The 143352-nt window shown below is 50.1% G+C and overlaps 2 protein-coding genes and 1 long non-coding RNA gene across 3 annotated transcripts; 2 read left to right on the top strand and 1 right to left on the bottom strand.

The window, feature by feature from the left end:
• Positions 1–23205: 23205 nt before the first annotated feature.
• On the bottom strand, positions 23206–30114 carry MED10 (mediator complex subunit 10). Its single transcript, XM_077879630.1, has 4 exons — positions 29922–30114; positions 28716–28799; positions 25965–26067; positions 23206–23852 (listed from the first exon to the last, which is right to left on the bottom strand). Exons 1-4 carry the CDS (start codon positions 30041–30043, stop codon positions 23754–23756), a joined length of 408 nt encoding a protein of 135 aa, XP_077735756.1. The 5' UTR covers positions 30044–30114; the 3' UTR covers positions 23206–23753.
• Positions 30115–54257: 24143 nt separating this feature from the next.
• Positions 54258–62108, top strand: LOC144302185 (uncharacterized). The gene is made up of 2 exons (XR_013369028.1): positions 54258–54426; positions 61009–62108. It is a non-coding gene; the product is annotated as an uncharacterized LOC144302185 (long non-coding RNA).
• Positions 62109–79551: 17443 nt separating this feature from the next.
• UBE2QL1 (ubiquitin conjugating enzyme E2 QL1) lies at positions 79552–120583 on the top strand. Its single transcript, XM_077879629.1, has 2 exons — positions 79552–80456; positions 119241–120583. Exons 1-2 carry the CDS (start codon positions 79641–79643, stop codon positions 119370–119372), a joined length of 948 nt encoding a protein of 315 aa, XP_077735755.1. The 5' UTR covers positions 79552–79640; the 3' UTR covers positions 119373–120583.
• The last annotated feature ends 22769 nt before the right edge of the window (positions 120584–143352 follow it).

Genomic DNA, 143352 nt, shown 5'->3' with positions numbered 1-143352 from the left:
GATATGCATCCATGAGGGCAAGGGAGCCATGAGTCTAGTTTTACAGGCATCTTTGATTTTTTTTTCATCTTTGAATATTTTTAGTACTTTTGGTTTTGACCACTTACTCAATTTGCAAATCCACAGGAGAGACCATGTCTCTGTAGATCTGTTAGCAACTCAGAACAGCATATATGTGAAATTTTATCAATTATAGCCAAAATGATACTTCCAAAGGATATGTGAAGCCCCAGAGATAATGAATAAAAAGAGCTAGCCTATATGTGGAGGAACAAACTGCCACCCAGGAACCTGAACTGTTTTGGCTTTCTGAACAGAAGCTGCTAGTTCCGTCAGGTGACATGTTGTTCCCCTGAGGTGTTTTGTTTGTTTTTACCTCAGAAACCACAGGAAATACATGCAAACCTTTTAAATGTTTTGGCTAATTTTCCAGTAAGTAAGAAAATAGATGATTGATGGATAAATAAGAAGGAGAGTAGATGGGTGGATGGGTGAATGGATGGATGGATGGATGGATGGATGGATGGATGGATGGATGGATGGGAAGGTGAGTGGATGGATGGATGGATGGATGGATAGGTGGGGAGGTGACTGGATGGATAGGTAGATGGAGAGATGTTCCATAATAAACCTTCTAATTAAATTTAGTCTAAAACTAACAATTACCTCACCTTCCCATCTGTGAAATGGAAGTGTTTCTCTCTATAGTCTTTATCTTCACGTTGTAGAATTTAGTTTCAGTAAATTACGTGGCACCTCTGATGTCATACCACAAAATGCTGCATAAAACTCTTCCAATGTTCCTTTGCTCTACCACTCCGTGTCCTGCCTCTGTGTTCCCACTGAACTCTTGGAGAGCAGGGCTTGTGCATGGCCACAGTCCAGAGTCACTCAGCTCACCACACCTGTCAGCGCCCAGCAAGAGGCTCCGTCCCCACTGGACACCCACATTTGGTTTTCCCACCCCAGTTTGGAGTGATGTCAGGACCCGTGCACAGTGGCTGGAAAACAGTTTGTCCCGAATGCATCTCTTAACCTTCTGATCATGCTGAGTCATTCCACAGAGGCGGAGCCAGGTCCTTGCTTAAAGCTGGTGGCTCATCACCACTGTGTTTGTTATTATTGTTCACCAAATGAATGAATGAGTAGACAAATGAACCAATTCCTGGGCTTCTCCAACACCATCAGAGGACATGCCCCCGGCTTTCAAAGCTAACTGTGTTCAGACTCTGAAAAAAATAAGCTCCAGAAAATGTGGAAATTAGACTGAGAATAATACCCCCTAACATCCAGAAACTATAATCTGCTCAGTTTCCTAAATCTAGCACCTGTCCCCTCACGAACTAGAGAAATCATCTCAAAACACATGCTGAGGAGTTTTTCTCCCCAAACTATGAACTGCTTCACTATAAATAAGATAATGTAGGATCTATATTACGACTAAGGTATATTTCCAGTAGTTTTCAGCATAACTGCTCCGATTCTAATGGAGATTTGACTACTACAATTAAGTTGATTTCTTTGCATTACTAAGCTTCTCCACATGAGTTTCAATACCATTTCAATGGGCTTTTTAGAGAGTGATGGGATGCTGGGGGGATTGCCTTTAGCATTTTTTTTTGTAAAAGCTTCTCACATCAGCACAAATGTGTAGCACCAATTTATTTCTCCCTTAAGTTATAAACAGCATTATTCAAAAAAAAAAAAAAAAGCTTGAACCTAAAGGTCACTGATTTATTTTTATGAAATTCATCAAAAATACAGCATTCCAACATGGGCAAAACTCATGCAGACTGAACCTTCTCCCTAGTTCTGGCTTGTGGTTGCACAAGCCTGTTAGCCAGCATGGCTAACCAGACCTCCAGCACAAATTCTTACTGAGAGCCATGGGCCTGGGGAGCCAGCCACCTCTGACCGGGGCTCAGACACCTCTGTGGAGGACAGGTGGGTGAGGACAGGACACCATTTCTACTGCAGTCAGAGCGGAGGCAGGAACATGACACAGGGCAAGAAGGCAGCCCGTTGGGGCATCTAAGCTTGGGCATATATGTGCAAATAGCAAGGAGAGCGCAGCTCTCTGACATGGAAACAGAGTGGATTTATAGACTGGATGGTGTGGGACATCTGACACAGGGACACAGGGGGACTGGGGTGACAGATGACGGTCACACAGGACAGGCGACCATACCACACCTTATTGACTGCATCATGGTGCTGGGAAATCCAAGGACCGTTGAGCAGAGGGAACAGGGTCCCAGGTGAGCTTTGGCCAGTGGCTCTGGCAGAAGCGAAGAGGATGGGTCTGGGCGGGGGTGGGAAATGGGGCTGGGAGAGGTACTGGGGCCAGTCAGGAGGTGACTGTGGCCTGGCCGCATGGTGGGCACAATGGGTTGAGTGCAGGGAACCTAGCAGCGAACTCCAAGGGTGTCCTACGAGTCCCTGGGGCTGCTGTAGCAAACCACCACCAACTTGGCAGCAGAAGTGTATTCTTTCTAGTTCTGGGGGCCAGAGTCTGACATCCAGGTGGTGACAACGGTGGCAATGGCCTTGGTCTCTCTGAGGCCTCAGGGGAGCATCTGTTCCATGCCTCTCTCATGGCTGCTGGCGTTCCTGGGCATTCTCTGCCTCTGCCATTGAGTGGCGGTCTCCCTGCGTGACTCCACATCCACTTCCCTTCGTGCTTGTCCATCCCCGTGTGTCCTCTTCTTACAGGGACATCGCTTGTGGGTTGAGCACCACCCTGGTCTACTATCACCTCATCTTAACTTGATGACATCTGCAAAGACCTTATATCCAAATAAGGCCACACTCACCAGGGTCCTGGACTTCAACATGACTCCTGGGGGACAAATTCAACCCATAACAGGCTCAGTGCTTGGCAGGCCGCAGGATGCAAAGGCAGAAGAGGGCTGTGGCTGGTGGCCAGGCCGGCGGGCAGGACGTGGGGGCTGTGGTCCCCGAGAGGCACCCAGAGCAGAAGCCCCAGCTTCATATGGCTTCGGGCTGCAAGCAGGTGCATGGGGCCCCTCCGCCTGCCCAGGGCGGGAGGCCTCAGATGACAGCGGATGCTCCACCTGCTGCTGTTGCTACTTCCTTAGGATCGTCCAAACTCCCCACTATCCCCCACGCTGAACCCAAGCAACAAGAGCCTGGGACTGAGGGTGGTGGCCTTGAGACCCTGACTGAGGAACCCATCTTTCTGTCCCAGGACAGAGAAGCCAACGGCGTGGTGGGAAATCCAGAGGCCTGGATTCCGGGCCCAGCTCTGTGCCTCCCCAAACTGTTTCATCGCAGCCGGCCAGCCTTCTGATCTATAAAAGGAGGCCTTCGGTGTGAAGTCTCTGTGGGGATTTCGGCTTTAAACTGCTCTGAATCCCATCTTCCCGCTGACTAATGTTATAATTTCACAGCAGCCTCATCTCCCCTTGGGGATGACCTTCAGTGCTGCCATCCTCGCTGACACCCCCTGACCATCTTATCCCCAGTTCCTAGACACCCTCCACCTAAGGAGCAGAGGCCTCAGAGGGGCCGCCCGAGAGGTGGGTAAGCCATTTCCATGACTACCATCCAGAACACGAAACCTGCTCTGGCTTCTAAGGTAGCTTAGCCAAAGCTGAGGCAAGAGCAAGTGGGGGGGTGGTCAGCACGGGGGTTGGGGAGGAATGAGGGGGCAGCCAGGGCCTTGAATCAAGAACACACGCACTGCTTCACATTTATCTTCAGAAGTGCTTGTTCCTGCGAGGAACCACCTGGTACTGTCTGTCATCCACAGATTAGGAGGCTGTAGACGTAGCCAAAAGGGTGCCACACTGGAAGCTCAGCCTCACCTTGGTGCCCTTCGAGTGTCCCACCCTGGATACCACTCCTCACTCCCTGGAAGGAGGGGGCAGGCCTGGCTGTCCCCGCTGGCAAGCCAAGGAACAGTGCATATTAGCTCTGAGACGTGACAGTTGTCACTATTGAAAATGTGCCCTGGTGCCATTAGACTTTCCAAAAGAGAGGCACATAAGTGGCGAAACAGACTCTCTGACTAGATCTCACCTTTATTTGCCTTGCATTCATATTGGGGTATCCTGTTATCAACTGGCCATTAATGTACAACAGGTTATGAGAGACAGGACGTAGTAAATTTACATGTTAAAACAACAGAAAAGGGGATCCCTGGGTGGCACAGCGGTTTGGCGCCTGCCTTTGGCCCAGGGGGCGATCCTGGAGACCTGGGATCGAGTCCTACATCGGGCTCCCGGTGCATGGAGCCTGCTTCTCCCTCTGCCTGTGTCTCTGCCTCTCTCTCTCTCTCTCTCTCTCTCTGTGTGACTATCATAAATAAAAAATAATAATAATTAGGGATCCCTGGGTGGCGCAGCGGTTTAGCGCCTGCCTTTGGCCCAGGGCGCGATCCAGGAGACCCGGGATCGAATCCCACGTCGGGCTCCCTGCATGGAGCCTGCTTCTCCCTCTGCCTGTGTCTCTGCCTCTCTCTCTCTCTCTCTCTCTCTCTGTGTCTCTCATTAATAAATAAGTAAAATCTTTAAAATAATAATAATAATAATTATTATATATAAAAAAAATAATAATAAAATAAAGCAATAGAAAAACCAAGTGTCCAATCAAATGAGCCAATCTGGCATCACTTACCTGGAATCTGCACATAATTTTCTGATTAGTTAAAGGTGCCAGGAAAATGCATAATTTCTTTTCTCATACATTATGCAATTATATATGGGATATTGCCTCTATATGCAGCTTCAAGATCATAAGCCTTGTCAAACGGGGCAGCTAATAAAAATGGAAGAGTACACAATCAGTGAACTATTCAATAAGACCATTCATTTCATTGAAATTTTTGGTCCCAGAATAATTCTGACAATATTACCTGCCACCCCCAAAAGCAATAATTGTACTGTAAAAGCAATAATCTTGGGGCCTGGAAATTCATCTCTAAATTAAAGAATTTTCTTATGGCTGGAACACTAAAATAACATCAGCCACTGGTTGAGGGCAGGGAAGAAGAGTTGGGAGAGACCCGGAATCTGAAACCTTCTGATAAAGAGGCAAAGTAGACCTGCCTTGGTGGTCGATGTTGCTCTTGTTCTCTCTGTGCCTCATTTTATAAGAACTACGTAAGGGCATCAGGCAGTAAATACCAGAGAGCTCTCACAGCAGGGAAACGCAGCTCGGTAAACACATTCGCGCACAGATCCTCATAAACGGGCCGTCAATCACACTGGGAAGACTTTCCAGTCTACACCCCTGAGTCCCAGGGGGTCTTTAGCTGCACAGGGTGTTGTGGGGTGTCTCTGGGTAGCACTGCCCCCATTTCTTCTCTTCAAGACCAAAACTACTGCCCTTGGTGCAGGGATAGCATCACCAATCATGACACGTGGTGTGGGACAAGCCTGCGTGGGTGTCAAATGAGAAATGAGTCAGGACTCCCATTGTGCTCTGGACCAGAGGTCAGGAGGAGCTCAGTGCCCCCTCAGCACCTTCCCTAGCTTGAGTCCCATGGTTTCCTCCAAAACCAAGAAAGTGGTACTGTGGGTGGCCAGGGGCCTCTTTAGCCAGCCCACAAACACCTGGCAACCTCTTCATGTTGAAGTACACTGTTGTACTGGGGGTGGGGGGTTGGGGTGCTAGTCAGGCCCATTACTCACAGTGGAAACAATGCCTTTGGAAGGGGTGTGGGAGTGGGCACTCAAAGTTTGTCTCAGCACAGAACATAGTTCACAGAAACTTATTGGAGCAAATGTCAATAAAACAGCTGACAATCATGTTTCCAAAGAGTTTTATCATCACTCGTGGATCTAATTTAAACTTGAGGTCTGAATTACAAAACATCCATATTTTTCTGAAAACTTGATTTGAGCTGTACTGAGGGTAATTGAGTGCATGCAATTCAATGGATGTAGTGATCCCAAGAGGAAAGGCCTAGCCCTTGCCCTGAAAAGGCTCGCAGACCTTTGTGTAAGCAAAGCACTATGTTGCCATGCACAGTGCATCCTAATGAAGGAGCATAGAGGAGGGGCAGCTAGTCCACCAGAATCAGCAGGAATGTCAACCAGCATCTGAGGTGGGTCTGGGAGACTGAGCTAAGCAGGGACAGGAGATAGTGGCAAGGTACACTCATCAACCATGAGGTACACTCTGGGAAGAGCTGCTGGGGTGGCAGGGAGGAGTGTGGCAGGTGAATTAAGTAGGAGAGGGGCTTTGGGGGATGAGGAGCAAGAGGGGGTCCCAAGGAGAGAAGTAAGGGACAGGTAGGAGTCAGGTATGCTGCCCACTACAGCCAAACAGGGTTGGGCTGGAGGGGGTTGGGTACAGGGAGGGTTGAGGGAGAAACAAAGGCACAACAGATATCTCCTCTCCCGTTGTCTCAGTCCTCTTACCAGTAGCTACACAGGACCCACCCTAGAAACACAGGAAAAGGAGAGTCACCAAAACTGAAAAGACAAGAAGATAGATAAAGGGGGAAACCACAAATGGTAGATCCCTACCTCACACCATTCACTCCAGACATATTGTAAATTCAAATGTGAAAGACAAAATAATAAAGCTTAAAGAATAAAATAGGAGAGAAGAAAACAGAAAAGCACTAATCATAAAGGGGGAAAAAACCTGATAAATTGTACCACATTAGAACTAAAAACTTTTGGTCTTAGAAAGAAGTCACTGAAGGAAGAAAGGGTCGACCCATTGGAGGCAAAGAAAATTCACAAGACATATACCCAACAAAAGTCTTGTATCCAGAGTAAAAAAATAACTCCTACAGGAGTCAATAAAAAACTGAACAAATTAATTCAAAGAAAAAGACAAAGACTCCAACAGGCACTATACAGAGAAGGATACCATGTGGCCAATAAACAGATGAAAGGATGGGCAGTGTCCCCGGTATCTCAATATGACATGCTCTGCACACACCAGCTGCTCACGTGCCAGAGTGAGTGACAGGACCCTGGGTCTCTCCTGGGACAGGCGCACTCATCCCCTTGAGAACAGCAGATACTGACACCGAAGACCTGCCTCCTCCAGCCCAGCTCCACACCCCTAGGTATTTACCCACAGCAACGAGCACATGTGTATGACAAGAGACATGACCCCACAAGTGGTCACAGCAGAGCATTTGTAGCCGCCAACAACTAGAAACAAGCCAATGGCGCTCCAGGGCAGGATGGATTAATAATGGGGTGTGCTTATGCAATGGTGGTGAAAACGCAGAAGCACAGCAAGAGAACACACGTGACAGTGACGGAGAGAAGGCCATACAGAAGAGCACATGTGTGACTCCACTGGGTGTGTGATTCGAAGTGAGACTGCTCAGGGGGGTGGGAGGCTCCCAGGAGGCACAGGGCACGTCTGTTTCCATGGTTCCTTGAGCGCGTTTGCTTTGACACCACCCAGTGAACTGTGTGCGGAGAACTTGTCCATTTTCCTGTATCTCTTTCCAGAGGCTGTAAGGTGGCCCCCAAAGATACATCCACATCCTAGTTCCCAACATCTTAAGCCAGACGAGAGTAGATATTACCTTATCTGCCAAAAGATGTGATTAAGTTGAGAGGTGGGGAGCTTTCCCAGATTATCCACATGGGTTCTCAATCTGAAATGACCGTGTCCTGATACGAAATGGAAGGGTCACCCTAGGAGCACCTGGGTGGCACAGCGGACCCCAGAGCACAAGCAGGATGAAGACGTGGCCAGCATTGCTGCCAAAGGGCTTTACTCGGGAGAGAAGAACAGCCAATGGCCAACCTGCACTGCATCAAGAGCCTTTCAGGGCAACCGCTTAGAGGTGAGGTCACCTTTTCATAATGGACGTGGTTTACTTCATTCTCAGACAAACGTCTGATCTTCTCAACAGAGGGGAATGAATTAATGCATATGAAGCACCGAAGAATGGTGCTTTGCCTGCTTTGCTCCTCCTCCTGTTTTGCTCCTACTGTTCCAGGTGCTTTGCCTACTTTGCCATCAGGCAATGCTAAAAATGGAGACCTGGGTACAAGCACCAAGTGGTAAGCGGGTGTAAAATCCCAGCAGCCAATTCTTCCAGCGTGCTACCCACGCCCGCCCACCCTGCCCCATGCTCTTCCACCAGGGGCAGCGAGGGCACCAGACACAAAAACCATGGGATCAACAAGGAGCGCTTTCTATGCCAACAGTTCTGCTCAATGCGAACAGATTTGGACTACTTTTATTTATAGCAAGGGCAAGCCTATTAAGCGATAGAGTATTCAAATTCCTTAAATGAGACAAGCAATGTCTTTTTTAAAAAATCTGCCAAGGCAGGTCTATTATCCCTGCCTGCTGACTATGGATCCAGGCCAGAGTCCTCCTCTGATGTGGAGACACGCTTTGATGAAAAGGTCTGAAGACACTGCGTGAGCAGCAGCGCGTGGCCCACACCTGCCCAGCTTCGAGGGCTCTGAGCGCTGAAAGCCATGTCCAGCTGTGGGCCCGGGAGCCTCTCACCAACAGAACTGGAAAGGTCTACAGAACTAGGTTCCGGCTATCTACGACTATGTGTCATTTCCTCTCAAAGTAGAGAACAGTGTTTGTGCTCATGGGGACCCCAGGCCAGCTCTGGAAGTCTTCCTCAGGGACACGTGGCTTGGATCAGTGGGGTCGTCCTCCCGGTCTCGGCGGGGCTCACTCCTGGATCTGAGCTCAGCTGCCGGGCGAGCAGGGGGCCGGCCAGTCCAGGATGGCCTGGGCTGCATCTCGGTCTGCTCCACGAGGCCCCTGACCCTCTAGCACACTAGCTCTGAGCTTTCCACGGTGGCGGCTGGCAGGGTTCTCGAAGACAGCAGAAGCACACAAGCCCCGGGAAGCCAATGGGAAGCCGACGCTGGGCACTGCTGAGCATCACCTCTGCCCCTGTCTGTTGGTCATAGTAAGTCATGCGATCAGCCCAGATTCAAGGAATAGAAACACAGACTGCAACCTCTTGATGGAAGAGTGTCGAAGTCACGTTGCAGACGGGGAGGAATAATTGCAGCCAATTTTTGCAAACATGCAGTTTCTGCGCTTGGTCCATGCCTCAATCCAGAATCTCTAGATTAAAGCTTCCTCGTAACAGTTCCCAAAGAAGCTCCTTAGGTTTATGCATGTACATGTTTGTGTGGGGGTGAACGTGTTTGTGCAAGGAAGAGAGTAGGGATTTTAGCACCGTTTGCAAGAATGAAGCATTTGTCTTCGTTGCTTGGAGAGTCCGTGCATCCCTTATATTTCCTACCACCACCCAAACACGTCTGCGTGTTGGATTCTGTTTCCTTTGCTAATCGCTACCAGTCTTTCTCCTTTCTTTTTAATTCGCTCACCAGATATTCCAGCTCTATCTAGCCAGAAAAACAAGCACCAGACCAGACAGTTCAAGAGACAGCATTTAATTTGGAAAAAATTGTACAAAGATGTTCGAATAGAAGAGATGGGCTGGCAAAGGCAGGAGGACGCTCCCCCGGGGCTGGAGGGGTACCAGAAAGAGGGAGCAGAGCCAGAGGCCCGGCTGCCTGTAGGAACTGGGTCCTCAGGAGAGGCTGCATGTGAAAGCTGGAACCCAGCTGGTACTCAGCGGCTGCCAGAGATACCTCCTGGAGCGCAGGGAGGAGAGAGGGTCCAGGCACACAAGCAGGAGAGAGGCTCCCTGGCCGGTGCAGCCCTCCTGCCCACGCCGCCCTGGGCCAACCCCGGCCAGGAGCCACGCTGTGTGCAGCAACGCACTATCTCCATGGCTAACAAGGACGGGCCGTTCCTCACTCAGCTCCACCTCCCCAGTCATTTCTGGGTCTGGGCTCAACAACAGGTGGCTGTCCTCATGGCTGACGAGGGCAGCAAGAGCTGGCCAAGGACCACCATAGGGGCTTTGCTGAGCCCTGGAAGTGCCCCATGTCCCTGCTGCCCACATGTCCTGGGCTGAGGCAAGTCGCATGGCCCAGCCCAACATGGATGAGAGAGCTCCCCTCACCCCAGAAGGGCACCGTCCCCCCCAGTCACAGGCAAGAGGGGTAATCCTCTTGCAGAAAGGGCGACTGTATTCCTTTCCTGGGGCTGCAGTAAGGAAACCCCACACACTGAAAGCAACACAGATCTATTTTCTTACACCGCTGGACGCCAGAATTTTGCAAACAGTCTCCCTGGGCTAAAGTCAAGGAGTGGCGGGGGGTCCTTGGGAGGCACCAAGGAAGAATGCCTTTGCTCCCCTTTTCTGCTTCTAGGCTGCCCTCTCCACCCTGTTTTCCAGGGTTCTCGGCCCCCTCCCTCCTAGCACCCCAACCTCTTACTTCCATTGTCACTTCCCAGCCTCCCCCTCTGATCTCCTGCCTGATTTCCCCCACGTGGACTTGTTATTTTGAGCCCATTTGGATCATCCAGATTGTCACATCTCAAGATGCTTAACTTAATCTCCTCTGCAGTCTCGTTTGCCATCAAAGATAGCATTCCCTGGTTCTGGGACTTGGGACATTCAACCAGCATAGCAGCAACAGCTCGCTCTACCCACAAGGGGTCTGGAGCAATGCTGTGGGCAGGGGCCTGGCTCCTGCACCAGAGAGCAGAGCAGAGTCAGGGCAGGAGGTTTTTCAGAGCCTTCTCCAGTCCTCTTCTTCCTCAAGACACAGCTGCTATGATGCACAGAGTCCTCGCGTGCAGAGGGGCCCCCGTCCCACCCAGGAAGGGAAGAAATTCACAGCTCCTTGCCTGCCTTCTAAGCTCAGGGAAGGTCTGCTGCTACAGCTTGTACAGCTCAGTGTCTGACGCTCTGATGAGTGACGTGAACAGCAGCCATCACTCAGGTCTCCTACCTCGTGTTGCGTTTATGCCACACCGGCTAAGAGCTCTGACTCCAGAGTCCATCTTCTTGAGCACTATGATTGAGGGCCTGACTTCCTCCAGGCTGTCCCTGGAGGCCACCTCAGCTGTATAGGTGGGTCACAACATGGCTGTTTGCATCTTCAAGGCCAGTGGAAGGGAGAATGTCTTTCACCCCAGTCTGCTACAATGGAGTCTTGGATAACACAACGTGGTCTTGGGAAGGACATGCCTTCTCCTTGGTTATATTCCACTCATTAGGACTCAAAGGTTCCACCTGCACCCAAGGGGGAAGGGATTATACAAAAGGGTGACTCACTGTGGGTCATCTTAGGGTATATCTGCCAGACATGGAGATGGAGATGGAGATGATAGATAGATAGATAGATAGATAGATAGATAGATAGATAGATAGATAGATAGATAGATGATAGAAAGATGGATGATAGATGATAGACAGATAGAAGTTCATTCAGATGAAAACTTAATGAGAAGACCCCAAAATATATCATAATAGGACCGTCTATAGACATGTGGCTAACTTGTTCCTCAGAGAGCAAAAATAAAACCAACAGAGGACAGCTACATGCAAACACACTTTGTTCACTATAAGAGAAGGTTCTGACAACCCAGTGTCCAGAGGCAGAAGGAGGGGGTGGCGAGGAGGACCCGAGTTCTTCCCCTTGATTCACAGAAAGGCCACATGGCCATCAATGCTACTCTGCAGAAGGATCTCAGCGAGCATTCCCGCTGTGCCCTGAAGGCCCAGGTCTCGTCCAGCTCTAGGTACCAGCAACTCTTGGACTTCACATCTGTAAAGCTTTGAGAACGGATTCCCGGCCCATCAGACTCACAGAGTTTAGAAGGAATCGTGGTTTGCAGGATCCGGGGGTGGTGACCATCTCTAACGTATTAACCTCAGCTGGGAAGACAGAAGCCAGGGGACAATGAGCCGGTGCTGGGGTGGGGATAAAGGTGGAGGAGCGATCCACACTGGGGTCACTAATACTGGAACCCAAGAAGGAAGAAAAATCTAACCTTTGCTCTACAATAGAAACCAAACAAACCTTTAAGGGATTGATGGAAGCTTTGGATAAGACAAATGAGGTTGAAGTGGCTAAGAAGGGAACGTCAAAGTTTTTGTAGAGATCTGGTCGTGACTACAGCCAGCGGGAAAGACGCGGAGCTGAGATGCTTGCTCGTGCCTGGTCCGGTGGAAGCACGTCTGTTTCTGGCCCCACAGAAGCCTGGGAATGAAAGTGCAGGGTCCTGCCTCTGATGAGACCCTCGCCTGGGGCTGGAGGCAGCCTCCTCCCCTCCCTCCCTCCCCATGCATCGGGCTCCCTTACCTTCCTTTCTTGCTGCCGCAATCACTCACCTCTGGATGGAGTTGAAAAAATACCTCTTTACACAATTTTGAGAGACAGCCTTTCTGCATCCCCCCAGAGCTCTTCTTGCAAAGTCCACCTGGATGTCAGCCTCTTCAGCCTGAAGGAGGGGTCCGGTGCTCTCCATCCGCTTGGCCCCCCAGCCTGGGGTTGGAGCCATGTGCAGTGGGCCTGCCCACCTCAGAGGACATCTTCGGGGTCAGGCGGCTGTCCAATCAGAGGTGTCATCATAGGACAGTCTTCCCTTTCCAGGCGGGTGCTACAGGTCAGTGCTGCCTTGTTCCCACTAAAAGAATCAGGGGGTTTTCCTGGCTCCTTGGTCCCAGTAGGCCACTCTGTTTCGGCAAGGCTGTGGGCACAGATGTGTTTCTAGGCTACCCCATGGCTCCGGCTTCAGCCTGACCAGCACGTACTAGATACCAAAAGTCACAGCAGCCTCTACAGAAGACAACCCTGGGGTCTCGGCCAGAGATTCAGCCTTCCTGGACCTGCTGCCACCGGTGAGGGGCTATGGCAGTGTCCCCCACTCAGGGCGGTCCAAGAGCAGCAAGTCTTGGAGCAGAGCAGCACTCTGCACCCACGGGGCCTCCTTCACGTCACACCCGTGCAGGGCTCCTGGCCATGGGTCTTCCGAGGCCAGCTGGCTAGATGAAGGCTGGATGCTGTGGGCGGTGGTCGTGGGTAAGGACAGAGAAATGGTAAGAGCTGTGCAATTTGGCCATTTTTAAACATTGGTAGCTTAAATCCACACTGCTCCTTCGATCCCAAAGCAGCACGGGCACACAGGGTTACCTTCCAACAGCAGGAGCAGCACTCAGTGGCTGTGGACCCAGTTTAGAGGCTCACCATCACTTCCAGGAAGAGAAGGACACGGACAGGATGGGGTAGGTCAAGGTTCACACATTTGGCCACACTAGGTATTATTTTGTGAAACACTGGGTCATGGTCTTGAATGGGGATGCAAACTTTATCTCTGACCTTTCACCAACATTGAAACTTTTTGAAAGCAGAAATGGAGAAAATGACAGTCACCTCCACCTGACCTTGGCATGAGCCAGCCAGGCACACGCAGAGCCATCCTTCACCTTACTCCAACCACAGGCTCTGGAGCCAGCTTGGTGGGCCTCCCCATCCCTTCTTCCTGGCACGACTCTTGCACAGGGGGTTGCACGCAGGAGGGTGGTGGCAGGAACCAGGGCTCCTGTGTCTGGCTGCAGCCGTGGCCCGAGGGCTGCACCTCCCCCAGGTGCTTCCAGTGCTCTCAGGACCCACAAAGCAAGCCCAAGTTTGAGGAAATGTTCACGACTATTTGAGAGAATTAAGAGAGTAAGCATGCATATGGTCTCAGCACACATATCTGAGTATCAGAAGGGCACCCAGAAACCTGCAGGGGAAGTGGTTCACCTGCTTCAACAGAGGGGCCGGAGAGCCGGTGCTCGGCAGTGGAGGTCAGCCAGGCTTGGAGGCTTCCGAGCACGATTCTGGGAAAGCGACTCGGGGCCCCTCTTTGGACAGTAATCTGGCAATAATTATCCAAGTGTATATACATGTAAATCCCCTTCAAGAAATGAACCTCAAGGACAACCTCAGAGCTGCTGATACTGAACCAAGGAGCATCCTGTGGCATTGTCGCTAGAGTAAAGAGAGGAGGACCCAAACGGAGAGCGGCCACCAGATGGAGAGTGGGCACTGGACGGCACATTCTGTGGATGGGGCGCTGCTGGCTAACCTGGGGGATCCCTACCCCTGCTACTAAGGGGGGGATCTCCAGAGATGCCGTAACTAAGAAAAAAGGAAATGCTAAATGGTGTGTAGAATGGGATCCTGTTTGTATTTTTACAAGCACAAACTTCAATATATGCGTAGGGAATTTCTGGTGTGCTAGAAGAAGGTGTATGTCTTTAACAAGGAGGGGCCGGGGGGCTGAAATGCATTTTCCAGCCTGGAAAGCAAGCATATGAAATAACAGCACTAAGTGTGCTGTGTTTGCTCGCCGTATAAGATAATGTTTGTACAAACAAGACTATTGAAGCTTAACAAGAGATGCAATAAGTAAAACCGGTCCAAATCGATACTGTTTAAGCCGCCTCATGTATGTGGGAAGGCCGCGGGACTCCGAGCCGAGCGGGACCCTGGGCACACACTGCAGACAGGGAGAACAGGGCGATTAGTAATAGTAACGACAACGGCCTCCACTTGCTCCTTCGACACCACTGGTCTCACGGCAGGGCATCATACATGGCTAAGCCGGGCCTGCGGGGTGCACTCACATCCTAACTTCCAGGGGTCAGACAGCAGTTGACACCAAAGGCTCCTCTTCTCTTTTGCTCTGTGCCTTAATTTCTTAACTCGACCTCACCCGGGGCCCCAGCTGCTTCTTTTGATTAAATCCGTGGACAACCGTGTGACCATCCCTTTGGGACGCGGACGCTCCACTCTGCGCACGCTTGTGAATTAATAAATGCCACAGCACGAACAGGCCGCCCAGAGGCTGCCTTAAAATATGAGCCTCGTCCCCTAATACAGTGGCCCAGTTAACACCAGGGGCCCGCGGTGTGGCCTGGGGCAGCACACGGAGGGTGCAGGAAAGTGGGCGCATCCCCCTTTCTCCTGAGCGCACCTCACACTCAGGTCAGGGCAGCTGAGGGTCTGGCTGGAGCTCAGGGCCTAGTCCTGGGAGGGAAGGATGGGAGGGAGGGGAAGAGGAGAGAGGAAAAGAGGAGGAGAGGAGGAGGGAGTGGGGAGGAGGGGAGGTGGGGGGAGGGCAGGCCCTGGAAGTGCCCAGCCTGCAGAAGGGAAAGCAAGGGTAGTAGGAGGAAAGGAGGGAGGGGAGCAGCGGCTCCAGGGCCGTCCCCTGGCTCCCCAGACCCGGGGCTCCCACTCCCACACCCCTGCAGGAAGCACTTAGAACCACCGAGCCTGGGAGGCTCTCATGGCTCCCACCCAGGAGTCCTCTGATGGCCGTGGGGGCCCAGAGCGGGCACCTGCCCTGCATCCCCCACTCCCCCAAAAGGTGCACCTGGGCTGCAGCAGCAGCTGGAGCTATAGACCTGGGACCACACGGTTGGGACAACGGCGAGGCCTGGAGCAGAGGTGCGGCAAGGACCTGGGAGACACCCTGAGAGACGGGCCACAGGCCCCACCGCTGCCCTGAGGCCTGCAGGTCCCTCTCCTGTCCCAGCCCCACAGGATGAGCCCGGGGCGGGCCCTGCGTCCTGACCACCGTCCTGACCACGGGCCGTCCATGTGGGGCGAGGCCAGCAGCCTCAGACCTTCAGCTCCTGATCAAAAAACCCCACGTAGGGATCCCTGGGTGGCGCAGCGGTTTGGCGCCTGCCTTTGGCCCAGGGCGCGATCCTGGAGACCCGGGATCGAATCCCACATCAGGCTCCCGGTGCATGGAGCCTGCTTCTCCCTCTGCCTATGTCTCTGCCTCTCTCTCTCTCTGTGACTATCATAAATAAATAAAAAAATTAAAGAAAGAAATGACTAATAATTAAAAAAAAAAAAAAAACCCACGTACTGGCCGTGTAAACTAACTTGACAAACTCGCGGCCCTGCATCTGGGATCTCAATTTACTTACACAAGATTCAAAGTTTGGCTTCAAGTTACTCCTACAAGTAAGTTGGGGGAGTCAGCGCTGCTGACGGGAAATCCAAGTCTCTGTCCTGAATGTGCCGACTGGCCCTGTGGGGCGCCTGATGGCTCCACTCCCAGTCCCTGCCCCTCTGCCTGCCTCTGCACCACAGGCTGTAAAAGCTAAGATCTAGCTCATCTCGCCTCCCCTGGAATTAGGGGTGGCCACGAGACGCCACCCTGGCCAGGGACATGTGGGTAGAAGACCCTGAGGGAGACAGTCCGTCCAGAACAAAATGGCAAAGCATCCACAGAAGCTTGCTGCCGATCACACTTTGCCCGTCCTCTTCTGCGTTCTCCCTGCCTGGAATGCAGGCGTTCTATCTGCAGGGACAGCAGGCATGTTGTGACGTGAAGGTAAAACCACTTGCCACAGCCGCAGAGAAGCCAATCCGCGTGGAGCCTGGTTGATGCTTGGGAGCAGCCACAGCTGTTCTGGGCAGACAACTCTGAATTGCTGTCACGGGAGAAAATCGAACCTCCTATCTTTTTTTCACTTACTGTTAGTTGAACCGTCCCTATTTTGCTGCCGACCCACATGAAACACTTGATAAAGGCTAATGATAATGTTTGTAATCGAATAAAACTATAATAAAACGAATGTAATGAAATAGACGTGCACAGATGTGCATAATCATTTTCAATGTATATTTAAGTTATCAAATAAGTTTCATAAAATTATCTTTGAATTTTAAAGTATCATAGATGTTATTATTGCTCCCCCTAAAAGCCTTTGAAAAACCAAAGATGGTGGGAAAAGTAAACGCTTCTGGATCCTCGTGAGAAATCCTGGCCCAGGTGGAACTGGAATGAAGGAGCGGAAAAGCTCTCCAGAGAGGGACTCTCACAATCCCCCTTGTCTCGCACACGTGTCCCTCCATCGACCATGCATTCAAAGGCCCTGCAGAACGTCACGGGGTCACAGAACTGGAGGATCTGATGGCAGGAACCAGAGGACAGCTGATCAAATCCGGAGCAGAACACGGGGCAGGACAGGGGAGAAAGCACAAAGGGCCGTGTTCACAAGCCTGCAGCCCAGGGCACGTATGGGACGGGCCCACCGAGCTGCCGCTTAGCTGATTTCCGATTCTGCACCAGACGATACTATAAATAAAGCCAGGAATAAATATTCCATCAGCACATCCCCTGTCTGCTCAGCCCGCGTGTGTGCTCAGCTGCATAGTGAGACTGGCACCCACCCTCATTATCCTCATGGCTCCCCCCTAAAAACACCCAACAAGACGGCTCTTCTGACCCCATCAGCCTGGGCCCCACCTCGGGCAGCAGCAGTCTGTCCCCGTCCGTCTGGGATCGCCTGTCTAGGCTGCAAAAGGGCCAAGAACATAACAAGGACCTGAGCTTGGCTTCTCTTAGCGCGCTGGTGCCCTCGAGGAGGTGCTGTGGACCCCCCTACCCCCCTCCTGCTCTTCCTCCCTCCCCCCTCCTTCCTGTCTTACCCCTCCTTCCCTCCCTGCCGCCCCCTCCTCCTCCTCCCCTCCCCTGCCTCCCCCTCCTTCCGCTCCCTCCCCCTCCTCCTCAGGCCAGTGCTAAGCGCCACTAGCTGGGCATAACGGGCAAAATAATCAGATGGTTGCTCTGGGAACCGAGCCTAGCAATCTCACTGCATAAAATTAACAAAGAAATAATAAAAGTACGTGACTCTTTATTGACGGACCATTACTGGCTGACCGACTGACCAGCTAGCACGTCCCAAGCATGCAGAGTAAACAGGTGTGTCCCAGAGTGGCCACCGTTAACACAGCACCAGAGCCAGCGGCTTCAACTACCGGTGTCCGCTCCTCAGCGTTCTGGAGGCTAGAAGTGGGCGATCAGGGTGCTGGCCAGGTCGGGACGGGTGAGAGCCCTGGTCCAGGTGTAAACAGCCACCGGCCCGCCCCCGGCCCCCCACCGTGCCTCCATGTGGCCTTTCCTCAGGGAGTGCATGTGCAGAGACCTGGCCCTCCCACCTCCTCTTCCTCTTCCTCCTCCGGTGCCATCGACCTCACTCATTGTAGATACCCCCTCACAGTCACAGCAGTGGTGAGGCCGTGTGAATTAGGAGGGGGTCACAGCTCAGTGCACATGCATTGTGTGTGTATGCATACGTGTGTGTACACAGCACTTACAACATGTCCTGCAGCATAGAAACACGTGCCGGGCACACACATCTACATCAGTCTGTTGTATTGACAGGAATCTATTATTACCCTATCTCCCTCTAATACTTAGAGGCCCCCACCTCAAGTTACAGATCTGGGCCTGGAGCACCAAAGGGGGTTCCTTGAGGTCCCCACTGTCTGCCTGGCTCTTCCGCAGCCAGGACAGATGCGGTCTTCCAGACAGGACTGCTGACTACTGACTGACACCTGCAACCCTGTTCCGGCCCCTTCTGAACCATTGTCCTAGGGCATTCCCCCCACACCATAAACCTGCAGGCCTGGGGGACTCTGGATGTGCCAGGCAATCAGAGCCCCTGCAAACGCCCTGCACAGGCCACCACCAATGTCCCCACCGCCCTGGCCCTGCACTCCTCCGTGTGAGAGTGGGAACATTTCCGAGTCTCGCTGTGGCCATGTCTACCCCCTGCCCACCCCGTCCCTTGCAGGGCTCTGGTCCCCTCCCCTGGGTCCTCTCGGCACAGACTCCCCACCCAGGCCCAAACCCAGCCTGAGACTTCCCGGGTGACTGCCTTCGGTCCTGGGTTCACTATCCCTCCGAGTGGGAACAAGAAGCCTCAGGAACTTGATCTGAGGATGATCAACACTGGCTACCATCACCGCCCTGCAGGCTTGGGGTGAAACCGCGGCACGTTTCCTCCGTGGAGTCAGCGACCACTTGCAGTAAAGCTCCCAAAGTTGGGGGCAGCCAGAGCCCCTCCACAGTGAGTTTGGGCACCAAGCCCTCTGCCTCAAAAGCCTGGCACTATGGGGAGGCCCACTGTGGGATGGGCTGGGTCACCTGCAGACCAAGGCCCCCACCAGGAGGCTCCCGATGGGATGGGGCAGGGGGTCCAGAGAATGCCTCCAAATGGTTCAGCTCCAGGACCCCGAACCATAAGGATCTCATTTCTTTTGGAGGAATCATTTTTTAAGTCCAAATTCGGTTCTCAAGGACACATGGTGAAAACAAACCCACCCCGTGGGAAGATGGGGAGGAAAGGGCTGGCCGCCTTCCTCCTCTGCCTGCCACAGATTCTTGCTCTGTGGTTTGGAGGCTGAGAGTATGTTGATTCTGTGATAGAGCCTTGTCTGCTCCAGGGTGCCCAGATTAGAAATCGGCTTCAGGACGGAGCTGTTCCCTGTTTTGTCTGCTTGGGACCCACATGGTTCCCAACACAGGTGGCTCTCCCTCCCAGCTCCACGGAGACAGGATGCAATCTGCATGTGCACGCACAGAAGGCCGGCGTGCAGGCCAAGTGGTGAGGAAGCAAGGACTCGGTGCTACACAGGGCCCTCGAAGAAGAAGTGTCCTCTGCCCATACTTCTAACGTGTGCTACAATTAAATGCACATGTGTGTCCCATTTGTGTTCGCAGTACACTTAGCAAAAAAAAAAAAAAAGAAAAAACCCACTTCCCACTTTAAATGTTTGCTTTTGGAGACCATATTCCTATGAAGAAAGGATCAGAGAGACCTTATGTGTCACAAGCCACCAGAAACTGTCCTCACAGCTCCGGACAAACTTAGGGAAGCTCAGCATGCAAATGAGGAAGCACAGCTTTGGTCACTTCTCGCCACCCTTGCTCTCATGAAACTCCAACATGAGCCTCTGCAGCACCGCCTTAGGGGCCCAGAGGGTCCTCCGCGAGCCTCCCTCCCCACACTCCTCAAGGCCGCAGCTGGGGTCCAGCCGCCCAGGGCACTGCCAGTTCTCAATGACCTGCCTTTTTTTTCTTTTCAGCACCGTGTCTTTTTCTTTTTTTTTTTTCCAAAGTAGAAAAGGATCTTAATGGGAGAAGGAGAGAAGGAAGAGGACAAGCGTTCTGTCTCTACCTGGACACACTTCACGGACTTTACCAGCCCTCGATCTTAAACTCTCAACTCATGGCCAGCATCCCCGGGAAGAGGGGCTCAGACAGTCAGGTGGGCAGCAGCAGCCGGGCTTTGCACAGATCTGGGGGTACAGATACAGCAGTCCCCAGCAGCAAAGCCTGGACACAGTGTGGGGGGACTGGGAGCTCCCAGAAAGGTGTGTCCATGCAGACCCTGTGAATGTCATCTTCTTTCCAAACAGTCTGTGGATGCAATCAACATTCACAAGATGAGAACATCCTGGATGGTCAAGGGGGTAGAGGTGCAGGGAGGGGCCCCTAAGTCTGGCAACAAACATCATTGTGAGAGACACAGTGGAGAGACACGTGACAGAGCCTGGGGACAGGGGTTTGCAGCCTCAGGGAATAGTTGGGAGTTAGCCAGCAGAAACCGGATGACTCAGAAAGGACCCTCCCAAGAGCGGGTGGCCCTGCCGGCACCTTCTGGTCTCTGGAACCATAAGCTGAATTTCCAGTGGTTTACACCAGTCAGTCAGGGCAGCCAGAGAGAGCGCCCGGGAGCAGCAGATGTTCTGGAGCAGGTGTGTGCACTTAGGCAGCCCTTCCCACTCCCAGAACCCCTCCTCACGGCCTTGTCCTGTCCCTGGAGATCCCTCAGCCCCCCTTGGGTCTCCACGGAGAAACAGATGAAAATCCTCAGACGTTAATACAGATATTAGGTCTTGGGATGCGTCTGTTTCACAGGCTTACCTCCTTTTGCTGTGCTTCACTTTATCCTGCTTCTTGCAAAGGGGGTGTTCGTGGCAACCCCATGTCCAGCAAGTCTCTCCGCACCATTTCCCCAAAAGCATTTGTTCACTTTGTCTCTGCGTCCCGTTTTGGTCATCTTCACAGTACTTCAAACTTGTTTATTATTCTGTTTGTTACAGCAATCTAGGATCGGTGAGTGTGAGTTGCTGGAAGCTCAAATGATGGTCGGCATTTTTGAGCAATAAGAGATCTTTTCATGGTCTGAATGTCATTTTTTTAGGTGGAATGCTACTGCACACTTAATAAGCTGCAGTATAGTGTAAACATAACTTTTATACACCAGGAAGGCAAGGAACTTACTTGACTGGCTTTCTTGCAGTACTTGCTTCCCTGCAGTGGTCTGGAGCCCAACCTGCCACGTGTCCGCGATGCACCTGAGCATCCAAAAAGATGGACACTCTACTTCTGCATAAAAGTGGGCTTCAGTTTGGTTTGGTTTTCTCAACTAGAGAGGCAGCACCACTGCCCAGAACAGTGGTTTAAAGCCCTGGTCCAGCCTCGTGGTGGAAGATACAAGTACGCATCACCACAAACTACTGGGCTTCCGGGTTGGTGGGTTGATCCGTCTGGGAAGTGGGTGGGGAGAAGAGCTTAAAATCGAAGAAGGAACTAGCATTCGGTGGGGGGGGGGGGGGGGCGGGGTCCATGGGTAGGCAAGACACAGAAAAAAGGCAATCACGGTATGGTAGGTACTGTACCGGGAGTCATCCACGGATTATCGTTTTAACTGACCTGAGGCCCTTGAGAGCAGCCAAGGCCAAGCGAGGGGAGAGTGAGCTGGGGTGGACGCATCCTGAGTCTGATGTGGGGTCCTGGACCTCCAGGTGGAGAAGTCCAGGAGACGTGGGAGTCAGATCAAGGTCATACCTCCATCGAGTTTGCAGCACGGCTGCTTGCAGGCCCTCTGATGCTCCATATCACAGCATCCCAAGCTGCAATACCTATACCTCCTGGGGATCCACTCGGGTGCCTGTGGTGTCACATACACGTAAGAGAGTGAAGGGTTCTGACATCGTCCACCCATACACCCCAACAGGAAAGCTGCTCCCAAGGAGACTGGTGAACCATCCACGGTGACCTGCCCAACCCCGGGGCTGTGTACTTACTACCCCCGGCTCCCGGACAAGCATCCCAACTCACAGCGACCTGTTCATCCCAAGGGTCAGACACACGTATGAAACGGCCCAAGGCCATGGATGATTCCTAGGCCCAGCTATGCAGAACAGCACCCTGCTGCCGACTATATCTTGCAAGCCTCAGAGCCTCTGGACCCACCAGGCAGCAGTGCAGAGGAGCAGAAAAAACCCGTGCCAGGAGGCTGGGAGACCACCAAGACCCGGGAGTCATGGCATCACGTTCTGGGACCCGGACTGAGGGTCTAGGGCAACTGGCTACTAATTTACTGTGAAGCGGTGTCTTACCAGCAGTGGCGTGGACAGTCGGCCAACACCCAACTCACAGCTCTGCCATTCAGCCTCCCTGCACCCCAGCTCCCGACTCTGAAATCCACAGCTCAGGGGGCCATGGAGAGGGTCAGCTGAGTGACCCACAGGGACCGGGGTATGGGAAGCACTTGGTAAGCCGGGCCCCCCAGTCTTGTGCAATGGCTGCCAGTCAGGGTGGTTGGAGGCTCCAGGACCTATGGGACTCGAAGCACCGCTCACCTAGACTGGCCCCCAGGGTGGGACTTTCCCAGGGTAGTTCTGCAGAATCAAACTGCTAACAATGTGGTAGCAACTTCCTGAGGAGCTTGGCCCCTGACCCTGGGCAAGTGAGGCTGCCTTGGGAAGCAAAGATCGTTAGATCTAGACCAGGCCAGGGATGCACACTGACCATGCAGGTTCCTGGGCCCAGCCTAACGCCTCTGACGCCACAGGACCCAATTTCTTTTTTATGAGAGAGTGAACAAGGGAAAGAGAGAGAGAGAGAGAGAGAGGAAGGCGGGGAGGCACAGAAGGAGAGAGAGAATCTCAAGCAGATTCTACTATGCACAGTGCAGAGCCCAACACAGGGCTCGATCTCACAACCCCGAGATCACGACCTGAGCCAAAATCAAGTGTCAGACGCTTAACCACCTGAGCCAGCCAGGTGCACCAAGACCTGCTTTCTAATAACTGGGTCCAGGTCACCCTGCTGCCGGTGGTCTGCGGTGGTCTGCAGGTTATCCCTGACAACGGCTGCCCTACGCCTGGGACCCAGCGCATGCCTGGATCACAGCCCACGCCACCCCGAGGGCACCAGGAACACAGGCTCCCAGGGCCGCTGGGCCAGGAGCAGGCAGCTGGCCCCCATGGTGTGCAGCCCCTGTGGTGGGACACGCAGCCCCGGGGGGTGCTTCCCTAGCGCCCATGCACCACCTTGTTCACGTGGGCACCGCCCTCTACAAGACCCGAGAGCCACTACAGGGGAACAGCCTTTGGCTTTAGCTCTTCCTGCCTGAATACCCGCAGAACAAATTTTATGAATATTATTCACACTTTGAGGAAGTAATAATTAACTGTTCGCAAGATACACTGTAGTGTAGTGTATAACGTTTTATATACTATAAAACGTTATAAAAATAATTACATGGAATAAATCCTATAAATACGTAAAGGTTTTATTATATGCTTCTAATTGAAATCCGTGTAAACAGTTACATTGAACACATTCTTTATGCACCATACTTGAAAACACAAAACATCAACCTAAAATACTTCTCAGATTAAGCCAATTTTTCTTTTTTAATTTTTCCTTTTTTTTCTTAAACTTTCTTTGACATCATAATAAAATAAAAAGAACAGCACATAAAAATAAAACCATTAGGTAGAATTTTTAAAAATTTAGTTTACCTATCATACTTAACATTCCCAAGACTACTGCCAAGAAGAATCAGATGCATCACACTCAAAGACGCGCGCTCTCCGGCCAATTAAGAACTTGAAGACCGAACAGATGCACGTCAGGGACAGAGGGGCAGCCAGGGCACAGCTCTGCAAGCCCTCCAGGCCCCGCCCCGCCATCCCCCAAGGCCAAGGACAGGGACAGGGAGGCTGGAGGACATCGGTGCTGCTGTCAGACACAGCCTGCCTGAAGGTCACAGCGACTCACACCTGAGACCAGGAGGGTCTTCGGACAGCAGGACGATGAAGTTAGGAAGGGGCGTGGTCCTCCCCTCGGATGCTTCGATACTTAGCCATGTCTTCAGGAAATACTTTAGAAAGTTCTTGAATCAACAGGCTTTTAAATTTCTAAGAAGAAAAACATACAACATCAAAAGATCTTTGTGACCCATCACCCAAGTGAAAAACACTCCCCACCCCCAGAGCCTCAAACTCAGCATAAAGTGTGCTTCCCTCCCTGCAAGCGGCGGTTCCCACGCAGCCTACTCAGCTCCTGTGGAGGCGACACTTGGGAGACGGGCTGCCAGCACCTGCTTGTGAACTTGGAACCATGTCACAGGTATGTTATAAACTATCTGAAGGAGTGCTCGGTCCAACACAAAATAAACACTTCAGACAGAGAAAGCCTCTCTCCTAAGTGCCAGCCACACAGGTGGAAATGATTTTTGCAGACAACACACGTAACAGGCATCTTCAAATAATATTTAATGAAGCAATTATTAACTCAAACCACAACAAACTCACTGTGTGCAAACAGCCTGATCAAAGCTTTCCGAGCACCTGGAAACCTGTCTACTCCAAATGCTGCAGCTTCTTGATCCTACTTATCAGCATAACATTTGTTTGAAGCCGATCTTACAAGAGCAGCTAAGTATCTGCCAGTGCCTCAAAGTCTTCGCAGAAGTCATACTGAAAAGCAGCACTACGGGTATGAGCAAAGACACAGCACATAAGACATCCTCCAGAGACACTGAGCCTAGACACAACCACCAGTAAGCTGCATCTTTCAGAAGCTTAAATATGTGGTCCAATGGACCACAGAACTGTGCCACAAGACCTGTGCAGACCCCAGGTGACACAGACCGCCACTGAGCACCACACAGACGCCCACTGAAAGCGATGGTCCCCGTGGTCACTGCCAGCAGGAGCCCCTGCACCGGGCCCGCAGCCTGTGTGTCAGAGGGATTTCTACTCACTCACACAACAGTATAATCAGGGCCCCCTATCAATTAAGGTGGTATCTCCCCAGGGTGATGCCAAGTTCAACAGCAACTGGTCCCCAAGTGACAAAACAGAAAAGCAGCTGTGGGCACCCCAGCAACCCTCACAGCACCCGAACCTCAGGACGGATCACTTGGGAGGGGATGGAAGCCCTGCAACCCCAGGGCAGCAGGTGACAGACACGTCATGGACACAGCCTCTCTGCTCATTCCCCTCACTTGGCCAGTGCGTCCTCTGAGCCTGGGGCATCAGCAGGATGAGCACACTTGTGTCCCGAGGTCCTGGAGCCGGAGCTGCCTCAGAGACAGAACAGAGGGAAGAAGAAGGAGCATCCTCATCAGGCACTCTCAACGGAGATGCTTTAGGAAAGGCTGGTCTACAAGGCCTCTCCAAGGGGGTGACACAGGCTGAGCCCAAAGGACAGTCGGTGTCCAGAGACATGCTAGCGTTCTACGTGGAGGAGACCACATGAGAAGGACCCACAAGGTGAGGGGTCTGGGGGATTCCTGGCGACAGACTCGAGCCCTGGGGGTCCATGTGGATAAGAGTGCAGGCGGAAAGGTGGGAGGGCACACAGTACCAGGCCACTGCATGTGGGGCCACTACAGCGATGGCACCGGGCACCAAAGAAAAAAACATCATCCCGCCCCCCCCAATCAGAACCACAGCTCAGTCAATTCAAGTTAAAAAAAAAAAAAAAAAAAAAAAAAGAAAAGAAAGAAAAAAACCCCAAGACCCCTACCCCTACATATTTCATGTTCGAGATGCATAGTGTTTTCTAGCTCTCATCAAAGCAAAGAAACACACAGAGCAAACTCTCTGGAGAACTGCAGGACGCGGGACAGGGTCCAAAGGAGTCTGGAGTTAGAGTCTGGAGTCAGGTGCAGGAGACAAGCACTGGACACACACAGGGAACCCTCTAAATCCCGGAACCGTAACTCCAGGAAATGGCCTAGCAAAGAAAGCAAAAAGCACTGAAGTGCAAACATGAGACACTGAAGCCTTATAAACGTGAACAGCTAGCCACGGCAGCTACCCGGGACCCCCTCACAGTAAGTCGACCACGCCGCTGCCCTGCGTCTGCCGGAGAGGCACTTCGCTTACCGCCTGCTCACACCGAAACCTCAGCCGCGTAACTGTGTGAACTAGTTTACATTTTACCAAGTACGGAGAAGACGCCAAGGTCTGTTAGCCAAACGTGCTTTGTAAGTATTTATCTTTTGCTTCCAAGATCCCTACCTTCATGGTGTCGATCTTGCCTTTGACTTGCTCATTCTTGGCCAGAGCCCTCTCCAGGCACTCTTTGGTGTAGAGCTGGGGGTTTCGTCCTTGATCTATGTATCTGGAAACATGAAACATCTCAATTAACAGACTCATGGTTGATACCTAGTCTCACAGTTTTCTGATTGGAGGAAAAGAGTTAGGTCTGTATAACTGCACACGGCCTTGTTTAGATAAAATGGCATCCGGGCACCACGTGAATCAGGATTCTTTCATTTATGCAAGTATAGATCATGTGATCTCATATTACTTTTAATAAAGTAACACACAAAATCAAGTCATAACCATGTATAAATCAAGCAAGCTTTGTAACCCTACCATTTTACGTTAGCATCTGTGCTTTTCAAAAGGTTTCGTGGCCAGTATCCTTGATCCTCACAATAACCTGTAAGGTCAGGCAGCTCTTGACGGGAGAGACCTAATGTGTCCAGGGAGGCGGGCAAGACACAGCCTCTGCTCCAGGTGTACCCCCTGGGTCCCTGGGGGAACCCCTTGTAGAGGAGCCTGGGGCCTGCTGGAGGGAGCAGGGAGCTGCAAGCAGGACAGCCCCTCCTCCTCCCCCAAGACTGTTTACACTCTGGTCCACCACTGTAGGAGGGCAGGACCCTGACATACTACTTGCCTAACTACAGCCAAGTCACATGAATTTAACACAGAGATTCTTTCCATGAATTCCTAAACTATAAAATTGTTTTAGAAATTTTTGATATTTGTCCCCAAAATGTCTTCATTACCCCACAGACTTCATCATGCATACTGCCTAGATGAATATCCACATTTATCACCAGTGGGCCACCTGCCTGCTTCTGTACCTTACAGACTTTCCTATCCTTTGGCTAAATTCAATTATTCATCACCAAGAAAAAGAAATCACCACTACCAAAGTCCAGTTTATGCTCCAGTAGAAAAAAAAAAAAATCATCACTTTATATCAAAAATACTGTTAAGTTACTGTTAATGGTGTAAAAATTGGTCTATAATTATAACAAATAACAAAAAAAATAAATAAATAAACCACATGTTCCAGAAATTCCATTTTATTGCAATGTGTTTGAAATGATGGAATGAAAGCAGCAAAATTATGATTAATGCTAAACAAAATATATCCATTTCTGAAGAAAACACCCAACAGGCTCAAGTGTCCTAAACAAATAACCGTCTCAACAGCAACATCGGGGCTGGGCTTTTTCTAGGGCCCAAGGGCTAAGTGCCACTCTGCCAGTACATCAACCTCAAGTCCTGGACAGGACGAGGACTACAGTTTTATCTCTGCTATCGTCAGTGTGTCCCAAAGTATGTGCTGCCAAGGCCACTAAGGACCTGGAAATGGCTCCTGCGTTGTGCACATCGATGGACAGTTTGCATCTGCGGCTTACCAGGGCTCCAAGGCCAGCCTAGTCCTAATCCCCCCGATGAACCTAACCCCTTCTGCCCACTGGCTGTGCCTACAGCTGTGGTTCTGGTGGCCCAGGCTGCACTGCCTGCTGTCCCACAATCTTTCCTCAACCCTCTTTCTCTCACTTGCCCTTCAGAGGCACCTGGCGTGTCTTGACATCCATCCCATACGTTCAAGGCCAGAGCTGCACTACTCAGAATACCCAAGAAAGGCTAAGAGCCTCCACCTGCACACACTCCTCAGGCAGGCAGCCACCGTCCAGGGTCTAGAGCTGTCCATATGCACGAGACCTTCACTCCCACCTGACCCCGGAGAGCTCGGTGGGCCAACAGAACACGTTGAGGACACGCAACATCGCCGCCAGCAGGTGAGGACAGAGCCGAGACTAGAAAGAATGCAGCCTATGTGTCCTGGGGGCAGGCAGATGCTAAGCTGTGCTGTAACTAGGACTCAAATCTCTGACCCTCTGGGAGGTAAGATGATGACCTTTCCCTTTACTGTTCCAGGAAATCTGGTGACTTACATTGCAATTCTAAAGCAAAAAGGACTAGCATGCTCTTGCTCTTGCCATTCCAAGCCCACTCCGCCTCCAGATAGAGAGAGAGAGAGAGGCGCCGCTTGGCAATGAGACAACAGTGCTGGCCGAGGAAGGACAAGTCCAGAATTTTATACACTTAGTAGCCAAACAGCCCACTGTGGTTACTTAGCAGTTCTTTCACCTGGGAAACCAGTGTGACAAAACCTGAACCAAACAAGCCAGAAAATTCCATTTCCTGGAAGCATTCTCTGGGCCACGACTGTGAGAGGCACACACCACTCTCCCCCCAGCAGACAGTGAATGGCCTTCCCAAATTTCCTTGGCCTAAGAACCTTTTCCCCCCAACAAAAGAGCAAATCCTTACCATCTCCTAAAATGAGCACTCCCAGTATAGTTTGGAAGACACCACACTAAAGTACTTCTCAGGCTGTTTCTACCTAGAATTTTTTAATTCATAATAAAGCCCACCTAAGACTTTCTGCCTCTCAAGAAAAAAAAAAGTGATATGCCTGCCCGTTTTGTCTAAGCAGGACTTGGGGAGCCTATGATGTTTTCTGCACATTTAATAACTCTTTATTCATTCTATTTCTTTTGAATTTTTAATCCTATTAAAACATAAGCTCCCTGAGAGCAGGTGTTTTTGTCTATTTTCTTTCCTGGCTTATCCCCAGCACCTAGGATGTGCTTGCCACAAACAGGCTCTTAAATACCAGTGGTTGAAGGCGTCATTATAACACAATAAAACAAGAGTTATACTCAAATTAAGAATACTTACTCAAAAACTTCTAAAGGCACAGTAATGTCATGAAGCTGCTGCCTGCACTTATCAATATCCTGTAAGCCAGTAACGATAAAATTCCTGAGGGAAAAGGCAAAAATAGAACATGTGGTTAATTCAGATGACAGCAGGAACACCACCCAGCTGGCCGGGGTGAGCTCCAGGCCAGAGTTCCTTACACACGAAGGCGAGTAGCTTTACAGTTAGCTACAGAATTCCAGGAAGGCTTTGGAACTAGAGAATACCCTTAGATATCCAATTCTCTTCTAAAGTAGAGACTGCCAGTATTGGGTGATAAAAACCACCCCTTCTGAGAATCTGATGAAAAACATCAATCTTCTCTCAAAGACAACGTGCAGCTGGTTTTGTGCGCAGCAGACTCCCGAGGAAGAACCCACCCTCCGATCCCGGAGGAGAAAGCCATCCCCCACCTGGTTTAATTTCTGCTCCCCTCTGGAGCTTAAGAGATCACCAGGCTAGTCCCCCAGCCCTGGGTTTGTAAGGCTGCGCTGCACTTATGTTTGATGTCTGTAGCCCCTAGAAAGCTAGAGCCCTTCTGCAGCATTCCTTCTGTGTGTGTGTGTGTGTGTGTCCCGTCCACCCCAGGGCCTAGCACCAAGCACCAGCACAGGACTGCTGCCAAAGAAGTTCCTAAGCGGTCTGCACCGTTTCTCGCCACCCTCCCCCTTCCAGTTCCACCACATCCAGACCTCGGCAGCAGGTGGTTCACAACCTTCTCCTTCCTGGGTGCAGTTTGGAGCACCCCGTGAAGTCCGCCTCCCCTCTGGGGACAGGGCCTGGACTCCCCAGAAGGGCCGGGGAGAAAACTGGGAAGGAGTCACGGCAGCCAGGGCAGGCTTTGATGACTTTGATGACTGTGTGGCCCTGACGACGTGTCCAAACGGGCCCTCGAGATAAAGTTCCAGCAAAACGGAGCGGGAGGGGGGCGGGCCCAAGTCCAGAGGAGGGCGGCAGAGAGGGGCGGCTCTCAGGTCAGACCCCGGCTCCCCACCCCCTCCCCGGCTCCCCACCGGCCCCCTGGCTCTCTGGCCCCCACCACCGCCAGGCTCCCGGGCCCCCACCCCCAGGATCCCCGGCTCCCCACCCGGCTCCCAGGATCCCCACCCGGCTCCCAAGCCCCGGCTCCCCACCCCCAGGATCCCCGGCTGCCGTCAGACGCCGGCGGACTCGGCCGCCACTCACAGCTTCTGGTTGAGCCCGGCCTGGCTGCTAGGCTGGAAGTCACTGACGATGATGCCGAGCTGCCGGATGTTCTCCACGAACTTCTCCAGGTGCTCCTCCAGGTGGTCGAACTTCTCCGCCATGGCCCCGCAGCAAACACCGCCCGCGCCTGGTCCCGCTCCGCCGCTTCCTGCTTCCGCCGGGGCCTGCCGCCACTTCCGTTTCCTCTGGCGGCGGGAGGCGGGGCCTGGGGCGGGCGGGGCGGGGCCTGGGGCGGGCGGGGCGGGGCCGACCCTTGGGGGCGTGGTCCTGGGCCTGGCGCGCTGCGGGGGCGGGGCCTGCGGGCGGGGCCCCGCCCAGCAGCCCGGAGCGCCCAGGTGAGTGGGGTCTGCCAGGTGTCTGCCCTCAGGCTGCCCTGCGAGCTCCAGGGGCCACCGAGAGCCGGCGGCGGGAACCTGCGGGGCTTCGTTCCGCCTCCGCTAGGCCTGGGCAAGTTCCCTGGTCTCGAGCCCTCGTTCTCGTCCATGAAACTGGAAAGAGTGCAGACGTGTACTTGACCTTAGCCTGGCTCAGAAGGAAGCACAGCAGGCAGGGCTTGGAAAAGGTAGCTTATCCCCACGAGGAAAATGACTTATTTTTTCCTGAATACACAAATTACAAGTACTCGCTGTAAATGGTATAATGAAGAGACACCTGAAATCCTACCCCCTGACATAAGCCATCTTTAAGATCTTGGAGCCCATGGACTCCTGAATTTCTTGATGTGCAGGGTCCAGCAGCCCCCTGGGCCAGACCCAGGCCCTCTTAGAACCACCCAGCCTTGGTCCTGAGCCTGAGAGGCAGCTCAAGGTGGGCTTCAGACCTATGACTTTCTCACTAGTGATCTATCTTCCTTATCCTTACCCACATGAGTACCTTAGCAACCAGGACAGCTCCCAGTGGCTAAAGCCTCCTGTCAGGACTGAGGCCCTCTGGCACTAACGGCTGCCAGTGTCACCAAAGGTCACAGCCACCTCCAAGCACCATGCAATGCCCCATATTCACAAACCCCTGCCTAGATGGAAATCCTGCAGTGTGCATGCAGGGACTTTCCTTGTCCCCCATTTGGAGTCCTTAACGTCAGCACTGGCCCCCCTTCCGTCCTCTCATGTGTAACTGGCATCCACCTCCTCTAATTCTTCCTTCTAACCACCTCCTACTCAGCTCTTCCTTCCTGCCTCTTGCCACCTACCGAGGTCAGGCCTTCCTCCATTCCTGCCAGCTCTAACAGAACAGCACCCTAAGGGGGCTTCCTCTCCGTAAAGAATAACCCCTCCTACTGCATGGAAACTGTAGTAAATGCTGTTGGTTGATCTTACTAAAATTCCATCTTGGTCACATCACTCTTGCTCTTAAAAAACTTTTCTGCTCATTTTTCTAGGACTAACCAATGTTTGCTCCTACAGTAGCCTCTCTGGACTCCTGGGACCACAGGCCACAGTGATTTCTCCCTTTACTGAATATCTTAATAAGCATCCTCCTTGCTATTCAACTCCTGGAGTCTTAGGCAAAATGAGAGAGCTCTTTTTCTAGATAATCTCTCCCAGATGTGACCAAAAATGGAAACCCCATGAAGGTAATTCATTTGTCAGACTTATCAAAATCAGGGACTCCAATTGATGTGGTGTACTAAGCTGATATGTGACGCCTCTGTTCTGCTCTGAATACACAGAAGTGTTAGGTAAAGTATCTCCCTCCCTATTTAACAACAACTGACTTCAGGGGAATTGTAAAACAAAGCAGAAATAAAATATTTGCCAAAGAAGGAAAAGATGACTGAGGAGAGATAAGGATAGGAAGTTAACAGTCCTTCGTTTCAAAAGAAAGAGATAGATATTGATGGAAAGTAGGCTTTGTTCAGTATTTATTTTAAAAATTTAAGGTTATATCTTTAAAAGAATATATAATGTCTGAACTAGTCGAGTAGAAGGAAATAAGGAAAATATAACCAATTCAATAGAAGGAAAGAAACAATTCAGGAGGCAAAGAAAAAACATGGAAAATAAACAAGCACAAAATAAGATGAAAGAATTAAGGACAAATATGTTGGTGATCACAATAAATGTAAACAGATTTAACTACTTACTTTTAAAAAAAATGTCATATTGAAAGCATTGTATGTTGCTGATGTTGTGGTTGTTCTTTTAGTCTAGCTATGTGATTTTCAAAGGCACACCTAAAACAAACATACACAATGGTTGAAGAAAAGGGGTAGGTTCCAATAAGGTATGCCAGGCAACCAAAAAAAGTTGTTAAAGCATATAAAATCAAAAATTAATAAGCTATAGAAAGATCTTTTTAGTGATAAAGGGAAGAATCCACCAAAATGACATACAAATATTAACCTCTAAGCAAATACTGGTAAACAATGAGGAAACATTCAAATCCATAATCAGAACAGGAGATTTGGAATACTTGTATCAGGAAATGATAAAGTAAGTGGGCCTATATATATATATATAGGCCCAAGTACATGTGTATATTTATAGAAATGTGACCATTCACTAGACCACAAAGGAAGTTTCAACAAATTCCAAGTTTTATCCCATAGACCAGATTTTCTGACCTCAATGTAATTATAGTAGAAATCAATGAAATTATTTGCTCTTTACACACATACACACTTGAAAACCAAAACACACTCTATGAAATAATCTATGGGTGTACATACAAGTGAATTTGCAAGACCCACTGGCTGGCTGTCATCCTGGTGTAATTTCTAATGGCACATTTCCGCTCACCACCAATGGCATCTCCATCTGGTTAATGCATGACATGGTCATCCTAGTTAAAAGGGAAAATGTAAAATATTCAGAACTGAATGACAAGCCTTTCTTGTCAAACTTCTGCTTTGCTTCTAAAGCTATTCTTTGAGGGAAAATTGCTCAGAAATAATAATAAGCTCAGGGTTCAATTGAAAAAGTAAACAAAAAGAAAGAAAAAGAGCAAAAGAGAAATCACAAGCCCAGAAACTATATAGAAAGGAGTGATAAAGACAGAGAATGATGGAAATGAAAACTATTTTGTTAGTTCTCTTTCTACTTTTACCAGAAGCTCAAAGATCAGCAGTAAAGAAAAGCTGACGGGTGAAAAGATGAATCAAAATCAAACAGGCATATTTCTGGCAAGCCCATCAGGGAGGCAGAGAGAGAGAAAATCAACAATATTATACATGAAGGAGGAGACATAATTCAGTTACAATGAAACCTATATGTCCCTATTTTGAAAGCTTAGAAGATGTGGACAATTTTCTAGGAAACTTACAAATATTAACTTAAGAAATAATAGGAAATCAGAACAGATCCTAGCCTTTCAACAAACTGGCTGGTAGATAAAAAATCTCTTTTAAAGAAATGAAAGGTATCAAACTCTGCTAGGTTTTTTTTTTTTTAAACTCTGACAGGTTTTTACACTAGTTCATCTCTTTTTAATCAAACATTGAAAGAAAATAATTTCCAACTTACCTGGATGCTTTCAAAGACTAGAAAAAAAAAAAGAAAGGAAGAAATACATCCCAGATCATTTTTAAAGGGTTGTATAACTTTGGTATGAAAAGCACACAAGGGCAGTGGAAAGAAATTAAAGAGGGAAGGATGGAAGGGGGGAAGGAAGGACGGAAGGAAGGAAGAAGGAAAGAAGATATAGGCCAATCTTTCTTTCAAAAGTAGATGCAAAAATTCTAATAAAATATCAGCAAATCAGTTACATTCTATCAGACATCACTTACTGCTGCATAATGAACCTCCCTAAAACTCAGTGGCTTAAAATCCTCTCTTTGGCTCTCACATCTGCAGTGTGGGCTGTGTATGGCATTCGTGGCTAGCCTCTGTGCCATGTTGCACGAGTGGTGCTGACTTACCTGGGACCGAGGGATCTGCTTTCAAGAGGCCCACACACATGGTCACCACGTTGGTAGGAGCTGGGATCTCTGCTGGGCTGTGTAGGCTGGAGACCACTGCTCACCCCCACCTCTCTCTGTGGGCCTTGGGGCTTCCTCAGTTCATGGTGGTGCATTCCAGGAGCACAGACCTCAGGAGAAGCTGGTGTGTCCTAGCCTCAGAAGTCCCCCTGTGTCTCTTCCACCATAGCCAGGGCACATCTAGATTCCCAAGGAGGGAACGTTTAACCAATCATCAGTGAAAGAGGTAAGAAATCATACTGTTGGAAGAGTAGTGAAATAGGACATCCTGTTGAAGCCCTTCTTGGAAAATACAACCTATCACACATCACACTGAAAAAAAATAATGATCTGTTGGGCCTTTCCTGGGACTGCACGAAAGGTTAACTATCAGAAAATCTATTACATAACTAAGTCCATTAAAGATTGGAGGAGAAAACCATCTCGGGTAGATTTAAAAATTAAACATTTGATAAAATTAAATCAGATTCATGATTTTAAAAACAAAAACAGAGGCACCTGGGTGGCTCAGTCAGTTAAGCATCTGCCCTTAGCTCAGGTCATAATCTCAGGGTCCTGGGATTGAGCCCCACATCGTGCTCCCTGTTCATTGGGGAGCCTGCTTCTCCCTCTTGCTCTGCCCTACTCCCCCAGTGTGTGCGCTCGCTCTCTCTCTCTCCTCTCAAACAAATAAAATATATATTTTTTTAATTTTAAAAAGAAAAAAAAAAAACAACTCTGGAAAAACAGAATGGAGACAAAACTTTCCAAACCTAATAAAAGACAGCCACCAAGCACCTATGGACGGAATGAGGAAAAGTCAGAAACATTTTCGTCAGAGTCGTAGACAAACCAGAACAGTTACCCCAACTACTAAGCACCGGGCCAGCACAAAGCCACCTCAGACTTAGCGCTTGCTCTTACTCCTGGCCTCCCCTATAGTCAGCCTTCCTTTTCGTTGGTTTTTTTTTTTCCCCCCAACATGGAAGGATTCACGAATTTGCATGTCGTCCTTCCAAAGGGACCATGCTCATCTCCTTGGCAGGCTCTTCTGACATTGAACTTCTATGCCCCCTGACTTGTCCTCAAAATTCCTGGGTATTTTATGCCTCAGCATCCCTGCTGTGCTTCAGCATTCTAGACATATGCAGCCCCCAGAGTCCCAAACGTAGGCGAACTAGCTGGTAAGTGAGTTTTGATCATTTGAAAACCAGGGGAAAAGAAGACAAAGGACGCTACATAAGGAAACCAAATGCCTACTTTCCTGGTGTGGGTGTGATCCCTGCAGGAAGCTGTCCTCTCCTGTTGGGTAGACCCTTACAGCAACTGGCTTTCCAAATAATGAAGAGAAACAGGTGTTTCTGAGGTTTTCACCCCTGGCTGCATCCGCCATGCCCCCATCCTGTCTGCTGGGGATATCTCTGCTGCCTCCTGCATTTGCATATATAACTCCAATTATATTGGGCCAATTTCTAAGACCAGCTTTAGCCTGAGAGGGGTGACCTGTTCTGCACTGCTGCTTTTCTCCTGCTTGAACACGAGTGCCCTGGGTTCGTGATCATGCTACCCTTCATATTGGTTCCCTAGTACTGCTGGAGCAAAATATCATCCACTGGGGGCTTAAACAATAACAAGATATTGTCTCCCAGTTCTGGCGGCTGGAAGTACACGATCAAGCTTTTGGCTCCTGCAGCTGTGGGGAGACTCTACTCCATGTCTCTCTCCTGGCTTCTGGTGGTTTCTGCCCATCTTTGCCGTTCCTTGGCTCACAGAAGCATCATCCTGATCTCTGCCTTTAGGTTTACACCATGTTTTCCCACGTGTCCGTGCTCAAGTTTCCCCCTTTTATAAGGACACTAGTCGTGCCAGGTTAGGGCTCACCCTAATGACTTTATTTTAACTTGATTGCACCTGAAAGGACTCTATTTCCAAATAAAATTACATTCTAAAGTACTGAGTGTTAGATATATTTGGGGAGGGTGGAGATACAATACAACCCCTAACACCTTCCTCTTCTGTTCAGGAACACCTACCCTTGCCTTCTGTATTGTGACCACTGGGTGGTTAAGTCTCAGGGCCAGATCCTGATGACTACAACTATGCCCTTAGTCCCCACATTTTTGAGATCTGTGATGAGTCTACCAGCTGCTGTCTACCAGACTTTCTCCTTCCTCTCTCCTCTTATTTGCATCAGCTAGAGAGAGAGCAGAAATGGAAAGTTGTAAAGTCAGACTTTTAAAACCATCCCAAAAAAATAAAAAAATAAAATAATAAAATAAAACCATTCCAAATGGAGCCATTGAAGTCCACTGAGTACAGGAAAGTTAAAAAGTATTTCTCGATCACTTATCTCCCTGTTATTCAAAATTATTGCTCCATAGACTACTATTCTCTGCTGAAACCAAAAGCAATTCCAACCCACTGGAACCTACACTGAAATCCTCCCTTTCCTCCTTAAACAGCTAACCAGTGGCTGCTTTTCCTTTACTTAGCATTCTAAGTACTGTTGGTTTGTTGTAAGAAATATTTTTAAATGGAAGCACCCCAGGCTCCCGATGTAAATGGAATTAGGCTGGAAAATCCCTGCACGTCAGAGGGTGTACGTGTTAGGACACTGCCTTAGAACCCCACAGAGCTCTGCTGACTATAGATTTTGCAGCTTGTTTTCCCTCTGAAGTGGACTTGATCAGCTCCTGGGAAATTTCCTGACTTCTAATACTTCGTGACCTTGGAAGCTGGAGGCTGTTTTTTTCTTTTTTTCTTTCTTTCTTTTTTTTTTTTTTCAATCACATTACTACACTATCAGCACTCACGACCCTTAGTGATGCCATTTGGAACATTTTTTTGCCATTCATTCTAATTTATTCTGAAAACCAGACTCAGCTTAAGTTAAAAAAAAAAGTAGCTATTCTTCCAGGAGGGCAAAACAGCTGTTTTGTACTTTTCACTTTGTGGATTTCAGCACATTAGCAATTCTGGCAGAAGGGAAGATTTGCAACTCCGTTGTTTGATAGTGATGATGACGATGATGTCGTGAAGATGGTGGTGATGATGATGATGGTACTAATGATGGTCGTGATGATAGTCATGATGATGATCATAATGGTAATGATGATAGTAATGATTAAGATGTCGTGATGATGATGGTGATGATGTTGGTGATGATAGTAATGTTGATGGTCATGGTGATTATGATGGTGATGATAGTAATAACAATGGTCATGATGATGATGGTCATGTCATGATGGTCATGATGATGGTGATGTGATGATGATGATGATGATGGTGACGATGGTGAGGTCATGATCATACTGAAGGCAATAGCTAGCATTCTATTGAGCATTTTATATAAATCATTTTATTTATTCTTCATAACCCTAAGAGGAGGCCACTATAATATGCACCATACGTGGTCAAATATAAGCCAAAAATTTTTCCCTAAATACAGGATTGGGAGGCAGAATAATTGCAGTTGGTAAAGGATGCTGATATTGTTCTTGCCCCAAGTGCTGTATTGAGACGTAAATGTTCAAATAAATTAGATGCTGCATTCATTCTATTAGGTTCGCATGCCTTGTGCAATAAAACATAGAAATTTTACCGTTTTCACACTAAAAACTGTTGAGAAACCATAAGAAAGCTCTTCTATTTGCTTTTATGTGCAACATTTGTAGTTCTACCTAGAATTCTATGTAATGTGCCTGTGACCAAGATTTAAAAAGCAGCAAGATTATACTCAAATAGCCTATGGATTGTCATGAGAGCCAATCATGAAATGCAAGCATGCAGTTAACTTTCACTATCAAGTTTTAATGAAAAATTTGTCACAAATTCAAGAGAGGGAAGGATAGCATTATAGAAATAGAGATGGATAGGATGAGCCTCTTTAGCAAGTCATACAAACAGAGGAACATAAACTTTTTAGACTCCATACCTTTTTTCACCCTGTTGGCTCTTTCAGCACACTCTTTAAAGCCTGATGTCTCATAGTCCCATGTAAAAATTAATGTCATTCAGCTGACATCTAAGTTTGTCTTAAACACTCCAGAGAAATGAGTTGTGCTCAAGCATGCCCTTCTAATTGTGATGACCCAGAAAACAAAGTCTTACCTTGCAGGAAATCACAGTGCATGTGGACCTAGAACATCTGCTTCTGGTTCTGATGGAGAAAGAGATAACTGGGATGCTGTCCAGCAAAAAGTATCTGAAATAAGCAAATAAGAAGCAGCTTTTGTCAGGAAACTAAGTAAAAACATATTAAAATTCTCTGATATGGAAGATGGAGCTAAGAAGGGACAGGATCTGGGTCTATACAACTTTGAGCAGGCATGGTAAATTAATGCCCGGGACACCAGAACCATTGTTAACCTCCTTAACCTTCTAACAAGTGGCGATAGTTGTGCTCACCCAGATCTTCTAAGAAGCAGATCCCAAGAAAGGATTAAACATGCAATAAATTTTTTTAGGGGAAATATTTGTGAAAGAAAATGAGAAGCTAACCAGGAAAGGCTGGAAGAAACATCCAAACAAAGGTCTGAAACCAAGAGAAAGAAGGGGAGAAGGAAGTGAGTTCTAGATCTGTGCTGTCCATGATAGTGAATACTGGACACTTGAAATGCACTCACTAGTGCAACTGAGGAACTGAATTTACTGTGTTTTAATCCATTTTAGTGAATTGAACTGAAAATAGCCTCATGTCACCAGTGGTTCTGGTATCCGACATTGGGGCTCTTGAGGATGGATGAGGAATGACTTAGAAATCGGAGCCTTGGAATGCCCAGTAGAGCAGAGTTGCTCCACCAAAATTGACTACTTGCCTTGGAACTTTTAAGTAAGAGAGAGGAGAAAGTCAATATTTTTAGGACAGGGTAGTATAGCATAATATTTATAGCAGCGATTTGGAGGTTCACTTTTGGAATTCAAATTCCAGCTCTGCCACACAATCACTGTATGACCTTGGGCAAGTCATCTAACTTGCTGTGCCTCAGATTTCTTGTCACCACACCAGGTAGATTAAGAGTATGTGTGACACCTCAGATTGTTGTAAGAATCAAATAAAGTAATAAATGTAAAACACCTGGAATACCATATCCACTGGATAATCCTCAGCTGTTGTATGAAATTTGGTATCCCTTCATTACAGCATCTTAACTTTGTACTAAGGCACGTGGGTTTAAATCATGGTTCCACCATTGACCGCTCATGTGATATTGGGCAAATCACTTCCCCTCTTGTACTTGTTGTCTCATCTATAGAATGAGGGTTGTCAGATTCTAGGGTTCCCAGGAGTTATAAATGAGATGATGGAACTACAGTGCTTAACACAGTGGCCCCTGTTAAGCACTCAAGATCTGTAACAATTATCATAGAATCATTTATAGCATAGACAGCCATTGAGGTATCTCCCTTGTGAGTGTCTCCAGGACAAAGAGTCATTTTTCTTCTGGTTCTGTAGCAATGAGCTCTGTGAACAACAATGTTCAACAAATGTTTACTGAATGAATGAATGAATGAATGACTCCTCCAGTACTAGTTGACCTGAAAACCCAACACTTTGGCTGTTGAAATGCTGCTTCTGAGGCTTCCCTTGGACATCAGATCCTGATGGCACTCTAATATCACACCCAAACACAGGTACTCTGCCCCTTCTACCTAGATCAGCCCCAGGGACAACAGTCCTTCCAACACTAATGAAAAGTGTTTCTCAGTAGCCTCAGCCCAGCACGAAGACTGGCCAGGATGACTCATCAGAATGGGCCATTGGCAGAGACACTTTCAAGATCCCTCTTATCAATTCCTGTTCATTAAGTGTACGCTTCTAAGGGGTTGAGGATAAGTGGTGACATGTGGCTGGAATCTCAGAGCCTTGACAAATCCAACATGTACCCTGACTCCCACCAATACCTTGCTCTAAGCAGGACCCTGGCAGGAAAGCTTTGTTCAAGTCCTTGTTGGAAGGAAGATAGAGCTGGAATTTTACCTGTGGGTATGGCCAGAGGATGGGGAGCTGTGCAGTTCTGATGACCAGAGACCCAACCTGCGTCACTACACAAGGCAGTGAGCCCCAGGGCAAGGCAGTGCATCTGTCAGGGCTCTCCAGAGAAACAGAACTAATGGGAAATGTATAGATATAGAGATTTATTATAGGGAATTGGCTCATGCAATTACAGAGGCTGAGCGCTCCCATGTCGTTTTATCTGCAAGCTGGAGGCCTGGCTGGTGGGGTGATTCAGGCCTTGTCTAAAAGACTGAGAATCAGAAGAGCCACAAATGTGAGTCCTGGTTTGAGCCTGAAGGCTCAAGAATCAGAGGAGTTGATGTCACAGGGCAGAAAAAGGATGTCTCAGCTCAAGCAGAGAGCAAATTTGCCCTTGTTCTACATTTTTTGGCCTATTTAGACCCTCAACAGCTTGGGTAATACCCACCCACATTGATGAAGGTGATCTTTCCTCAGGCTACCAATTCACATACTAGTCTCTTCTGGAGACACCCTCACAGACACACTAAGTCATAACGTCTTACCAGCTATTCGGGCATCCCTTCGCCATCAGGTTAACACATAAAATTAACCATCATAGGCAGAGAGATATGGAATCTCTTATTCGTTTTTACCACATTCTCATCTCTCACCCTAGGGCAAGGGGGAAATGTCTACCAAAGTTCCTGCCCCCTGGTAGCTTACATTCTAGTAGGGAAAATTTGTAAGTGACACTGTCCGTACTCAGAGCAGAAAGGTCAGGTAGTGTCCTGGATTTGTCAGTGCACATAGGATACTCCTTAAAAATCCCCAAAATACACTGAGGCCGAGTAGGAGCCTCAGGAAGGATAACTGAGATCCAGCGTCAGTGCAGGCAAGCTAACCAGGTAGTGAGCGAGGATATGGGGGTGCACACCACTCCAACTGTCTTCTCCAAGTGAGGCTTGGAGGCAGGCAGGCTACCTGTGTCAGCATTTACAGGCCTAGCAAAAAGTTGGCACTCAATACATATTTGTTGCTTGAGTTTATGCTGCTGGTCATGTCTCTCGAATCTTGGAATGGAAGTGTAGAGAGCCAGAAGGAGCAGTTACAACCAAACACTATGCCAGCTGTCAGGGTCTTCATATTCATTATTCCCAGAATAACTCTTTAAAGGATGCAGAGCCTTGTCTTTGGTGAAGCAGAGGCACCTGGTCCGGAGGAGAAATTCCTCTCCCTGGGGGAAGAAGTGACGTATGCAAGCTCAGGAAGAGAGAAAGGCAGGCAATTCAAAAAATTCTGCTTCTTTACCTTCTCCACACTGAATAAAATGGCTCCTTTTCAGGGTTGGTAGTCACCTGGGGACTGTGGGGAAATGTGATGGGGCGTGGAGCCATCACTGCACCTGGGGAACCATTGTCGCCTCCTGTTGCTGCAAATACAGTGGCTCAAAACAACACAGACTTTTTTTCTTAAATTCTGGAGGTCAGCATTCTGACATGAATTTTATGGGGCCAAAACCAAGGTGTCAGCGGGGCTGCATTCCTTCTGGAAACTCCAGGGCAGAACTTGAAGCCTTGCCCTTTCCAGCTTGCAGAGGCTGCCCTCATTCCTGAGCTTCTGGCTCGTCCCCTGGCTTCAGAGCCAGCAGCCACATCACCCCTGCTTCCGTCCTCACGTCTCTGTCCCCGCCTCTGAGCCTCCTGCCTCCTGCTCTCACATCTGAGGACCCAGTGATGACACCGAGCCCCCCTAGGGAGTCAGAGCTACTCCCCCTGTTGTGAGGTCCACGGATTAGCAACCTTAATCCCATCTGCTATCTTAATTCCCCTTGCCGGACAACCTAACATACACTTCCAAGAACTGGAGTATCTTTGTGGGGGAGCAGGATTCCACTATCAGGGGAACACTGTGAGCACACAGTGGGTGGGGGGACTGGGCATGCTAATAACCATGAGACTGTCCCACGCAACGAAGGGTTGTCCCCCCCAGGAGACTAAAAGTGCCCTCTTGAGAAACCCAGCTAGAGCCTTGCTAATCCAAGATGCTTTGTGTGTGGAAGTGCAGAGAAGGAGGGAGTAGCTTAGTTTTGCACGCCGGCCGGAGTGCCCCACCATATGTAATTGCAGCATCGAAGAAAGAATGAGAGTGGAAGAGGAAGCGATCCCCAGAGAAAGAGAAACGAGGTGGACCTCTGTGCAGACAGTCTGCCGCCCTCTTGCACAGAGGCTGGAAAGCTGGAGTCATAATTCCCATACTTCCTGCCGGAGACACTGTCCTACCCATGGAAAGCACTCACATGAGATATCAATTGGAAACTGAGTCCAGGAGGGAGAAAGGTGGGTGCCGGTGGCACCCACGCTGCTGGGCAGCCCTGAGCAGAGGTAGAGCACTAGAGCTGTAGGCAGCTTCCCCCGCCATCCGTGTCTCTGCAGGGGCCAAGCCTTCCAGAGCAAGACAGAGCAGGGCTTCTGGGCTTAGGAGCTGGCTGGGGGACTTCTGCCCAGAGGCTCCTCCTGCAGCCCTGCAGGGGCCCTGTCCCATGTGTGCCATAGGTTCTGTGCACCACACTCCCGGCATTCGGTCCCGTTCTCTGCTCACCAGCTGAAGGACAATCACAGCTGAGCCCTGCAGGGTTGGGGGGAGGGCAGTCTCCAGCAGAGGACCCCGCTAAGACCGTACCTACCTTCGTACCTGCCCCCACTGGCATCCGTGTGACACCTAGAGGGTAGAATCCAAGGGTGTGAGAGTAGGGTACGTGACATCAGTCAGCCCCTCATTGCTTGTGGGAGATCATTGACAGAGTGTATCATGGAAAACACAAGACTTTCAACAAAATGATTTGTATTTGTCAGCTTCTGCTGTGGCACTAAGCGGCCTCAATATCTCAGTGGCTTGCACCAGAAACAGTTACTCCCTGCTAGTGAGACATGAGGTGGCCACGGGGCAGCCACGGCAACATTCAGTTCTTTCGGGCTCAGCTTGGCACAACTGCTAATAAGGTAGCACGTCCTGGGACATGCTGTTCCTCTGGTGGAAGACAGGAGCTGCAGGGCCTGAGCCAAACCACAGGATCATGTGCAGAGCCTCTGCTCAGCCATGGCAAATGTCTGGCCACTCACATCCTAGTGACCAGAGCATGGTCCACGGCCCAGCCACACCCGGTGAGGGGAGTGCACACTCCTCCCAGGGGCTGCTCTGGGTGGAAATGCGGCAGCAAGGGGGATGCGTCATTCTTTATAAGGATGAACTAAGGGTTAGTGACAGTAATCCGGCCGTTATTGCAAAATCTACCCGGGGTACCATCCACACCACGGCCTTACATGCCGGTTAATACCCCCTAAGTTGGAAGAAGCATACCTTCTCATTGGTCCAGGAGAGCCCAACTCACCCTGGTTGTCCCTGAGTCTCACTCAGCTGCGTGTTGGTCCTGACAAGTGTCTCAGGTTGGAGAGCACATGATAGAGTCTTGCCCTCCCCAAAGTCGCGGCAGTGGAACACAAGATACGTGGATCCCAATGTCTGCTGCAGGCACACGCAATACTCCTTACCTCTTAGCTATGGACTCTTCTCATCAGCAGGGTTGAGAGGTCTTTGTGCGGGTGATAGCCACACTGTGTGAGGACATCCTTGCTGCGGATCTGACGCAGCAGCACGCAAGGGGAAGCAACAGGCCCGGGACCCTCCCTCTGTCGCCTTCTAATTAGGACCCAAGGCAAGGAGTTCAGCCTCTCTGACTAACCCTCAGTTTTCTCCTCTGAAAAGTGGCATGAGGCCACGTGGCAAAGATATCCTGAGGATCACCTGTGAACCAGGAACCCAGCTCCACATTCTCCTTACATAGTTCCAAATCCTAACGTGCCTGAATCCCTAAGGGTGCAGTCATCTCATTTAGCAGCAGAATCCAATCCAATAGAGGGACAGTTAGTCTGTTTCAGTATGAATGACCTGTGTGTCATTTATACATTTCTCTTAAAAAATACAAACGAATTTAACCCCCATGTGCTGCACCGGACCCAACATAATATCCTATGTTTATACCATTGCAATGATGGTATCAGTCAAGGTTCTCCAGAGAAATAGAACCGATAGGACGATGGGTAGTGTGAGAGATGATGATGAGCACATACACAGATAGTTTATCTTAAGGAACTGGTTCACAAGGTTGCATAAGCTAGCAAGTCCAAACTCTGCAGGTTGACCAATAGGCTGGAGACCAGGGAAGAGTTGGTGCTGTAGTTCAAGTCTAAAGGCCATTTGCTCACAGAATTCCCTTTTCTTCTGAAAATGGTCTTTTTCTCTTAAGAACTTCAACTGATTAGATCAGGCCCATCCACACTATGGACTTGAATGGCTGTACTCAAAGTCTACTAAATTAAATGTTAGTCTCATCTAAAAATACTTTTCACAGAAGCACCTAGAATGTTTGATCAAATATCTGGGTACTATGGCCCAGATGAGGTGACGCACAAAATTAACCATCACAACCATGTTACTTTATAAAAGCAGAAAAACTGGGTGCTGACACAGGCCTGGGTCCCTCCCCCCAAGGTCAGTCAGTTCTGTCCAGCAAGGCAGGTGTTGGGTGAGTGTATGAGGGAAGAAGACTCACACATTTATATCAAAGCCATTTAGGATGTCCCAGAATCTGTCCTGAGTTCATTCCCTGCTACTGTGACCTGAACATCCCTGCTCTTATTGCCACTCCTGGAATTCCAGGAGGAGGTGGGGTCCACGGCAGGACTTCCAAACTGACACACCCAAGCTGGATCACTTCTGTAGGAGCTTTGAGTGTTTGGGCCTGTGATATTGCACCACCTATCGGATGTTAAGGAACCACAAGAGGTGGGGTTTTGCGTCAACTTGCCCATCAGCAAGAATGGCCAGGCCATGGCTGAGTGCAGGACTTGCTCAGGTTCGAATGCTTACTTATTTGGTTCATATCGCACAACTTTTATTCCTATCATTTAAGCCCATTCTTATCATGTGAATAACTGCCATATGGCAGACAAAGCGATCGGAAGTAGGTAGGCCTTCAAGGAGACAGCCCGTCCTACTGTCCTCTGCTGCCTGCCTCTCACCAGTGGGACCTGAAACATGCCCCAGGCACTAAGGCTGGATCATAGCACTCCCTCCCCACAGGGGACAGGACCCCTTCCTACAGGGGACAGAACCCTTCCCTACAGGGGACAGGACCCTCTCTCCCCAGGGGACAGGACACCTCCTCCCAGGGGACAAGACACCTCCCCCCAGGGGACAGGACCCGCACCCCCCAGGGGACAGGACCCCTCCCTACAGGGGACAGGACCCTCTCTCCCCAGGGGACAGGACACCTCCCCACAGGGGACAGGACCTTCCCTGCTAGGACAACATTCCCAAGGCCTTGTAAACTCTCCACAGTAGTTACCCTGGTAGGTAAGAGTAGGACATTGGCTCATTTCAGTACCATACCTTTTCGGAATCTTAGATAAAGATCTAATAATTTGTTAGCCGTATAAAATTACTTTTTTAAAAACCACCATAAAAATAGCGTTATGGGTCTATTTGTGGTGTCTGCTCTGTTGAATTATGTATATGAATTCACAGCAAGAGGATCATCACCCAGGAGCTGCGATTTCTTAGCCTTTACTCTTTACATGTTAATCTCTAGTCTGTTGATCTGAATAGAATATATTTCATGAGCATTATCTTTGCAGAAATTATCCAGCTTTGGCTCTGATTAAAAGTATAAATAACATTATTTTTGCATAATCATGACAGTAAATTGAACGAAGAGATGTCTGGCCACTAAATTCTCCAAGGACTTCTGTACTTAACTCATAAACCACTCTGATCAATAATCTAAGGTATATATTTTATTTTGGCTTCTGTAATCATTGCTGGCTTTTAAAAGTCCATATTTTTTGAACGACATATGAATTCCCATTCTTTGAGAGGGTGAATTAACACTTCTCAAAGCTTAGCACTATTTATAGATTCTAAATTGGGGACAGGGACTTTTTTTTTAAGTTAACAGTATTAAGGAGCCCACTCTATGGCAGGCATTTTTACATATGTTACTGTAATTAATTTTAGAAACCTGTTTTTCCTTTTATTATTACTTGCTGCGGCTTTTCGGCCTCATTCTTTTATTCACTTTCTTAACTTCTTTCTTTCTTTATGGGATCCCTCTGTGTGGAGACAGTGGTTTCTCCGCACACAAATTTTCCAGAACCTCTTTGTGAGCCCTGGGGTTGTAGGACTCACAGCTGATGAATCACTGCATGCAGGTGTCCGGGTGAGCCCCAGTGTCAGCTTCCTCAGATAGGAGTGAGACACAACTGTGGAAAGTCCCCTCAGGTCATGCCCTGGGGGATCCTGGGGATACCTTAGATATGCACGTGTATGGGGGTGCATGTGAAAGTGTGTTAAGGGTATGAATGTGTGTGAGTGTGTGTATGTAGATATGATGTGCGAGTAGGCATGAATGTGTGTATATGTGAATGTGTGAGTATGCATACGGGTATTTGTGAATCTGTGTGAAGGAGTGTAAGAGAGCATGTGTGTATGTAGATGGGAGTGTGTTTGTGTGTGTGTGTCAATGGGAATGTTCAGTATGAAAAAGCCACAAAACACTTGCATAAGGAATAATCTTTCACTGTAGGGTAGGTTCCGCCTCACTCTGAAGCAAGGGTGATAAGCCCAGTCGGACGCTAAAAATAGAAGCCTATGAGGCCCGTGTCCCAGGAGGGCCCGTGGTGAGATAGGAAGGTCCAAGTCTTGGACCTGGGGGACTAATGGTCTTCTGCAAAATGAAGCAGCCTGCATCCCTGGGACGTGGGCCATAAAGGGTGGGAACTTCCCAGGCAGGGGGAGAGAGTGGCTGGACACAGAAAGGGTGTGAAATTTGGTCCAAAACTCAGATCCCAAGGGTATCTCTAGTATAGAGCAGAGGATCTCACATCTGCTCATCTACCTAGCCCGGGGCAACCTCATCAAGGTCTCCTTGTTGTTTTTTGATTTACTGAATATATTTTTATAATTGTTACCCATTAATGCACTATGTGTATGAAATACTTGAATAGTGCAAGAAGACTTACACAGAGCAGCAGCCCCTGCCCCCTGCTTCCCAAAAACCTTCTCTGGCATTCCCCCTTCTGGGGTTACCACCGAATCTCTAGGAAATGTACTCCTGCCGGTGTTACTTCAATTGTCCATTTCCATATCATGTACCAATTTCATGCACTGCAATCAGAGGGTTAGACTTAAGTACTCCACCTCTGCTCCCAACCAGGTTCATCACTATTTTTAGTTTTCCTATAGTTTCCCTTGTAACTCTGAGGAATGCACACCTCTTCTTACTCCCTCAGGGTGTAAACCACACACCCTGACTCTCTACTGCAGGAGCCACTTGCCTGCTAGCCCAGGAGACATTCAGGCTTCCTCTGCAGGGCTGGTTCCAAATGTCACGAAGCAGCAGTGACTATCTGCCCCAGACCAGGAAATTATGTTTATGTGAAGCCAGATAGTTTGCTTTGATTTACTTTCTTTTATTCTACTGTTCTTCACTCTCTCTGGAGTTTCAAATGCCTTTCAAGGATTTGCCTTCTTCGTATTTCTTCTTTTTTTCCTCAAATTCTCCAATAGTCATGCTCTGTGGTCAAGTCCTCCTTACCCCAGGCATACCCTTCAGGCACTCTCCAGCCTCTCACTCCTCGACTCTGACTCTGACTGCTCTCGTGCTGCACCACCGGGGCTTCCGTCCCATGGGGAAGGATCCCCTGCCTCCTTGACCCACTGTCTTCCTTCCTTGCTTGACTACGAACTGACCTGATAGAGCCCTCAATGAAAGAACACCGCTACAGAAGATTTTGGAATCCTTACACAACTGAAACATTCTCCATCCTGCCTTCATACTTTACACTTTGATAGTTTGGCTGGGTAAAGAAATTTCAGTTCAAAGTCATCTTCCGTCAGAACTGGGAGTGTTTTAGCATCCACTGTGGATCAGAAGAGAGTTTATTTCAAACCCGTTCCTATTCCTAGGAAGCGCCTTTCTGCAGCCCCGGTTTTCTGACATTCCTCAAGAATGCATCTGGGCATAGGTCTTCCCACTTGTGGTGCTGAAATCAATGGACTGAACATGTTTGTCTTTTCATCCCGGAAAATTCTCAATCTCTCTTTTTTATATAATCACTTCACTCTATTTTCTTTTCTCGACTCCTACTAGTCACATATTGAACTTCATACATTCTTCCTTCAGGTCTTTTGGTTTTTCTCTTATATATCCTGTCTCTTTTTTCTTATTCTCTTGAGGAGATGGTCTCTACTTTATCCCTGTACCCTTCTCTGATTTTTGAAGAATTTCAACAATTTCTTTTTGTATTTTAAAAGCTTTTTCTTATTCTCTGATTGCCCCTTTTCTTGTTAAACCTTTTTCTTGCTTAGCAGAAGCAGTATATATCGAATCTCTGAAAATACAAAATAGTAGGGGGTTTTCTTTTTACACACAAAAAAAGTGTTCTTTTGTTCTCTGTATTAGCTCCATTTGCTTTGATATATTTCTTTGGTTTCTCTTTCTTTTCCTGTTCCTATGGCTTGGTCTTTCTAGCCACCGGCAGGGATTTCCACATCACCTGGTCCCTACTCACCCATTCCCAATTAAGTACAAAGCTTCCTGTAAGCTCAGGGCATGTGAGGGGAGCTTGCTCACTCTGCTTAGCTGAAGATGGCCCCGCAAGGCAAGAAGGCAGAGTACACTGCTTGGGAAACCAGTTCCCATAACTAACTGTGCTTCTCTTCGGACATTTCGCTGTCTTCTGAAAATAATTGTACTTTGAAGGAAGGAAGTTGGTGAGGCTATGGAGACTATTTGTGTGCTGTTTTCATTGTTGCTAACTAGGAAATAAACTCTTCTGGGGATGGGAGAGTCTTCCCGGGAGATAGAGGAGCAAGCAAGCATCTGATCCTTAGAGAAGTACAGTGCATCCTGCAACCATGTCAAAATCCCTTGTGGTAAGGAGCAAGGAAATTGAATCAGATATTTCTGTGAAGTCAACAAGACTGGAGGAGCTCAAGCCCTGCCTGTAAGCTGGTGTGGCTTTCCTAGCTCACAATGGAACTGAGACCTCACTGGCATCCCCTGATAGAGACAAAAGCACAGCGCTCCTAGCATGAAAAGATTTGAACTCAACTGAAACAAATCAAATCACATCAACTGGGGGATATAGTCTGTCCTCAAATGCATCCTCTGCTCCTCACAGCTTTCCTTTGCTTCTTTATATCAATGTTCCTCAGATTATATATAAAACAGACAGCTTTCCTTGCTAGTGTGCAGTCTTAGACATGGAAGTGACTTAGGAGTCATTGATTTAAGCTCTAATCTTAGAAACAAAGAAACTAAAGCCCAAGAGAGTTTTCAAAGTGGTCACACCACCAACTGGTCACACCACCAACTGGTGGGAGATGATTGCAATTAATGATTTTTGATATTATTCTGATAATGACTCCTTCAAGTGCTTCTTAAAATCTTAAAGATGGGTATTTCCTCAAACGTGCTGCTTTGAGAAATTATTTTCATATCCTTTTCTCAGAAATGTACTTCAGATTCCAAAGCTTTATGTATGCTTTAAAAAAATACTTCTATTACTAATTTGCTTCTATTTTGCTTTCAATGAAATACAGAAGGGAAAAAAGATGACATTTCCAGGATTTAATTTAATTTAATTTAATTTGGGGAGATAACCTTTCCTTTGGAGTGTTGTCATGAAACTATATGGTACAGATTTACAGGGGTCCTTTGCTCCCCAAATGGCTTTAATACTTTGTTGATTTTTAAAAACTGTTCATCAGGATACAGAATCTCAAAAACAAATATTTGTTCACCAGACCATCTGGTGCACACACAGAAGGTCCTATTTCCACCATCCGGGCACCTTGCCATTGCCCCATTTTGATACAGGTGGTTTCAGAGCAGGACCACATTAGCTAAATATAATAATCAAAGCTGCTTGTGATGATGGATCTTCTGACAGATTTTTCTCCACCCAGAATTCCTAGGAAGTAACTGGATGTTGACCAACTATGAGAGAGAAATTTCTAGGTATGAGAAAAGGATCTTTGAGAATAACAGAGTTTGGGGGTGGAGGTGGGGGTCCAAGCTGTCCAAATGTTATATATGAGGCCAGCAGAGGCCCACATCTTCCTGTACAAATGGTGACCCCACTGCCAGGCATTCTGCACCCTCATTTTTATGGTGACCCCACTGCCAGGCATTCTGCACCCTCATTTTTGGAGGCTTCTGTGAGTCACCTGCCCTCCTTTGGGTTTTGGGTCATGCACTTGTGAAATGAGGCATGCCCCCCCCCCAAGAGATTGTTACAGCCCCAACATTCCATGCTTCTATGTCATGAATTTAAAAAAAAATATTCTGGAATGTTGGTCAAGAGCAAGCCATTTAAAGTCTCTCTGATTCTGGCTGCAGAGCATTTAAACAGAAACCTACAGAGTTCTTTACCAACGTCACACCAAAGTTGAAATTCCAACATGCCTCAGTGAGAAGTGCCTTAGAAATCTTTTAAAAGCATTCATATCATCAACCAGTGTTTCTCTAGCCCAGGGTCATATTTTATCTTGAGTTATGATGTTGACTTTGAATTATAAACACTGTAAGTGCAAATATGCATGTTCAGTTATGTAATACAGGTGGATAATATTGGTTAAATAAGTAAGTTCAATTAAAAAAAAAAAAACCTCATGCATGACCTATGGACATTCTTATCAGCATTTGAAACTGACACGTGATTTATGTTTGTGGCACAAGCCCCGAGAATTGTGTCATAAATTTTGTGATAAACGTGATTCCTCGGTCATCCACACAGTTGACCGTGACAGCTGACACGCACAGATACTCGGACACAGCTCATGCCCTGCTCCCCGGGGGAGGTCACAGAGCTGTGGTCACCTCACTCCTCGGCAAGGACACTCCCAAAGAGGCAGTCTGGTCCCAGCCTCCTGCCCCCTCATGATTCCAGCCACCGCAGGAATGTTTGTTCCAAGCCAGAGCTTCCTTGGAAAAACACAGGTTAAACCAAAGCCAGCTGCTCTTTGGGCAGTGACCTGGTTCCATATGACAAACAGCAAAGGCAGGTAGCAGCTAGAACGCCAGAGGGACGGCCTCCAAGCTTTCTCTGCATCTTATCACCTTCCCCAGCCTTAATTTCTTAATTTCAACCTATGTTCACAGGATTCTGTTTTAAAGAAGGACGTGGGGGGCAGCCCCAGTGGTGCAGCGGTTTAGCGCCACCTGCAGCCCAGGGTGTGATCCTCGAGACCCAGGATCGAGTCCCACATCGGCCTCCCTGCATTGAGCCTGCTTCTCCCTCTGCCTGTGTCTCTGCCTCTGTGTGTGTGTGTGTGTGTGTGTGTGTGTGTGTCTCATGAATAAATAAATAAAATCTTTAAAAAATAATAATAATAAAATAAAGAAGGACATGGGTCTAGAAAGAAAAGACTATTTACTTATTGTCAAACCAGAAAACTCTTCGGAATGAGCATGGTCATGTGGAAGAAGGACATGTGTTTTCAGGTGGCAGAATGAATACAATCGAGGGCACAGACCTTGGAGCCCGTACAGCTGCAGCTCTCTGTTCCCTGTGCCCAGATGAAGCAGTCATGGCAGTGGGAGGAAAGTGGGGGAACACATAGGCTCTCTGATAAAACAGGGAAAAGAGAGTAATGAGGTCCCAGAGATGAAACAAGTCAACCCCTCTGACTCTGGACTCTGTCACTTCAGACGTTCGGTAGATCTTACAGAGAGGTGTGTTTCTTCTCACCATCAGGGTGGCCCCTTGGAGGATTTCACAGGACTGTGTCTCAAAGGGGATCCTCTCAATATTCCAATTCCAGAGCAAGCTGATCTGAAAAACAAATTAGCTCAGTCTGGCAGTATTGATCAAGCAGGGGTAAATGGAGCCACTGCGTAGGTTTCTTTAAAGTCATGATATGAGGCAGCCCGGGTGGCTCAGTGCTGTAGTGCCGCCTTTGGCCCAGGGTGTGGCCCTGGAGACCTAGGATCGAGTCCCCCATTGGGCTCCCTGCGTGGGACCTGCTTCTCTCTCTGCCTGTGTCTCTGCCTCTCTCTCTCTTTTTCTGTCTCTCATGAATGAATAAATAAATAAAATCTTAAAAAATAAGTAAACAAATAAATAAATAAAGTTATGATATGACAACAGAATGTGCAAATGTTGGGGCACCTGGGTGGTGCAGCCATTTGAGCATCCAACTCTTGGTTTTGGCTCAGGTCATGATCTTGGGGTCCTGGGATCAAGCCCCATGTCAGGCTCCACACTCGGCATGGAATCTGCTTAAGAGTCTCTCTCTCCCTCTCCCTCTGCCCCTCCTATTCATGCTCTCTCTCTCTCTCTCTCTCTCCCCCTCTCACTCTCAAATAAATAAATAAAATCTTTAAAAAAAAAAAAAAAAGAATGTCCCAATGTTGCCAGTCCCCAAGTACCATTGAGGCACAAATCCTGCCTCCTGACCTTGAGGCATCACCATCTTGCCACAAAGAACAAGAGCAATGGCAGGTCAGTGCTGGGCTGACCCTCCCGATTAAATACCAGCCTTGCTTTCCTTTCCCCCTCAAGAGAGCATGGGAACACACATGGCCACGTGGACCCTGTGAAGGTAAAAAGTGCTGCATCAGGAGATCTTAAATCAGGATAACAAAGGCTCCCTGGGCAGAGTTCAATTAATAACTTCCAGACCCGCCCTGGTTTTGATAGCACTGTGGTTAATACCATGCAAAATCCTAGTAGAAAAAATGTACCTGATAAGGTTGGGTTTCCATGAGATTTTTCCCAACATGCATAACTGAAACAGTTGATAAAGATGTCAAAGTGAGTGTGAACTGTCACCCCCACACACCCAGGCCCTGGACAGCCCTTTCATATGCACGGCTCTGTTCGTAAGAGCACTCAAGAGTTAAGACATGATAAATGATCTGTGCAAGCAGGCATTGGAAAGTGACAATCAAGACCTAAGAGGAGTTTAACAATATGTTGTGACAGGTAAGTTTGAATATGCAGATTAGAAAGATCATGTTTCTTAGCCGTTTCTTTAATTATAGCTTTGAAAGAGAAGGTTCCATTTCCAGCTTCATGGAGGAAGCTATGTGGCGATGTCTCCATTAATTATGGCTGTCTGTGTGTTGTTGAGAAGGTTCACAATTCCCCGCCCTCGGGTAGGTCCCAGGCTCGAACACCCTATCCACAGGTGGTCAGTGCAGTTCTCAAAAAAGGGGGGAGGTCAACAGGCCATCCACTTGGACTCACACAGCCCCCTCTGTCCTTGACCGCATATCCTTGATGCCAGAGACTGCATCAGCACGAGTGGCACGCCATCTCCAAAGCATTGACTCCCTGGGCACCAACGCCACCACCCATCATGGTCATTAACATTATTGGAGAGCTGCTTGTGTCACTGATGTTTTTGTCATCTGTCCTTTGCAAAGGGGTACGTTCAGGGAACATTTGGACCCACCTGTCGGAAAAGCCGTGGCTAGGAAGAATTCTAAATGACATGCAAAAATACTTCCCCCTCCAGCCAGTGAGCTGAACACCACCTTTGCTCCCCTGGGGTGTGGGCTTGACCCCATGACACACTTCCAAAGGATAGAATATAGGATTATATAGGATATAATATATAGAATATAGGATAGAATATAGGAAAGAGAGGGTAAAGTTACTTTGGAGAAACCTGGCACACTCCACCTGCACCAAATGGTCATGATTATCATGCCCAGCAATATCATGACCAATATGATGTCCCAATATGATGCCCTCCACCGGGAACCTCACCTTCCTGATATTCTTGCCCAAAAGTACCTAAGCCCCAGCATCAACATGAGAAAAGCCTCAGGGAAACCCAGATGAGGGGCATTCTACACAATAGACCAACACTCTTGGAAACTGTCCAAAACCACAAAGGAAGGCTGAGAAGCCATCACAGACCAGAGGAGCCTGAGGAGGCAGGAGAAATAAGTGCCATGTGTGGCCCTGGACGGGATCCTGGACCAAGAAGAATCGAGAGTGGGGAAGACTAGAGAGGTCTGAACAAAGTCTGATGTCTGGTCATTAGTAATGGGGCCGCACTAATCTCTTAGTCCTGGCAGAGGCACCATGGTCATGCAAGACGGGAACATCAGGCAGATCGGGTGAGGGGGACATGGGGACAGGGCTGGGACCAGGCACAGGTGAGAGAGACATCTGGATGCAAATTCAGGGAGGCGCTCATTCTCAGGGTGTGGCACATGCTGGCCTGGCATGGCCCTGGGTAGGAACTCTGTGCTACATTTGTAACTTTTCTGCAAATCCAAAGTTATTCCAAAATAAAACATGTATGAAAGAAAAAGTTTCCGGTTGGAATCTTGCAATATCCTCATTAGCATATGGAACAGTGGAATTCCTGGCAAAAGAAGGGGAGAATCTAGCACAAGGACGAGGCAGGGTCCCATGAGTGTAGGGGTTGGCCTATTTATTATACCTGCTGTCCAGGTGCACATGGACCTGTGGCATAATGTGTAGCACAGACAGTGTCACTAGGCAGCGTCAGCAAACCAACTTGGGTGCAATAGTCAAATAGGAGCAACCCAGGTAAGGTACCCATGTTTAACAAAACCCAAAGGGACTCCTTAACTTGGGGCCTTATAAACCCAATCAAAGTACCTGTTGAGGATGTTGGTCCGTGTGTCATTGGGAGTATATTGATGGGTACACTCACTGCTTCCAGCCAAATGAGGATATAGTGTGGATTCTGATAAGAACCCCTGAAAACCTGACAACAGCCCTAAATCAAGGTGGACAGAGTCTAGTTGGGTCTGGAAATGGGTGAGACCCATGTTACTCTGGCCACATCCAAACTGGACTGGTTGGGAGGGTGCTCCTGCCTAGCAACCCCATGCCTATTGGCCACAGGGGCTCTCAGCTTTCACCATGAACCCCAGTAAGGAGCCACAGAGTGTTACAAGCCTCTCTCCCTCCCTGAACTTTCTGCGTCTGCAGTCTTCTTGAAAGATGAACATTTTCACTGTTGGTGTCCTTGACAGATTGCAGCCAGGCATGGGGCAGGATGGAGGGAGGGAGGAAGGAGATTACAATTCTTTGAAGGAGAAGAGTCACCTCCTACTTGAAGTGAGAGCTAAAATAACTTCTCCCATTTGTGCAGTGCCACGTCATTTCCGGTGTAACGCCACGCAACACCCACACGCAGAGCACTCCTGCCAGCTATGCCTCCTCCACTGCCCAGGGCCAGGGGAGAGGCAAAGGGAGCCAGCTTCCCCTGGATGCAGCCAATGCTCATGTGGATGTGGACATAACAATGCACAAATAAGCTTTTTCTTCTTTTTAATTGACAAGGTGATAAAAGTTTTAAGATTGGGGAATCTTGCCAGAGCAAGAGGTGATGCCGATGATGGAAAGGAAAGCTGGATAAACTCAAAATATGTTCCAAGGAAACCCCAAAATGCCTTCTGCATAATATCTCCTCCCTCTGCTAGAACTGCCAATTTTGAGTTTCTCAGTATTTTTATTTTCTTGAGAAATAATCATTTTTATAAATAGCTTTTTAAATGTCAAACAAACTAACCAGCTGAGTAATTTATCTCTACTTATCCTGAGCAACTTAACTCTTGCTTAATTGGGGGGGGGGGGGGGGGAGTGACTAAAAGGGTTGCGGTAAGGTGTCATCAAAGATAAGCATCCAGAGTAAATCATTCTGGCTTCAAAAGGCTTGACTTTTGGGGCCCCTGGGAGGCTCAGCCAATTGAGCCTCTGACTCTTGCCTTTGGCTCAGATCATGATCTCAGGGTCCTGAGATGAGCCCAAAGTTGGGAATCACAGCTCAGCAGGGTGTCTGCTTGGGACCTTCACCCACCTCCCCTACCCCACCATCTGCCCCTCCCCCTGTGCACGCACACATGTACTCTCTAAGAAGTAAATAAAATAAATTTTAAAAAAGAAAGTCTTGACCTTCTCTCGCCCTGGCAGCACCAATTCTTATGGCTGGAAGGTAGTCATCTGTTTGACGTCCTGTTGTCTCTGGCCACTCATCAGTCACAGCCCATAACCAAGGTCAGATAAGATACATGGAAACCACCAAGGAGGCACTAACCAGTGGCCATGGGACTGCTTCCTCTACAGTCACAGAAAGACCTTGACTCATTCGTCAAGTGGCAGGAGGCCATCGCCTGTACATGTGCCCAGTCTGGGGTACCTGGACACCTGCCCACTTGGATGGTTCTGGCTCCTTTGTCTGGGCCAGTCAGAACCAGCTCATGGCAGGGCTCAAGTGACCAGGAGGTGGAGCATGACCCAGGACTTAGTTCTCTAAGGGCATCTGCAGTATCAGGGTCACCTGAGGGGCACTAGAAATGCGTGTTGTCACCCCTCCCCCAGACCACACAGCAGGAACTCTGAGCTGGAGAGAGAACAGTGACCTCTGAGGTAAAAGGCCTTCTGGGTCACGCTGATGCATGATCAAGTGCCAGAACTCCTCCCTGGTCCTCAAATGAGCTGTACATTAAAACAAAACCAAACGCAATAAGACAAAAATTCATTTTAATCATCAGAGTTTATAGTTCCATTGATACGGGCTATGTATGGTGTGGACACAGATTTTCAAAACTCCTCCAGGTGATTCCAATGGGAAGGAACAACCCAGAAGCTCCAAGCCTCAGTCCTTCTCTTACACTTGTGAACTGGGAGAAAGCTGCTCCGTCATCCTCCTGGCCCTAAAATTCCTGTTTGTCTCCGAAGGTCAGTCTAGAGTAGGATTCGCTGTTCAGGCTGCACGTTAAATCATTTAGTGAGGTCTCCGAGATTCTCGCTAAATTGCTTTTTAATTTTATTATTATTATTTCTTGGTAATTCTTCTGTGCAACACGGGTGAAGTATCTAAGGATAAGAAGCCACACTCCATTCTCAAGTGGGTAGAGCTTCTCTCCCAACCAGGCCTTGAATGATCTCACAGATGGGATTGGGGTGGTGTGATATTATAATTTATAACAGGAAGTAAATATTTGGTCTTTCTCTCTTCCCGGCATAAAGCTCCGAAAACCTTTGGAATTTCCTGAAATGCTGGGAGCAGTTAAGGTGTCTTTTGTTATGTTAATGACACGGCTTTTGGAAAACACCTAAGGAGGACTTGGTGTTTGGTCCCATTCCTCCCTCTGGGGAGTGGAGCAGGAATGAAGACTGAGTCCAATCACCAATGACCAATTATTTAATCATCTGTGCCAGTGTAATGAAGCCTCCATAAAAACCCAAAAGGGCAGGGTTCAGAGGGCCTCTGGATTGTGGACACATGGAGATTTGGGGCTGGGGCGCACCTGGAAAGGACAGGGAAGCTCCACACCCTCTCCCCCCCTGCACCTGGTCCTCTGCATCTCTCCAGCAGACCTGGTTGTTCCAGAGTTTGCTTTTTTTGTAATAAGCCAGTAACTTAGTGAGTGAAATGTTCCTCTGTGTTCTGTGAGCCTCTCCAGCAGGGGAACCCGAGGAAGCAGTCATGGGGGGAACTCTCTCCAACCCGTAGTGGGTTCATCAGAAGCACAGGTGACAACCTGCACTTGGGGATTGGTGTCTGCAGGTAAATAGTGTCACAATCCAGTTGCAGGACACCCAGCTGGTGCCTCAGATTGCTTGGTGGTGGGGAGCCCTCATGTACTGGAACTGGTGACCACAATTGTCAGGTGGGAACTCATTCCAGGGTTAAAGGCGAGTTCATTCCTCCTAGTAGTTGGGGATGGCTTGGTTCTTTGCTGTTCACCAACCACCCCTCTTGAGTAATACTTACAGTGAGCCTGGGGTTCTCGCACCTGTCCTGGGATCTTGGGTCACCACAAACCAAGGACGCCCCAGGAAAAATGTCTTCCCAACGTCAGCCCCCTGGCCCCGCCTCTCTCCAAAGCTCCTTCGTTGGTGGCATCCACACTTCTACAAAGAAGAGGAGAAAATCGCCTTTTCCCTCTTAATGTTGCCTCTTTGTATTCAGGGGCACTCACAATCAGGGCAATTTTGTTAAATCTTTAAAATAAATAATCCCAAATCACATTTGAACGTAGCCTGTTTCACTGTAATTAAAGTGCCCTGGCAAATGTGAATCACCCAGAGGAAACCAAGCCCTCCCCTTCCATTCCTAAAACAAGTGTGCAAATCCTTACTTAAAAGCACCTCTGCTCACCTGTCCCTTCCTCCAGGAAGCTCTCTGTGACCTCCCACAAAGTAAACAAAACTCTTGGTCGAGGGCCTTCTGGTTCCATAGAACTTTTGTCCCTGTCACTCAATAGTCTGCAGCTCTTGATTCCTGGGTGATCTGACTCCTCTGTCCAGTGAGGACCTGGCCAGCAAGGTGGTTCCCTCTAGCATCCCCAGGGCTTGGCCCAGTGGCTGATCCAGTCACTGAAAGAGCAGTGCTTATTCCTCTGACTCCAAAGATCTCCCACCTTAGCAGCCTTCTCTGAAAAGGTGGAACACGCCTCACCCGAATCCAGGGGGATGTGGAATGGGTGCTGCTATTTCGGAGCGCTGGCTGCACAGCACCCGTGGGGCTATTTGATTTTGGTTTGCTCCATTTTGGGCTGCTTCTGCCCAGGATGATCAAACACAAGGCAGGGAACACGCCATGGTTGAAGGGGGTCAGAAGGCCCCCCACAAGATATGAATAAATGCTACCATGATGAGGAGGCAGTAGAAAGAGCAGACCTTATTTAAAAGGGGTGGGGCTCTTTCTCCTGATTCTCTGTGATTGATTGTATCTTGGAGATTTATGGACAGAATTATAATTTTAGCACTTATTTTGGACTGAACTGTGTCTGCCCAAACTCATATGTTGTTACCCTCATCCCCAAAGCGACTATATTTGGAGATGGGGCATTTAAGGAGGTAATTAAGGCTAAGTGGGGTATAGGGGTAGGTCTTAACCCAATAGGACTGGTGTCCTTATAGGAAGAGGAAGGGACACCAGAGCTTGCTCTTGGTACACAAGGGACAATGCGGTGCAGACACAGCAAGACAGAGGCCATCAGTGAGCTGAGGAAGGAGGTCTGCAGAATCCTACTTTGACCCCAGACTTCCAGCCTCTAGCACTGTGAGAACAAAAATCCCTGTTGTTCATACTGGCCCATCCATGAAAACTGTTCCGGCAGCCTGAGCAGACTAATTCAGCATTCGCCTCTGCTTTATCAATCACTATATGTGTTTGATTTTATCAGGGAAATCTGGAAAAATAAGCAGGATGATTGACTTCCGAAAGTGTCAGCAGCTGAGACTTCACTCACATGGGATCTCAACTCTTCTGATCTTGTGTAACCCTTTACACCGCCCCTAAAAGTCAGGGGTTCTCAACCCGGGGCTCTGTTGTCCCCGACCAGGCACAAGGCACTTGGTAAGACCTGGAGACACTTTTGGCGGTCACAGCCAAGGGCGCGTTGCTGCTGGCTTCTGGTCAATGGGGACAAGGATGCCACTAAATGCACAGGACAGTGCCGCACCCCACGAACACACAGAGTGATCCTGCCCCGAAGTCCAGGCTGACAACCCTGCTTTAATTCCACAGATTCAAGTTCTAAGTCATTACCATGTTTTCAAACCCCAGATTCCTTCAACTAAACCCATCATTAGCTGGAGCATGTGAAGAATTATATTATAGAGACCAGAAGAAAGTCATGGAAGAAAAGAGGAAGGAAGGAGGGAATCATTAACTTTCCAGTGGGGTTTATTGAAATCAAACAATCTCATTGCATCATAGTGCAAATGAAACATCAGCTACCAAATAAGATGAGTGTTCTTTTTGACACTGACTTGGTCACCTTGCCATGTTTTCAGATGGGTCTCACATCAAAACGGGGGCAAGAGAGAGCCCCACAGGACATTCTCTCCGTAAATACAATGTCAACCAGTGGAGAGGCTGGTGATTACAGCCACACTTGGGAGACCAAGTTTCCCAAGTACATGCTTTTCCTGCTTCACTTTTTACAATTTAATAATATCTCATATAATTATACACTGTTAGAGGCTGTGATGTCAGAGACACACTCAGAACTCTTCTTTGGGTGGGGTGGGGGGGATGTTTCAGTGGGGGTTCTGCTGCACCCAAACGCTTTCCTCATCTTCAAGATGTTCTAGTCTTTTTATAGATCTAACTAATAGAAATAGAGGAAGAAACAGCAAGGCAGCTGCTAAAAAGCTGCCTCTTTGCGTTGAATGCCCATTGCCCTCCGTGGTGCTCGAGTACCATGGTGGTCAGGGAGGTGATCCTTGGCTGGTGCGGGCACCGGGCAACTCCAACGGAAGAAACAGCCCAGACCTGGGTGGCGTGTGCCAACTCTGTGCACTGCTCCCTGCTTTTGTGTTTCCCCACCTAGCTGCTGCATATGAGTTTCCCTGGGCTGCTGGAGCCAAATACCAACAACAGGGGGGCTGATGCAGCAGAACAAGGCTACCCTCGGGTCTGGAGGCCAGAAGTCTAAGGTCAAGGCATAGGCTGGGCCATGCTCCCTCTGGAAGTGCTGGGGAGGAGTCTGCTCTGGTCCAGGTTGTTCCCCAAGCCCATAGATGGCCATCCTCTCCCTCCCTGCTGGTCCTTGTACCCAGAGTTCCCTCTTTTATGAGGACACTGGTCATATTGGATTAGAGTTCCTTCCAATGACCTCGTGCTGTGGACTGAATGTTCTTATTCACCCCCCAAACTCACAGCTGGAAGCCTAATACTCCAGTGTGATGACATGAGGGGATGAGGCCTCTGGGAGGTGTTTGGGTCATGAGGGTAGAGCAAAATTCTGCAGGTACAGCCTCAGATGTAATGTCTCCACAACCAGGCATAGGAATTAACTCCTGTGGATGGGACATTGAAATGATTTGCTCACACAGTGAGGCCCTGGGGGTCTGACCGGCTCCAGAGGCTACTTCCCCAGCCCAACCTCTCTTTATTCTTATAATCACAGTAGTCTAGCGTTGCCTTAGCTCTTCTAAGAGCCCTACCGCCACCCTAGAGAAAACCAGGAAGCCCTGGCATGTCACAAATGCATCACTGGGAAACTTACTTCAGTGCATGGTTTTACATTTTCAGTTTAGGGCACAAGCAGAGCCCTTTGGCTTCATAGTGATCTTTCTGAGCCTTGTTATTATGGTATTGGAGATCCCATATCTGATTATTTGGTTTCTATTTTCTCAATACAGGATTTCATATCTTTGAGGCAAGTAACGACCCTGTACAACTCCCGCAGACAAATTCACTCCACCATCTCGATGAAGACAACTTCCAGGACGATGAGCCTCATCACGTGAACCTCAGATGAACGGGGACCCAAGGGACCCATGTACCTGCCAGGACCCTGACTCAGAAGCATGTGCCTGAATCAAAACTCCAGATGAAGTCATTGCTCTCTCTCCTCATTTCTCAGCTTGCTCACCTTTACCCACTTCCACCTCCCAGCCTGGCCAAAACTCCTCATGGAAGACAGACTACGTGCTTTGCCCCACAAATCAAGACATACACGTCCTGTCGATTTAAAGGATGTCCATGACTTAATACCATATTGACAGATGGAAAAGCACTCTCATGGCAATTGGATGGGATTTCATGGAACAGCAATGGCAGACAGAGGCTTGCAATCATCAGTGAATTAACAGAATCAAGAGTCTGCTTGCAGTCCCCCAAGATTGCATTCACCATCAGCACCATCCCCTTCAGTGCCTGATGCCTTCCACACAGGCATTCTAGTTTATTTTCTCTCACCTCTACTATGGGTTGAATTGTGCCCCCCCCCAAAAAAAAAGAAATAATGAAGTCCTGCCCCCAGGTACCTGCAAATATTTTGAATATTTGCGAATGGGCTCTTTAGAGACATGATGGAGCTAAGAGGAAGCCACGAGGGTGGGTGCTAATCTGAAGAGTAGCATCCTTATAAGAAGAAGGAATGCCATGTGAAGACAGACTCATGGGTGATGACAGAGGAGCTCAGAGCAGAGCAGCTACGAACTTAGCCAACTTAATGAGGCCAGGACTGCCAGGAGCCTCAGAGCCAGGGGGAGGGAGGAAGGATCTAGCTTCAGAAGGATTCCAGCCCTGCCAACACCTTGATGCCATATATCTGTCCTCCAGAACCACGAGAGAATAAGTCCTATTGTTTTAAGCCACCCAGTTTGTGGCACTTTGTCCTGGCAGCCCAGGAGACTGAGCCACCTCCTCTTGGCCAATCATCTTCTGAGCTATGATTCAGTGGGGGTGCAGTGGGGACCCCAGGCCATTTAAATAAAACTCGTTCCAGCAAAATCTTGCTGATGGTAAGAAACTGGATTCATTTGGGGCCAAAAACAACAACAAACAAACAAAATAAAACTCCTTTGAAAATGGATGGACTCCTTAGTTTTACAGGCAGGACAGATGACGATGTGCCAGCCGCTCCCCGCCCGCCTGCTTTGCCCATGAGTGGGGACTTGCCATGAGAAGCTGGAGCACAGGGTGGAGGGGTGGCCGAGAGAGACCAGGCCAGGGCACAGGGCGGCACAGGGCACAGGGTCACCTGGCCGGCTCAGGGACGAGTGCGGGGTGCCAGGCTGGCAGGGCCAGGGGCGCTCCAATTACCACCAGCCGGCTGTCTCCTGTCCCTGTCAGCACGCTCTCTGAACGACTGCTCATCTCTCTGGCTCGGCCTCTGCTGTTAAAAAAGCCCTCCCGGGGGAGAGGCAACATGCGTGGGCCCTGAGCCCTTGAGGATTCCCTTGGAGGGCCAAACCATGTAAGGGAAGACACAGGACTCGGTGCAATGCTGCTCTGCCTCCCCACCCGCTTAGGAATACTCTGGACCCTCCCGGGAGCCAAAAAGGGTTAGTTTTAGGAAGCAGGTACATACCTATCAATCTGCTTTAATAATAGCATTAATGGCCCAAGCTTTTCAACCTAGAGGTTTGAAAACAAAAGAGGGAGGAAGAAGTTGTGATTAGCTTTGCTTCTAACCAGACTTCTCAAGGGGGACAGGTACCCACCCATCACGCAGCCCTGGCTCCCAGTGGAGCTCCTGTGACGAGTCCAGCACCGGGGGGCAGTGGTGGTCAGCTTACTATCTGTCCCAGCCAGGTGAGCGAATCCTACAGGAGACCCTGTGACTGACTCCCTCCAGGATGACTGTGGTTGACTCACCACCAAAGCCCAGAGTCTAGCCCAGGAGTGACCCTGGTGACTCTGCCACACCCACATTTCCCAGGATTGTTGTGCCAAGTGACCCAGGTCAGTCCTCTCTCAGAACCTGACCCGCGCCCAGCGAGGTACCCTTGGAGTGCCAGAGCCAGCATATAGCCCTGGAGGACAGCACTGTCCACACCAGGCCACACCCTGCCCCAGCCCGTCATCTGCCTCATGGGCCATCTCAGGCACCATCCACAGCACCAGCGTGGATGGGCCACCGAACCGGAGGATGTGCAGACAAGCTCCGTGGAAAGGCTGCCGCTTATAAGGATGATGAGTTGAGGTCTGCTGCCGGGGAAAGTGGCTCTCTGAGCTCCCCAGGCAGGGCCTGGGCCCCCTTGACCAGGCCAGAGTGCTCCACCTGAGTTAGGACCCTAGCAGCTGCTTACCACCTGTCCATCCAGGCCAGCAAGCCCAGCCTTGCTGCACATTACACCTGGGGAGATTTTCAGCCGCCCATGGCTGAGCATTACCCAAGAGGTTCTGTTTAATTTTCCCTCTGGAAGTGGACATCTGATTTTCCCAAGACAACCCTGCACCGCCCTCCAGATGAGTCTCTGTGTAGCCAGGTTGAGAAGAGCTGAACGAGAATATAAACCTCAGACATCCTAGGATTACATCCTATTCTTTCCTACCTTCCTTTTAATTATAAATTCTAGCACAGTCTATCCCATTTAACAAATGCCCCCCGAATGAATGAATGAATGAATGAATGAGTGAGTGAATGAAACCTTTATGCGCCGTCCTGAGGTGGAGAGGAAGAGTTTTAAATGCTAATTCTCAGGTTGTAAGGTGGTTACTTTCTGTTCCATTTTGATTCACTGGATTTCATCATCTGATGAGAAAGGGGAAACGTTGTATGAAAAGTGAACAATATATTTTTCACACTTGCAAAACTAATAGAAAACCTGTTTGACTCAAATACATCAAGAGTAATTTGACTTGGGAATTAGATTCACCATGGAGGGTGGCAGACACAAGCCAGGGCTTGTGTACCCGGGTAGCAAGCAGAACGGGTAAGTGCAGGGGGCTCCAAGAAACCCTGTGTAGAGGTAGCTGGTGTCTCTGTTCAGTAAAAACCCCAGCATCTGATCAAACTCAACCCACTGGACCCAAACCTTCACACAGCAGGGAAAAGTCCTTCAGACAAGTGAGAGATTAAGGAATAACTTTGAAAATGTGTAAGTAATGAAGTAGGTGAAACCAACCAGTGTAGGAGTCCCAGATTCTTCATACAATAACGTCTAGAGAAACCTCCAATCACAGAAATGACAGTGTTTTCTAAGTGGGTAAACAGTATGATAAAATCACTGACTGGAAGAACAGAGGGAAATAAGTTTTCATAAAGAAAATAACTGCCTTTTTATTACTCATCCGCCTTTTTACTTCACAAGAAAATATATTTAATAATGTTCTTACATTAGGCTACTTTTTTTGTTAAAAATATGCTGTGTTAATTCATATACTGTGCTCCACTGGATTAAAGTATCCTTGAGAACAGGAATTATGTTTTTCTTCTTCCTAACATGTGCCTGTACTATGCCTAATGCCATTCTACTGGAAAGTGCATGCCTAGAGGGTCTTATTCTAATTATGTCATTTAGGTCAATGTATGCAGAATGTATGTGATATATAAATACTATTGTATGATATATATTGCATATTTTAACTTCACTAAACACAATAATTTTATTCTACTTAATTATTATAGAATGATCATAATTTTATATACAATGTAATTATAGTTATAATTATATAAATATAAAATCTTTAAAAGTACATTGTATTAGAGACCATAAAGTCTTTCTGAACCGAAGACACAATTAGCCTTTTGCCTTTTTAGATAGCTTGCTCTGGAAGTTCTTTGACAGATGGATGGATGGAGCATGGATGGATGGATGGAGGGAGGGATAGGTGGATGGAAGGATTTATTAATATATAGTCCTATATCTTAAATCAAATGACATTTTAATATAGAAGAACTATAAAGAGTTATCACACTTGATCCAACTACAGTTCATAAAATTCTTCCAACATTTCCCTGAAAAGACTTCTTTTAAGACTAAAAAAGGATGGCCTCACATACTCATGAGTAAATATGTACAATTCAATACTCACCAAAGTTATGATAGAATAGTCAAAGGAATTGAGGATTTGGTAAATCTCCAGCACCCATTAGCTTCCTTAGGGGTAGTCACAGACTCAAAACCACGTGCTTTCATCCAACTCACTAATACCACTCAGCAGCAAAGTAGTTCTGGGCAGGGTCTCTTCCATGCTGAGTGCCCATCCTTCTTAAGCAGAGACAGGTGATCACAAAGTGAGGGGTTGCAGGCCTGACATCTGGAGATTTCTCTGGACTCACTATAAGCCTGAAGATCCCTAACTAGAAACTCAGTCCTCTTCTGTTAAAACAGCAGTAAAAGCCAGGGGTGCATTTGCCCCCAGGGAACATCTGGCAACATCCAGAGACATTTTTAGTTTTCACAACTGGGGCAAGCGGTCTATTGGCAGCTGGTGGGTGGAGGCCAGGAATGCTACTCAGAGCCCCAGAATGCACACGACAGCCCCACAACAAAGAATTATTTGGCCCAGAAAGTTAATAATAGCAAAGTTGAAAAGCCCTGGGTTGAATTAACGAAGCTTTAGACACCTGAAATGAAAATAAGGCTAGAGATGAGCATCATCAATGTCTTTTAGATCACTAAGGGAGTGTCCACAAATATTGACAGAGTGCCTACTATGTGCCAGGAATTGGGGAGAATCTATTGTATTGAATGCTCGCCACAATCATTGGGAGGTAGGCTGTTACCCAGTTTTTATTGATGAGGAAAGTTAGGTTTTACAGAAGTTAAATAATGTGCCCAAATTATGATGGTGGCCGTAGAATCAACCCAATAGACTGCTCAACAAAATGCCTCCATTTATCAAATCCAAAAGCCTTGGCAAAGCATGAAAGATGCAAGTTTAAGGCTAAAAGATGGATGAAGAGTCTCACAAGGTCATGAGTAGATATCCAGAATTCAATACTCACAAAAGTTAGGCAAAGCTAAGAATAAATATAGTTTCACAAGATGCTATACAAGTGTATTAATAACATTATTAATGGCATTCTTATGGGAAAGTAGGCTGTTTGAGGCATGTTTCTGAAGTTGACATTAGAAAGGACAATCATATGTTTCTAGAAACTACCTTGAGACTAGGCCTAATCCTGTGTCTCTCAATCAACAGTCAATCAACAGTTACTTGTCAAATTAAACTGAAATTCTGGGTGCTCTAGTCAAAGACAAAATTCAACTGAATGGGCCACAGGTTTTTCTAGGCTTGATAACTTGTAAGTTTAGATGTTCTTAGCTAAAAGAAAGAAAGAGAGGAAGGAAGGAGGGAAGGAAGAAAGGAAAGGAGGAAGGGAGGAAGGAAGGAAGGAAAGAAGGAAGGAAGGAGGGAGGGAGGAGAAGGTAGGGGGAGGGAGGGAGGCGGAGGGAGGGGGAGACTGGATTAAAATGATCATGAATGAAGCCAACTCAGGAAGTGACAGAACTTTGGGTAGTTACATTTAAGATTATATAAACACATCTCAGCCACCAATTCAGGGAAATCTCCTTACAGACGGGGTAATATATTCAGGCACAGTTTCCAGATTTCTCCACTCATGTATTTCTATCTTAACACAATTTTCAAATCTGGATATATTAATACTAGTCCCAAATCTGAATATTTTAAAATTTTACTATTTGATAAGACTCAGCAAATCCATGACCTTTAAAGAAAGAGTTTTCACCTGTCCTCATGACCTCAGACTTTGTGACGTTGGCATATCATCAGGAGACGGATCACACTTTCCATTTTGCACGCGGACTAGTTCTATGTCGCAGGCACGGCTTTTGTGTATTACTTTTAAAAATAACCCACTTTGGTTCCATGCCAGAGTTGGCTGCTCCTGTGCTTCTGCATTCGCTTGGAGAGGTTCCCAGGCTGGAGGGTCGGCGGAGATGTGTGGGAGACTGCAGATCCCAGCCAAACCTGATGTGGCCCTAGGCTCGGGGACAGCTAGCCAGAGGCTGCTGTTCCTTCCTGTCCTTGAAGCCTTTCCAGGAGGCCTGGCCACTTAAGGAACCTGTCTCTGAAATCCGGGGCTGGATTACATATGTCTTCAGGGCTCATTCAGCTGGGAGAGGGGGAGCAAGGAGCCCCATAGATGCCAGCCTCTCTACCCGCCTGACAAGTGCCAGGCTCAGCTCAGTTGGACCACGTCTCTGTCCATGCTCCTTCTCCCCACTTCCTTCCTTTACAGAGTCCTGGGGTGCCTGTCCATTTCACCCTTCAATAACAGTATGAAGGGACAGGGGAGAAAAAGTCATTTTTGTCACTGGGTGAATTGCCTGTGTTGGGAAAGGGAAAGGGAAAGGAAGGGAGGGGAGGGAGCAGAGGGCAGGGGGAAGAAGAGAAGGAAATGGGAGAGGAGGAGTGGGAAGGTCTCCTTTGCCCCTCACACCCTCCACTAAGGACAAGGCCCCCATCAGCACAATCCCTATGTCCTTAGTGAGGATCTAGGGTACCAGGTACTCTGCTGGGTGTTGAGGGTTACAGAAGAGAAGGTGAGGTCCCTGCTCACAGGCAGTTCACAACCCATTTCAGGAAAAGAATAAGCAAAACCACCTATTAAAGCAATGTGCTTTCCAGTAGAGGGATGAAGGCAAAGCTGTAGGACTCGGCTTCCCTGGGTTCCAACCAGAGCTCCAGCACCACATTCTGGGAAAAGCAAAGGGAAGCTCCCAGTGGTACCAGCAAAACAAAACCCAAGTGAGCCGTCTGGGGGTAGAGGTTAAGTGTGTGTCTCTGTCAGTCTGAGGGATGGTGAGATCAAGTGCACAATGAATGGCCAGGACATCATTCCATATGCTAAAAGTTTCAAAGGCCACTGGGCACTCATTCACTGCACACAATAGTGTTTTAAGGGCAACCACATTCTGTACTCTGGCAGGCTTAAAAGTGAGCCTTGACAGCACAGTGCTTCCCAAACTAGCTGGAGAGGGGGTTGAGATAGGATCCGCGGCCATCTAGAGCCCACAAGGAATCCGGACTCAAAGCTGTCTCCCCGTGCCCTGCACAAACGTAGGCTCGTCCGGGTGGACTCCTTCGGCAGGGTGTGCTGGTTCGCTGGCTCCCATTACGAAGTACTGTCTTCTCACAGTTCTGGAGTATCTAAATCCAAGATCAGTGTGGCACCAGGGTTGGTTTCTTCTGAGCCTTCTCTCTCTGGCTTGAAGACGGCCAGCTTCCCCCCAAGTCTTCCCACGCTCTTCCTTGTGTGGGTGCGGTCTGTGTCCTAATCTCCTCTTTTCCTAAGAACACCAGTTGTGCTGGATCAGGACCCACCCGAATGACCTCATTTTACCTTAATTCCCTCTATAAAGGCCCCGGCTCCAAATACAGTTACATTCTGAAGTCCTGGGGGTTAGGACTGCACCATGTGAATTTGCAACGTGGGGAGGACACAAATCAGCCCATAAGAGGGGAGATCTGTGCATGGATGTCCTGGGGTATGGGGTGGGGGGACACAGCATCCCCCTCACCCCTGACCCACGCTGTTGTACATGTGGCTGAATAATCCAAGTAACTGGCACTCCGGGGGGCCACAGAGGAAAGTGAGCTAAGGTCATCCCAGGGAGGGGTGAGCCCCTCAGGGTGAAGCAGAGATTATTTTCCAGCTCAGAGAACAGATAGAGGTGTGGGGAGCAGGGCAGTGGGGAGACAGGCCAAGGCGAGTGCCTGGAGGAATCTTGCAGGAGGGAGGGGGTGCCAGGGCCCCAAGGTGGACAGGAGGGCTGGATCCCACCTGCTTCTCAGCCCAGAACTGGCCCCAGCAATCGGACCAGGCAGGTAGTTCAACACATGCATTTCATGCGAGTGAAATGGCTGATAACCAACTGAAAACGTTCCACACCCCTGCTTGGGGTTTCCTCTAACTCTCAAAAAATATAAATATGTTGGCAAAAGCGCTCTGCCCTTCAGGACAACAGTCTAAATTCTTCTATCCAAACCCCAAAATGTTGTTTATATAATGAGTTTGAAAACAAAAGGAAAATATCAGAAGGCCTTCTTCATGAATTCTGATACACATATTATTCTGTTCAGAGGCCTCCTAATTATAAAGCTACACAATAAACCTCAATTCCCACAGAGTTATTCTTCTCTATCAGGCAGATGGTAATTGCTTTTTAAAATATATGTGTGTGCATGTGTGTGTGTCTGTGTGTGTGTACAACTCGTGGCTTATCTGTTTAAGTTATCTGTTTTGAGGAAGTAATATCTATCTTTTCAAATTGCCTAATTTTTTATTCTGCAGAGGCTAACTCTGAATAAAATTTCTTTTCAAGAAACATATTGCTGCCTAGATGAAAAAGCAGTGCTAGCAAAATAGAATAGATTCTCAGAAAAGATGAGGCTGCAGAGCAATGGCTTCAGGGGGCGGTGGTACAAGCCCCCCTCCCATGCACGCAAAGGGCAGAGCAGCAAAGGTTTTGGCTGTTCTGCTGGCAACATGCCAGGCAGGTTGGGACGGAAGTGGCCTCCAGGTCTGGCCACATCCCAGGGGCAGGTAGACGTGGCGTTCCAGGCATTTTTGGAATAGCTGAGTCCGGGTTACTCCCAAGGATTTAGAGGATCATTCCCTTTCTTTAAAGATGGCTTCATATTGAGAGCTCCAGTCTCAGCCCAGAATAATGCTTTCCTGCCTATAAAATGTTCCACGGAGACAAATATTTTGTGGTGGAGAGAGGGGGTTACCTTTCATTAGTGGAGGACGATGTAGGGCAGAATTTTAACGCTGTAGGTCAAAGCTTATTAGAAAAGAGTGAAGTCAATTTAGCATTTTCTGAAAGATGAAAGATGAGACCAGACTAGACCAAATGAGGACACGACAATAATAAGCAAAGAGCGCCGGGCCTGGCGCAGAGACAGGGTGAGAGCTATCTTGTAAGCCTGTAACGCTTTCAGAGTTAAATGCCAATCCGGCCTGGGTGTCCACTCACCAGCCACCCACGCGCAGGGCGGGAAGGGTCAGCGCTGCCCCTGAGCCATCGAGGCCTAAACCAAAGGCACTGGAAGTGGAGGAGGCCACTCAGACCGGCAAGCGTGACATAAGGTGCCAGGGAGTCCTGCTGGATGCGGTGCCCAAGCTCGCGGGAAAGCCACATTATCCAGGCTTGCTCACCTGCAGAACAACAAACAGGTCGGCCTAGTCTCATTTGTTGACTCAGGAGCTGGTTTCAACAAGAGGTGCAAGTCTGAGGCAAAGAGAGAAGGGTCATCGCAGTATCATTGTGCACTAAGATACACCATCCTTGCAAACACGATAATGAGACATTTTGGACAATTTTTTTAAGGGTCCACTTGCTTCTAATGAATTACTATAGATTTTTCTGTCATGGTGCCTGTGTATGTTACGCCCACCCACATATCCATCTGTCCCAGACACGTACATTTCTTGCAGAAATGTTTATAATTAAAACTTACATTTTTAACAAGATAAAGGACAAAATGAAACCCAAACATGGGTTTAGCAGTAGAGAGGCAACTCAGAGTCAGCAGCAGAATTCCAAAAATATCATTTGCTCCCGAAATAAACTGAAGTCTCGAACCACCAGCATCATTCCCCAAATATCTTGCTTTCATCCAGTTAAACACTCTTGCACTTTGGGATCCCGTGGGATTCTAGAATCATGATGGGACAGTGACAGCTTTACGTCTTCATTACGGCCTCTGCATTCCATCAAAATCGTCATGATGTTGGGCACTGGCTTCTCCCATCTTTTTTTCCCCTCGTTAACGCGTACTCTCTATTAAACTAGAATTTAGCGTGTGGCTCTCCACCTCAAGCCCTTTCTAAGTGTTTGAAAGACTTCCATGCCAGGGCTGCCCAGGCAGCGGATTGGTCTGTCAGGGGCTCTTGTCACCCCGTATAGATACAACCCTTCTCATTCCTGGATTAATTCATCTGCACATGCATTCAATCATTTGGTAAGAGTGCATTCAGAAAGGCTGTCCACAGAAAGACAGCAGACTAAATTTTATCTCACATTGCTCTTGGAGATATTCATTGCATATATTAAAATCTCTGGTCTTGCTCTTTTAGCATTGTTTCAGATGTTAGTTCTTTGTTTAGAGAAACGCTTTTTCTCAAATGTTTGGTGGAGTTTTATTCACTGTGAATATGTGATCGCTCAGGAATTCCTGCCCAAATCCTGAGTGAGCCTGATTCTGAATTTCTTGTCTCCCATGATTGAGGGTGAGGGGTATCCTTCCAGAAGGAGTGAACAGGTACTGATCAATCAGGTGAGTATCTTCCCCCTCATCCCGGGTCTCTAGCTACACCTATGCTTTCTCCTAAGTTTGGGGACATCTTGCCAGACACAGCCAGGATCACCTTGGTGACTATCTGGAACCACTTCCTGTTCTTTATCTCCACTCCCTCTGAAACCACTCCAAGCTTTGTGGAAGAGCTTCTGGGCTCCTTTCTCTGACAATCTGCTCCAATCTGCTATTGTCTTTCAAGGGCTCCTCCAAATTTCATGTCCACAGATGAGCTTCTTTCTTGTTTTCTGGCAGTGATGCTGGTGGGAGTGTTAACTGGTACAGTCAACTTGGAAAAGAATTTAGAAGATTCTTGTAAAGTTAAACATATGCCTAGCCTTTGACACAGCCATTCCACGCCTTGTCATAGACCCAAGGGAAGTGAAAATATATGTCCAAGAAGACTTGCACCTGAGTGTGCATAGAAGCTATATGCACCATATTCAGAACTGGGGAGCAACCCAAATGAGAAGAGTCATAACAGAGGGTGTCTCCGGTGGAGTGGAGGGGCAGGGTGGGCTGGAGCAGAAAGGAACTTTCTGGAATGACAGAATCAGTCCATATCTTTATGAGGTATAAGTTACGCAGGTGCCTATGTTTTTTTCAAAACCCACTGAGATGAGCAGTTAAGATCTGTGCCCTTCAGTGTATGTAAATCAATCCTCTACTTAAAATAATTTTTAAAATAAGATGCTATTTCTGAGCAGGAAATTTGCAAGGTTTATTTTTAATTATATTTTTCAAAGCTGACATGAGGCAAGAAGACATTCACTGTCTTACACTGCTGGTAAGATAAACAGCAAAGAGGTTCAAAAGATCCCATTACATTCTAATGCTTTGAAAATGCATAAGATAAATATAATACATGTTCTCAGTTTCAGTTAATTATAATATTTCACTCACCACCCCTCAGCTGTGCCAGGAAGCAGAACTGACTTTCCTTCCTCAGAATACTATATTCCGACCTATATTTAGACCGAATATTTAAGGTAACTTTGAATAGAGATGCCACCTTGACACACAATATCAGCTGTCATTTCACACTTCCACACAACCAGAAAGTAGCTGCCTTTGCCTCAAGCGAAGATAAAAAGGACAGGAAAAATGAGATGATTATCTCTGGAAATCTCTTTAAGACCAAGCGGTTTCTTCTTCAGAAAAGAATGCATGACTCATTTCATCATTCAAGCATTCCTTCAACTGTCAGGGAAAGTCTGTATTCCATAATTACAAAAGCTGTCTCAGACCCTTCCTTCTCTGCCCAAAAAGCTAAGCCTAGCCCAAGAGGAGCCCTGCAGAGATTGCCACGGTGATGGTTCTCCCGGGGCCTTCAGGTAGGCTGCACACTGACTGCTGTGGACGGAACCACCTGACTCTCCGAGGTCCCGAAGTAACCAAGGTGTCGTGGTGCGGTGCTGGCTCCCACGGATGCTCCAGCGACAGCAGAGGCCAAGCAGCTGTGGATTCAGGGGGCCCTGGCGTGATGCACCTGCAGCCCTCCCAGCACCCACAGCAGCTTGGCCTGTGACCCCTTGTGCTCCAGCTGCCGGAGGTGAGCTGCTAACACCATAGGGTAACACACCCCTCCTTCTTGTGGCTTCCTTGGCACCTCTGTTTCTTCTTTTGTTTCTCAAACATTTCTACATTCAGTGACCCTTGTCACCAGTTACCTGGATTGAATCTCTTGCACTGAAACACAGTGTGTCTCTGTGTTCCTCATCAGACCACAATTAATACAGAGCTGAGGACCAGGAGCAGGTTCCAAGCCCGGGCAAACTACCTTTGACCTTGAGCCCAGTGATGATGGGCTTGACTCTGTGGTTAGTACGCAAAGCGGCAGCACAGCTCTGTGATCACAGCCTCTGTGGTCTGAGATGAAGGACGCACAGAGAAGAGAGAAGGTAGCTGTGCACCTGGCCAACGTGGCAGGAATGCAAACACCAGCTGGGAAGCGCAGGAGGGCTGCACCTGACTGCCGGCAACAACTTACAGGAGAGAAACAGCAAGCCTTGGGATCCGGATCGGGACTCTGAGCTCAAGATGAGTCAGAGCCGGCAGGACACTCCATGAAGGTCCTAAGAGGCTATCACGATCCTTATAGCAGCTGTAGGACCGGCACAGCCGAAAATCAGTCCCCAAATTTCATTCCTAGAGTTGAAGAATTAAATAGTACCTTGAATTCACAGCCTTGCCAACCCTCTGGTGCAGGAGTTAGGGCATCAGTTGGGAAAAGTAGCACCCTGACAACCAAAATGAGTCCACTGGGTTGACCCAGAAAGCTTCGAGATCCTATGACCCTAAAACGCCTTAAGAGTCCCTTGCTTGAGAAATAGTTTCTCCTGGCCTGGTTGAGAATACTAGCCTCCCTGAAGACCCATAATAATCTTGCCCAAGGAAGCTGCCTTGTGAAGGAGGGCCTGTTGTCCTCAACACTCACCCACCACTTTTCATAGCCACCAAACCGGAGCTGGCTCACCCTGAGGGAACACATGCCGTGTTGGATCCAAGAGGAGAGATCTTATACTCCAAAGGAATTGCAAGATGATGTTATTCGAAATGGCAGAAACCTGTGTCCCAAACCGAAGGGCAGAGTGGGGAACTGCTCAGGTGCAGGTCAGAGGAAATGTGAGCAAAGATTGTGTGCACGCATGACCCAAAGCCCTCCATTCTACATTCCACTCTCCTAAATTGAGCTATTAAAACTCTACCAGGAAGGTTCACGTGGTAAGGACTTCTAAGGGACTCCCAGAGTCCAGACCTCCCCATTTCCTTCTAGAGAGTGGCAGCTGGCACCTACTATCCAGGGCAAGACTGCATTTCTCGGAGCCAGACTGATCCCTCGGAGCCAGGTGTGGAGTGGGGTATGAGTCAAGGTGGTGTGTCTAACCTCCAGGGCATTTAAGGACAAACATTTTCAGAACCAGGAAAAGACATCAACAGAAGCCACCAAGGAAGCCATGGGGTAACTGCCCCGTCCCATAACATACAGGAGAAAGTAACTCCTTATGTGAGCCTCTGGATTATTTTTTGTTAAAGCAACTTAACCAGTGCTCTAAATAAAACAAGACACACTCTTAAAACATAAATACTCCTAGGGAACTATACATTATTTCAAATTTCATATGAATTAGTTTCACCAAGGTGTTTTCTTCCAGAATCTTTGAAGTTAAGTCAGACAGCCTGGTGCTTCAAACACCGCCTGCCCAGCATTTAAGGCAGACAGCCCTAATTGATGATCATGTTCTCCAAGCCCATGCTAGTCCTCATCACAGCACCGCTGGCAGCTTCTACTGAGTGATCCAAGTGGGTGAGGACATGAAACCCCACCTGCCATCCTGAGTTAGGTTTGGATGGGAAAGAGCAAGCTGGGTTGGTCACTGAAGAAAAGCTTTGATAACTAAGAGCAGCGCAAAGGCCCCAAGAGTTATGGAGTGAGGGACAGTGAATCGTGCAGAACGCTCAACCATTCCAAGTGGGGACAGTCACACTAGGATACAAGTTGTAGAAGTCAGAATACTTGCTTACAAACAATAGAGCTCATCAATCAAAAAGGAACATATAGATGTCACTCAAAGATTATCTCCAGGATGATCAGGAGTTTGTTTTGGAGGCTACACGGCCTGAATGCACCCACATTATACACCTGAACTACCCCAAGAGATAGTTCTAACCGGCGTAGGAGCCTATAGATGGAACCACCAGCCCTGAGCTCCAAAGCCTCCCAGGAGTGGCTACTGCCTCTGAAGTGGCTCTCTACTCCTCTCCACTCCCCAGAATGAAGCCTTATTGGGCCCCTCCTGTCTTCTAACCCAAAGTTCTGCTGTTACTTGGGATTGGCTGAGACCTTAATTTCTCTGTGCCTCAGTTTACTCATCTATAAAGTGGAGATAAATAGTAGTAGTAGGTAACAGTAGGTACCAACTTAAGGAAAATCACTTAATGAAATTTTGCTTAATGAAAATTAAGTGCCACCTAAGTGCTAGCTTTGATGACCAATTAATGAACGGCACACATTGTGTGTGACCTGGCGACCTCAGAGATCCACACTATGCTGCCTTGGAGTGAATTCTTCTGGCAGGAAATGTTACTGCCTTTTGATAGTAAGTAATCTTAACACCTTTGCTTGAGAGCAGGAACATTGTATATGCGTTGGGGACAGGTACTTTGAGGTGGTCTGGTTGACGCCTTGGTGACTACAAGATTGGAACTCATGAAGAAATAGAAAAACTGGGATGAGTCTTTTGGGGCAAAGAATAAAGGGGCAAATCCCACTTCGGCATCTCTTTATAAAAACTGCAACTGGAGACAGCTGACCCCTAGGACCATTGATTCAAATGCTCATGGGAGAGTCATTGGCAGGTACAGAACAGTTCCCAGAGGATCAGTGATTGTGACAACCAGCCTCCCTTCCTCCCTTCCTTCCTTTCATGGCAGATTGGCAAGGCTCTTTCTGCAGACAGTCCCTAAGTGTCCCCTCCCCCGCCCCAACACTATTTGATAACAGAGAAGCCAGAGACCCATACTGCCTTTGAGACCATTTTATTTAACTAAATGCTCTCAATTCAACTGTCTTGATGTAAACTTAATCTTCAGTAAGCTAATTTTTGAATTTGCTAACAATTTTTCATTATAGCTGCAATATATTCCTTTTCAGAATATTTGAAAATCAAATTTTAAAAAAGGAATAACTATATCAACAAAAGGTAACCCCTACATATTGCTGGGCTCAGTAGGTATCCACTCATTTCTCTGGGGACGTAGAACTTTCCAGAATCTTCTGGGATAAAAGAATGACGGAGATTTACAAACCATAAAACCAGGGGCAGACCAGGTGGCTCAGCAGTTTAGCGCTGCCTTCAGCCCAGGGCCTGATCCTGGATATCCAGGATCGAGTCCCACATCAGGCTCCCTGGATGGAGCCTGCTGCTCCCTCTGCCTGTGTCTCTGCTTCTCTCTCTCTCTCTCTCTCTTTCGCTCTCTTTCTGTGTGTGTTTATGTGTGTCTCTCATGAATAAGTAAATAAAATCTTTTTTAAAAAAAACCATAAAACCATACAGATCTTCCTTCCTCCCCTGCTGAAGTAAACGTCTGGATCCGTGGACTGGAGCTGTACTGCCTATACTAACATCATAATTGTTACTATGTAAATTTTTCACCGTCTCTTCTTTTGTCCTATGCATAGTTTTATGTTGTTGTAGCCACAGTGTAGATATAATTTTACACTCTGCTTTCTCACTTAAAATTATTATGTAGATCATAAATATTTTCATTTTGCTATATAATCCTCATAACTGTAATGTTATTGCTGCATAATACACCCTCAAGTGGATTAGGTATAATTTACTTACTGCTTCTCCTCTTGTTATAAATCTAGGTTGTTTCCATTTTTTGGCTAACATTTGGTTTTAGCCCTCTGGAGAGTTGGTCAGAGATGCTGTAAGTGCGATTAGGTAGATCCTAAGTAAGATGACTACCCATCCTGTGTGTTGGTCGGTACTGCTGTGGCCTCTCGTCCCAGCATTTCCCTCTCAAAAAGTATCTGCATTCAGACAATAAATTATGTGACCACCCTAGTAATAATCCCATTCAAACATAAAAGTTTTACACTAGATTTCTGGGATTTCGGCTACACTATTCTCAAATCACACTGGATGACTTCCCTGCTTCAGATAAACATGGTCACCATCACTGCCACAAATGTTTCTGAGGCCTCCTTCACCCAAGGTCAGCTGATTGTGGCCAGGACACTCAGGCCTGTCCTGGTGGAGGCTTTCTCATCCCCCCAGGGGCTGGGGCTGATACCCCACCCAGAGTCCTGGCTGTGTGCTGTGCTGTCAGGAACCTCTGGTCAACCCAGACCACCAGGCTGGGAGGCGTGGGACCAGGGTGTAGGTGGGGCACAAGGCTGAGCCCGGCCAGTTGCTCTTTGAAACTAGTTTTCTTCACCAGTAACGCTGGGTCAGACAAAACCCAAGAGGGCTTCTGAGGCCATAAAATGAGAACGCTTGTAATGCCTGCCCATACCCCTCAATGTCACCTTCCACTGCATACCCCTCTTCTTGCAGATTAAATGAACTCACAGTTCTTTACAGACAGACATCATCTTCCTTCTCCACCTATCCTTACAAAACAGAGCTGGACAAAACGAGGTCACCAGAAAAGCCCATGAGACCCAGACAAACAGACCTTCAGTCCGTTGCTGCTGAGATCTGATCACCATCGTCGGTCTTGAATGGGCCACTGCACTGCTCTCAGCTCCGCCCACCTGAACACAGCCTCCCGCTTCTGCACCTTTGGACACAGGCGGCTCTCTCTGGGGATCCTCCGCGTGCAGGCCTCTCAGCTCACACCCAACCCCCCTCCCCGCCCCCCCAGGTGGTGAGGATTATGCTAACACCTCCTTTTTGCTGTAGACAAGCCCAGAAAACCGAACCCCGTACCCGTTCGGTCTCTGCTAGTCTCCACAGTGACCTGATGCGTTATTTTTCTCCGTGAAAATATTTATAATTTGGAAAAGTGAAAATAAGAAAGACGCTTAAAAAAAAACAAAACAAAAAAAACCCGTGATGGCACCAGAATGAACACGCTCTGTGATGAACTCAGAGGCTCCTCAGGTTGAAAGCCAAGTCGGGAAGAGCGGCGAAGTTTACAGTGCTCAGCCTTTGAAGTTTACGGGGTGATCTCTCTCTCCCATATTTCAAGGAGCTCGCACGCCTCCCAGCACCGTGCAGTTTGGCCGCACGCCCGGGAACCAGCGCGGCCGCGCGCCCCCCGCAGGCCTCCGAGCTCCGCCGGTGCTCGGGTCGTTCCGGCTTCTGGAGCACCCAGCGAGCGAGCTCTGGGCTTGAAATTTCAGCAGCCCAAGAGAAGTGTCAGTGGGTTAAGGCAGAAAGGGGGGAGAAGGAAGAGAAGCGTCCGGGTTGAAGGAGGATCCCCTCCCCTTCCGCGGGGGTCCCGAGGTCCCCGCGGGGACCGGGGACTCCGGGCGGGGAGGGGGGCGCAGAGGGGCCCGCCGTGCGCCTCGGGCACCCGCCGGCGCTGGATGCGTTTCCCTGGCAGTTTTGGGAACCTCTCCCGAAAGGCAGCGCTCGGCGGTCCCCTCCTCCCCTTTGCCGAACGCTGGGCCCCTGTGGCGTGGCCGGCCGGGGGGGCGCGAACTCGCGTAACGTTCACCCCTCGGAGTCGGGACTCGCGGGAGCTGTGCTGGCGGGGCTGCGGCGGGCACGCTCCCCGCATCCTCCCCCAGGCCCCGACCGCGCCATCAGTCTTGGTGAACGCGTCCCCGCCGCCGGGCCCCTAGCCCCGGGCCTCCGCCGGCCCAGGACCGCGGCGCGGGGCCTTGGGCTCCACCTGGCCCGAGAGAATCGATAAGCAGGTTGCTTTCGACCCTTTGCCTTCACCCCTTCGCCTCCAGGTTGTTCTAGCGAGGTCAAGCGAGGTCAGAGGCTCGCGCCCAAGGACCCTGAGCCTCCGCCACGCCCACCAGCGCGCCGCCCCTCCCCCTGCCCCTCCCCTCCCCCCGGCTGCTGCTGCGGGCGGCCCCGCGCCCCGCGCCCCGCACCCCGCGCCCCGCACCCCGCGCCCCGCGCCCGGCCAGTCCGCCGCGCGCCGCTGTCTCCCCCCAGCGGCCGTGGCGTGTCGCCGCGGGAGCCGGGCGGCGGGGGCGGCACGGCGCAGGCAAGCCCGCGGCTCCGCCCCGCGCCCCCCCCCCCCACGGCCGGCAGGGCCGCCCCCTCCGCGCCGCGCTCGGCTCAGACGGAGCAGCCGCCTCTGCAATGTCAGCAGCCGCAGCGGCGGCGACGCGAGCGGCAGCGGCTGGGGCCCCGCGGTAGCCGCCAGCGCGGCACGGCCCGGCGGGCGCGCACGGCGCGAGCCCGCGGCCACCTCGCTGCCTCCGGGGCGCTGCGGGCGGCTCTGCGCCCCCGGCGCGGGCTCGGACTCGGGGCCAGCCCGGCCACGGCCGCGCACAAAGGACCGCGGACAGCCGGCTGCGGGGGCTGCGCCCGGGGGCCCGGGAGACGGCCCGCCGCCCCGCGCCAGGCGGCCGGAGCCCGAGCCGGAGCCGGCCGCGTCCTATGACAGCGGCGACACCGCGGCCGGCGAGCGCGCGAGGTGCCCACGGGGCTGCGCCACGGCCGCCGGCGCCGGGGGTGGCTCGCGCCGCGCCCCGCTGAGCGCTCGCCCGCCCCCCGCCGCCCCGCGCGCCCCGCGCCCCCCGCGCCCCGGGGGCAGGAGCCGAGGGGAGCCCCCCGCCGGCGCCGAGCCTAAGATGGCCACGCTGCTCCGCAAAATCGGGCTCATCCGCCTGCACAACCGGGACACCGAGGACCCCAAGCACCACCACAACCACCGCGGCGGCGGCCAGCAGAGCGCGTCGCTGCGCGGCAAGGGCGGCGCCAAGAGCGGCGGCCACAAGCAGCCCCCGCCGCCGCCGCCGCCGCCGCAGCCGCCCCAGCCCCCCGGGGGCGCGGGCGACGCCAGCCCCGGGCCCGGCAAGGGCAAGGGCAAGCGCGCGGCGGAGCTGGCCCCGCGCGACAAGCCTCCGCAGCCGGGCGCGGGCGCGGCGGGGGCGGCGGGCGCCGGGGGCTCCCGGGAGCGGGCGGCGGGCGCCAGGGCGGGGCCGGGCCCGGCGGCGGCGGCGGCGGCGGCGGCGGCGGCGGCGGCGGGGGGCGGCAGCCTGGTGCCCGCGGCGCGCCAGCAGCACTGCACGCAGGTGCGCAGCCGGCGGCTCATGAAGGAGCTGCAGGACATCGCGCGCCTCAGCGACCGCTTCATCTCCGTGGAGCTGGTGGACGAGAGCCTCTTCGACTGGAACGTGAAGCTGCACCAGGTGGACAAGGACTCGGTGCTGTGGCAGGACATGAAGGAGACCAACACCGAGTTCATCCTGCTCAACCTCACCTTCCCCGACAACTTCCCCTTCTCGCCGCCCTTCATGCGGGTGCTCAGCCCGCGCCTGGAGAACGGCTACGTGCTGGACGGCGGCGCCATCTGCATGGAGCTGCTCACGCCGCGCGGCTGGTCCAGCGCCTACACCGTGGAGGCCGTCATGCGCCAGTTCGCCGCCAGCCTGGTCAAGGGCCAGGTAAGGCGGGCGGGCGGGTGGGCGCCGGGGAGGGGCGCGGGGCCTGCGACCGGGCGACGCGCGGGCGCCTCCCCACCCCCACCCCCCACCCCACCCCCGCGGCCCCGGGGGCTCCGGGCTCCGCCGTGTCGGCCTCCGCGCTCGCGCTCCCGGGCCCGTCGACCCTGTGCTTTCCGGCCGGCTGTCCTGGCTGCCCCCACGCACACGCCGTCCGCTCCGTGTGCGCGGAACCCTCTCCGTCCTCCCACGCGCCCCGTCCCTCCACCCTCTGCCCTTTGCGGCCAGCTCCACGCCCGTCCACCCCTCTCTCTCCATCACTCGCTCCCTCTCTCCCTTTCCTCCTCCCCAGCCCCCTGCCCTCGCCTCTCCCATCCCCTCGTCCCCCTCATCTGCTCCTCCCTAGCTCGGCCCCCCATAGCCTCCCGAGAGTGGAACTTTACAGGTGCCCCAGGATCTGAATGCCCAAGCCAGTTTATCACACACACACGTGTGCCCATGCGCACGCACACACACACAAAGGTCTTCTCCCCAACATCTCAGGTGGGTGCTCTGCAGACACTCGGCCTGCTGGTGAATCTGCTCCCCGGCTCCGGCTCCGCTTTGCAGGCTCCTTCTGAGCATCATCTAGGGCAAAGGTGAAAACCGTGCTCTTGAGAAATTTCACTGGAGAAGCAGAGGTGTAGTTTGAGTGGTTCCTTAAGTGACAAGGCCAGACTCTGTCAAGGAAATGCCTGGCACCTGCTCCCTTGCAGAACCATCACCTCTGGTCCTGATCTCTCTCACATCGGTTTCTTCCCTGGGCTTCCTGGTGCCTCCAGGAGTTAAATCCTTTATCAGGGCTAAGGATTTTTAACTAAGTGCCGAGATGGGGGGTGGGGGGAACCTCAATGCCTGAGTCCTCTTGCCTATTACACCAGATGGCAGCTTTATCGAAAGAAACCCAGAGAACCTAGAGCAGAGAATGAATGGATCTTCTGAAATGTGTTCCCACCTCGCTGCAGACAGGGGCATGATGGTCTTATCTTTCCACACTGTGTGCTCTTGCTCATGCTCAGGTTGGTCGATATTGTCCTGAATCAATAGTAAACAGTTAATAAAATCATGTTTTATATGGATAGTCGTATGGAGAACCATTGTTTTGTTTAGAAGACCCTGCATGATCTCGATTTGATCATTCTGCAGCCGCATATCAGAAGCCATCAGTTCCCTGTCACCTGCCTCTGGCCCTTTCACTGCAGGATCTTTCACACCAGTCAAATCATGCTTGTTCTGCCAAGTACACTAGAGGTGGAGCCCCTGGGATTCCACTCAGATAGCCTCCTAGCTCCAGTGGGGAAGGATTTCATTCTGGACCCAAGTCTGTTGTTACCAAGTAACGATCCTGCCAGTCCATCGTTTCTGGGATTTAGATTCCACTTATTCCTTGAGTTAGGAAAGGGATGGCTATGAGAGGTTCATTCCGAATTCTTTCCGTTCAGTGCTGGCTCTGATGTAAGGTGCCTGAGATTTAATAGAAGCCAGAGGAGTAGGCGCGGGGGATGGGGGGTTGGTGTCACTTTAGTTTATTTTTCATCAGGGTTTCTACAAATCATGTGGAAAAATATTCTGCAAAATGCCTTTGTTATCTGTTTCTTAAATCATTGGTAAACAGAAGTCTCTGGAACAGTTGCTTACCTTCTTTCGTTCTCCACAGTGAGATGACTTTGGGGATCAGGGGCAGAGGAACATCGTTTTGCCTCAGAGTCACAGAATCATGACATGTTAGGTTTGGAAGGGATCCTAGAGGTCCCTTGGGCCACAGCCTGCATCTTGAAAGATGCAGAAAAATAAAGATTTCAAGTGAGAAATGAGGAAGTTTCTTAAAAAGAGATACATCTTTGTAAATTTAAGTGGTTTCCATGTTTAAACTCATGCTGTGCATCATAGCTGCATGGACACCTGGGCGCTTCTCTTAAAATAAGCGGGTCCTTTGGCATATATTCCTTTCCTTCATAATTGAAATCGAGAGCCTCACACACAGTTTGCAAGTTAGAGACTCCAGCATCGAAAGTAATTATCAACATTTCTTTTTATTATTTTTAAAATCTCACTTAAGTGAACTCCGGGCCCTCCACCAGGCATACTGTATTATCTGTTCTGAATTCTAGTGTATAAAATATCTGCACTGAAGGCAAGAACACAGCAACTTATGAAAACACCAGTTCAATTTCTTTGCATTTTCTGTGCTGACTTCAACACCCAAAGGACACTGATGTGAGATACACATACACTCTAAAGAATGCAACGTAAGAATAAGAGAAATAAAATCATAATGTTTCAAGATCCTGTGCACAGAAAGATTCTAATAGTGTTTCGGGGACCTGAGCGTTATGTGCCTTTCCCTTGATGAAGTCCCTGCCTGCAGACTGCTCAGTGCACATATTGTAGTTACCAAATTATTTCCATAGTTAAAGGTAATAGGCTTTGGGAAAGGAATCAAAGTACCTGATTAGCTATTCAAAGAGAACCGGGACTGCTACCAAACCAATAATTAGTTTAAAAGAAAGAATCTAGTTCGGTTCCTCCATCTGTTGGCATTTCTTTTTTTAGGACTCGTTTTTCTTAAGCGACAAAGTTAAGACTTGTTTTCCTCTTGCATAACTGCTCAGCTTTACTTTCTGAATTGAGCATATACTAAGTTCATTTTGTTTCTATGCCTTCAGAGATATCGTAAAATACTTTTAAAGGTTTTACTGGTAATACTAACAAAAGATTTGTTTAACGGTTTTGTGCACAAAAAAAAAAGTTTGGGGTCATCACTTGATTTGATAAATGCGGTCATTTCATGAGAACTTTATCTGGCTGTTTGGCCATGCTGTCAAATCCCTTCTGTGATGCTTTATAGATTGTGGTTGTTTAAAATTAAATTAACATACATCGCTCATAAGATGTATTCTATGTAGAGGTAGTGAGAGACATGCCTGTTTATTGTCTATTACTAATCCTTCTCTTGACTCAGTGGAGACATTTTTGGTCATTCTTTTGGTTTTCTGCAATTGAATGAAAAATTCTCATACTTTTAAAATGAACCAGTGAAATGTTAAAACTTTAAACAATTGTTTATATCCTTTATCATTGACCAAACCGAAAGAAGAGGATCCATAATCCAGGGTAGGATTTTCAACGTTCAGAAGCTATAAGATGTTGGTCTGGAAGGTAAAGCCAGTTGTAGTGGGACCACAGTACTTGCACCTAGTAGGTAGCCCCACACACAGACCTCGTTTGCAGAGATTTCTGAGGACAGGCTCTGGAAGCCTAGGCTCACCAGCACTGGTGTTCGAGGGGCCTGCCGGGAAGATGCCGTGGAGCTCACTGTCTTACACACTGGGTTTGGAGCCTGTGATCATTGAGTGATTGGATAGAGACTCTCTAGTTGCAGCTGTTTGAGCACAAGGGTTCCAAAAAGTCATCTGAGGGGGCTCTAACTCAGAGTCCTGTTTTCACATCACTTTACCTCCTGAGTGTCCCCCTTTCAATTAGCTAGACGTTGCCGGGGCAGGGAACCAGATGGCACTTGAAAGACTGTTCCTTACTCCTCCTCCGCTTCCTCGGAGCCAACCACACAGCGCAGGCCAGCAGGCACACCATGCTGCTGCTAACTGCACCTCGCTCTGTGCTGAGTCCCAGGCCAGCCAAGTAAGTACCGAGGCTGCTTCGCCATACTTGGTGCTACTGTTTCCGTGGTCTCTGTACAGGTGAGGGAACTGTAGCTCCACAGAGTCCGGTGAAATCAATACCTCTTGTTCTCATTCTAGCAGCGAGTGGCAAAGCTCCAGAACCCGAGCCACGGTAGTGAGGCCTGTCCAGAATGGCAGGGCCAACCCCTCAGGGGCCGCCCAAGCCATTGGCTGTCTCCAGGCAGTGGTCTGCTCCCGGTGACCCACATGATAACCATTCGTGTCCACAGAGAACAGGCACCCAGTCAGGCGTCAGCAGCAGAATGAGAACAGCAGGACTGACACACCTTCAGATGTTAGTTTTTGAACTACAAACTGGTAAGCGATTGCAGGACAATTATGTTTGCCTCCCAGAGTTAGTTTCTGGGCTCTTTGAATAAGGGAAGCTGACACGTGTTGTGGTCAGGGTGTGGGGGACGAGTAATGGGCTCTGCAAATCCACTGTTTGATGCTGCGGTGGGTCTCTGAGCTCGACCCTAGGACTTAAAGCGCTCTGCATCATGAGTGTCCCTCAGGATGGTGCATGCACACACATGCACATACACACAAATACAGTCTTCTTCAGGAAACTGCCAAAGGATGAGGCCTAGGAATAGCATTTTACTTATGACTAGAACTTCCTCAGGTCTTAACAGAAAAGGTGATGAAGATGACCAGCCCTTTGAATCCCAAAGTGTAGTGACTTCCAAGCCGTTATAACAGGCACCTGCTTTGAAACCCTGTATTAGTCTGCTGGGGCTGCTGGATGGCTTGAACAACAGAAATGCACCGTCTCACAGTTCTGGAAGGCAAAGGTCTGAAATCAGGCGTCAGCAGGGTCAGGTTCCTGTGAGGCTGTGGGGGCGAATCTGTTCCCAGGCCGCCCGCTTTCCGTGGCTGAGAGAGACGGCTGTCTTCTTCCCGTGTCTTCATGTGCCCGTCCCTCTGTGCGTGTCCAGGTCCTAATTTCATAAGAGCACCAACCCTATTGGATTAGGACCCACCCTAACAACATCAGTTTAACTTGATTGCCTCGGTAAAGACCCTCTCTCCAAATACAGTCACATTCCGAGGCGCTGGCGATGAGGACGCCAGCCCAGGAATTGTGGAGGGTTTCAGCGCAGCCCAGAACCAAGCCCAAACAAGAATTTTGTAATTCAACCTGGCATCTCTAGAGGCTTCTGCTGGTTTGCAAGGGAACGTGAGTGGAGCCAACTCCTGTGAAGGTAGGACCACACTGAGGAGGGCCCAGGAGGGCCGACTGGGGTTAGAGTTGGTAGCCCTCGTAGAGGGAAGTGCTGGGGGATGCAGCACTTCGTAAACAGTGATAACCAGGGGTGAGTAAAGCCACGGGCTCACCGAGGAGAATGGGTTGGCAGGGAGTTCTTATGAGTCACTCTGTCATTTTGTCCTGTGCCGAGTGTAGGTGACAGAGATCATTGCCCACCCAGGATGACTCCGCAGCTTGAGGTAGCCATGTGCTTGACTGTTGGAAGAAAAAATAGCTTGTTCTGATATCAAGTAGGACGGCCAGGAGGACACAGACAGGACTCGGTATCCTAAAAATAGTCCCATGCCAAGTTGGCGGGCTCCCACGGCTCGCTCCCTGGCGAGTGCGCGCCGCCCATGGCTGATGGTACAGTTAATAATAGTAGTGACTTACTTTACCCTGAGTTGAGGACTTTAGAGAATCTGAATTTGTGAGACGGGATTGTGAATGCATTTTTGTTTCTTTTTCTGATGGATACGAAGGGAGGTAAGACGTTAAGGGACAGCATAGTTTTGAAGGTTTCATTTGTTCATGGAAACTGCCAGTAAGTTAGAACAATTCAAAGTTGGTTTTAAAGCTTGAGGCCCACAGTCCAGAGTTCTTCCCTTTCTCTTCCCTAAGAAGGGGTGTGTGTGAACCACTTTGGGGACCGCTAAGGAACCCGCCAAAATGGCTTTCATGGTTGGTTTGGTTTTTTTTTTTTAATACTTTTCTTTTTTTCTTTTTAAAGATTTTATTTATTCATGAGAGAGAGAGAGGCAGAGACATAGGCAGAGGGAGAAGCAGGCTCCCTGGGGTATCCCTATGTGGGGCTCCATCCTAGGACCCCGGGATCACACCCTGAGCCAAAGACAGACGTTCAGCCACTGAGCGACCCAGGCACTCTGGTTTTTGTTTTTTTGTTGTTTTTTTTTTGTTGTTGTTGTTGTTTTAAGGATTTATTTATGATAGACATAGAGAGAGAGAGAGAGAGTCAGAGACACAGGAGGAGAGAGAAGCAGGTTCCATGCCAGGAGCCTGACGCGGGACTCCAGGATCGCGCCCTGGGCCAAAGGCAGGGGCTAAACCGCTGAGCCACCCAGGGATCCCCGGTTTGGTTTGGTTTTAAAGTGGCCACTAATAGCGGGTTCTTGGAGCCACATTTCAGATCTCGGGAAAGGGGGACCTTTGCTGGGATGATAAAGTAACGGGGAGGTGAGAAGGAAGGAGGGTGGCACATGTAACTTCTTTCCTCTGTGCCAGTGGTTCTCAGCACCCCTGGTAAGTTAAACACCCTGGAGGGTTTACATTATTCTAGTGCCAGGGCCCTACTCTCAGAGAGTCAGACTTCATAGGTCTAGGATCAGGCCCTTGGTATAGAGGCTTGGAAAAACTGCTGGGTGATTCTGATGTGTGGCCAGGGTTGACAGAGCCACCTTGGACCAGGAGTTGCTCGGCTTTTCCACGTATGCTTCACTACCAGCAGCCACAACAGGAGCTGCAGGTGGCTGTAGATATAATGGACTTCTTACCTCCCCTCCTCCTGCCTCAATGGACTCGCTGTCCTGTGTCAACCCTGGCGGATCCCCCTGGAAGCCCTCCTTTTGTAGAGGAGGCCATCAGAAAACCAAGTCCTTCCTCCTTGGATGGAGAGGGAGCGTGGGCCCTGGAAAAGGAAATGTGCTCAAGGGAGTTCATTGACCCACGAGACCCAGCTGTGAGGGCTCAGGTGCTCGGACTACGCAGAAAGAGCTAGTAGGAATTTCCCAGTTCCTATGGCACGGGTGGTGAGTGCCTACTATATGCCGGACACTTACTAGGCACACAGTGGTGCGTAAGACGTGCATAAAGTGCCTGCCACCAAGAAGTATCCGCGGGGGCAATGAGAAACCCATTCACACCTGTCTTTGGTGTGCAGGCAGACCTTGTGTGCTGTTTGGGTTTGTGCAAGTGCCCATTCGTTGAGTGTCTCTGGACTTGACAACTGGCAGTGGCTTGTGTGTGCAGTGGGGACTTGGGAGAGCCGGGGCTCCTGGGGTCCACAGGGTCTTCAAACCTTCTGCGTGATACTCGCAGAGGGAGCCATCTCCTTACCGGTGGATGGGACCCCAGCACAGGCTAGTCTGTGCTTCTAGATGTTGTCTTGTTGCCCACAAGTGGGAAAAGATCAGGCATTTCCCAAATACACAAAGGAGTGGTTGTAATGGCAAAAATGTTTCCAGTAACGTCCACGCTTCCCTACCAGGGAGTCAGCAAACTAAAACAAGGGTTACTTGTTTGCTAATTCTGCCTCTCATCACCCTGCATCCGTTGGCTGACTCACCCCTTCTTCCCGCACCCGGCGCTGAGGGTCTACAGTGACCGTGGGCCCTGCAGCCGCGTCGACCTCGGTGTCCCATGGCGCCCCTTCACCATTCTGTGTGTCATCCCTGGTCCTCCTCCTGGCCAGCTCCCTGGCCAGCCACTTTGGTGGGAGCCCAGGAGGGAGTAAGTGATGTAGGAGGACCCAGGGCCCCAGATTGAGAAAGTTGGGGGAGGAAGCCGACTTGGGACGGAACAGGTGGCAACGGATTGGAAGAGGAGGGCAGGGGGCTGTGGGGGAGGAGAGGAGTGACCTGGTGCACCCCTTTCCCACCAGCGGGCCTGGGCATGGTCAGGGAGCTGGAGAAACTGGGACTCTTCCCTTCGTGTTGCCCCACCTGCCTTTTCTTCACCTGCTCGCCTGCCTCCTTAGATGCTTGTCATCTCCTGCTTGCACTCCTCAGTGCTCCATCCAGTCTCTCTGTCCCCTTCCTGGCTCCTCCAAGACACAGACCCGACTCTCTCACATCCTTCATTATGACCTTTATGGAACACCCCTCAAACCTCAAGTGCTACCCACACATGGTGGCCCTCCTGCACCTGCCGTGGCCCCCATAGAGCTCTGTCCTGCACCATGAACCCCGACTCCAGCCCTCACTGGTCCTTTCTGTCCTTAGCTCATGGGCTGGCCCCCTCCCCAACATTCACTGGGTGAGGCCCAGCCGTCCTTGATGTCCCAACTCCTCTGCAAAAGGCCCTCTTCTGAACCACCTCACATTTTCTGGAAGACACTCATTTCTGTCCTGATCCTGTGACTGCATTTACATATTACGTCTGTATTGCCCCTCCCAATGCACGATGCCCGACACATCGTGTGTGCCAAATAAATTGTTGGTCATGCAACTTGCTTGTCAGAGCAGATACGCCGTTCCCTCCGCTGTGTCCCTGTTTGCAGTAGAAGACCGTGAATATGTTTCCGGCACTTACCATGGATGGGCTGCTGTGCAAAATGCTTTCTGTTGGCCATTTGATTAAATCCTTGCAACAGCCTGTGAGTCAAGTGCTGTTGTGATTCCCATTTCATGGAGGAGAAAACAGGCTGAATCTGTGCCCAAGGCAGATGGCTAGTGAAAAGCAAAGCTGAGTTGTCATCAGGCAGGTCAGTCAGTGCCAGAGCTACCAGGTTTCAGTGAGCTGGTGAGTTGGCAAGTGGAAGCCACCCCAGCCAAGGAGCCCCTGCAGTCTGGTTGTTCCTCATAGGTCCCTATGCACCTTAGTGACATCTCTGCAATGATACTGTGCTTGGTTTGGTACAACACTCAGGATTGATCCCCAAGAGAAGGGAGGGAAAACACAGCCATTGAATCTATGGAATTAGCAGCAAAGTTGGTCCAGATAAGCTCATTGTACATATTGTGTGAACTAGAAGAATGTTTTACATCTTTCAGAACCACAGGAGAAAGATAATTATTGTTGCTTTATTTTTTCTCTACACAAAAGGGGAAAGGCATTTTAAAATTTCTGAAAAACTAGAGAAAGAAATGCTTTTTTGAATATAATTGCTACATTGGTGAAACAACTCAGAGTGAAGAAATTACCACAGTAAAAATAATTCCTGTAAGATAAATACTCATTCTCATCACAATATTTGGCAAGCAGTTCTGAGATTTATTATTATCATTAAAAGTTCTTTGATGAGAAAGGTAAGGAAATACTATCTTAGAACGAATTAGATTACACTTCAAGCTGAAACATACTCAGCTCACTTGGGAATCAAAGGAAGAATTTCCAGAAAAATATTAAAGTGATGCTTTCTGTTTTTTGATCTTGAAAATCAGACATTTCCAAAAATCAGAATACAGAGTTACAGAATTGATTATATATTGGTTATGATAAAGAAGAGCTATTCCTGTTTTATAAATTTGGGCATGTTGTGCATATAATTATTCAAACAATTATTTTTGCCTTGCTGACACATATGAATTAGGGTGAATTTTCAGCTTGCCAGGAGACATCAGTCAGGAATTGGATGTGATTGTACAAAATACATATTAATTGCTGCAAAGATTAATCTGTATTGAGGTCTTTTTTCTTTTTTTAAGATTTTAAGATTTTATTTATTTATTCATGAGAGACACAGAGAGGGAGAGAGGCAGAGACACAGGCAGAGGGAGAAGCAGGCTCCATGCAGGGAGCCTGACATGGGACTTGATCCCTGGTCTCCAGGATCATGCCCTGGACCAAAGGTGGCGCTAAACCGCTGAGCCACCCTGGCTGCCCTGTATTGGGGTCTTTCAGGATAATGACAGACCCTGCTTCACTCTGCTTCCCAACCAGGGAAAAGCAGAAGTTTGCTAGGAAACTTGGAATTGAATTAGTTACAAGTTTAAATTAATTGTAACTAGTTGAATATACAACCCTTTAAAATGTAACTTTTAAAAGTCATCAAAGTAGGAAAATAATAATTTCATTAATCTCACTTTGTGCATGGGAGCCGTTTCTCAGGGAAGCTTCCCCTAGCGGTGCACTCAGGGGCAGATTACACTCCCCTGGGCTGGGAGCCCCCTGCAGTCCTGCCTGGGGGAAGCAGAACCCACTGGGATAGGGTTCTGGGGAAGTGCCCTCTGTCAGCCTGAAACTAGCACAGAGGAGCCGCCCAGAATGGCCCCCGCGACCCCACCCCTTACATATCTGTTCGGCTATTCTTTGATCGCCTGTACGATTGATGCTGTGAAACATCATAGTCTTAGCTCGTGGGAGACAGTCTTTCCAACTATAGGATCAACCAGTGAACTTATACAGACCTTAAAGGAACTTATTATAATTCATAAATAAAACCAACCTAATAAAAAGTGAGTTTGAACTCTGCTGGATGGTCCTAGGGTGATTTTTTTTTAAATGATTGTATTGAAAGGGAGATCCTGGCCTTTCCCTTTCCATGGCTAGGAAAAGATGGTAGTCTCTTATTGGTTACTCTCTCAGATCACTCAGAGAGGAGCCAGAGACCCCAAATCCCTTCCTGCCACCTCTGACTCCGATAAGGCCACCTCGAGCACTGCATGGCCCCGTGGCATGTGGGGAGGCCTGTGGACCCCTCCTCAGCATAATTTTTCTTTAATGCACAATATAAAATTTCAAAGGAAATCAATTACATTTAAATACATTTATCCCATTTTTTAAAGTGATGCACTGAAATAGGAAATTAAAGAGCATGTCTTTATTAACATATTTAATATTGAGATCTAGAGACAGGTCTGACAACTCCTCTAATTGCACACACTAATGGCATTTCAAGATATCCACACTAACAGTAATGTGATTTTCTTTTTTTTAAATCTGGTTTTCTGTTGGTGACAAAGGCGAGGCATTGCTAGCACTGCTGTGGTTTGTAACCTTCAATCATAATTAAATGACGTGCTGGATTGCGATTAGGAGGTGGTGAAAACAAAGTCATTTTTTTTTCCATCCAAGCTTATGCACCCCTGTAGCGCTGGAGATGGCCCCAGGTTAAGAACTCCAGATAGTGCATGGCTTTCAGTGTTGATGGCTGTCTTGGGAAAGCCCTAAAAGCTTATGCAGCTTATGGCCAGAACACTGGGATTGAGGTCCAACATATGCGTCCATTCTACCATCACCCAGTTGAGTGGAGTGGGGATAAAGCCATGGGCATCAAGGCAAGGGCAGGGCTCCCATACTGTACCTCCTCTCCAGCCTGCTTTGCTGCTGGGCAGGTAGCCACCTACTCAGCCTCAGGTGCCTCACCTGAAGATGAGAAGTGTAACTCCATTTCACAGGTAAATTGTGATGCCCAAAGGAAATGATGCACACAAGCGCCACACACACAGAGGAGGTGATCAGTAGCTGTTCCTTCTTTCAAAGAAGTAGAATATGTAGTGAAATAAACGCACAAGAGAAGTATCACCAAAGACCCAGAATTGGACTCACATTCAAATCCACTACATGCAGGGATCTGCTTTCATAACTGCTAGCATTTTGGGGCATTATTGACATCCAGTTGGCTCAAATTATTCCCACTTGCCCGTGATCTTACAGATAGTCACAAAAATCTCAGGATGGCCTGCTGCTGCTGCTCACTGTGGGCTCTTGTTATGGCATCTGTTGGCTTTCCATCCGGGGGTCGTCATGCTCCGTCAGGATGCTGGTTTCTGATCGTAACCGGACCGTTTATTATCCAAGCACAGATCTGAGAGCTGTTGCTCACCTTTGTGACTTTGCTCTCGTAAGAATCCTATTTGTTAGCAGTATCTTTAAATTAGCTCAATTTTCTAGGCTGCTGCTAAGTTACAAAGTTACACATGAGAATGTTGTAACTTAATATATTTATTTCATCATATTTCAGTGTACGCCCAACGTATTCCTTAACCATTAAATCTTGTTCAGATGCTATATTCATTATGGAATACGAGAAGGATGGGAACACTTTCAGGTTACCATTTTGTTTCAAGATGAAGACCTGGCTCAGAAACGAAACTTTAACATTTTGTAAAACGCTGTGGATGCCAGCAGTCGCCACGGGTCAGCTGGAGTGCCTCTGTACAGTGCAAAGAGAATTTCACTGTGGTCAGGCATCCTTTGGGTTTTCTAAAACATCTTCAGGAAAGGCCTTTCCTTTAGTGGAATTCAAGGGAAATCTAGTTGAAATGTTCAACCTGCAGGACTTGTTGCATTTTCTCAGAAGCATCCTGGGGCTGATATATGACATTGTGGCAGTTGGAGGCTAATCGACAGTGAACACCTGAGCCTGCCTCACATTCTCATTGCTCAATTAGGGCCCTGAGTGTGGGCCCCGAAACTATGGTAAGTCTTCCTGCATTTGGTAGGAGAGCACCTGGGTGTCTGTCTCCGGGATCCTTGCAACCCCCAAGACTGGTGGGTGGGAGCAACATTCTCACAAGGAGAGGACATGGCACACGGTTCGCTGACCCTCCAGGATTTATATGCTGTTTCCATTGCACTCTGATGATTTTCCATAGTTGAGTCATACTGAAATCTGAAACCCAACCTCTGAGGTCATGAGAGGCGTATTCTCTGCCCTGTGTTTCACAGCCTGCTGCGCACATCGGTCGAAGGAGGGGTGTTCTCTTGTACGTGAAAATCAGAGTCTATAACATCTAAACTGGTGGATGGGCTTCAGTGGGTGTGGCCATAGTCACCACTTGCAGTGGGGACTGTCTTCAGTGTCATAGCCGGCAAACGGAAACAGTTCCACCCACCGTTGCTCACTCTGATTTTTCACATTTATATTTCTTTTTCTCTCCTGTCATGGAATCTTTTGGTTGAGATCATGTCAGTCGCCCTAAGAAAAATATTAAAGGACCTCCGTCCAAGCACCGTGGCCCCAACCACCCAGCACCGAGTCTCTCAGTACTTCGTGGTTCTGCCCTTGACGGGGCTGTAAGCTGCACGAGGGCAGGTGACACTGTTTAATCTTTAAGTCCTCTGGGAAAAAGGACAGGTGGTGCCACCTCAGAACCGGGTCTTGGTCAGCACCCAGCCGGGAAAGGGATTCCATCCCGGACATGGGAGCAGGTGGACGGAGGATGCAGACATCTCTAAGAGGCATGAGTGCAGGGGGAAAGGCGTGAGGGTTCCCCCAGCAGGTGCCGGTGGGGGGCAGTGTCTGGGGTGGGCTGGCGGGAGCAACACAGACCCCCATCCCAGGGCATTGTTGGCATTTAGCTTTACCATCTCCAGAGCACCTCCACAGGCATGGCTTTCTGGAGGTCCCAGACAGGGAGGGGTTCTGGCATGAAGACGACGACGATGGGCTGGCAGCCAGGAGGCACAAGGCAAGTGCCTGTTTTCTAGAGCTCCCGCTGGTAATGTGATGGAGCTAGACCACTGCTTCTCGAGTAGGAACTGAGGACTTAGAATTCCAAGGCACATCTTCTTCCCTCTATATGGTCTCATTTTTGTAGCATCATCAAGTGGGAAGTTGTCAAAGATTGAGAGACTCCCAATTTGAGAGGAGGTGTCCACTGTGAAGGGCCGGGCAGAAGCAGCTGGCGACAGGGCGTAGCGTGCACTCAGGACAGAATGGGCCTCATCCAGATTTCCTGTGGGGCTGCCCCCCAAGGTTCAATGGAAACTTCCACTCTGTGCTGTGAAATGAAGTTGCCCCAAAGGGTTCAGGGTAATGTGAGGTTCTCTGCAGCAGGGAAATGCTTCTGACATTTCCAGCCCCTAAACCCAGGAAAGGCTATGATTCTGTAGCGTGTTGGTTCTAGGAAGAATGCAGTGATGCTCACTGGTCTCAGGAGTCAGGCATTGTTTGAGTGACAAGAAGGAAGACTCTCTCTGTAGCCATCTTTCCTTTCAGAAGTAAGGCTCTCCACATCACCCAGTTATTGGCAGTCAACCATGTCCTGTCCTTTGTCATGTGATTTTTGTCTACATAGCTCCAGTGAATATTGCTCTGTGTGTACCCACTCTTCTTGTCCTCCATCTCCTGCCAGTCTCACTGATTTCCCAACTTTCTGTGATTCTTCAAAGTCACGATATTTATGAGAAGGTAGCATTTTAGAAAATACTTCAGAAAATTCTAGAAGGTATCACTCAGATTGGATAAATAAAACCTTCAAAACCTATTTCTTGCAAACCATGCACATGCGCCATATGTTAAACTTCTAACAGGGTAATTCAAAGAAAGTCTGGGGAAAGAATGCAGGTCTGGGAATGCCTGCGGAGACAGGGAAGAGCCACTTGGATGAAGAGGAGTGTGGTGTTTGCTGAGAGGGGGACCTCGGGTGGGACACCCTTCCACACCTCCATTTTGGTGACGACTTAAGAGGTTGTTGGCTTGTGGTGTGGCCACTACCCACCCCCTCCCATCCTGCATAGGCCTCAGGCCCCTGTCAGCCACAAGGGACCAGGAGCTGGGCCTTGATCCAAAGACTTCCTAAAGCCCAGGCTTAAGCTTAGCATTTGTGCTATGAGTTTAAACCAAAGGTTTTTGTCCAGAATATTCTAAGGTTGTTTTTTGTTTTTGTAATTTATAGAATCACATAATTAAGCAGGGTTGGGAGAAGTAGACATAGTGAATGTGCTCACCAGTAAACAAAGCTTTCAGTGACATTTATTGAGCTCTGATAACATTGGCATTTCTTTACCATTTAAAGCAAATTCTGCAAGAGATTTAAAATCCTGAACCAGACAGAATCCCAAAATTCCAAGGTCAGACTGGTGAGTTGTTACCCATCAATGGCAAAGAAATGAGAAACAGCTTCCAGTCCGTTACAGTAGAACTTTCCAGCACACATGTTCTTTGTCTGGTCTTCATCAGAAGTAGTGGAGTTCTCTATCACATACATGAGGGGTCTTGGCCACTGCTGGCCACTCTGTTCAGGTAGAGCTGGACCGGAGCAGTTGTGTGGAGGTCGTGGGGAAAACTGAGGTCAGCCCTCCACCTGCCAGCCCTCCTCCACGATGCTCCGGGGGCACCCTCGTGACAGCTGCGGATCCAGACAGGCCGCCGCTGCCCAGGGCTCTTTGGTGGGGTGCACAGTGACACTGAGTATGCACACAGGCCTCAGGTTCCCCCTCTCCCCCCCCACACTTTGGATTTTAAATGCCTCAATGACCTTTGCAAGGTAGATGCTTTTGGACTTGGGTGCGGCTGTTGCCGCTCTGGATATTTTCACCAGGGGCCATGAGAGCCATTGAGAGCTCTGAAGGGCCACCTCTGCTGGTGCCTGAGGACAAGCCACCCCTGTGATGGATTAATAATGTCGTCCTCGGCCTGGCCCATGAGGACCAAGGCCAGAGTCAGGCACTTACTACATGTGATGCTGCCTTAGTTTCTTAGGCTCTTCTTAACACGTACTCACCCTGGAATTTCAGAGCAAGGTGAGGTATCAGGCGATCTGAGATTATATCTCAAGAGGAGCAAGACTTTAATTTCCTAACAGAAAACCAGGAAATTAGCAAAATAGAACTCACCACATTGCTGCCCCACACCTGGCTGTTCTCCACCTTGGCCTCCACTGCCCTGAAGGACGAGAGGAGCTTGGGAACCCCTGGAGACCCTGCACTCCCGGCTCTGTGGGGTCCCCTGTGCCTCTCCAAGCACCTCCCCAGCCCCCAGGACCCAGGACCCCACAGTTCCAACTCTGGGTGCAGAGGGAGGAGGCCACAGCTGGAGCACGGGAGCCAGCTCACATCCTACGTGGGAATCAGCACAGTCTCCGCCCCAGCTCCCCCTGGACATGGCACCCACTCGTCCTTCCAGTCACCCCCCTCAGGCTTCAGGAAAATGGAATCTTGACTCATCCTTTCCCCAACTTCAAACTCCCTTTTTCCTCCTGTGCAGAGCACTTATCTAATCCGCCTTTGTGTTTATCACCTCCCCGCTCACTACCAGCTGTCACCCTCTGCTGCTCAGGCCCTGGTATAGCTGGCCCTTTGCTTCCTATCCTCCCCTCTGCTCCTTCGTCCTCCACTCTACTCCCCCATCATCCCCTCTGCTGCTCTATCCTCCCCTCCGCTCCCCCATCCTCTCCTCCACTCCCCCATCTTCCCCTCGGCTCCCCCATCCTCTCCTCCACTCCCGTCCTCCCCTCTGCTCCCTCGTCCTTCTCTCTATTCCCCCATCCTCCCCTCTGCTCCCCTGTCCTCCCCATCACTCCCCATTCTCCCTGCTACCCCATCCTCCCCGCTGCTCCTCTGCCCTCCCCGTTGCTCCTCCATCCTCCTCTCTGGTCCCTTATCATCCCTTCCACTCTCCATCCTTCCCACTGCTCCTCTGTCCTCCCTGCTGCCCCCTTGTCCTCCCCTCCGCTCCCCCATCCTCTCTTTCCCTTCAGCTCTGCACCTCCTCTTCACACACTGGAACCAGAGTCACTTGGCATCGTGGGAAGACTCAGTGAGCTGCCCCAGGAGGAATTTGGCTTCCCCTTTAGCACCCCAAGGCCAGGTCTCCTCTTGGAATCACAGATCTATGCAGGCCCATCTCTACCCACATCCTCCATGCAGCCTCTGGCTCTCCCCACTGCTCTCCTCGTGGCCTGAGCTCCAGCTGAGTAGCTCCCTTCCCTGTGCAAACCCCAGAGCAGTCTGCTCCCTGCTTGCTGGATGCCTGCTTCCTCCAGCTATCCCTGCTGTCTCCCTGCCTGCACAACTGGATGCTCTCCATGGGGCAGCTGCTCCCATAAATGGAGCACCACATCCCCACAGGGGAGTATCTCCCCACAGGAGGAGCAGCTCCCCATAAGAGCACCTCTCCATAGGGGAGCACGTCCCCATAGGAGCGTTTTGGTGGGGCTCCCAGGAGACACAGGGAGCCCAGGGAGATGGCTTAGCCCTGCAGCTGGTAGTCACTCCACAGCTATTGTAGGAAGACTGAGGTGATGACCTTCAGGTACCGCAGGATCATGAATCATCAAAGGAAGATTACGGGTGTGGAGCGCACTGTAATTGCAGTGTCGGGAAAGTGGACATTTTTAGCAACAAAACGACACTCAATCAAAAGGCGTTTGCTGGTTGACACCAAGTACCAAAATAATTTCGCCTCCAGCGCCATGTGCATCCCACATGATTTGAGTTTTCTTTTCTTCTCTCAACACCAGATTTACTGGTCATGGTGTTTCAGGAAACGAGAATTGGTTTTATTGTTTTTGTTTTTAGTCATATGCTCTTGAAATGTCATCATCCTACTTGCCAGAAAACACACAAGGCAGATGCCTGACAGAGGCCAGGATCTGGACTGCGAGAGGGACCCTGCTCCCTGTGCCCAGCTCATCCGTCCTGTTCCTGGGGCTGTTCGTTTTGTCTGACAGATGGGATTTAAAGAACTTGTCCTCAAACATCTTTTCCTTCATTTCTTCCTGGCCTTGTTCTGATCGGAGGTTTCTGTGCCACTGTGTGAATTCGTTCTGTCCCTCTCTCTCCCTTCCCTCCTTCCATTCAGCTGTGACTTTTCTGGTTGGAGCCTGTATTAGCCTGTTATTATTATTGAAGGCTTCTGGGATCACAAGGCACCACAGACAGGTGCCTTCAACAACAAACGATGATTTTCTCGTAGTTCTGGAAGCTGACATGGGAGAATGAGGTGTGGGCAGGTTTGGTTTCTCCTGAGGTCTCTCTCTTTGGACACACCGCCTTCTCCCTGGTCCTCACCTGGGTGTCCCTCCCTGCGGGTCTGCGTCCTGATCTCTTACAAGGACACCTGTCATATTGGACTACGGCCCGCCCACATGGCTTCATTTTGTGTTATTCACCTCTGGAAAGATTCTGTGTCCAAATACAGTTAGATCTTGAGGCCCTAGGGGTTAGGACATCAACATATAAATATTGAGAACATAAGTGAGCCCAAAACAGCCTTTCTTTTGAAGCACGTGTGAATGTCAACTGTGCCACAAACGTGGCGTCTCACTGCCCTGGTTGCCTGGGGCCTGGCACTGGGGCCCTGCTGCCTGGGGGTGTCGCCTGTGATAACCAGGCTCCCCTGGCCTCCCACAACTGCACATTCCTTCTCGTGAGCTCCAACTTTTCCAAAGTGCTTTGTTTTTCCTTGGCTTTCCCAGAATTTCTTTCTTTTCTACTTTTTCCTGATAATCATGATGGCCTTTTTTTTTTTTTATATATCTTTTTTTAACTTAAGCAGGCTCCATGCCCAGCATGGAACCCAGCATGGGGCTTGAACTCAGGACCCTGAGATCAAGACCTGAGCTGAGATCGGGAGTCAGATGTTTAACCGACTGTGCCACCCAGCACCCCTTGATGGTCTTTATTTTTCCATGCTTTCCTTTTCCTTCCCACCTGCAGGGCTTCTTCCCCCCATACGTTTATCCAGCTGGGGAGCAGGGGCCCCATCCATCCGCTGTGCACTCCCCTGTTTCCCCATTCCTGCTCGCACCATTTGCTTGACCCCACTTGACAGTTTGGCTATTTCCATTGAAACATTTCTGTTGCTATTTCCCTGCTCTCATGCTGTTCCTCCCCTGTGTCCCTCCTTCTCAGCTCTCTCTCCAGCCCTGACTGTCTCAACAGACCCACCCTGGTTGGAGTAGTCACCCATCCTGTGGCTTCTCTCTGGCTCAGGGTTTCTGGATTCCACTTGCCCCAGGGTCTGTGTCTGCCTCAGGGAAGCCTGGTCATCCCAGCCCTGGGAGCAGGTGGCTGGGGGAGGGAACACCCCAGCACATGCATTGGCCTGGGGCTGCAGAGAAAGAGAACATGGGGTGAATAAGAGAGTGTGGAGGGGTCGGCATGGTGCAGGAGATGCAGATAATCCAGGAGGACCAGAAGGTTGATGGTTATTTCAAACACCTTCCTGAGAGTCTGTGATCCTGGAACTCCACAGTGGTAGACACCTGAAGGCAGAAAGTAGAGAGAACGTGTGTTAATCAATTGGTTTTTATGCTGAAACATCCAAGGTGATGCATTTTTTAATCAAAAGTTACTTTTATCATTTTAGAGGTCCTCGTCAAACTTAGATGTAGGATGCTTTCTGAAAACTTTCAGTTCCATTTTCATGGTAATTTTACTCATTCAATTTATGGTTACATCAGAAGACCATTCTTAATTGTGAATTTTATTGATCAAACTGTTTGAAACAAGCACTTGGCTGGTTTTGGTGATATACCGTGTCCATCAGAGTTTAAGGGGAAGGCAATTTGCACTTTGTGTGCTTTTCTATTTTATTCTAAGTAGAGAAATTCATCAAACTCCGCCCAAATCTCTCCACTAGCCTGCTGCCAGACCCCAGAACAGGCAGGGTTCCCCCTATAGGAGGACTCCCTGCAGAGCTAATAGGATTGACACACGGAGACATGGCCCTCTCCCCCAGCCTCCCTGGACTCCTCTTCTGGATCTACAGTCCACCCTTAAAAACTCCCTCCTCTCTTGTCTTCCCAGAACTTGGGACTCTATGGAGCAAGCAGACTGGCTCCATCACCAGCATTGAGGGAGGGCAGCACCATGGTCTGAGCCTTCGCTGCAGCTGCTCAGTCACGAGCGCCTTAGTTCTGTGTGTCCAGACTCAAAGCTGGCACAGGGTACTCAGCATCTTTCCCATGCCCGACCATGGAGGCCCACTGATCCCAGAGGGTCCATAAGCAGAGGGCTTTTCCATAAACCTCACAAATATCAGAGCCCAGCAAGAATGTCAAAAGATTGGGTCCTTAATATATATAATCTAAGGCTTTTTATAATACAAAAAGGCATATTAAAGTGTTTATATAATTTTCTTATTCAAACAGAATATACTTAGATGTTCACATTTTAATATCAGGAGGATATCCCTGACTTCCACAAGATCATAATTAAAATGGTCTGTAGGGTTTTTTCTTCCACTACATGCATTTAACCAAACAAAGCAATTAAATGGAAAGGAAACTGATTTTCTGTTTCTGCCAACTTTGATCTGCCTTCTTGATTATAATGATTTCTTAGGGAAATGGATTGCTCTAATGCAGTTCAATTTAACAGCATTTACTGAGTTGGAATCAGATGCCCTTCTGCAATGAAAGTGAAAACAACAGCATCATAGATAGACACTCAGGCGAGATCCTGCATTGGTCAGTGGCCATCAGAGGTCAAAAGACTGCTGGTGATGACTGAGCTGCCCTGGTCGGGGCTGAATTGCAGGTCAGCTTCTGCGCACCAGTGTTGAGTCCAGATAAACAAAGGTACTTAGGAGACAGGGGGATGGTGTAATGACCTGGACAGGCCCCTCAGAAGACCTGCCTTCCCAGAGGACAGTTCTGGAAACAGGCCTTTTCCATCTCCAGATGGTCCACTCGAGTCAGGGCCTGTGATGAGCCAGTTTGATATTATAGCCTTTATCATCATCATCATGATCATCATGATTTGGGATTCTTTTTTTTTTTTTCTTTAAAGATTTTACTCATTTATTCATGAGAGACACAGAGAGAGGCAAAGACACAGGCAGAGGGAGAAGCAGGCTCCATGCAGGGATCCTGATGTGGGACTCGATCCCAGGACCCCGGGATCACACCCTGAGTGAAAGGCAGACACTCAACCACTGAGCCACCCAGGTGTCCCATGATTTGGGATTCTTGCTGTGAATATGAGTGGTTCTGTATCTCATGAAGGGACCAGAAAAAGCATAGATTTAGTGATAATGCACAACCATGTAATGCTGTATGTTTATTCTGTCTCACTTTTTGAGCGCTTCAGAGTTTTTTTTCTGATTATAGACATGCTTACTGTACAAAATGCATGCAGTACCGAATTTACAAAGTAGAGACCGAAAGCTCCATGATTCTACCTGCTAGAGATAAGCACTGGTTTTCTGCACACACACAGTTGCCCCCATGTAGCAATTCTCATGTATCGTGCTCTCTGTCTGGGTGTGAAGTCTGCACCCCTCTTCTCACTAGTGCATTGTGGATGTCACTCTCATCAGCTGGTCGAGATCAAGGCCACTGTTTAAACAGCTACCAAGCACCAGCAGCACATGGGTGGATTCCTGTCCTCTGAGCTGTCCTTCCCTCAGGAGCAACCCGCACATTTGCTCACTTGTGCTGTGTTACGGTGAAGGCAGCTCCCAGAAGGGGGTTTCTGGCTCAAAGGGCAGAGACACTCCACGTACTGATCAGATGCACGTTGTCACATTGCCCTTCGTGAAGGCTATGCCAAGCGACACTCCTGGGGACGGCAGGGCACAGTGGCGTCCCCACAGCTCTCCAACCCTGAAGGGGACAGGACTTCCTCATCTCGCTGGCAAGCAGGTCTTCCTAAACTTACCTGACGTCTTATTTTTTGAGGTACTGAGCATCGTGCTATTCTGCTCCGCCCGCCGTAGCCAGTGCCCAGCCCGGTCGGCTTGAGCAACAGAGTTACTTTCTCACGGTTCTGGGGCTGGAAGTCCAAGGTCAAGGTGCCGACGGGATTCTGGAAGGTCTTCCAGGCCTCTGTCCTCAGCGTGCAGATGTTCAGCATCTTGCCGTGTCCGGGCGTGGCCTTTCCTCTGTGCGCGCATCTGCTCTGGTGCCTCTTCCTCCGCCTATGAGGACACCAGTCCTACTGGATTAGAGCCCACCCTGGTGGCCTCTGAAACCTTCATCACCTGCTCGGAGACCCCATCACCACAAGTCACACCAGAGTTGAGGGCTTCAATGGATGGATTTGGGGCAGGTGGGAGATGAAATTCAGTTCATAGCAGATCTTCCACATGGTCTTTTTTTGTCATTTGAATTTTTTGCTTTTCCCCTTTGCCTGTTTGTGATTGTCATTGGTCTTATTTTAAGAACATTTTTGTCACACTGATTCTGAGCACTCTGTGTTAGTTGACTATTGCTCCGTTAACAACTGATCCCCAAGTTTAGTGACTTAAGACAACTAGCACCTCCTGCCCCACCATTTCTGTGGTTGGGGAATCCGAGCGTGGCACAGCTGGGTGCATCTGGCTCTGGGCTCTCCTCAAGCGGCAGCCAGAACTGCGGCAGAGGCCTTGCCATCCAAAAGCCTGGACGGGGAGCTCCGCTTTCAGGGTCACTCATGGTGCCACCAGCGTTGGGTTCCTTGACGGCTGTTCCTGGAGGCCTCTCCCTGGGGCAGCTCCCGTGGCAGCTCGCAAGAGGATGAGAAGGCACCCCAAACAGAAGACACGTCCCAGCACCCCTGCCATACTCTGCTGGTTAGACGTATGTCACAGGCCCCGTGCACACTCGAGGGAAGGAATCACTCGAGGACATGCACGCCAGGGAGGAGCGTTCGTCAGGGCATCACCAGGGGCTGCCCACCCCGGGGTCATGGGGTATTTGTTGGTACTGTCCACAAGCTTGTCTACTTCACATTTTCTAACCTGTTACCCCTGATAGAAAAATAATCACATTTTTGTATATATATAATATATTTACACAGATACATGACCTTGCACCTCATTTGTTCTGTGACTGTCCTTTTGCCCCAGATGGAGAGAATTGGGTTCACCACAGCTCCCCCTGGGCTTTTCATAAATGTTCTTTAAACTGCTCGGGCCCTGGTAAAGCATGTCACATTGTGTTTTCAGTGGTTTCATGAGCCATCCATGTACCCTCCCTCGTAGCTGTCACACTTGTGCTTGCTGCTATGTACACTGTGCCCAGCATCATTGACCACTTTTAATCCTCTGCTGTCTGGGGAGACCCCAGCCGTCCTCTGCTCTTGTGGTCACATAAATACTGCAGCTCACCGCCTTAGACTAGCCTCCTTAGGAACACACTTAGTGCAGACTTTCCTGGGAGCTATGTCCAGGCGTGACTCACCAGCATCAGGCCTGTGCATGCTGACTTTCTCTAGGTATTGCCAGAATCTTCCACAATCGCTTCCCTGACCAGTTCATGGGCCTCCTGAAAACCCTCTATCCTGAATCTTGCCCTGAACAGGTAATATCTTACCTCTGTTTTAAAGTCTAGTTCTCTAATAACCAGTAAATTTGGACATTACCCTCTGGACTTGTCAGCTGTTCAGATTTTTTCCCTTAATAGCCTGTTCATATTTTCCCCCTACTTTTCTTTGGGTTTTCTGTTTTTTTCTTGCCAGTTTACAGGAACTCTCTTTGTCTTCCAGACATAATTTCTTGTGTGGGTTTTAGACATTGTACATATTTTCTCCTAGTATATGCATTTTCTCTCTCTTGCTCTCTCTCATCTTTTATTGGAAAAAGAAAAGGCTCTCTAATTTTGAAGTTGTTTCTCCCTCTTTTCTTGGTCAAAGCTGTGTGTGAAGACTGTTACATCACATCATGGTCTATTTTCTTCCATTGGCTTTGTGACCATGCGTTTGCATTTAAATTTAGCCCATTGTCTTTCTGTGCTGTCCAGGTAGAAATCCACCTTCCTTTCCCTCTGTGAGGTGACCCCGCTTCCTCCCCATCTACTGACCCACCTGGCCCTCTTTTGCTACCTTTATTTATTTATTTATTTGGGGGGAGGCATTTTTATCCTGTGACAAATCCCCTAGATAGGACTGCTCCTGCACAAATACTATGTGCACGTGCCTTTAAGACCGGCCTCCTACTCTAACATCCAGATAGGACAAGACCTCTTCTTTGCTCATCTTTGTTTTTCGTGAGTCATTACTGTTCCATGTAAGGTTTTTCAATCACTTGTCAAGAGTTTTGCTCATGGTGATTTACTGTCTGCAGCAGAGCATCCCCCGAAATCCAGCATGATGCAATGAACACATACTTCCTGCACCTGGTCTGCTGTGGCTGGATGCCCCTTTGCACCCTATTGCCCTCCCCATCGGGAACACGTGGCCCCTAAGCTCACAGGGACAGGGGATGGGGCTGGGTCAGCACATGGGCTCCTGATGCCCCCCCACCCCAGAGGGAAGGACACACATCACCTCTGCTCCCAGTCCACTGCCCAGCGCTGGCCGCCGAGCCACAAGCTGATGGTGGGAGCTGGGAAGCACGTGGCTGTTTGCAAAGCCCTAACCTGTGCCACGTCAAGTTCATCAAAAATCACCGCGTGTTCAACTCACCCAGTTGTACCCATTAAATGCATGCATGCGGCTCTTGATATGTCAACCATACCTCAATAAAGTGGTTTAAAAAAAAATAGCTAAGCCTATAGGATTTTCTGTGTAGGTGGTTTTACCAGCTACAAGTAATGAGGTCAGCGGAATACTACATCCTGGTGGCACAGAAAAACTCTCGATATCATGAGAAGCAGACAAACAAATCCAAATCAAAAGTATCCTTTTTGCCAGTTCAAATATGAAGATGGAAAAAGCTTCATGTCTGTATCCAGATCATCACAGAAGCCAACAGAGATATGAAATAACAAAGCCAGAAGATTCGTTTGAAAACCTGTGCCTCCACCACGTAAACCATCACTACAGAATATATGTGGGGTCAACTGCTGTGTTTGCTCCTAACTCCCCTGGCCTCTGGTTAGCATGCCCCGCGACTGGCCCCCTGCAGAAGTTTGGACTGCAAACAGGACAACACGCTGCATGAGGTGTTTTCAGTAAACATGGGAGATTTCACTTTGAAATTCCAGTTTTCTGAACATGTTCTCCTTATAAAAGACACTTCCTGGAAAGCTGTGGTAGAGATTGAGTGCTGGCTGAAGTTTCTAGCCTGCCAGGGCCAGCACACGTGGGGTCTGACGGGCAGTGCCCACCGCCACCATCTGTGCTTCTGTGGGGTGCCTGTCCAGCACCGAGCACTGGTTCTTAGGCTGTTAACGACCGGTGCGGGCTGGGGGCGGTGTGCTGGGAACGGGGTGAGGTTGGAACATCCTGGCTTACACAGACGTAGCCACAGTTCTTAGAGCCAACGGGATGCTGGTGTGTCCCATGAATGTCCGATCAGTTTGTAGAGGACACCATTTCCCCAAACTTTACATTCGTGGGGTTCTAACTCTAATTCCAGAAATACGCTGAGGTCGTTGAGGGACACTGTCATTTACCCTTTCTGCTACCACCGAGAAGTCACTTGCCTCTTTATTTTCCACCCGATCATTTGCAAAACTGCAACAAGTGTGCTTCGTGAGTGAGACGCAGATGAGCTAACGCGTGTGGAATACCACACGGGACACGTGTTGGGAAGTGGCAACCCGAGTGTACTACCATTGCTTTGGCATTCTAGCTGGGACGTGAAGTAGCCCTGAGGTCAATGTCGATAATTCTTCAAGATTCGTCATTTGCTCTTCAGGAAGCACACCTACACACCGTTGGGTGCTGGGTACGTAGTCACACGAGGCTGGAGGTGAGGACTCGGGTACCCAAGATGATGAGCCACGATGCCAGAGCCTCGGGTCTTGATCATGACACAAGTGACAAGTGGTTTGCCCCTCAACCTCATGCCCTGAGTTCAGATATGTAGGAGTTAGAGGTTCATTTTGGTCCCTTTCCTAAAATTCTCCCAATCTGTAGGGTTTGGTCAGATCTGCTGCTTAGTGCACTGGATAAGGTGGGAGGAATATGTAGGAATCAGATTGTGTCCCGGCCCTTCTTAGTGGGGTGGCCAAGGTTCCCGGCGGCCAACATCTGTCTCTGTTCCTGTATGGGGGAAGGGAACAGTGGCTCAGCCTGCCTCACCGGGGGCCAGATGCAAAGGAGAAAGGTCATTTGAAAATGATGTAAAAGCTGTTGCAAGCTTTGCAAGGACTGTGATCCAGCTGTAAGAAGTGATTCCCCTAACAGCCTTGTAAAGCAGGGGCTCGAGTAGCCTCTGAATGAGCCTGGTTCTGCCTCCAGGACACCCCTGCCACCCGTGCTTTGTTGTGCTCGCCCCCAGCAAGGATGTGCTGCATGCATCCTCGTGGAGTCTGTGGCTGCTGTTCTCAGCATCCACCTGCGTTTGGATTAGAGAGAGACGCACCCCCGCGTGTGCAGCGAGTCAGTGTCATCACGGAAGGGACTGGAGGAAGAGAAAACCTCGTCCTCTGGCCCCAAAGCTCAGGGCCCTCATGCAGAGGAGGAAATTTGGGGAAAAGAGGAAATGAGTCAAATGCAATCCCGATCCCGATTGGGGGTGAGGTGGGCCTGGGAAAGAACTTGAGAGTCTGAAATAAATAAATAAAGTGACCTTTGGTTTTCCAAGAGGGGATTGGCACAATTGGATATGTTGCCTGAAAATCTGTTTAGTGTTTGAATATGATTATGAAATGCTCAATTAAAAATTGCACCAGTATCATGCAAACCTGCTCATGAGTTAGGCACATTTAGGGTGTGGGCCGCTACAGCGGGCACCTCCTATTTATAATCCCATCACCTGTTGTTTCTGTCTCAAGCATAGCAGAGTGGTTGGGAGTATGGACACTGGAGCCCAGCTGCGTGAGTTCAAGCCCTGGTTTCACCACCTACCTGCTCTGTGACCTCAGCAATTGAATTCTGCCTCAGTTTCCCCATGATAAGGGAAGTCACAGCAGTTCCTCCCTGGTGAGGACACAGCAAGTCTGCACGTGGAAAGCTCTCAGGACAGGGACTGGCACAAGGTTTACCCATATTGTGTTATAAAGTGTGCACTGCTTAAAGATCCCCAGTGATGTATATAAAAATCACTGATTGAATTCTTCTTATAATTTTTACTTAATCAGAAAGAAAAGATCTTATGGCAACACCATTATACAAATAAAAGTGGGAATCAGAACATCCCCAAAGTAATGACCTAAAAGTAATAATAGCCATCCTAGTTGCTTATAGAAAATCACTTTTATTAGGTCAGCCAAAATCAGTCCCTTGGTTTTCTAAACTGTTCAGCCAGAGCCCAGACATTTGAATTTAGAACCAATTCCGTTCTTGATTGCAGTCTTAAGACTATTTTGTGATAACAGAACTCTGCATTTTCCAGAAAGATCCCCGCTCCCTGCTTTCTCAACACTTAGCTATTTTGTGCCGTAACGTTGCCCAGCGTTTCCTTGCAAACAGAAAACGTGTGTGCTGGGACTGTCCCCTGCATATCACCGGCAAATATGGGGAGGTGGGATGATGGTGTGTAGCTCTGAAATGGTTTGAATCCTTCACCTTTACCCTGTTATGCAGAGCACACTGCCAGTGGACTGTAAATGCTCAGAGCTCTTAATTTAATGAGACCCCAGCGCTCAGCAGAGGGTTGGGGGTAGGAAGGCAGGGGTCAGGGGAAATGCAGGGGTAAGAGCCTGCGGGGAGCCAGAGGAGACCAGGGGTATTGGAGGGACTGCAATTCCAGGAGCAGTAGAGCCCAGACATGGGGGCAAAATGCTGACGTCTGGTGGATTCAGAAATGCACGGGCTTTCCAGAACTTGCCTCTGTCATGGATGCTGTATTTCACCTCCAGACCTGCCAGAAAGTGTGATTTATGAAAATACCCTTCATTTTTTAAGACAGTGCATCAGGACAGCGTGAGTTAGGAGAGAAGTTCATCACCCCCACTGATTGACAAGGCTCAGGACCCTTCGCCGTCCTCGGGCGTCAGGCTGGCAAAGTGCCTCAGGTGTGGCTTGGGTGTCGGGTGAGTGTCTGGAGACCTCAGGGGGGCTGGTCTCCCTCACCCTTCTCTTCTTTCCAGCAGCACGCAGTCTAATTATGGCCAGGAGGTGAGGGTGCCATGCCTCCCATATCTACCACCCTGGCACCTCATTAGCACCTCATTAGCAGCCAGTGCACAAAACAATAAAAATTGTGTTCTCAGGGCAAATGCAAGGAGGTTCAAGCTTACTTACTATAAGGTGTGTGGATATTAAGAGTTCTCTGGCATTTGGAGGCCCAACAGGGCCATAGGGGCAAACAGCCCATATTAAGACTCCATGGGGTGGGTGTCTGGGTGGCGGAGCAGCTGAGCAGGCATTGCTGTGCTGGGGAGCCGTGTGCAGGGCTCCACTGCAGTGACTCATCATGATGGTCCCACGAAACAGAAACTCCGGGGGGCGGGGAGCGTTCCTCAGGTGCACAGAACCCTAGATCACGCCAGGATACGTGAGCGTGCGACAGAGCAGACAGGCTTTGCGATGCACAAGCTAGCCCTTGGGGGTGCCTTTTCTGTTCCTTTCATGGCTTTGGGCAACCTTCGATCATATTGGGTTGGTGACGCCCATTTGCGAGCTGTGTCCTCGGTAGGAAAACCTACTTTGGATTTGTAACAGCCAACCACAACTGTCTTCACTGGATGCCAGTTGCCCCCAATGATGACCTGCCGTTCACAGGGTGCAAGAGGCCCCCTCCTGACCTAAAGACAGGTAGAAACTTCCCTTCGCCCGGAGTCCGGTGACCCCAGATCCAGGGACTCAGGTGTGCCTGCCTCCACCCATCTTCGCGGGGAGTTTAGAGAATTGGAACCCAAATCATAGCATTTTGACATTTGAATTTTTCCGGAAAATATTCTCAAGAGTCCCGATGATTTCAAAGTCTCATTAGCTTTATTTATTTAATGTTGCATAATTTCCTGCAGTTTGGGAGTCCCTGTGCCAGCCGTGTTGTGTGGCAAGAGCTTTCTGTGTCGTTACAAGTCATACCGCTTGGAGAGGTGGCTCAGAGACAAAGGGCCACCATAAATCGCAAAGACACGTGTGCCTCCTGAAACTGGAAACTGTCTCGAGAGTAAAAGCATATGTTACCTTAGTTGCCTGTGAAAGTCTTGGTGTTCCTTCTTGATGTGATTTTTCCAGAACAGCCCAGTTTGGGATTATTTTGTCAGATGCACGAAGCTCCTGCCAGCAGGCCACAGAGCAGAACACAGCGGACGCCCCTGTTTTGATAGGTGAATGCCCAGGGACGGTTCCTGTCACATTTTCCAGTGACATTCTTGGTCTCCCTCGCATCTTTGGAGCTCCTTTCAGTGGCCTTGTTGTTGCTGTTGTCTGTGTGAGAGAGTACTCTTCCACACGGCGCTGTACGGCGGGACTGGGTGGAGGGTGCAGCTGCTTACGGAGGGTCCTGACATCAAGCAGACCCCTGGCCGGAGGCGGGTCCCCTCCACTCCCGTGGGGCGAAGCTGCAGAGGTGAGGGATCCTTACCAGCAGACCTGCCTTCTGTGGGACAAAAGGTACGAGGAGTGCAGAGTGGGCGTCTCACCTCGCTGGCAGCCGTCAGCTCTGCTGATTCCCAACGGCCCTCCTGGGGAGAGAGGACGATCCGGCCTGTGCCACCCAACAACCCCCAAATCCAAGTACATCCCTCCTCATCTGAGGCTCCAGGTCCTCTGGGCCTGCTTCTTAAATCAAGGCACTGTGGCAACAAAGACAGCTTCTGGCATCGGGGCCTGTGGAACAGGTGGGTGGCCACGAGTCAGGGTGAGGGGAGTCCCGGTCCCTGGAAAGGAGGGTGCAGTGAGGACTGAGCCACCAAGACGGAAACACCAGCGGGCGCTGTGGGGAAGATGTTGATCCTCATCCTTTTCAAAATGTGTTCCAAGGTGAGGAGAAATATGGTGCCCTAAGGAAGGTCCAGTGTGTAGGGGATGACGTGGCCAGGATTCCGGTCTGGGAGGTCACGCTGGGTAAGGAAATGCCACATTTCCTGCCGATCACTCACTCAGCACAGACCAGATGCAGAGCGGGGCACCTGGTGGCTCAGCAGCTGAGAGTCTGCCCTCAACTCAGGTCATGATCCCAGGGTCCTGGGATCAAGTCCCGCATCGGGCTCCCTGCGTGGAGCCTGCTTCCCTCTGTCTGTGTCTCTGCTCTCTCTCCATGTCTCTCATGAATAAATAAATAAAATCTTAAAAAAAAAAAAAAAAAGAAAAAAAGAAACAGATACAGAGCGATCCTATAAGAAGGCCGGGGCTGCTGAAACCTAGACAGTTAACATCACCTGTTCATGCCCATGGAGCCAGGTCCACGGGAGAAAGATTTACGTGAGTGAAGATAGGCCAGTGTGTGGAGCGCCCGGTGAGTTTGCCTGTGATACCAGGGACAGAGCTGTGCTGGCAGGACTTCTCTAGAACCCATTACATAGGCAGCTGGATTTACCTCGTAAGTCAAAGACGCTGAAGGAGTGGCAGTTTTGTGCTAAACAAATCCTTTAGCCATGAAAATGGAATGTGGTGTCCTTGGCTTGGCCTGTTGATGAGCTCTCTTTGCATTCTCTGTCTAGCAGAAGCGGCAACGACAGACTGCCCGTCATCTGGAGGGACAGGGACCGTGAGTGAGCAGGTGTCTGTCTCACTGAGGAAGGTCCACCAGGGTTGAGGAGGGGACCAAGGGAGAACTGGGTAGATCCAATGCACATCAGCTCGGGGTTTATTTTTATTATTATTTTTATATATATATATTTTTATTTATGATAGTCACAGAGAGAGAGAGAGACAGAGACAGAGACAGAGACAGGCAGAGGGAGAAGCAGGCTCCATGCACCGGGAGCCCGATGTGGGATTCGATCCCGGGTCTCCGGGATCACGCCCTGGGCCAAAGGCAGGCGCCAAACCGCTGCGCCACCAAGGGATCCCCGAGCTCGGGGTTTAAATGAACCGTAGGCCCAGAGCCCCCTGTTTAAATAAGGTTTAAACAAGGGATGGTGGGCCCAGAGCCCTCTGTTATAAAGAGGGTGCAGAGGGACGACGGAGGGGGTCAGTGACCTCAGCGCATCCCATGTCCAGTGGGAGAAGGCCGGGCTGGGCAGCATTGTGTGCAGTCGGTGGTCAGTATCTTGTTCTCCTTCTCTTGCACATGCAACCTTTCTCCTTGTTTTTGAGAGCCGGCCTGGCCTTGGGCTCAGTACTGCACTTACTCTGAGTACTGTGTGACTCTGAGCACATTACTTGACCTCTCTGTGTCTGCTTATTCATCTGAAAGTCGGGGTTGATTGTAGCAAAGCCTACCTGCTGGGCTTTCACGGAGGGTTTAATGTGTGTGTTCAAACCCCGTCCTGAGAACAATGCCTGACACACAGCTGCCATGACTGCCTTTAATAAGTACGTCTAACCATCACTTACTGTGTTCTAGTGCCGCTAATGAAACCCACGGGGACCCGGCTGCTTAAGCAGAAGTAGAAGTATTAATGGAAATCCCCCCCCCCAAGATTTTTTTTTGAAATGATTATCTAAAATAATTTAAATTTTTAGTACAAAGTTTCTTTTTCTCTGCTTGCTTCTTCCAGGAAAAGACCATCTGTCTCAGAAGAGATTCAGTAATTGCTAGAGCTGTCTTTAAAGTGTAAAGGAAGGAGATGCTTATGTTTTGCAAGCATCAGAAATATCCATGAGCCATGCCTTTGGTGCTGCCAGTGGCTCAAGGATGTTTTATGATAATATTAAGTAAGGTAGCTCCAAGTGCAATTCCTACTGAATATTATCCAAGTTTATATAAAATTGATGCTGTCTTTGACATTCTAAGATGTTCACAAATTTAAGAGAAAATATCTGAGTACATTTATTACCAGTCATTGGGAAAATAGTAGAGGCTCTAGTAGAGAATAGTTTATGTAAGATTTCTCAATGGAAAATTCTAGTATGTTCTAAGAAGTGAACAGTCCTTCCTGAGTGAAGTGGCTTTGTATCCTGAGCAATATTCTGGAACTCCACCCTGGTAAGACCCAATGCCATAGGAAAGCAGGTCAGTGGTCCTGCCAGGACAGGGAGGTTGACTCTGGCCAAAAGTGCTCATTCATTCATTCACCCCTGCCTCCACCCCTAGGCTCCTGGGTGCAGCCCTGTGCGTCTCCCTCACCTGGTCTCACCTGGTATCCCCAGCAAACCCCTGGAGCTCTGTTGGGTGGTAGGCACTGAATAAATCTTTGGGAAATACAGGTTACTTTCTTGGGAGTTTATTATAGCCAAACTGTATTTAAGAACCAGACTTGTTTGGTATTAATGGCAGAAATTGCTAAAGTATAAAGCCAAGAAGAGTTTTTAAAGTTCCGATTTCATTATATATCACGGGAGCATCACACACACCGTGGTGCTTTTCTGGCTCACCAGGCACCTGTGCACTGCCAGCCGGAGCACTCCTGACGCGCCCTTGCCTGTCCCCGCCTGCTCCCCAGTCCCTCTCTTGGGGCAGTGCTAAGACAGTATGTCACTGGCTCTGCCATCACCAGGCCGTGCTCACCACCCGGCATCTCGGCATCTCGCCACTGCACACGGGCCAGTTCCTTGTTACCCCTCTCCAAAGGCTCACCCCCGCAACAGGTGTCAGTGTGCCTGGGATTCAGGCACGGAGCTAGGTACTGGGAGAGCAGGTTACTCAAGAGCCAGTGGCCATGTCCCCTCCCTCCTCTCTCCCCAGTGGACCCTCCCCACGTCTGTCATTGGACCCCGTGATGTGAGAGCCCCAAGCACCATCTCCAGCAGCCTCCTTCGGCTCTGTGTGCTGCATTTCTGATACACATCCCAAATCCAGCCAACTCCAAGGGACTCAGGATCTGATCCTGTAAACCTATTTCCTCCTGGATCAGAAACCCAGAGTGTCCCAGGCCTCCTTGGCCACATGACAGATTCTTCTCCAATTGGCCACCGTCTCACACTTGACCAGCCACCCACCTCCCAAGTGGACCTATCCCAAAAGGACACCTGACTCGATGATTTGCCACCCACGGGAGAGGTCCAGATGCTGCAGGATGATGGTAGAGGATCTATCACCCTTACCTCTGCAGTGGGAGGGCTTATGTCCCCCAAGCATATATTGAAGTCCTGGCCACCCCTTCCCTCACCTGTGAATGTGTCCTCCTTTGGATGAAGGATCTTAGCAGATGTAAAGTTAAGACGAGGTCATCAGTGGTCAGTGTCCTGGTAAGAAGAGGGAAGTTTGGAAACAGAGACCCGCTGGGAGAAGGCCATGTGAACATGAAGGCAGAGATCGGGGTGATGTGTCTGCAAGCTAGGGGATGCTGGCAATGGCCAACAGACCACCAGAATCTGGGGGAGGCCTGGCAAAAATTCTCCCCTAAAGCTCCCAGAAACAGCCCTGCTGGCACCTCAATCCTGGACTTCTGGCCTCCAGAACTGTGAGAAATAGATTTCTGTTGATCTCAGCTCCCTGGTCTGGCATTCTGTTACAGGAGCCCTAGGAACTAATGTATCTCCTGTCCCAGCCTCCTCTCTCTCTCTGTCCTCCCAGGAATACCTGGACGCACACCTTCTAATTTGTCCTTTGAGTCCACCCTCTGAACACTTCCTCCAGGAAGTCTTCCCTGCCTGTCTAGCCCCGAGGCCAAGGTAGATGCACCCATGTGCACTCGCCCAGCATGCTCCCTGCTTGACCTAGAGTGGGGAATGTCAGAGGATACTGTGGTTGTGGAGATGTGGTTGTCACCACTGGCACGGGGCAACTATTGGCATCTGGTGGGCTGAGGCCAGGGACGCTGCCAAGCATCCCAGGGCACAGGACAGGCTCCACAGCCACAAACGGTCCACCCCCAGATGTTGGGAGCACTGCATCAGTTTGCCCCTTCCCCTTTGGCTCTCCTAGCTCCTTGGTGCTCCCTCTCCCTGCCTTGGCTGGTGCTGGGCAGACTCCCAGGCAGGTGAGGGGTCTCCCAGTATCCACTGACCACCCCGCAAATGGGCCCATTGTGGCCTGGGGCTTCCCTGACTCAGCCAGGAGGGTTTCCCTCAGGGTTCCTCTTGGGTTCTGTCAGCGGCCACTTCACTACAGGGACCCTATATACATGCACGCACACAGAGATATCCATGTGTGCACACACGCATGCACACACACACACTCATTCACATGTGAGCACATACACGCACACACACTAATATCCACATGCATGCACACACATTCATATCCATGTGTGAGCACATGCATACACACACTCATATCCACATGTGCACCATGCATACACACACATCCACATGTGAGTACATGCACACACACTGTCATATCCAATGCGAGCACATTCATACACACACACACACACTCAGATATCTACATGTGCCCACATGCATGCACACACTCCGATATCCACATGTGCACACATGCATGCACACGCACACACTCATATCCACATTTGAGCACATGCATGGACATGCATGCCAACATGCATACTCACACACACATTCTCAGACCCCTGCTAAGTGCTGCAGAATCAAATGAGCATATTCCTGCTCCCAGCTTCTGTTTTTTGCCTCACTGGATGGGATCCTGTTGAAGTCCCTCCCTTGCTGGCCAACAGCTCAGTGTAACTGTTTTGATTTGGAAACATTTCTTTGAAGCTGCCTCACCTGTTGTAGGGTCTTATCTGTGCTCTAGAACTTTGTAAGCTGATCTGCTTTGCAGGTTAGGCCTTAGGCGAAATCACGGCTGCCTTTCCAGGTGGACCTCCTTTCAGAGATCCGGCGAGCGCGCCTTCTCCTCCCCACGGCCCTGGCACTTCCTCTGTTCCGGGTCTCCTCTGCCATGTTAGGGAGGGAGGCTGAGCAAACAGCACACATTAGAAACTCCTTTTGGAGGGGTTAGGGATGGTGAGCGCTTGTAAACTAACAATTAAACTTTCAAAGACTTTGAAAACAAGTAGCCGCTCTGTAATTCAGCCCAGGAAATGAGGGAAAGAACCCCAAAACTTCACATGAGAGTCTGGAAACTATTTTTAAAAGAGCAGAAGCCTATAATTCATGGACGAATGAAATGCAGAAATGCCACGGAAGTAGGTTTGCAAAGAAAAATAAAGTAGAAGAAAAATCTAATCAAAGGAGAAATATAGAATGAGTGTATTTATCTCAACCTGTTAAAATAGACGTTATTGAAAAAGCTGGGAAATGAGCCACATAAATGTGAACTACTGGATTTGCCCGCAGACATTCTGTGACAGAATAAACCAAGTCAAAAAAAATAAATAAATAAAAGAAACCAAGTCATAATATACACAAAAAACAGAAAGAGTGTGTGCGTGTGTGTGTGTGTGTGTGTGTGTTTTCAAGAGGCCAGAATGAAGCTAACTTGGTCAAAAGGTGAGATTGTCTGTGAGTTCCAAAACCTAAAAGCCCCATTTACTGTGTCCACCTGTGCCTGGCGCTATGCCAAGCATCTTATCTTACGTGTTTTAATACATTAAGTCCATATAAAAACCCAGGGCATATCACGTTCTTCTTATGCTTATTTTACAGATAAGGAAAGCAAGATTCAGAGAGGTTAAGTAACTCACCCAAGGTCACACAGCCAGGAAGTGTTGGAGCAGGGATTTGAAGCCAAGTCTGTTGAGTTCTGCACTCTCACCCTAGCACACATGTGCACACACACACACACACACACAGGCCCTGTGCCCCAAATTCACCAGTGTCTTTTCCATTGTTCTCTGAATACAGCCAGCTGTTTCAACTTCTGCTCTGGGACCCCTTATGCTTGCCACCACAGCCTGGTGAGCACCTGCCACCCACATGTCCAGGCTCAGCTCAAGTGTCATCGGACAGAAGCCTTTCTTGATGCACAGACAACCGGAGCTACTCCTCCCCCCCACCCTCCCTTACCCCACAGTAGAACCCATCCTCCCCTCCAAGCTGTGTGAGGACCAGAATCATTTCCACCTTAGAAAGCCCTGCAGTCCCAGTAACCAGCAGTTCCTAAGTTGGGAAGACTTATTGCAATCCTTTGATAAACAAATAGGAAACGAACGGACCTCTTCTTTGCCCCATGCCCTCTTTATTCCATATGCCAGCCACTCTCAAAGGGGGTGATCTGACCCCTGAGGAGACATTTGACAATGTCTGGAGACGATTTGGTTGTCATAACTCTAGTGGGGCAGGTTGCGCTGTATCTAGTAGGTGGAGACCAACAACACGGCATAATATCCTAAAGTTCACAGGATGCCCGCCACAGAGAAGGACCTGGCCCATGATGCCGAGGACTGAGGCTGGGAAGCTCTGATGTGCACCTTCTGTCCCTGCAGCCCATGCCATGATGGCTCGAAGCTCCTACAGGGAGGGACCACTATCCCTTTGTCTTTCTAGGCCCTGTATCCGACAGAATGAATGAATGAATGAATGAATGAATGAATGAATGAATGAATGAAATTCACCATGTACATTGAGGTCATGGAGGCCATTGAAGGGACTGACATGTGGATCTGAGTTTGGAGTCATGTAGAAAAGTGTAGACATGTGTAGCTGTATAGAATTTTTCATGTTGGATTATTGTGATTGGCTCCTCCACACAAAAGTCAAACCGAAGTACTAACTAATGGTCTTGTTACACACAGCCCTAGAGAACTAGTCTCATTAGCCCCGCGGTGCATCAGCATTACGGTGAGAATTTTTAAGGGCATTAAGGGAAAAGCCTCCGGTTGCTCTTACCTGTACGTTTACTGTCTGGGGCTCAGGAGAGAGAGGGTGTTTACTTATCTAAACTAACGATTACACGAAGCTATCACAGCGGGTTGAGTAAATTGTCACATCCAGATCTGTTCACATTAAATACAAGTAGAGGTGTTTTAGGAGAAACAAGATTTATTCCAGGAAACCCTCCAGGAGAGACTCTGGTTATTAGTTACATGGAACCAGACAAGGAAGAAATATGAATGTCACGACAATAAGGACCGTTTTTTAGTCATTGTAATGCAATTTACGTTTTTCAAAGTGCTTCCAAGTTCAGCATCTCATCTGATGCTTATAATGATGCTGGGCAGGGAATCCTGTCCCCACTTAAGAGAGGGCAACACAGCGGGTCAGAGCAGTTGAGCCAAAGGTTTCCCCACAGTCCGTGTTCCAGGGGACGGACGGCACCTGGAGGGAAGACCGGGAGCCGGCCCCACAGCAGAATGACCTTGAACATCAAGGGCCCCGGGGAACATGGAGCACCCCCACGTCTTGATGCAGTGGGCACCTCAGGAGCATCTCAGCAAAACCAGCTCAGCCACCTTGGCTGGGCCAGGCAACGTAAGTGGTACATTTCAAGCTCCGTGTTCCCCTGGGTGATATTGAAACAGCCTATCAAGAAGGGGACAGGCAATCTGTGAAGAGAGGTCTGTTAGCTATGAATTAAAACTCCAGAGACACCAGACGAGGGGAAAGGTCTTCGTGGGCAGTTGAGGGTAGCGAGGGCACAGAGACCTGGCGGGGTTACAGTAGGCTCTGTCTCCTGGTTGCTGAATTGACTGAGTGCTGGGGCTTGATGTTCATAATGTTTCCTGGGAAGAAAGGGAAACAAAGAGTGGTCTGTTCATTTGGGGTTTTGTCTGTTGTGTTTTGTAATAGTTGGGACTTTCAGAAAGAACAGGCAAAGTGTATGTTCACGCCAAAAACAACAGAATATTCCAAGATTATGGTGAGTTTGTGTTTGCCTGTCTGTTTTCAGTTCAGAATTGTCAAACCATACCACAAACTTTTGGAGTTAGAGACAGGAATGATAGAGATGGCTAGGATTTGCATTTTAGGCAAAAGAATAAAGCTTGATATTTGTTCCCATTTGATGTAGAAATTGATGCTGGTATCCCTGCAAAGATGTGTTTGCTTGTTTAATCAAGCAACTTTAGACTTTGATCTCAAGCCATCAGGATGATCATTATAAATGTATTAGCTTCCCGTGGTCCCTTTATATCAAATGTGACTATACCGTGTAAGCAATGGAGGAAGTTATAAAATTCAAACTAGGAGTCGCATGCTGGAGAGGCCTGGGGAGGTTTCTGGAAGTCAGTGAGTGGCAATCTCCCGCCTTCTTCTCTTTCATCCTTCCTTTGCTCCTTTAGCACCACTTTTGGTGTGAAGTGAGCAGCAGATTAGATGAGGTGGCACTGCCCCCCATCAGCAGATAAGCCCAGCCAGAAAGATGTCCAGAGAGGGCAGGCCCAGCGGCAACTCTGGATTTCTGGCTCCTTCCCTGGGCACTGGTCTCAGTCTCCAGTGTTAAAAGGCCAAATGTTGAACCAGATGTTCTGAATATAAGAACACGAAACACTCTTTCATTCCCAGTTTCTGGTGATTGGGCACCATTTTCCCCTTGAATGACAAGGCCGGTACAACGGCCTTCCCCCCAGACTCGTCAGTGGATTATCCGACACCGCCAAGATGGGATGGGCCTTGCCTGCCTGTAGTCACACAGGCCCAGTGGCCACTGTCCTGGATGCCCATCCAAGGGAGCACCAGTCAGGCTGCTGGTGGTGAGGCCCGGTTCCAGTTCAGGTCACCTTGCGACACAGATGACACAGGTGTGCCGCGACAGAACTGTTAGGTGTCGAAAGGCAGAGGGCCTGTCCACAGAGACTTGTTAGTGGAGGAGATGGTTGGAGACGGTGTGTGCAGCTTGCAGGCGGGTAGATGTCAACGATCTCCTCCACTCCACCTGCAACACGCGCGCATGAGATGCTCAGAAAGACATGCAGGTCTTCCAGGAGGGGCCCAAGGAAGTGAGCACCGGGGAGCATGCAGGAGAGGCTCAGGGTGTTCCTGGTGACCAGGAGGCCTCGTGAAGGACCCTGAGGCTGGGTGGTGAGAGCCGTGCTGGCCCTTGCCGACCGAGGCTCCCGCCCGGCCAGAGCTCCTCTTTGCCTTCCATGTGTTCCTTCCCTCAGATGCCAAATAAACCTCATTCCCACTGCTTTCTGGAAAGGAGAGCGTAGCCTGAGACACAGTCATGTCAGTAGTGCCTGCAGGTTCCTTCTCCCTCACGATCTAGAGCTTTCTGCATCCATTCTGAGATGGTTTAGATGCTCTTGTCCACTGCAGATGCAGATGTCCCATCTTTTGGGTCAGGAACGCCTGGTCCCGGTGCCCCGATCTGTCTCCCGGATTGTGTAAAGGAGCACCAACCCTCATCTTTGCTCCCTCTTGGGACTCCAGACAGACTCCCTCCTCCTCAAAAATGCCCTCCCCGTCTTCTCATGAAGTGGCTCCCACGTGACATGAATGACCAGAAATTCACCCATTGGTCCTGAGCTTGAGCTTGACTTTTGAAATGTGCGTGTGAATAGCTGCACGGACACATCTAACTATGAATCTCTGCCTCTTCGGTTGTGGGGGAGGCTGGAAATCACAGGGAAGCATCCTCGGGGAGCGAGGAGGAATGGCCATAGGAGCCCCCCGGCCCAGGGACCCCGTCTGCCTCTCCTGGGACAGCCGTGGGGAGCCGAGGACACAGAGCAGGTGCTTCCCGGGCCCAGGGATGAGGCGCCGGTGGAAGCCGGGCCGCACCCCTCCCGTCCCGACAGCTCGGCGCCCTGCTCTGCTTGGCGCCCGTCTAGGGGGTTCTAACCTGGTGTCCCTTTCCCTCTCCCGCAGGGGCGGATCTGTAGAAAGGCCGGCAAATCCAAAAAGTCCTTCAGCCGCAAGGAAGCCGAAGCTACCTTTAAGAGTTTGGTGAAGACGCATGAAAAGTACGGCTGGGTCACCCCGCCCGTGTCTGATGGCTGATGTCCTCGACGTGCGGGAGACGCTCCAGCCACCTGTCCACACACACGAGTTCCCGACATCTCCTCCTCAACGCCGAGCATCCTCACCCTTTTCTACTCCAGCCGGAACTGAATCCTGAATGCCAAGGAGACGTTTAAGTTATTTATGAACAGATGTGTTTACAGGGAGAACGAGGGAGCGAACGCTGTTCGGGATTAGGTTTCGATGGTAAATGAGTGGCCATCTCGAAGTCACCTTAGAACCCATGTGGAGCTGGTGACGTTCCCCAGCCCGCCCGCCCCTCCGCCCACCCCCTCACACCGCCCTTGGCTTCTTCCCAGACAGCAGCTCCAAAGAGCAGACAGGAGACCAGCGCCTACTGCTCCACCCACCTCACGCCCATGGCACCGCTCACATTCGCTAGGAACGCCCTGCATCGCTGTGCTCTGTGTCTCTGTTTCTCTCCCTGGCAGGTCAGCGTAACTCGGAGACGTGTCCTTCCGTGGCCCCGTGTGACGACATGTAGACTTCATTTGTGTCCTGGCCTCTGGCTCCTGAAAAAAATTTCTCATTGCCAGGTTCTAGTGACTTAAAACTACAACTGCCCACTGGGTGAAAACGTGCACTCTCTGCTGATGCTGTGGTGTGCGGCTGTCCCCAGATAACCCGGTGCCCGGGGACAAAAGGCAGGGCCGCTGTGGCCGCCGTGGACATGCAGCCGTGCGGACGCGGGGCGTGCTCCCGACGCGCCGGCAGTGGGACAGCCCCCTCGGTACTCTGAAACGCTCCTACGACACCGCATTCGTGTTCCTGTCTTCTCCCAGCTGGTCAACCCACCACCCAGAGCAAGAGACGATTTCCCATTCCCTGAAGTCATCTGACTCATCCTATTCACGTGCTAGTGACAGGGAATGCCAGAACTGCCAACGGATCCCAAGTGACGGTACGAGGACTTGCATGACCGGGTCTATTCCCTCACCCTCCTGTCACTTGTGTGTCCCGGGGGGGCCGGGCTGCGTGATGCGTGAGCACCCTCGCTGTGATATAAACTCCCCGTTATTCCATCTCCCACACTTTCATTTTTCTCTTCTGTTAAGTTACTTAGAACTTTCTAAGAAACTCCATGAAGTGAGGAAACACTGTTTATAATAATACGTGGGAAAGAGGTAAAATGTTCATCCCAGGTGGAAAATCTTATTGGACACATTTTAAATAAAATCATGCATACCTGACTCATGGCCTCAAGAATCCAGTCATTGGGGGCTATCCTGCCATTGAATACATCTAATCTGTTTTTAGAACTTAATATTCCGAAGGCCACGATGACATTGTACAATGAGGTACAAAACATGAGTCTTAGGAACCCATGGTCTTTGCAAAACTCCAGTGGATTAGCAGGGTCCCCAGAAGCAATCAGGGAGGCAAGTAGAAGCTAACAGGAAGCATTAAGGGTTGATTGGGCCAGACTTGGGTGTTGCGAACTGTATTTTCCCATTGCAAAGGAAAAGAAATCTTTGCTGATTACATAAAATCCTTAGGGCAGTTTTGGCTAAGTCGCAGACCTGTTCACCTGTCCCAGGTTGTCAGAGGTCCCAGTGACCCAGCCTCAGAGGACAGGAGTCAGCTCCCAGCATGACCGACCATTCACCAAATCGACCCTTTTTTTGCTGCTTTTATTATTAACCACTTTCTCCTGTGCCCCTAATACACATGCAGCTCTGTCCACCAGGACGGCAATGCATTGAGGATGCATGGCTGCCCACTCACGTTCCTGCTGAGTAATTATAGTCACTAAATTTGATGACAAAGAACTGAAACCATTCTTTCATCCGATCCTTCCAAGTGGAACTCTCCATCCTGAAACCTGACATTTAGGGCATGGTCTTGGGCTCTCGGGCCACTTGTCATCCTGGGATATTGGAAGAGTGAGTGTCAAAGATACAAGACAGAAGCAGCCTACTGGGGGAAGCACCCGAGCTTATTTCTTTCTGGATGCTTCCCTCTTCTGATGTAAAACGTAAAGTAACTTTCTTTCTAGAGGCATACGGATGTGTTTGGATAAACAGAGTATATACTGTGTAGATACACATAAAGTATACACCGTGTGTATACCACAGGGAGTGTGTATCAGGAGCCTGCCGCTCCGTGCTGGCCGCCAGCTGATCGAAGACACGTCCACGGTTGGTTCTGGGTCTGCCACACTTGCATGTGGCCAGGAGTTTCATGACCACCTGAGGGTGGGCTCGGTCACTGCCAACAGTGATGGGGGTGGGGGTGGGGGACATGTGGCCCAGTCTCAAGCCCTCCGCACACCCTGAATTTGATTTCTTTTGCTTGTGATTTCCATTAGGTTTGTTAAAAACTGTAAGTTGTAGAAGAAATATTCTTTAGTGAAAGAAATGCCATTTTTCACTTAAATTGGTAAGACTTTCTCATTTGAAAAGCAGGGGAGAATAATTGAACACACAACTATTGCTTTGACCCTTCCTCGGAAGAACTCCCTTTTCAGCGGCTGGAGGCATCGCAGGCGGACAGCGTTGGCTAAACAGTGGGGAGCCTGGCCGTGGCCAAGGCCTGCTGACCCCACCGACCTTGGGGCCCAGGGTGGGAGGGAAGCTTGCTCCAGACCCAGCAAGTGGTTGGCTGGGGTCATCTTCCCACATGGGCCAAGAAAGCTGTCCCTCTTTAGATGGACAGCAGGGGGATGACTGGCCAGGAGGGCAGACATCATGTCCTCAGAGCCACAGAGCCAGAGGAAGGAAAGAGTCCAACCCCTGCCCATCCAGCGGGGTTCCCAGGTCCCCTCCAGTCGGTCTGGGGTGTCCCCTGCACTGCAGGCCTCGGGCTGCTCACGTTCCATGAGAGCAGCAAGATGATTGGCCCAGCACTACACACATACACTCACACACACACACACACACACACACACACACACAGAGGCACATGCACAAGTGCCCCCAGAAGACTCACAGTCCCTAAAATCCATTACTCAGAGAAAAAAAAAAGGCCCCAATTTTTTAGCTCCCAAGTTCACACCCTCTATCAAAATTCAACCTTATTTTTCAAGAGGGAAATCTAAAGCCTCGTGACAGAGACTCGGATAGAAGGGCAGGTGGCCCTATGTCTGTGTGTCTGTGTGACTCTGGCAGGTAACTCCACCTGTTTAAGCCTCAGTTTCTTGGGCTGTAGCCTCCTATGGGATTACTGTGAGACCTGACCTAAGCCATGAGGGAAAATGCTTGGGAAAACCAGAAATTGTCACTTGAACTTTGTGCGTTGCTTTTCTAGTATGAGGAGCTTCATGTTAAACAACGGGTTTTAATTAGAACACCTTTAAATAGTGGCTCTGATTGAGTAATTGCAATGATTCAAATAGAACTGACTTGTGATCACATACTGGTGTCCTGTCCCCAGTCCCCTACCAGACTTATTGGCCATGTCTCCACGTGCCCAGACATAGGGAAGGGACAAGTTTTAGACATGCTCCTTCCCTAGAGATCTTAGGAGACAAGAATAACGTGCAGGAGCCACCAACAATGAGTTGAGACCAGAGACCGCTAAATGCTTCACTGCACTGTGGAAATTGTAGACATTGTACGAGCCCAGAGGTTCACAGATTGACAGCCAGGGTGGACTCCACAGAGAAGTCAGGGGTGAGCGATGGCTGAGCAAAAGGAAAGAGGGGCAGGTATAGAAGTGGGGGAGGGCCAGGGATGCCCTTGTAAAGGACATGATGTTCCCCTAGAGAGGACGTCCAAGCAGTTCCTTGCCTCTCTCACCTGCAGGAGCCCTCTCTATAGATCTTTCAGTAGGCAAGACACGGGCTAAACTTAGAGCCTAACAGGGCGTGTGGGGCTGGCCCCTTCTCTAAATTAGATGTCCGTGTTATATCTGAACCCTTCTAACAGCATGCAAAATTTCAATAGACTATGCTTTCTAAAGGGGCAAAATACTTCCTTCCCAACTGCATTGAGGGTTGACCACTGAATCTTGGAGGTCAACTTAGTCTACCTTCAGACACTCTGCAGGGGAGGAAACAAACCCAGATGGATTGAGTGGCTTTTCCAAAGTCAACCGGAGGGATGAGGCCAAGGCCACACCATCTGGCTGGTGCTTTCCAATTCTCCATGATGCTTCCCATGGACCTTGAGGCAGTTCACTTAGCCCACATTCAAGCACTCACTTTTGAGCTCACCATTGGGTTGCCTGTGAGCCACTGGCCTTCACAGCTGGTTGAGAAACACCCAGAGTGATCCATTACACAAGAGAAGCAAGTTGGTGAGAAGGCAGTTTGCTCTCCCAAGTTCTCTGGGGAGCTATGGCTTGGAGCTCAGCCCATGCGACCATAGTCTTTCCCTCCAAAGACATTAATGTAACATACAGCTCCATTCCTTAGCTTTATGTTATGTTCTATCCTCTCTTTCTGATTTTTGCCACCTCCAGTTTACATAGTACAGAGTCTCACTCTGATCCATCTGACCCACAGGATGTGGCCAATGACCTGGAAAGGCTAGACAAACACTGTTGACATCCAGGAAGGCTATAAGCAATGTTCCTTTGGTTCCAGAAAAAAAAAAAAAAAAAAAAGTATGCTGGGCAAAGAGACATAATCAAGGCAGAGCACTTGAATAGAGTGTAGGTACAAAGGGAGGCACGGTTTAATTTCAAGGTCATAGCAGGGCTGGACAAATGGCAGAGTGCACTGGGGGGAATCAGGTTCCAAGGTCATCCTCTTGGGTCAGTAAGGCAGTATGTGTTGAGGGGATAAATACCTGCACAGCTTCCCCCTGCAGACTGACCTTGTTTCTCCTACAGAATTAAAAAGAAAGGAAAAAAAAGAGGATGCTTCCTCATTTCTTCTACTGAAGGAAATTAAGTGGCTGTCTGTTTTGTAGACATGCAATCACTTTGTATCACTAGATCTGGTGATGTCAATAACTGAGCAACAATAGAGCCATTGCAGCTGAGTGTGCTTGGTTTTATTTCTGCTCACCTGCTCCACCAACATGACTTCATTCATGTACATTGTCCCCATTATGACCATAGTAGGATGCTGATCTACACATCTTGTGCTGCCTCAGACTTCCAGACGGAGCCTTTGGAGTATACTTTTTCTTTCTTAGATTTATTTATTTATTTATTCATGATAGACCTAGAGAGAGAGAGAGAGGCAGACACAGGAGGAGGGAGAAGCAGGCTCCATGCCGGGAATGCCGGGACCCCGACTCAGGACTCGATCCCGGGACTCTAGGATCGCACCCTGGGCCAAAGGCAGGCGCTAAACCGCTGAGCCACCCAGGGATCCCCTGGAGTATACTTTTTCTAAAGTCGCCCAATTCTGTTGTCCTCAAAAGAAGCGGGAGGAAGTAGGAAAGAAATGTTGACTTTCAGAAGAGGGTGAATGCATGAGTCAAATAATCAGAGGCACTGTCCTCATGGGAAAAACAACGATTCAGAAAAGCAAGACTTTAAAAGTAAAATGTCTTTCCATAGGATGTTTGTTGAGTCCTTCCATGGTCTATGTTCAGTATTTGTTGGAATTTCTCTGGGTCTCCATATGCATTATCCAGTGTCGTCCACTGCGGTGGGTGGGTGGGGGGGGTGCTTCACGTATGTGCTGCCCTCTGATCTTTTGTGCTTTGATTTGTTTGTGGTTTGCTAAGTCAGAACTTTGAAGTGTGTCACTAGTGTTCTCTATAAAAATCAATGAAATGTAACTGAACCACATCTCGTTGGGCATCACTGTGATTTAGATTTCTCCTTCAGCTGCCATTTGCATTATAAAGATTGTCGAACATGTTTGCCAAAGAGTCCCATTAAGGTTGAAATTGTGTGCTTAGCTCACTACTCTAGCCTAAACTAATACTGAATTACAGAGAGACTTCTCTGAAAAACTGTTATAGAGTAGTAATTCTAGAACATGACAGTTTTCACACACCCTAAATTCAATCTATTTAAAAGGTACTACAGCTAATTTTTCACACTAGAAGTTTGTTTCTAGTTTTTATTTTAAACTGTTTATCAGAGGAATTGCCCAGTCTTTGTGTGAATATTTTAAATCATTTTCCAATCAAGAGTACATTTTTCTCTTAAAATCTGAAACTGTTTTAGTATTGAGTAGGTGAGGGCTCTGGGATCACAGCCTTGAACCCACCCTCTGCCTCTTGTCGCACTCGGATAAGGAAGTTAGCCTCCCAGACACTCACTTAATCTTTCTTTCTTGCCACTTTCTTACCCAAACTTGGAAGTGGATATCTGCTCTTGAGGGTGGCTGTGGCAAGGCAGGCAATATATGGGAAGCATGAAGCCCATGCCTGGCCTGAAACAGATACTCAATACATCACTTTAGAAATAACAGTGAGATTGATCTGGAATGATCCAGTCGACAGCTTGAGTTGCACATTGGAATCCACTTGAGGTTGTTGGTTTCATCTCTTTGGAGCGAAGGCATGTTACATCCACCCTCAGGAAGGCATTGGCTCTGAATTTCTCTTGGGCAATGGAAATGAGTATGGGACCCATCACATACTCTCCCCAGAGCAGACTCAGCTCCGCTGGGTCCCGGAGTTGATGGCAGTGGCTTGGGTAGTCTCTGTCCAGGGACATAGTTTTCTTAAGGCAGAAGTTAGAGACCCAACAGGATTGCACTCAGACCTTGACACTAAGAATTTAAGGTGTGGTTTCTGAGTCAGTAGGTAGGGCCTGATCTAAAAGGACAAAATGGGGGCACCTGAGTGGCTCAGTTGGTTAAGAATCCAACTCTTGATTTCAGCTCAGGTCATGACCTCAGAGTCCTGGGATCGAGCCCCACATTGGGCTCCTTGCTCCATGCTCAGTGGGGAGTCTCCTCCCCCTCTCCCGCCCCCACTCTTACTTGCCACACCCTCTCTCTCTCTTAAAGAATTCTATTCCTGCCAGAATTAAGTCAACATGCTAATGAGGACAAGTTATTTTTCCTTAGACACGAGGAAATGGTGAGATACTGAGGTGGACATACACACAATCTATTTACCAAAATGGAGTGTTTTATTTATCAAACAGATGGTGCTTAGTCTGCTCAGCCTACAAGTGTAGGGTCCTGGACAACCATGTAGGATTGGCCAGCACAGAGGCAACAGGGTCAGGATACAGTGTGTTTCGGAAATACAACTTTTTGTTGTTGTTGTTTAAATTTATCCCAGAGCATTTTTTAAAAAGATTTTTGGGAGGGTCATGAAAGATTTTCTAATAAATCATTTTGAAGGTTAAATCCAATCAAATAATTCTAAACAATATGAATAAACTTTCCCGTAGGAAACATTCCTTTTTTTTTTTTTTTTCTGTTTCTACATTTGCAAAGCTTATAATTTCTCAAAGACCTTTTAGAACTCTCTCCTCATATCCTCTCCGTAGGCAAGGCTGTGAGGTAGATTGCGCAGGCAGTGCTGGCCAAGCTTCGAGACAGGAAACAGGCGTGAAAAGTGTGAATTGATTTTTCTAATCTGATTTTACTTAAACATGGTCAATTGATTTCCTGTGTCACTAAAATATTACTTTAAGTCAATCCTAAAACAATTGTTAAGTCTCTACCCTCAGGGAATATTTCTAGCTACAACATTCCAGAGTTTATTCCTCGTAAGTGATACGGATCACTCTTCACGTGACAGTACTTCTTACCTCTACCAAATCCACACGCGCGTGTGCCCACCTGATTTATGAAATCTCATTCTCATTGTTTCCAGGTTTCTCTTTTCACTTGACTCTGGTTTCAACATTTCTCGATGTTGTTTTTCCACAAAACGCATTACCTTCCCAAACAAGATACAATCCCATGCAGGCTGTCTCCTTCATATTCCTGCCATTAGAGCCTCCCTGGGGGTCCCTGTGTCACCTGCTAGGAAGCTCGTGTCCTCTGTCTGTGGTCCCCAGAGCTCTGGACTCCATGGCATTCCATGGCATCCAGTGTCAGATCTTTCTACCACATTCAAATGGGGGTGGGGGGGGGGGATAAAAGCTGTTTTTAGTAAATGATGGCTTGGAGCTTGCTAAATTTACTCTAGAAAGTGTTGGAAATAAAAGCAAAGGCTCCCACGCCTGATCTTCATGCCAATGATTTATTTAACAAATGAACTGGAAAGGGCCTCAGAGAGCACTGGAAATAACTCTGTCATTTACTTTGGTTCCGTCTGCCCTCGGCTGAGCCCTCAGCTCAGAGCTGTTCAAACATTTCCTTCCTAGCACACAGAGGGTTTAAAATGAGGCTATGCCAGTAACTTCTAATAGTGAACGGATTCTTTATAACCCAGAGATCTCTTTTTTCCAAAGGTGTTTTAAGGTGCAGAGTCCAGGGTCTTCATCTAATGCATTATACGTCAGAGTATAATGCATTATGTCAGAGTCCAGGGTCTTCATCTAATGCATTATAAAGATAGGATCAGATATGGGGGCCTTCTAGTTGTGTTGCCTTACAAATGTAAAATATGTCTAAACACACACACACGTGGTGCATCCAAGAACTAGGTACTATCTTAGAGCATGAAGGAAAAGATACATACACATACAGGAGTGGGTTGAATAGTGGTCCCCAAAACAATATGGCCAAGTCCTAAGCCCCGGAGCCTGTGGACTCAACTGTATTTGGGTAAAAAAAAAAAGTCTTCGCAGATGCACTGAAGGTAAGGATCCCAAGATGAGACCCCTCTGGATTCAGGCTGGGCCCCAAATCCAATGACAGGTATCCTTACGGGAGAAAGGCACGGGGAAGCTTGAGACAGAGACACAGGGAAGGTGGTATGAATAGGGAAGCAGAGATGGGAGGGATGAGTCAACGCCAAGGAACACCAAGGGTGGACAGAAACGCCAGAGAAGAGGGAGACATCTAGGAGCGAGACATTGGATGGATTTGCCCTCTGAACCTCCAAAAGGAACTGTGCCTGATTTGAGACCTGTGGCCCTCCTTCATGGATTGGCAGATGATTCGGTGCTCTTTCACCAAAAGCTATCCCTCTTGAGCTTCTCTCTTTAAATCTCCAAAAACGTTTAAGTACCAAGATCTTTTTTTAAAAAAAAATTTTAAATTTAAATTCCATTAGCCAACATATAGTGTATCATTAGTTTTAGAGGTAGAAGTCAGTGATTTATCAGTTGCATGTAACACCCAGTGCTCTTCCCACCACATGCCCTCCTTCAAGCCCGTCACCTAGCGACCCCGTGCCCCACCCACCACCCCTCCAGCGACCCTCAGTGTGTTTCCCAGAGTTGAGAGTTTCTCGTGGTTTGTCTCCCTCTCTGATTTCTTCCCGTTCAGTTTTCCCTCCCTTCCCCTACGATCCTCTGCGCTGTTCCTTATATTCCTAATATGAGTGAAACCATATGATAATTGTCTTTCTCCAGTTGACTTATTTCACTCAGCACAATACCCTCTAGTTAAATACCGAGATTTTAGGAGCATTGGTATTTTCTTAAGGAAGGAGAAAGGGTCACGATGGTGTGATAGTGGGCTCCAGGTGTGGGAAGAATAAAGCTGGAAGAAATTGAAGGCTGCTGGACTGCAGAGCCAGGAACAAAGATGCCCCAGCTGCATCAGCCACCCCTGGAGGCCACCCCTGGATGAGTCACACTGTTGTACAGTCCCCTTTCCACAGTGGGGGCAAGCCAGTAGAACATGTAATGCTAATGGGATAGCGCCTATGATTACGTTATGCTATATGGCAAGAAGGAAGAAGGACGGGAGGAGTCTAGACCTTCCCTGAAACAAGATATTCTCCTGTCGGCCTTGAAGAAGTTAGCTGCCACGTCACGAGGGGCCACGTGGGGTTGACGCCAGGGTCTCTGGGAGTTGAGGGAGGCTCCGGCTGACACCAACAAGAACCAGGGGTCCCAGTCCAATGGTGGAAGGGACTACACTCTGCCAAGAACTGAGCTTGGGGAAGAGCCCAGGCTCCAGAAAGGAATGGAGCTCAGCTGACACCTGGATTGCAAACTGGTGTGACCCCGAGCCAGGGACCTGCAGAGCCAGACCTGGGCTCCGGGCCCAAGGGAATTGTGAGACAGCACACGTGTGTTACTTTAACTGCTGAAACTTACACAGCAATAAAAAAGAATATACCAGTCAAACCTCACATTTTTGCCCTGCTCTGCCCCTACCCGGAGACGTGGAACTCCATGGGGAAGAGAAGGTTCTGGTAGAGGAGGGTGGACCTTGCCCAGAAGTTTAGTTGTGGTTTGTTTCTTTGGGATCCTTGGCCATTGTATTTATTTCCTGGGACCGCCATAACAGATCACCACGAACTAGGTGGATTAAAACCACAGATTCTAGAGGCCTGAAGTCCAAGATCATGGTGCAGGCAGGGCCATGCTCACTCTGAGGGCTTTGGGGGCAGATTTCTCTTGCCTCGTCCAGCTTCTGGTGGCTCCTGGCATTCCTTGGCTCATAGATTTGTCCCTCCCATCCCTGCCTCGTCTGTGTTGAGGTTTCCCCTGGCTTTTCTTAGAAGAACACTTGTTGTTGGATATAGGGCCCACCTTGATAATCCAAGATGATCTCCTCATCTCAGGACCCTTCATATAACAACAACTGCAAAGACTCTTTTTCCAAATAAGGTCACATTCCCAGGTATGGGGAGGTTAGGCCTTAGAACTTTCTTTTTTGAGGGGGCACCGTTCAACCCACTCCAGATGTCTTTGTCAGCGTGGAAATTTGCACTCACGTGCATATCCCAGCTTGGCAGGCCTTTGGCTCTGGGGCAAAGCCCTCCCTCCTCCGTGATCTACAGATCACACTCTCTAGGTACCGCTGACCGTGCTTGCATCCCCATAGGCATCATGCCTTCACAGTGGAAGCCCAAGCTCAAGTCATCTTCATGGCATCTGGGCGCTGGTGGGAGCTGGGGTGCAGGCTGGGCCATGTCTTGCCGCATTCAGCACATCAGGTCACCCAAGTTCCTGCCACAGGAGGGACTCATGAGCCATAGCTTCTATAGTGGACACTTTGGGGAGGAAGCAGGAGGAGAGGCCTACCCAGGTCAGCTCGATCTGAATAAACATCCACCGAAGCAACTCCAGGTGAGCTTATTTCACTAGGAAACCCCACGGTGACTCCTTTGGGGGAGTGGATCACCAAATGCCCAAGTGCACCTTTCTTGTGCTGGATTTGATTTTACCAAATCAAATGGCTCCGAGTGATGCCATTGATCTGCCACGTGTCCACAGGGAGGTGTTCACTGGGTCACCAGCTGAGGGCAACTGTCCCGCCCTGTGGCCCTGCAGACGCCTTCCCACAGTCCTGGCTCGACACCTCCACTGCCTGCCACCCACCTGGCTGTCAACTGATGACATCTCAGTTACATCAGAAGAAAGAGAAAAGGAGATTAATTTTGCTATAAAAAGGTCAATCTCCTCCAGGAAGAAAAACCCCCAGCCCTACAAATTCATCACCAACAACTGCTAGGAGACACGGCTGCCCTCGGAGAAGTACACCTGCCTGGGTGCCCCTGGAGCGCACGGCAGGCCCCCCCACCGCCCGGGACCCCCAAGGGAGAAAGCCCACTCCCCACCCCCATTCCCCTCTTGCCCTCCTGGTCACCTTCACTACCTGCTCCTCTCTCTCCACCCCAGGAAGTCCCAACTCCTCCCAGGATGAATCCACAGGGCCAGTGCCCCCCCATACCGGTGGCCCTCGTAGCCGTCGTCCTTGTCACCTGTGGCCAGAATTCAGCCCCGCGCACTGTCGGCTGGGCCCCAGTGTGCACAGTCCAGGCTGGGAGGCCTGGGGAGGAGTTCAGTAGGAAGAGAGAAGGTTCTAATCAGCCGGAGGTCAGGAATAGGGACGAGGGAGAGAGAGAGGCTGGGCATCCCCCTTCCTCTGTGGCTGGCAGCTCCTCAACGCCATGTGGGGACTGTGGGTGGTTCTAGGCGATGCTAATTACTCGTCCCCCCCAAAGCTGATCCTCATCTGGGCTAAATGAAGCACCGAGTCTATGTGGAGTAATCACACTGCGGTCGGATCAGATCCTCTCACCGAGATAAGGAGGGAGCTTGGAGCTGGTTCTGACGGTTCCACCGGAGCCAGGGTCCCAGCGACCATGCCCGCCGGGGACCCCGGGGTGAGGGTGTGCTTGGCGCCAGGACCACATGGCCCCGCGGGGTCTGCTGGTGAGACGGGCGTGGGAGGGCACCTGCCTTTCCATTCCAAGCCTGAGCAGAAGACTGGCATTTCCCAACCACGAACACGACAGCAAGCAGGCACAGAAACGGGAGCGATGCGGAAATACCCGTCTAGAGTTCGCCCTGTAATTCCTTCCTCTCTTGTACAGAGAACTGTATTTTCTTTCTTTCAAAAGCTTCCTCTCCTTCCCCATGATGCTAAACATCAGACAGAAGTAGGAGATGCCCCACCAAAGGCTTCCTGTCCCGCAGGGGGTGCCTGGACCCAGAGGGACCGTCAGAATGAGCCGTGGCAGGGAGCGAGGCCGCGTGGCCTGCAAGCCATAGAATTCGCACAGAGCGGGTCCACACTGCCCAAGGGAGCTTCCCAAGGTGCTATTCGTGTGGGCCCTTTTTTCTTTTTCATTTGTTCCATTTCAGTGGGGGAGAAAGCCGTATATTTCCTCTAATTTTTTACTAAAAGCAAAAAAAAAAAAAAAAAAAATGGAAAAGAAAAAAAGAAAGGTGCCAGAGCAATGAGAGAAGAGACAGGGACAAGAAACAACATGTCAGGACACCCAGAGGGCGTCTGTTCGAGCCAGATGGGTAGGGAAGAAAGCCGGTATAGTTCGGGTGCTGTCCCCAAACCAGACAAATAAAGGGGAGCAAGGATGGGAGGCTCCTGATTTATCCGGGGGGCTGGTAAGGGGTAAATAAAGGAATAAAGCAAGGCTGTGGCAGGACAGTGGTTCCTCCTTGCTCCCCAGCGGCCTCTGCAGGAACACAGCAGCTCTGCACGCCTCGAGGGGGTATGGGGTGAAGGGGGGGAGGATGCCCAGACCAGCCTGGGGTCAGTGGCCACAAGGCCCTTTTACCCCCCGGCAGACATACGTCAGCTGCCCCACAAGTGGAAGTCTAAGCGTGTGAGAAGACGGCTTGCAGACTGGTCGGTGCCAGGGCAGCGGACACCCATACTACGGGCCGGCACCCCTGCCCACGGCGGGAGCCCCAGCGAATGTGACTGCAGGCATGCTAGAGGGATCCTAACCTCAGGACCTGTTCCATTGTGACCTTCCATGGCAAAAGCAACTTTTCAGGTGTGATCAAGTTGAGGACCCTCAGATGGAGAGATTGTCCTGGATTATCTGGGTGGGTCCAGGGTGACCAAAGTGTGATTTTATAAGAGGGGGTAGGAGCATCACAGTCAGACATGTGATGACAGAAGCAGAAGTGACGCTGGCCAAAGGCGGCAGGCGACCCCTAGAACTCAGAAAAAGCAAGACAGGCATTCTCCCTTAGCCTCTAGAAGTCATGGTCCTGCCAACGTCTTGACTTGGGGATTTCTGATTCTCAGAGCTGTGAGGTAACAGATGTGTGTTGTTTGAAGCCACTGGCCATGGCACTGCGACAGCAGCCTCAGGAAGCCCACACCCCGGGGTATGCCAGAGCCAGCTGGCTCGGCTGCAGGTCCCCACAGGCGTCCCGGGGTGGCGTGGCGGCGGGAGGAGAGGCCCAGACGGTTGGTCGCAAGCCTGGCCCAGGTGAGGAGCGTCCCCCAGGGCCGGGTGTGTCAGTGATCCTTTCCATCATCCAGCCGGGCTCCCAGGAAACAGGATGTGCAGGGGGACTGATCCCAGGAAAAGGTGGATGAAAGTGGGGAGCAGGGGGGCCCAAGGACAGTTCTGGGACCTGGGTCAAGGAACACCTGAGCCATTAGCCCTCAGATCCAAACCTGGGGGAGCAGGGCAGACAGAGGCCACAGTGGGGGCTGCACCTGTGTATGGGTCGCCCCAGCCCCGAGGACCCTCCCTACAGGCCTTGGATCAGCAAGGGCCTCCCAGACCTGTAACCACAACCTCCCTCCGTCCCAGCCCCACTCCTCATAGCACTCACTGGGGTTCTAGAATGGGGCTGTGTCCGCAGGCTTCGGGCTGGTCCTGCCCTTTTACCCCTCGTCGTCCTCCCCACGCCCGGGGCCCTGCAGCCCCCTCGCCCTGGCACCCAGCCCACTATCGCACCTGACCTGGAGGCCATAGCATCCACCCCGGCAGGGGCCCTGGGGGTCCCTCTGCTGACACAGCAGGTGCCTGATACGTGTCTGTTAGCAGAGTGAAGTTCCCAGGGGTTCTGGTGGGGCTGCCTGGGGCCCGGCCCTATGCGAGTGAGGAAGAAGAAAGGGCTCCTGGATTGTTGAGCCATGGCCCTTCCCGCAGGGACGGACTTGCCACTCCAGGAGAGTGACCAGATCCAGCAAAAAAGAGCCCCACAGGAAACCAGTTAAAGTTCAACTTCAGGTGACAACGGATAAATCAAGTATGCACCACATATTGTATGGGGAATAGTGAGCCCGAAAACTTTTTTTAATCTGAAATCTAAATTCGATTGGGCGTCCCCTACGTTATCTGGCAATTTATTTCACCTGTTGCCCCTGGACATCCCACATGATGCGCAGAAGCGAGACTCTGGGGAGGCTTGGAGGCAGCATGGGTCTAACAGCAGTGGAGCTCGGGCCCCGCTGGGACAGTCCCCCCGCCCCCCCATTCTGCTCCACCTCACTGCCCGCCCCAGCCCAGAGCCCTGGCTCCTAGCACAGCAGGGAGGGGGTGGCCCCCCGGGAGAGGTCCCAGTGCTGGCTTTGAGGGCACCCATCGGCTGGCGGCCCCTTCTGCCCACCTCAGCCCCCTGGCTGCCCTCTCCAGTCCTGCTCCCTGGTGGGGACAGGGCACCAGGGGCAAACCCCTAACTGCCTTTAAAAACCACGCAGCCAAACAATAAATAAATAAAAATAAAAAATAAAAACCACTCAGCCCACAGAAGTGCCTCCAGCAGGCGGTGGGATGACCTGGGAGCAGGTGAGAGTGAAGCTGGGAGCCCAGTGTCCGGCAGAGCAAGGAAAGTGAGCACGAGCCTTGATTCCTGGTCACTCCGTGCTCCTCAAGCAGGGGACCCTGAGACCCGGCCCTGGAAGCTGCCAGAAGGCGGACCCCAAATCCTCAGCCATGTGATGAGTTAGAAGCTTGAGCCTCTTTCTTCTCGCTCAGGAACAACATGCTGGCCCCACAGTCCCTGAGCTCAGGCAGCCTGACCCCGGGCCTCTACACCCCATGCCCAGTGGGCCCCCTCCCCAGGGATCCACACCCCATGCCCAGCGAGCCCCCTTCCCCGGGGTCTCCACACCCCATGCCCAGCAGGTCCCCTTCCCTGGGTCTCCACACCCCATGCCCAGCGGGTCCCCCTCCCTGGGTCTCCATACCCCATGCCCAGCGGGTCCCCCTCCCTGGGCCTCCACACCCCATGCCCAGGGTGTCCCCCTCCCCTGGGCCTCCACACCCCATAGTCAGCAGAGTGAGTCACAGCGTCATCAGTGGCGTCTGAGCAGGAGACCCCCCGGGAGTGCCCCCTGTTTGATGTCATGCCAGAGTGTCCCCCATGCTCCCTGGCTCTTCACGGGGATTCTCCCCAAGGATGCCTGCCCAGCGGTGGGGACATGGCTGGGGATGCGGGAGGTCCAGCGCCAGGGGTGCGGTGTCGGGAGGGAGATCCAGATCCACGCGGGGCAGAGGGAAGGCCTGGAGCCTGGGGGCCGGGGCCGCAGTGCGGGCTGGGGGGAGCTGGGCTGGCACTGGCGGGAACTCCTGGGGGCGGCCACACGGGTCGAGGCGCCGCCTGTAACTCAGCAAGTTAGGACCTGGCATCCAACAGGGCGACAGGCTCTCTGGGCTGCGAGGCCGATGCCAGCCGCCGTGGTGTAGACGGGTCCTCGTGGATCCAGGAGGAGCAGCCACCGGGTCTGCCTCGCTGGAGCTGCACGAAGTGAATTGTTTTAAGTCTAGACTCCATGCCTCCCTGCTCGCCCTGTCCAGGCGGGGAAAGATTCCAGACCCTCTCCCGCCCCAGCACACCTGAGGAGCCTGGGTGGCGCCTGGTTTTCCGACACATGGTGGAGCTTACAGGACAATAAGGCAAATCTCAGATCCAGAGATCTGAAGGCTCGACCCCAGATCCAGAGAAGTTAGGAGGCCCTGAGCCAGAAGCCCTGGTGATTCCTGTCCCCGGGGGTGTCCGTTTGTCTGGATACATGAGGACAGGATGCAAGCCCTTGAGGAGACACATCCCACAGAGCTGGGACTCCTGGAGGCCTCCCCTCACTAAAGGTGATGCAGGGAAGGGAGTGGGCACAGAGCCACCAGGGGACACCTGGGCACGGCAGCCGTCGGCAGCAGCGCGGAGCCCGGGACCCCTGGTGCCGGTCACCCAGCGAGGAATCCCAGCACCTGCTGGCCTGGGGTCATGGCCCGAGGGCTCCATCACCAACAGGCAGGACACAGGCTGTGGCGGGGGTGGGGGCCACAAGCTCGGCCGCGAGGGGGCATGGAGGAGGACAGGGGTGCTGTCCAAGCTAGGAGAGCTCGCAGCTTTGCATCCAGTCTCAGGAGAACGTGAGGCTCAGCCCCGGGGCGGGGCTCAGGCAGGAGGCCCAGCTTCTAACTCAGGTGCTGCAGACCTGGGGGCGGGGAGGGGATGGTGGTGACAGGAGCCAGTCCCTGGGCAAGGCTGACGGAGGACACGGGGAGAGGGCCCGGGGGGCACACAGTGGGGGCCCAGGCAGCAGCGACACCGGCCTGGTCCCAGTGGGGCCCTGAGCGGGACACAGAGCTGAGAACCTGATGTGCCTGAATGGAACCAAGCAGGTGTCTGAGGCTCTAGGGGCCGCACATGCTTGGCTCCAGGCCAGCGCAGGACAGGGCTGGTCCCAGCAGGAAGACGACAGGGGTGGCTGTCACAGGAAGGCTTCTCGGGCCCCCACAACAATCACCAGGAGGCGTAAGCTGCAGACAACTTTAATTTTCTCATCGCCTGGAGACTGGACGTCTGGGACCCAGGTCCAGCTTGGTTCCTGGGCCCCAGGTGACAGTCTTCTCGTGTCTTCACATGGCCTGTCCCCTTCACAGAATGGGGCCTGTCTTCACATGGCTGTCGCTTCCTCTTCCTAGGTGCCCCCTAGCCTCAGGGTCACTGCAGCCCTAACTGCATCCCAGCAGGACCCATCTCCAGCGACAGTCGCCCTGGGAGCCAGTGAGCCCACGGTCCTGTCTGCACACAGAGGCTGCGAGGTCAGGGTGGGCCCTGGGAGTGTCTGGCGCCAAGGGGGTTGATGGGGCCCAGCAGAGCGCGGCCCTCCAGGACCCCAGAAGCTCATAGCCCCCTGACGAAGCCCTGAGTGGAACTGACCAGCCCGTCCCAGGATGGCGCCCCCCCCAGGCTGTCCTGGGCCGGACACTCTGCCCCCTCACCATCCACTGAGCCATGGCCCCTTCACTGCGCTGCTGCCCCCTGTTGCTCGTGGCCTGGCTCTATGAGCCCCAGGGACGTGTGCCCTCATCCGCCTCTCGCGGGGGGGGGGGGGGGGGGGGGGGGGGGGGGCATCCCCTCTCTCCCCTCCATCCCCTCATCCCCTCATCCCCTCCATCCCCACCATCCTCTCCATCCTCACCATCCCCTCCATCCGTCCATCCCTTCCATCCCCATAATCCCCTCCATCCCCACCATCCCCTCTATCCCTCCATCCCCCCATCCCCACCATCCCCACCATCCCACCATCACCACCACCCCCCGAGCTGCTCCCTCTTCTTGCACCCCATGAACACCAGCCCCACATTCCCATTCCCCGGGCCCAGGCAGCCACCATCTACTTTCTGCGTCTGATTCTGTGCACTCTGGGGACTTCATGTGAGCTGAAGCACTGAGATCCGTCCCTTCGTGACTGGCCTACTTCACTCGGCGGGATGCCCTCGAGCTTCATCCATGTTGCAGCAGAAGTCCAGATTTCTCCTTTTTAAGGCTGAATAAAATCCCCTGTATGGATGAGCACTGTTGATCCGTGCATCCATCCGTGGACACTTGGGTTGCTTTCTCCGCTCAGAGCACGTGAAGACGCCTTACCCAGGGCTGCACGCCCTTGTCACGGGGACAGCCATGTGTGTCCCAGCTCTGCTCCCTGCTACGCTGTGTGCTCAGGCAGAGACAAAAATCACAAGGTGTCTGTCTAGACGGTGAAATAACAGCGCGTCCCCAGCTCGCTGGCGTCGGCACTGTGGCCTCCGGCTCCTCGCTCCACAGCTGGTCTTGTCCCCAGGGAGCGCTGGGCCATAGGCCTCCTCCCTGCAGACCCTCAACATCTCAACACCGGAGGAGTGGCCCCTGAAAGACGGGTTGACCTTTCGTGTGTCTGAACTGAGCCATGTTACAGCCCCGGGCCGACGTGACGCAGAACTTTCTGAGGCAGGGAGCGGTTACACAGGGAGAAATCACCCTCAGGGAGTAGTAAGCTCCCCATCTTGGGGAGCATTCAATGGTTAGCAGACCGGGAGGGAGGGAGGAGGTGGTAAAGAGGTCTGCGAGCGAGGAGGCTGGGGAATGAAGGTCCTTTCCCACCTCCAGGACCGGCGACAAGACAGGCCGCGGCCTCCACGCCGCAGCAGGGTGAAAACAGCTTCATGGTCGAGGGAAGAAGCAGGAGCTGCTGCGGCGCAGGGGAAGGTGGAGGTCGTGCAAGGGAGCCTGGCCCTCGGGGGAGACAGGAGCCGGGGGGCCAGGGCCCAGCGTTGCCGGCTCCCCACCGAGCGCAGGCAGGCGTGCAGCCCAGGGCACATGCCCTCTCAGGGCTCGCCACCTCGCCTCCCAGGCTGGCACCCCCGTCCCCGTCGGCCTTGTCCGCGGCACCAAGCAGGTGCAGGCCCTCACGTGGGAGCCCGAGGCAGGGGTGGGGGGAGCAGGGTCGCCTCCCGTCGGGGTTTGGCCGAGGCCCGTCTCCAGGACGCAGGCTCTCCCAGGAAGCCACGCCAGGGAGACGGGGCCATGCAGTCTTGCCAAGGGCAGAGGCCCCACTCGGCCCCCACGGGACCGCAGGGTCAGGCAGGAGGACCGTCTGCAGGATTCTGCAAACCACTGTGACGGTGACATTTGAGTGAAGGCAGGCAGACTGTAGGCCGTGAACCCGGGCGCAGAAGACCGAGCCCTTCCTTTCCAGAAACTTCTTTAACACCATTTCATTCTGACTTGGGTCTCCAGTCTGTGGTGAGGGTGGGACCTGGAGTCTCAGCCAAGGGTGTGAGAATCTGGGGGTCCTCACAGAGCCAAGGCCCTGGAGGCCTTGTTCAGCATCCCCCCAAACTGGTCCCTGTGGGCCTTGGACTGTGCTGCCCCCGGACAGGGACCCCAGCAGCCCTAGTTGGGGCCGGTCCCCCTGAGGGTCTGCAGCTCTTCCCTCTGCCATCCAGCCCTCTCCCCAGGGACCCCAAGTCCCTGTGCCCGGGCCCTCTGTCTTCAAGACTCACTCCTCTGAGCACCCTTGGCCTCAGCTTGCTCCAAATTCAGGGAGGGAAGATCCTTGCAGACGGCCTCTGCTGTTGACCGCGTGAGGTTATGCACCCCACCCTGCCTGAGGCCACAGACACGTACTGTTCATCCTCACCTCACCAGCCCTTACACGTCCCCCCGAGAAGGGTCTGATTATTAATCCATTTGGGGACGGGAAAGTGACGTGTGGCTGTGCTAAGAGACTTGCCCAAGGCTTCCCAGCAGAGAACATGGAATCAGAAGCCTCACCTACCAGGCGTGGTCCACAGAGGCAGGCCCTCCAGTGTGACGTCTGTCTTTATGTGTCAGCTGGCCCGGGACATGGTGCTCACCTGTGCAGCCCAACACCAAGCTAGATGTTGCTCTGAAGGTGCTTTTTCAGATGCGATAACCGTTTACGTCGGTTGATTTTGAGTAAAGCAGATGACCCTCCACAGCATGGGTGGGCCTCATCCAATCGGTTAAGGCCTCAAGAGCAAACACTGAGGTTTTCCAAAGGAGAAGCAATTTGGCCTCAAGACTGACTAGAGAAAACCCGCCTGACTTTCCCGCTAGCTGCCCTGCGGGATTCACACTCAAGACCCCAACATTGACTCCTCCGTGTCTGTATCCTGCTGGTTCTGTTTCTCTGCAACACGCTGACCAGACACCCACCTATATGTGGGTGGCATGGGAGGCTTTCCCAAGCACCCCACAACCTTGGCCTGAGACTTCAAGGACCAAGATGGTAACGAGCCTCGGGACCCTGTCAGGCTGCTGGCATGAGGTCACCAAGCAGGGCCTCACCCCGCCCGTAGTGTCCCTGCTTTCACTGGGATCATCCCGGCTTGGGACTCGACCGTAAGCTCTCCCTCACCCCAGCGTTAGTGCAGGGGTGCGGGCGGCGCTCTGTGTGGGCGCATGTTGGTTCCAGTCTTATTTATCATTATTTCGAAATACTGAATGGGATTCTTTTCCCACTAAAATGTACATCTACTGACAGGTTTTGATCTGTCTTCATTGTTCTGTAATTGCCACTCAGACGTGGTTTTAAGTGGTGAATGAAAATCCCCACATTGCATCACCGCAATGGAAGGTTTTAGGAAGAGAACATGCTGGAGCAATCCTGCCATGTTCTGTCGCCAGCCTGGCATCTCTGCTCAGGGAGGGAGCAAGCACCAGGCTGGGGGACAGCCAGGGGAGGACGCAGGAGAGGCAGCGCTGTCAGCTGGCCACTCCTGTAGCTGGCGGGGCGTGCGTTTGGGGGCGGGGGTCCACTGAACCATTTTCTTGGACTCCAGTAGTTAAAGAGAAAACTGGGTGTTTACTTTTTAAACATATGCAGCCTGCATCATATTTCTGTTGAATGGCGTTGCTCCAGGCCTGGGGCTGCAGCCTCGAGGATGCCTCGAGGATACTCGCCTCCTGGCAGCCACGGCCACCTGTCGTCCCCGCCCCTGGAGGGACGCTGCCCCTGGAGGGACGGCCTCAAGCCACAAGAACACGGCAACGTTGAGGGCAGCAAGCTTCTGTGATTCGATTACAAAAGCCCATGACTTCGTGTTGCTGGCAACCTCTCTCTGATGCAGCAAACTGTCATGTTGGAGGGACTCACGGGGCAGGACCCTGAGGCCACCCCCTGCCAGTAGCCCACAGAGAGCGGGGTCCTGCCAACAACCACCGAGACGGTTGGGGCCAATCCTTCTGGGAAGCCCAACATGATTGGGGCCTTGTCAACACCTTGATGGCAGCAGAGGACCCAGCAGGGCAGGGCCCTGATTCCCGGCCCCCGGAGACTGGCATGGAGCTAGCAGGTGTTGCTTGAAGCCACCAGGTTTGAAGGTAATTTGTTTTGCAGCCACGGACGATGAATAACAGCCCTCCACCCCCACCCCACAGGGGTTCACAAGACCCTCTGGTCTCTGGTCTTTGGATTAGCCAGGCTGGGTTTCAGTTCTCCGGGCAAGTAGTGTAGACACCGTGCTGAGTGGGTCCTGCTACCATCTGAAGAAGACATCCCCAGAGCCCAGGTTCCCGAGCGCGTGTATCCGCACCCCTGTCCCCTTCTGAGCTCCAGAGCTCGGACCCCACCCCCACCCGGAACCCCTCCACCCACCTTCCCTCCCTCTTTCCTTCCCAGATCTGCTGGGCATCCCCACAGCATCCTCTGCCCAACCTTTGCCCCTTCCAGGCACCCTCTCTGTGGGCCCCTTTGGGCTACACCCCTGTCCCCAGCCACCTGCACCCAGGACCTCTCCACTCCACTCCTGATGGAGTCTTTGTGGCTCTTCCTGCTTTGCGGTACCCATCTCCTCTCTCTACGGCTCCTTTGGCCTCTGGGGTTTTACCAGAAAAAATGAATAAATAACCACGGGCTGCAGGACGACCAGCTCGCGCCAGGTGGCTGGCTAGCCCCGGTCCCTCCACCCGGCATCCCAGCTCCCCATCCCAGCTCCCCATCCTGCTGCCCCTGCCTGCCTCTCTGCCCCCCTCCCCTTGCCCTTCCTGCCTGCTGGCTGCAGTGCCTACCCTTCGACGTCTGTTCCCTCTGGGGCACCGCACACTCAGGGTTCCCCTCCCTGTGGCCGTGATCTGTACCCAGGCCTGCCCCTCAGTGTCTAAGCCCCACTTCCAACAGCCTGAGGGATCTCTGCCCCAACTCGACCAAACATCCCTAACATGCTCCTCCTGCCACCTTCCCGGTTATCAAGCACAAAACTTGGGCACCTCACCTAAACCTCTCTTTTCCCCACACCTTCCATAGCAGTTAGACATCAAGATGCGTCATGTGCTACCAGGATGTATCACCATTAGCCCTAACCTCCCCTCCCCAAGAGTGCTAGGATTTGGTTCAGCTGCTCCTAACAGAAAACCTCCAAACAGCAGACACTAAACATGAGGGTTCCTTCTCTCACAGAAAACCAACTTAGAGATTTCATTTCCAGCAGAAGTTCTGACTTAGTCTCTGGCATTTAAAGCCTGGAGTTCCCACCAGGGGTTTATTTGTGTTTAAGCACCTGCCTTCAGCTCATCCATCGTGACCCCATGGATGTCCAGGATCAGGCTCCTTCTGTCCATGTCTTCCACCATCCTCAGTGTGTTGCCTTATGGTCCAAAAGAGCTGCTAGAGCTCCAGGCATCGCATTCACATTCCAGACAACAGGAAAGAAGATGGAAGGAAAGAAGGGTAGGCTCTCTATCTTTTAAAAATAGTTCCCAGACACCTTGCACAGCTCCTCGATTTATATCTTATCGTCCAGAACCTGATGGCATCGGAATTTAAAAATGTGTGTCTTTCATTGATCCCCAATTAAACTAGGATTTGTTACTGTGGGAGATGGGGGGGGAGGGATAGAGATAAAGGGAAACAACCAGGCATCGTGACCACACCCACACCAAAGCGCTTTTCTCCAACTGAGCCCAAATGAAGTAGTGTGCTCACACTTGAGGGTCTTATTGTGTTTTAGAGAGAGACAGAGACAGAGACAGAGGGAGACAGAGAGAGGAAGGAAGGAAGGAAGGAAGGAAGGAAGGAAGGAAGGAAGGAAGGAAGGGGGGAGGGAGGGAGGGAGGGAGGGAGGGAGGGAGGGAGGAAGAGGGGGCACCCGGGTGGCTCAGTTGGTTAAGCACCTGCCTTCAGCTCAGGTCATGATGTCAGGGTCCTGGGATCGAGTTCCGCGTCAGGCTCCCTCCTCAGCCTGGAATCTGCTTCTCCTTCACCTTCTGTCTGCCGCTCCCCTTGCCAATCCTCAGTCTCTCTCTCTCTCAATCTCTCTCTCTCTGTGTCAAATAAATAAATTAAATCTTTAGGAGAAAAAAAGAGAGAGAGAAAGAAGACAAAGGGGGATGAGCGTGCAGGTACCAGGTAGATGCCTCCATGGAGCAGCGGGCACAAAGCTACACGGGGCAGCGCACAGGAAATGCAGGTTCCCTCCCGCCCCCCCCGGGACAGAGCGGGCACAATGGTGTCTGTCCCCCACCTCTCGCTCCGGCTGGACATGCACGTAGGCCGTGCCTCCCCAGTGCCTCCGCTGTGACTGCGTTGCCTCCCCCCATCCTCACTCCCCATAGCCCCATCCCCACCCCGAGCCCCCTTCATGGATCCCCACTCTCTCCCTCCACCCCGGGTCCATGGAAGCACCTGTCCTGCTTTATCCCTGAGGGTCCTCCTCCCAGATCCTAATACACACACACACACACACACACACACACGCTGACAAGGGTGAGTGATGCCCGGCCTTTGGTTTGCAGCCACCGGTGACACATGGTGGTGTTTGGGGTGCGTGCATGGTGCTCCTGTGATTTATGTGGGTTCGGCTGTGGGTCTCGGGCTGTTCCTTGCTTCTGCCATCCAGCCGGAGGTTGCTAAGCCTGTTGCCGGATATACAACCCTGTGGCCTCTGGCTGTCTTTGGGGCTTGCAGGTGTGTGCACCCCGGGGCTGCACGACAGCAGGGGGCGCACATACACCAAGGGGGCTGCTGCAGGGGGGAGGAGGGGCAGGTGTGAATTTCTTCAGGGAACCCCGGCTCTGCTTTTAA

Source organism: Canis aureus, chromosome 31 (genome assembly GCF_053574225.1).
Source record: "Canis aureus isolate CA01 chromosome 31, VMU_Caureus_v.1.0, whole genome shotgun sequence".
Taxonomy (NCBI): Eukaryota; Metazoa; Chordata; class Mammalia; order Carnivora; family Canidae; genus Canis; species Canis aureus.
Note: the sequence above shows the minus strand (reverse complement) of the source record. Positions and strands in the feature narration are given on the sequence as shown.

Excerpts from the sequence above, each read along its gene's own strand:
- MED10 (XM_077879630.1), bottom strand. The coding sequence starts at position 30,043 with ATGGCGGAGAAGTTCGACCACCTGGAGGAGCACCTGGAGAAGTTCGTG. Across the intron at positions 26,068-28,715 it reads GTGCCTTTAGAAGTTTTTGA|ATACATAGATCAAGGACGAA; the intron begins GTAAGTATTCTT and ends TCATGTTTCCAG. Across the intron at positions 23,853-25,964 it reads GCAAGATCGACACCATGAAG|AAATTTAAAAGCCTGTTGAT; the intron begins GTAGGGATCTTG and ends TTTTCTTCTTAG.
- UBE2QL1 (XM_077879629.1), top strand. The coding sequence starts at position 79,641 with ATGGCCACGCTGCTCCGCAAAATCGGGCTCATCCGCCTGCACAACCGG. Across the intron at positions 80,457-119,240 it reads CCAGCCTGGTCAAGGGCCAG|GGGCGGATCTGTAGAAAGGC; the intron begins GTAAGGCGGGCG and ends CCTCTCCCGCAG.